This window comes from Lepisosteus platostomus, chromosome 5 (genome assembly GCF_059453375.1).
Source record: "Lepisosteus platostomus isolate fLepPlt1 chromosome 5, fLepPlt1.hap1, whole genome shotgun sequence".
Lineage (NCBI taxonomy): Eukaryota > Metazoa > Chordata > Actinopteri > Semionotiformes > Lepisosteidae > Lepisosteus > Lepisosteus platostomus.
Window position 1 is genome coordinate 51,449,987 of NC_142615.1, and position 144,179 is coordinate 51,594,165.

Here is a 144,179-nt window from a genome sequence, read left to right on the forward strand (position 1 = left end):
TATGCCTTCTAAAAGCACACCTGAGATGAAAAGTTGCAACGGTAAAAGATGTCACCTTAAGCACTTGGTGTTTTTTAGTACAGATCTTCACACTGTGCTTTACATGGTAGATCTCAAGATCGCTGAGAAACAGAGCTCCTGCTTTCCGACGCTACTGATACTTTAATCGTGAATCACCAATTCTGAACAAGAATCGGCAAATCAAAACCCAAACACATATTCACATCGGTGTCCTAGTCAATAACAATATGATGCATTTAAGAATCTGTGTGGTCTCGTGTTATATTTCTTACCATAAGAACCATAAGATTGTTTCCCAGCTTGTCGGGATCGCAGGAAGAAAGTCCAGATTAATCCATTGGGATCGTACTGGATTTAATTGAGATTTTGAAATGTTTCTTGCAAAGTTATTCAAGTTTGCTTGAAACTTTAATAAAAAAGCTATTTGAAATTTCTTAGCTTAAAATCTCTGATGTTGCGGTTACTAAACTTGGACATGATGTTCCGAAGATGTGCAATGTGGTTTTATTCTTCAAGAATTCTCACTGTGCGAGCCTGTACTATGACATTCGATTTTGTTTAGATTATCTAGGTGGAGTACAACGAGAAGAACACCTTGAATTTTTTTTTGGTATAGAAAAAATGCTAATAAAGAAGTCTTTGACGCTATGAATAATAATAATAATAATAACAGTTTTGAACTGATCAATCTGTATTCTCTTGCAATAACAACTTATAATGTGGGAAGATTGGCTCTGGGTTTTTCTAAGTCCTAGTGAATGGTGCGAATATGTTGAATGCACTCTTGGGATTATCTACGCAAAAAAGGAAAGAAATTCATTTTAATCAAATACGTTCATTATCATGTTCTTCAAGGTACCATTGTGGTGCCAAATATTCAAGGATGTAAAGGATACGACTTTAAATAAGAACACCCGAACAGCACAATGAGTAAAAGTCTCAAGCCAGTCCCCCTAAAGAAAACTGACATTTCCGCTTCAAATTAAATACTACAGTCCCTGACCTTTACGTTTTGGCTTGAAATATGTCGGTCCCAATAAGCTCGGGTAGTGCTCATCTGTGTAAACTGTAAAGTCGATTACATGTGGCAGCAGATCAATTCCGTGAAATTTATGTTGTCAAGACCTGGTTTCAAAACAGGGTTATTATTGCCACAATATAATAGACTACCCACTATATTGTTTCAAGATCTATTCAGTGAGCACAGAAAGTTGTATAAGGGCTAGACTGCTTTGCACTTTCTAGATACCAGTATGCGAATTTGAGCTTTTTAAAATTATTTTAATAATAGTCTTTACAATAAAGTTAGTTAAAAAAACGTAACTTATCAAAGTAAGAAACAGTATTGTTTCAACAAATTTAGCCTTTTTATGCTTTTATTTTTTATTCTTTTTATACTTTAATATTTTACACATCACATCACAGACCATCTTGAAATTAAACTGGAAAACTGGAACACAACCTCAGTTCCCCAAAGAGAAAAACTGTCTTACACTGACCTCATTCCTTATTAGGAAACCAAGGTTGTGAAGACAATCTGTTGTTTCTGTTCCTCCAAGGCATCAGTGAAGGAAAATATTATGCTAAAGTTGGGAAACACACTCCGAATGGTCCATATATTTGATTTCTGTGATCCGTGTAGGATACAATAGGCAACTTGGTGCTTCTCCAGCAATGTGTTTCAGGGAGGAACCTCAGTTTAGTTCAGTTTACTGGTGTATTCAGCACAGCTCCCTGTATCACTCATGCAGCTGGCCAAGTGCTCAATGGCGCCAGACTCAAGGACTTGTGTCTTTCCAGCTCATTTAGGTGTTCTGGTCTCTAAAAGGAGCTCAAATCCCCCTCCTACCACAAGCATTTTTTTCCCTGTCTTACGTTGTTCCAGTCTTCTTGTGCTCGCTGACAGTGACAGGAGGAGAAAAACAGAAAAACTGCTTTCCTGATTCATAATATTTATTTTATTAAAATACAAGTATATCTTTCAGCTTCTGTCACATGGCTTCTAGCAAACTCAAAGCATAACTTAATGTTGGCCTTTTCAGAAGCGGCTTCCTTCTAGCCACTCTCCCAAAGAGACCGAATCTGTAAACTGCTGAAGAGATTTTTCATGTCTGCACAGTTTCTCCCATTTCAGCCAAAGAGCTCTGCAACTATCAGTGACTCTTGGTCACTTTTCTGACAATCACCATTCTTGTCCGGTTGCTCAATTTGGTAGGAGGGCCTGATCTTAGTAGTGTCTGGGTTGTGCCATGTTTTTCCTATTTTGTTACAATGGGTTTTTAACGGTGCTTCTAGGAAGGTTCAAAACTTTGCCAATCTTTTTATAACCTTCTCCAGGTTTTTTCATCCTAACAACTTCATCTCAAAGTTCCAAAGGCAGCTCCTCAGTCTTCATGACAGCAGGACTGATCTGATCTGCTGTTTCAGTTGCGAGACCTGACAGTGATATTTACTGTGCAATCAAGCAATTGAACACTGGTGAATTTGAAATGAACACAGGTGTACCTTGTCAACGTATTTAGTGTGATCTCTCAAGATAATTGACCCAAATTAGGTTGTTAAAACAAAGGGGGTGAATACTTATCAATTAAGTAATTTTCCATTTTTATTTTAAATATGTCTTCAGAATTATAAATACTTAATTTCATTTTAACATTATAGAGAATTGCTTCTACAGGAGTGGAAAAAAACATTTAAATAATTTGACTTTGCAACACAGCAGAAGGAGAAATAAACAATGGGGCATGAATACTTTCTGAAGGCACTGTATATATTGCTTGTCCTGTCTTGTTTAAAAAAACAGTTGCATTGGAAAAAAAATATATATATGGAATTATTACAAATGGTGCCAAAATAGATTTTCCTATTAAAAGAGATTCATACAGTATCTAATTCTTTATTATTTACCCCTTATTGCATAAATATTTATTGTATTTGATATATATCCTCTCTTATCCACATAAATTAAACTCCATGACAAGAACTATTTCTGTTTTAGTCAACTGTAAATAAGAGTATAGTCAAAATTTAACTGACCAGATGAACTCAAAAGTGGGTGACTTCAAAGTGACTATGACTAATAGACATTTTGGGAACAAGTAAAGTTTTGTTCCATGCTGAAAAGGGAAGAAATTAAATGTTTTGGCTGTGAAGCCTTCTTCGGATGTCACATGCTGACGCATCTACCTACATATCTACCTTGACTTGACTAAGACTATGATTAAATAAAAAACCTGGTGACTAAATTGATGTTTTTAAGTCACCTAACTGGATAAAACTCTTCCCACACTGACTGTAGTTGAATGGTCTCTCTCTTGTGTGAATGCGCTGATGTAGTTTTAAGAGGTGTGAGTGACTAAAACTCTTCCCACACTGGCTGCAGCTGAATGGTCTCTCTCCTGTGTGAATGCGCTGGTGGGCTATTAAGTTACTTGACTGACTAAAACTCTTCCCACACTGACAACAGCTGAATGGTCTCTCTCCTGTGTGAATGCGCTGGTGGGCTATTAAGGTACTTGACTGACTAAAACTCTTCCCACACTGACTGCAGCTGAATGGTCTCTCTCCTCTGTGAATGCGCTGGTGGGCTATTAAGCTACTTGACCAACTAAAACTCCTCCCACACTGACTGCAGCTGAATGGTCTCTCTCCTGTGTGAATACGCTGGTGTCTTTTTAAGTCACTTGACTGAATAAAACTCTTCTCACACTGACTGCAGCTGAATGGTCTCGCTCCTGTGTGAATGTGCTGGTAGGGTTTTGAAATACTAGAATGACAGAAACGCTGCTTCTCCCTGTGCCATAATGGCAGTTTATCCACTCCATCTGAGCAAGGCCTTGACTGATTCTTCCTCATCCCCTGATCATGCTGGGGACTCTTATTCTGCCAATGCTCCATGGAATGGTCTTGCTCTTTGTGCTGAAACTGAGATCTGTTTTCTCCACCATGTCCCTCAGTGTGCTTCTCAGCAGTGTGAATCATCTGGGGCTCCTTCTTCAGCTCTCTGAGACTTAAACCGTCCAGTTCATTCAGTTGTTCCTCTCTTTGCCCAAGAACAGACATAGTCTCCAGTTCATTAAAACTTTCAACAATTTTCTCAGTAATCAGATTATTAAACCTGTGTGTAAAGTCATTAGATACAAAGGGATCATATGATTGTTTGAGACTCTGCAATGACAGTCTCTCCACTTGAACAGAACAATGCCTAATTATCAAGCCCTGTAGGAGCTGCTGTTGCTCCTCCCTGTACTGACTCTTCTCTGTGTGCTGTGACTCAGTACTGTTCTCTTCACCAGGTACATCAGTCTGCTGCTCTTCAGGGTCAATCAACTGGGGCTCTGTGTCCTGTTCTGTGAGATTTAAAACATCCAGTTCTTTACTGTGCTCTTGTACAGAGACACAGCCCAGTTCATTACAACCTTGTGTAATATTGTTCGTGTCCAGATTATTAATCTTCTCTGTAAAATTATCACATACTAAGAGCCCAGATGTCTCACTCTCAGGCTCTGTCTTCATCATGGGCACAGAGTCCAGATCCTTGACACTCTGTCTCCTCTCTGTGTGCTGCTCACTTACTGTCTCTTTCCCTTCTGCAGCAGTGAGCTCTGTCTCCTGTATCAGAATGGAGACCCACTCCTCCTCACTGCGCTGCTGTTCAAGAGGAGCCCTGTCCCCAGCGTCAGAGAGAGCACTGGCCTCTGAGCCTGTAAGCACAGGACAAGAGGACGAGACCTTTATAATAATAAACTTTATTTTATATAGCACTTTAAAAGGTGGCTTCTCAAAGCACTTTAAAAAAGGCCAACAACAAAAAATACACAATATAAGCACGGTGAGAATGCACAGTTAAAGGAAACAGTAGATGGTGGTACTAAGTCCAGTAGGAGCAGAAGGGTAAAGAACAGTTAAATAAAGGCTCTTCTGAAGAAGAAGGTTTTGAGTCTGGATTTGAAGAAGTTTAGAGAAGATGACTCTCCGATATCCTTAGGGAGAGAGTTCCAGAGCTTGGGGGCATAACAGGAGAAGGCCATGTCACCCATAGGGTGTAGAAGGACTGGGGGACAAATAGTTGTACACAATTAGAAGAGCGAAGGTTGGGAGGTGGGGAGTAGGGCGATAACTCAGACAGGTACTGAGGTGTCAAGCCATGGAGAGCCTTATAGGCGAGCAGGAGGATTGTTCAGTCGATAAGAAACTTGACAGGAAGCCAGTGCAAGGACTCCAGAATAGGAGTAATCTGAACACTTGCACTAGACCTGGTCAGGATTCTGGCTGCCAAATTTTGGACATACTGGAGTTTGTTCAATGTGGATTTAGAAGAGAGTAGAGCTTTACAGTATTCGATTCAAGATTAGACAACACTTTTCAGCCACAGTTAGTGATAACATAGGGCATAGTCAAGCAATATTTCTGAGGGGAATGAAAGATGTTCAGACAACATGCTGCACATGTGGGTCGAACATCAAATATCATCCTCAAGTGTTTCCAATATAGACTGAAGCTCAAGTACAAGACCATCTACAGATAGGGTTACAGCACTGGTTTTATAAAGTTGATGGGTGGTGCCAATAAGCATGACTTCAGTCTTGTCACAGTTAAGATGAAGGACATTTTGAATCATCCAAGATTTTATATCGGAGATACAACTAAATACATCCACATCAACGTCAGGTTTGGTATGGATTTATATTTGAGTATCATCAGCATAGTAGTGATAACTGAGGCCATGTGATCTTAAAAACTTTAAACTACACACACATACTAGTACACCCACAATCAATTTGGGTTGTTTAAACATAGCGGAATAAGTTGGTATAAGGGGGTGTTCTGATTTAGCTTTGTCAGAAACCTAACTACCATGTAAAAAGTAAGTCTACTGTAATAATATCATAATTACATTACATTTACATTAACACTGCAGATAGAAAGAGAGTGGTTAATACAGACACATTGACTGGACACTACAGTACATTAACACTACACTGAGAGAGAGGGTTTAAACAGACAACAAACTGGAAATAAAAGCATATTAACACTGCACTGACAGAGAGGGGTAAATACAGACACACTGACTGGACATAACAGTACATTAACACTGCACTGAGAGAAAGGGGTTAATAGATACATACCAACTGGACACTGCAGCATATCAGCACTGCACTGAAAGGAGTTTATACAGACACACTGACTGGACACTACAGTACTTTAACAGTACTTTGCACTGAGAGAGAGAGGGGTTAATATAGACACACTGACTGGACACTACAGTACATTAATTCTGCACAGAGAGAGGGGTTAATACAGACAAACTGACTGGACACTACAGTACTTGAACACTGCACTGAGAGAGAGGGGTTAATACAGACACTGACTGGACACAACAGGACATAAAGACTGCACTGAGAGAGGGGGTGAGTACAGAAGCATTGACTGCACACTACAGTACATTAACATTGCACTGAGAGAGAGAGGGGTTAATATAGACACACTGACTGGACACTACAGTACATCAACACTGCACTGAGAGATAGGTGTTAACACTGACTGGACACTACAGTACATTAACACTACACTGAGAGAGAGGGGTGAATACAGACAGACTGCCTGGACACTACAGTACTTTAACAGTACTTTGCACTGAGAGAGAGAGGGGTTAATATAGACACACTGACTGGACACTACAGTACATCAACACTGCACTGATAGAAGGGGGTTAAAACAGACACAATGACTAGACACTCCTGTACATTAACACTGCACTGAGAGAGAGGGGGGTTAATACAGACATACTGGATTAATATTTCAGACACAGACACAGACCCTGGAGGACTGTAATACTTAAACTAATTAAAATATTTTTATATACACAATCATTAGTAGACATAGACATATAAAAATCTAGACCAATACAATGTAAATACAATATTAATAAATGTTGTTTCCTAATGATTACAAATTGATTCAGTGAAACAACTGTTGAATCTGAACAAGGTGTTTTCAGCACCGTAACCGGACAAAACAGTTCAGTTTCCAATAAAGAATCCCATTGCACACACATGTCTTTCCCACGTCACTCTGCATCTCTCCACTATATTCTCACCTCTTTCGGAAAGTTTATTTGATGACAGTTTGATACTTTGTTAGAACGCGTACTGATAATGAGAATGTTTACTATTGTGAGATGTTTTCTTTAAAATAAAGTTTGTTATTTAAAAAATCTCAGCAGTGAGTTAGTTATAGACACTGGTTTTTAACAAACACACACTCTGACTTCATACAAGTCACCACACTGACCTGACAATCGTTTCATGTCCATTTCTTCTTTTATTCCTGCAGTCACTACACAGGGAAGCGTCTGGGTACACTGATCTCCTCCTCCTCCCAACTCCTTCTCCCACAGCTGCAATCTCCACTTCAGGCTCTCGTTTTCCTTCTTCAGCTGCGCCATTTCACTCCCGACACTGTCCTCCACACACTGTGTGATTTTAAACACGGCCCGTCTCACCAGGATCTGGGAGACGCTGAGGAGTTTGTCTTGAAACGCGTTCTCAGAGTCAGACATCCTGTTTCCAAAAACTTCTGACACTTCATACACGAACGATTTGAGCAAAACGTGCATGAAAGAGGCAAGCTTGGTTTGCAGATTTAACAAGCACTCCGCCATCCTTCTTCAGAGTCGGTCAGAAACAAAGGCTGACTTCCGGAGTTTAAACAGAACAACTTATTTTTTATTCTTCACAGATCCTGTTGTCAGGGCTGTGCTCTGTTCAAGCATAAACACAGTCGACAAGACGTTACGTATTCAGAACCTGAAGTTATTTTAAAGAAAAACAACAACATCTAAAGAAAATGATTCAGTCAACCCACACGTGGGTGAAATACATGCAGGGTCGCGCAATATAATGACGTCATTCGTTTGCGCGGTCGCAGCTTCAAAACAATCGAGAAGCAGAGCTGAGAAAGAGGAGTTTCTTCAACCGGATATAAACTTCTCTGCACCTCCTAGCGCCACCTAGTCAAGAGGAGTGAATCACCTGCGACCTTCGCCGTTCGTGACGGAACAGATTTACTTTTTTGCCCTTCCACAACCCTCCTCCCCAACGAAAACGTCTCAAGTGGATTTTTTCAAGTGGATTTTGATCTCCCTATGCAGGTTTTTGTTTAAAGAAAAAAAATGCTGTCGTTTCTTGCCAACTGGCAGTATTTCTTCTGCACTGATAAGCAGGATTTCTATTTCATATTTCACAAATTGTTTGAATTTGTCCATTGTCCCTAATTGTTGTTTATGTTTGATTAACAGACAAAATATGACAACCCCTCTACTGAGCATATACTTACTTTTCCTGATGTACTGTAGCAGCCCCGACACTGAGAAACGAAGTGAAAATGGCTTTTATCTAGCATTTTATATGTTCAATGCGTCTGACATATCCCAACAGCGACAGAGTTCTTTTGTGACACTGTTTCTACTTTTATCTTCTTTCTGTACGCTTTGATAAAAAAAACGAGAAATCGTGCAAGGGGAAAAATGTATTTTTTCATAGAGAAAACGTGCACCAGGAACTGTTGTGTTGAGAAGAAATGATTTAACACGATAGGTGACCTTATTTACCGGAGCAAATGCTCACCCAGCAAGGTCTGGAGAACTTGGAGAGTCTGGTGGATGTGATAATTTCACGGTATTGTGGAAGAAAACAGTCTTTCTTTGAATTCTCAATCAATCGGAATTTCAGTGCAAAACATAAACCCTTTGTCTGATTTAAAGAGATTATATTTTAAAACTCATAAAAATTCAGAAAACACGTTTCTCACTTTGAAATTTTAGACGGAGCGGTGTATTACTAGTAGCGGCGCTGAGCACACTACGGGGGAATTCAGGTTATGTGATATACTAGAGTTTTAATAAATAACGCATCTGATTTCGAATCATAAGATTGTAGGTTCGACTTCTAGCTGGTTCGTGTAAATTTTAATCAGGCTCTTCAGTAATAGATTATTTAATGAACCGGACCTGAAAGCGAACGTTGGGTCTGTTTTCTTTGTTTTCCAGCATGAAATAGCAAATCGTTACAAAAAGCACCAGCTAATGTCCAATAGCTGTTTTTTTTTTTCAAATTACATTTTCAGGTTTAAGACACTTTTTAACAAAACACAAGTGTCCTTAAAATCTCCAACTTTTAGGTTTGTTTTACTCTGTAATAAAACAGTGGAGATCTGAAACCTCCAGGATTCCAATCTCTGATGTAGCTGTCCCTAAAGACGGAGGTGATGTTTAGCAGATGTGAGTTGTGTTCACATGTTGTATTCAAGGGTATTCGCTGCGTGAGCTCCTAAATGCGTGATCTTTATTACTCTATTTTGTGTAGATTATCTATGTGGTGTACAGATAGAACTCAACTACATGGTGTGAATTCTGTGTTCAGCACAAACAGAACCTGAAAAACCTCGACGTGATTTGAACACGCAGCCTTTTGATATGAAGTCAGACGCGCTTCCGTTGCGCCACGAGATCACGGGGGCTACTTTTAAGCCCCCATCAGCGTCGCGAATTTTTTTTCCCTCTTGTGAGGTGCGCCGCTCTTCCAAAATGACTTTCTTCTTCCCAGACCACATTTTATTCTTGCTGCGCAGCTCTTGAGCAGGTATTGTTCTCGACAACAGATCCAGGAACATTGATTGTTTTTTTTTTTTCATTAAGTACCCCATGGTGCAACGGTAGCACGTCTGAGTGTTTTAAGTACATGGGAGTCAACTGATACTGAACAGGTTCTGCTGCTGAACCTGCAGCCTTCACCATAAGGTCCAATTCCCCAGCCTTCTGACCTTATATGTCCATCCCTTCTCGTCAAATTCGTATTTTCACAGGGTACCCTTCAGAAATCGCAGTATAGAATGAAAAAACTCCAATAAATTTCGGCCGCTGTTGGTGATTTTCCTTTAAAAACAAATGGATCTCCAAAACTTTTACGGAGTGTATCACTTGCACTGAGACCGAGACGTGTTAAGCTGTACATGAGTCTTTGTGGCTCGGGTGTTAACCAAAAAGGTGGTGTTTTGAGCCCTCCCAGGGACGCTGAGCCTTTTAATGAACACACCCTCCTCACTTCATTTCTCCACAGGCGGTCTTGTACCACAATCAAATACAGAGCCTGTAGGGGGCAGTAAGCTCGTAAATATAGCTCGCTGTGTATATAATGAAGAAGCAGAGGTTAGTTTCTCATCTGCATGTTGCAGAGCCTTACGAAACTCGTACCAACAGCTGGGGTTTGATCCCTGCACGGGCTATTAGTTGAAAGGCCATTGTAAATGACGTGTAACAGATTTTCCAGCTGGCTTTTATGTTTCACACTAAATTGCGATCTTGAAACCAAAATAATTAGAAATATGGAACACAACCGTTGTTCCCCAAGAAGGAATGCTGTTTTACACTGACATTACTCCTTTTAATATTATCCAGATTGTGAAGACAAAGGAAAATATTACACAAAAGTTGGAAAGCACACTCTCAATCCATCTGTATATTTGATTTCCGTCATCCATTCAAGGGTGCTTGGTGCTTCGCAAACAAATCATTTCAGGGAAGAAACTTAGTTTAGTGAACTACTGTTGTATTTTCACTGATTGAATTTGATCTTTGTACTCTCTTTGCATTCTCAGATATAATATTTCAGAATTACAGTTCAAATGTGTTGGAAAACTTCACAGGCATTATTAGGTTAGCACTGTACAATTGTATTTTAATATCTTGGTATATTTACCTTCATTTTAATATAGAAGTAACCATAAATGTTGTTATTTTGTACTTTTGTCACAAAGGATGCTGAGGATGCACGGCGACTATTATACCTTGTGATACATGCAAGACATCTGTAAATGAAGATGTAATTACAATAAAATTGGCAATTAACAGAAAACCACAATTTGTATGATATTATTCCTTGATATTGATTATCAGTTGAAGGATTTGATGAAACTATCAAAGAAACAGCAGCAATAGCAGATGATTTTGGTTTTTGAACCCATCTTTACACCTCAATAATCCATTTGTCCTTGAAAAAAAGAAAAGACAGGCATGTTTTGAGTTTTGAGAGGAACGATCCTCTTCTGGATCGAAAAGAAACATATAAATTTGATTGCTTCAGTAGAATTTTGGATTTTCTTTTGAAGATCTCACAAAGTATTGCCAGGATCTATATTTAGCATTCGGTAGTGATAACACTGCTGATATTGATGGAGTAGAAATCTATGATGTATTGACAGCTTTATCTGAAGTTTTGGGATTCATACCAAGAAATACTCTTTGTTTTCCACCCAAATGCTACTATTACATTACACATTATGAAAACATTACCAGTTTTAGTAGCTTCTGGGCGCAATTTTCCAAAACTGAAAATTGTATTACAAATTATTTAAGATGAACCATGTCCAAAAATTGTAAATCAGGATTAATATAATATCAACTGAAATTACTACAGAAGAAAAGATTTAACTGAAATATCAATAAGACTATGCAAGCCTAAAAAGTAGAACAGTTCAATTCATATAACTTTTATTTGTTATTTTTTGACACATTTTTTGACTCACACACTGGAAAACACTAACGTTTCTCTTTATTAGAGAATGTGAATAACAGTTTAACCCCAAATGTTTGTAATTGTGATTTTGTTAAAATTCAATAAATCATCTATCTATAGTAAGAAATTATTAAGAAAGTAAGAAATTGTTTTATTTGATAAACTATAAGACAATGAAGAGAGTTTACTTCGCTTTTGTTCTTTTAACTTAAGCGTTCAGGATCCAAATCCATCTGCGGACGGTTGTGTTTCTTGAATCTCTTGTAATCATCAAAAGTCGTTGTTTTGGGCTTCAGTTTTTTCTTGAGTTGTACCATGGATATTTTATATGATCAATACTTTTCATGCTCTTTTGCATTTTCCTTCACATACAGAAAAAGTTCAAGGTGTTCATGTCACTGTGCTGCACATTTACGCTGGACCACCTGTAACAGTACAGGACACGCAGTGAGGAATTCGTGCAGCTTTCAGCTCAGTGCGGAGTCCAGAGGGAGGACTCGCTCGCTGAATGATCTCTCAGGAAATCCCGGGTAAGATTCAAAAGGTAAACCTGGCTCTCTATGAACACGAGCAAAGAGTTCTCACTCAACAGAAGATTGAGATGTGATTACAGTAATATAAAACACCTGAAGATGCCGGGGATTGAACCCCGGACTTGTGGAGCAGTAAGTGACTTGTAGCGCTGACATAAGAGATACTTACATAAAGTGCTTTTACTGACCATATTACAAATCACAGGAAGTAAGGTCTTAAAACATTGGGTAGTAGTGGAATTTAAACACACGCTCCTGAGAGAGTGGAGCCTAAAATCCAGCATATTAGACCATTCAGCCACGCTACCTCTGGTCTCCTCTCCTTTCCTCACATTGCTGAGTATAGGTGCTTTCATGCAATTGAGCCAGGTTTGAATCCCAGCCAATGCATCTCCAAATTTTTTCAAATTAATCTGTGATCTTGCAGCACATCCTCTGAAACCAGCAATCGAAATTAGAAACATCTTCTTCAACACTAAAAAGCTCAATTAGGACGAAGCAGTTGTACACAGGACAGCAGTACCGTATGTGTTCTTGATTGATTCAGACTCGTTCTCAGTGGTTCTTGCTCACCAAATAACTTAAAAGCTGAGGAAGAACGCTACGAAAAATACTAATCAAAATACAAAATAATAATCATTATTAATAATCATTAATAACCAGAAACAGCAAAAAAACTGGTCACATTTGTGATTATGTCGCTTCTCTGCTTCAGCAAGGTCAATAAAGGACTCCCTGAAAGTAGTAAAACACTAAAGAACTGCAAAACTGAATTCAAAATCATATTAGGAATTCTGAGTGATGCCTGCTGACATGCAATCTAATACGGATGTTGTCTTTAAATAAGAACTCTCTATGTTTCCCTGCCTTTTCCCTGGAGTGAAACTATTAGATTGAAGGAATTATTACCACAGGTTTACAAGGTGCCGTTGATATTTGGATAAATCTATGAACTCATGATTTTTATATACTTTAAATAACGGCCATACGCACAGAATAAAATGAAAGTACTGATGATTTTTCCTGAGACGAAGCACAGCTTATCTTTCCAAGACAGCTGATAAAGGCAAGCCAGTGGATACTCTAGCAGAACATGGAAAAACATTCAGCTTTGTAACCAACGCAACCACAGGAACAACATCAAGAAACAGATTCAATTCCCCATTTAGATCTTTTATCACAATCACAAATGCAACCAGTTGTGCTGCTGTTTCGGATTAATAATGATTATTGCGAGGAAAAAAAAAACAGCTCCTTGGATTAAGAGCTAGAGCAACCAACACGCTCACTGGTTGTGTTGGGTATTTTCCGTGGTGCTCTTCCTCAGCTGCAAAGTTATTTGGCGAGCAATGACCACTATGAAAGAGTCTGAATCTGTCAAGAAGACAGGAATTCTAAGATCGCACTGCCGTTTTGTGTACAGAGATCTGCTTCTTCCTTATTGAGTGTTTTGGTGTTTAAGAACACGTATCCTACCTTGAATGCTAGTTTCAAAAGATGTTACCGGATCACAGATTTTCTTGAAAAGATTTGGGGATGCACTTACCGGGATTCAAACCCGGCTCAATTATTTAGAAGGCACCTATACCACCAACGCACTTCTGAGAAACACCTGCGAAATTCCACAATCCTCCCTCTCACCTACAAATTTATGAAGAGACAGACGTCCAATGCAAACTAATTTGATTCACTCAAGACTCCGCTCTTTTGTTGTGATGTCATTTTAAAGGTGTCTTTTCTGTCTCTTAAAGTTTAAGTCTGTTCCTTTCTTCCTGGTTTAGAAGTAACATGTTCCATGATTGTTTACAAACACCACTGTAAATTATTTGTCCAGCTCTAACGCCTGTGTGCGTTGACAAGGCATCTCCAAAGGACATATTAAATAACATGATCCTTCCTGTTACCATTCCTGTGGTTGGAGCATTGTTTCGCCCTTTTTCGTTCTTCTACAATATTTGCAGACAGGACTTTATCACTCGAGTTGTACAAAACAAGTCGGTCCATGAAAATCATCTGTACTGCTGTTGTTCTATGCGTAGTTTAATCAAGGTAGTCGAGTGAGGAGGCAAAAAAGCAATCCCTCATCGATAAATCAATCATCGTCGCCGGTGTGACTGGATATAAAAATAACAGATTCATTTTTACCCAGACTCTGGAAGTTTCGATGCGATTATTTTTCCTTCCTTATTTCTTCATTCCTATGAATTTACTCTGTAGTAAAGGAAACGCGGAAGCAGGAAACTGCAGGCATTCTTCGTGAGTGGTGGATTGTGATCAGAGAGCATCAGCACATCTCTAAGTCAGTTCCATTGATAGGTCTGTTGGGGATATAGCTCAGTGATAGAAGGCCTGCTTTGCATGTATGAGATCCCGGCATCTCCAGGTGCTTTATATTACTGTGCTCACATCACAGTCTTCTGTTGAGTGAGAACTCTTTGCTCATGTTCATAGAGAGCCAGATTTACACAATTAAATTCAGGCACACTCGAAGTGCTATGGTGTTGCTCTGCTGTTTTAAATGTACCTCTAAAGCATTTAGCTCTGTTAACTACCAAATGATTTGAACTAATTTTATGTCATATTCAGGAAATCCAGAGGTCATCAGACGTGTCGTGGCTGTTGAAGAAAACACTTGTTGAATCTCGCTAGGGATTTCTTGAGAGATCATTCAGCGAGCGAGTCCTCCCTCTGGACTCCGCACTGAGCTGAAAGCTGAAAGCTTTGCGAATTCCTCACTGTGTGTCCTGTACTGTTACATGTGCTTTCGTGTAGGTGTGGAGCACAGCAACCACACCTACACGAAACACCTACACCTTGAACTTTTTCCGTATGTGAAGGAAAAGGCAAAAGAGCATGAAAAGTATTGAGTGTATAAAATATCCATGGCACGTAAGTGTTTTGCACACTTAGCAGGTCCTCTGACTTTTCCGAGCTTTGTTTTGGGTTGTGGAACCTTTCTTTATTTGTTTATGATTTTTTGAAGATACTACAGGTAATACACTGGGATAGGTGGGTCGTCTTCATGGCTCAATAGCATTTCAAATACAACAGCCACAGTCCTGCAACCAGGTGTTTTACACACCAGACAGCTCCCCTAACCTCATACAACCTTGCTTTGAGTTGTGGAACATTTCTTTATTTTTTAATGATTTTTTGACTGTAATCAAGTGTTGTGCTCACTAGGCAGGCCTCCTGACCTTTCACAGTCATGCTTTGTTGTGTGCAACTTTAATTATCTTTTTATTATTTTTTTAACATGGCAACTTCCAGCGAGATGGGTGGGGGGTGTGGGGGTGCTCTTTAATAGCTTTTTCATCTATACACACAAACGGATGTAACCAAGACACTCAGAACCTGTCACACAGAATCGACAGGCGAAGGCGTAGTCGAGGGACTGGCAGGGGTCGGAGTCCGGGAAGGCGTAGAAGTTGCGTCGGTGTGGATTCAGAAGGCAGAGGCGTAAACAAAGAGACAGGCTGGGGTCAGGATCCGAGAAAGCGTAAAACAGGCGAAGGTACAAAATCGAGTGGCTAAAGCGGTAGTCGGAAAAGTGGGGTCGAGGTCCAGGGGAGAAGTCATAGTAAGGCAAAGGCGTAGTTAGTAGGTAAGCTCCTGGAGAGAATCTCAATCGTGAGCAATGACCGGGGGACAGATGAGGGTTTAAGTAGAGGACTGATTGACGCGTGCACGTTTGGTATGGGGAGAGCTCGAGGGAATGGGGGAGCGCTTGCCTGCGTGAAGGAGATTCGTGACAGAACCAACAGAATCAACCTGAACAACATTATTCATACTGGTATCGTGAAGCTCATTGTCCTTTAGCTTACCAAAACCAGAATCACTTGGGACTCCGGGGGGATCGGTATATGCAAAATATGAATTCCTTTTGCAAGAAATTGTATATGGTCAATATAGTGATCATATCTTATCAGCAGATGGTAATCTCTAAGGAACAATCTCTGGCCATCACAGAGGACAGTCACCACCCCGGGCATGAGCTCTTCACCCCACTGCCCTCAGGCAAGAGATATAAGAGCATACGGACACTTACCACTAGATTCTTCAATAGCTTCTATCCACACGCAGTGAGACTGGCGAACACATTTAGCCATCCCATTCGGACCACACCTACACCATCTACCTCTTTATGATTTCTTATCTATTGCACATCTCCAGTCATTGTTTACACGTCTGTATTGTTTACATTCAAACTGTCTACATGTTTACTTGCACATTGTCTATTGTTTGTTTGTACATTGTCTTGATGCACTGCTTGCACTTTGTTTTGTTTTTTACACTTGTTTTACAATCGAGAGACTTTCTGTAAGTAAGAATTCCATTGTACCAGTACCGGTTACATATGGCAATAAAGTTCAAGTTCAAGTTCAAGTTCATAAGTAATAGGTTTATTCCATGCTGAAAAATGATCAAATGATTGATGAACCCAAGTGATTTGAAAGAAATGTTCCACAACTCAAAGCGAGGTTGTATAAGGTTAGGGGAGCTGTCTGGTGTGTAAAACACCTGGTTGCAGCACTGTGGCTGTTGTATTTGAAATTCTATTGAGCCATGAAGACGACCCACCTGTCCCAGTGTATTACCTGTAGTGTTATCTTCAAAAAATCATAAACAAATAAAGAAAGGTTCCACAACCCAAAACAAAGCTGGGAAAAGTCAGAGGACCTGCTTAGTGTGCAAAACACTTACGTGCAGCATTGTGGCTGCTGTGGTTTAAATGCTAATGGTTTCTGAACAGAATACCCCTAACCCCTGTTTTTAATAAGCTGCTGAGTAAGGAATATTTTCATCTTCCTGCTGTCAGTAGTATTGTCAATATAGTTGACCCTTACCTGAATGAAAACAGGGCGTAAAGGAAGGGTTTCAGAAATCAAACAAAGCTTTATTCCCGTGCTTACAGTCTGGGTAATTGGAGACAGGGCTGTTCTGCTTTCTAAGGTCATATACGGGTTTTTCGCACAAAGCTGTGTTGAACAGTATTTCTCGCGTTGTGAACGTCTGTACACAGCGGTCCCCCGGAGTTACAGTTAGTGCGTAATTAAGCATCAGTGAAAAACCAGAGGTTTTAAAAAAGATAATTAGCTCACTGATAGTTTGATGTAAAGGCTGTGAAAATATCCACAAGTCGTGGTCTTTAAAATGCATTTGGTTTGAAGGTGTTCTGTGCTTCCACTGCGAAGATATCGACAAAAGAATATTCGTGCTTGGTCAAAAAAATGTCATAAAAACTAAAAGTAAATGCTGAGAAAGCATTCACAATATATTTTATACACAAAGGAAGTATTCTCGCAACTCTAAGAGGTTTTGTGTAAACGCTACAAGCGTGCCAAAATTGTTTTCGAACTTCAAGCTAACTTTACCCCGGTGTCCGGCTCTGGGCTGAATTTAAGATTTTTACCAAGTGTTAATGCGATTCCTTTCAAATAAATGTGCTTGTTTCACATATCTAAATGCAAAGAAAAAAAGATTGCCGCATCTTAAAACTCTTAAAGAGCTGCACGGTTATTGTTTAAACTATAATCAAGATTGTCCTGTAAAGACTTTAAAAAGACAGGGTTTGGGCACAGCGACACCTAGTGGTCCAGGGCCGCAGCACCACAAGAGCCCAGTCTCACGTTCCATGTGATGCTTTTACTGCAATAAAAACTATGAATCACAAATTAAAAATATACAAGCAACTTTAATTTCAATATTTTTTTTCCTACAGTACAATATTAAACTACATTAAAAAAGAAAAAAAACATGTTACTTGTTTCATCCATCCATTTGCAGTCTGCTTTATCCAGTCCAGGGCTGTGGGTGCAGCCAAGCCTGTTTCAGCAAGAAAGGGCCCCAGGCAGGGCACCCCATGGCAGGACGCCAGTCCAGCTCAAGACAGACGGACACACAGGCCCAGCAACAGCTCTGGCAGCAGCAACACTGAACACTGCGCCACTGCGCTCCCCTGAACTTGGTTTAATAGTATGGAAATTAAGATAAAGCTCAATCATTTTACAGATTTTGTTTGACTCCCTAAAAAACTGTAGCTTCTTACTACACTTTAACAAAAAGCCCCCAGCAGTGATCAGCGCATCAATACTGTACATGGCCACAATATTTGACGTGATCGGTCAGGGACAAATTTAATCTCTAATTCTGCATTTTGAAGAGTTTAAGTCGTGTCCACATCATATTCTCCAGTGACTCACAAAACAGATGTAGAGTCGTGGGCCAAATCTGTATTATAATCTAAAATTCAGTATAATCTTGATGATATAAAAGTTTATTTACAAAAGTCATTAAAAAACTTCTTCAGAGTCTCTTCTGCAATTCTGAACCTCATGATAGCCAGTTAAAAGACTGAAATAAACTACAGATCAGTAATTACTGCAGACCAGGAGTTTGAATGCTTGGAGCTTTATTGAGTTTTTAAGGAGTGATCCGTCACAGCAGGCAGAACAGAGCCAAGAGTCTCACCAGGGAGAGAGGTCAGAAGATACACTGAAAGAAGAAAACACAGAATCTCCATGTAATAAACACCAACAACAGGACAGGAGATACAGTGAGAGGGAGAGAGGAGATAAAGATAGATAGAGAGATAAATAGATAAAGACTTTATTGATCCCAAAGGGAAACTGATGTTACAGCAGTCCAGCCCAAGAAAACAGAAACAAGCAAAAACAGACATCAGAATAGACAAAAAATTAAAATACGTACAGTAATACAACATAAATATAAAAGAAATATATAGGTGTATGCAAAATATGCATAGGTATATACAGATTGAGTGTCCAAAAAGTACAATGGAGCAACATGCTATCCATAGACGAGCAGATGAAGGGCTAATAGTCTTAGCCTAGGACAGTGTTATACATCCTGACAGCCACCGGGAGGAAAGACCTGCGGAAATGTTCCCTAGAACACTGTAGCTGGAGCAGTCTGGTGCTAAAGGTGATCCACTCCCCAATAACAGTCCCATGAAGCGGATGAGAGGTGCTGTTCATGATGGCTGTGAGCTTGGTCAGCATTCTCCTCTCAGCCACCATCTCCAGGGGGTCAAGACTCAGCCCCAACACAGAGCCAGCCTTCTTGGTGAGTTTATTGAGCCTATTTGCATCTCTAGTCATGATGCTGCAGCCCCAGCACACAACAGCGTAGAAGATGGCCGCTGCCACCTCTGATTCATAAAAAATGTGTAGCAGTGTTCCACACACACCAAAGGACCTGAGCCTCCTAAGAAAATAGAGTCGGCTCTGACCTTTCTTGTACAGGGCGTCAGTGTTACCACACCACTCCAGCTGATCATCCAGGTGTTCCCCTAAGTACTTGTAGGACTGCACCCCCTCTATGTCCTCACCCTGGATGGAAACAGGATTCAGCGGAGACTTATTCCTTCGAAAGTCCATGACCATTTCTTTTGTCTTGCTGGTGTTTAGCTGGAGATGGTTAAGATGACACCACTCCACAGAGTTGGTAATCAAGCTCCTATATTCCTCCTCCCTCCCCTCTCTAATATACCCCAAAATTGCAGAGTCATCTGAAACTTCTGCAGATGACATGCCTCAGAGTTGTACCTGAAGTCAGAGGTGTAAAAGGTGAACAGGAATGAAGCAAGGACAGTCCCCTGTGGAGATCCAGTACTGCTAACAACCTGTTCAGACACACAGCTCTGTAGCCATACATACTGTGGCCTGCAGGTCAGATAGTCTATAATCCAGGACACCAGGGGAGTATCCACCTGCGCCGCCCTTAGCTTATCTCTCAGTAATGGTGGATGGATGGTGTTAAAGGCACTGGAAAAGTCAAAGAACAATGCTCCCTGTCTTCTCCAGGTGAGAGTTAGCTCTGTGTAGCAGATAGATGACTGCATCCTCCACTCCAAAGTGTGACCAGTAAGCGAACTGCAGGGGGTCCAGGTCTGTACTCACCAGGGTTCTGAGGTGGTCCAGTACAAGGCTTTCCAGAGTTTTCATTAGGTGTGATGTCAGTGCCACTGGTCTGTAGTCATTCAAGACTTTAGGGTGCCCCTTTTTGGGCACTGGCACCAGGCAAGATGTCTTCCAGAGGACCGGATCCCTTTCTAATCTCAAGCTCAGGTTGAAGATGTACTGCAGCACTGAACCCAGTTGGTCTGTGCAGATCTTTAGCACCCTGGAGCTGACACCATCAGGACCCGCTGCCTTCCCTGCATGGAGTCTCCTCAGCTCCCTCCTGACCTGGTCAGCTGTGATGGAAAGGCCGAGGAGGGCAGGGGAAGATGGAGTAGGAGTAGGAGGGATCTCATGATGGGGTGGCTGAGGACATGAAGAGGGTGTCTGGGGTGAATGGACAGTGGACCCTGTATTGAATCTGTTAAAGAAAAGCCCTCTCCAGGCCTCCCTCACTCTGTTGGCTGCCAGACAGCTTGTATCCAGAGATCTTCCTCATGCCATTCCACACTTCTCTCACATTGCTTGTTTTGGATTTCTCTCGTTACCGGACCCTCTGCCTCCCTTATCGACCCAGCCTTTGGATTTTGTCTTTTGGTTTGTCCCTTTGCTACTCTGTGTCCTGTGGGATTCCGGTCATGCATAAGGATCCTTCTATTCCACGTATAGGTTCTGTGACACATACAACAAGCCCAAAGTCTTATTATGTCTAGTAGGGCATTTAACAAACTGACTAAAAGTAGGCAGAATAGAGGAGAGCGAAGCATGATTAAAATCACCAGTTATCAGGACCAGGGCTTGTGGGTGACGAGTGTGTAGTCCAGCTGTAACAGTGTGTATGATGTGTCACACGCTGAGGCTGCGTCGGCAGAGGGCGAGACATACACCAACACAACAGTAACACGCTAGAACACCCTAGGTAGGTAAAATGGCAGCAGGCTAACTGCTAGTAGCTCAACGTCCGGGGTGCAAAGCTGTTCTTTTACAGTAATGTGACCAGAATTACACCATCTGTTATTCACAAACACTGCCAGCCCTCCTCCTCTCTTTCTATCGGATTTTCCGATCCGCGCACCTGTGCAGTAAATACAGTTGTCAGCTGATTGCTAACTACAGAAATGCCATTGCCAGCCACAGAAAACCATTATAAATTTAGCAAAAACATTGTGCTTTAAAAATGAAATGTTAGGGACATTGTAAAAGTGATTCACTGGTGGCTAAGGGGAACGCCCTAGCCGAAGACAGGCGGTCTTAAGGTCTGGAGAACAGGACAGAGAAGGTGAGGCCTACGTCAGGATGGTGCAAGCTGGCAAACGGCTGCAGAAATTACAGGAGGCTCCTCGGGCCTGTGAGACGATGGTCTCTAGTGCTGTCAGGACACAGGGCAGCCCATGAGGCTGCTGGGCAGCCCAGACTTAACCAAAGGAAATTTGAGTTTAATTACTGATTGTCTGTTGCAGTACATACAGCTCTTGACAGAGACCAGGTGCTGGAGGCCTGGGGACACAACCAGAAGGAGGACATGATCTGCTCCCTGGCGAGTGGGTTTGGGTCAAGAGGTTTCCTTCAAGCACCTTGCAGCCCCGTTGGGAAGGACTGTTCCAGGTGCTGCTGACCACTGGATCGGCCGTTAGGCTGGAGGGGAAAGACCGCTGGACCACGTCACTCTCTGTCGGCGAGCTTCTCCAAGAGAAGCAGATTTAACCAGCTAAAAATGTTGTATTTTGCCATTTTGCTGTTTGATGTAAGAGAAGCGGGTCCAACGGGGGACCAGGAACAACATTGGGATCAGGGAGAAAAGTTGTTTCTGTCAGTAAGGAATAATCAGAGCTCGTGCTGGGTATGTATTGCCAAACCACGTCACACGTTACAAGGAGGGCTGCCCTTGGGGGTCATTCCTTTTAATATGAACCACCATGTAGGTAGACTAGATTGGACACATACTGTAGAACTACTCTGAACATATCTGCCAATGTAAAGGGAGGTAACTTAAAGCAACCGTATAGAGAAATAGCTAAAGGGCAGAGATGGTATCCCACAGATTTCGAGGGCTGGTACGCACCTCGTTATAATCACAGTAAACGTCCACCTGCCTTGCGCCTTGCCAGGCCATACAGGGGCTGGTTATGTTTTAACAGGACACATAATCAGAATACACAGTTCATGGGAAGAAAATTGTAATCGAACAGAAAACAGCTGAGCTCCGTTCTTTATGATGAAAGGAGACAATAATACTTGGGGAGTGGGGAAGTACCCGTTAGAATGCCCACCCCTGGCTTCCTGCAGAGTGGTCAGGAACACGCTATCTAGGCTGCGTGGTGCCACGCGCCTGGATATTGGCACATAGTCCATTCTACCCAGATCGCTCCAAAATGCACCCCGAGCAATTACTGAAGTAGAGCGATTCTTTGCTATAGCTTTCCCTTGGTTTGGAACAGGGAAACTTGCTAGAGAATCTATTCACATGTCTGTGTCCTTAGAAAAACTCGCTAACGAAACGTCCGAAGGGTTAAGAACCAACAATGACGAGATGGTGGCCATGAGGACTGTCGCAATGCAAATTCGATTGGCTTTACATGACTTGTTAGCCTCTCAAGAGGGGACGTGTGCAGTAATTGGAGCTGAGTGTTGTACTGACACCCCTGACAATTCGGAACACATCCCGGATTTAGCACAGCGCATCTATGATGAAGGACAGAAGTATCACACTTATAATCTTGATGATTGGGGCATCGGCTCATGGTTGATGTCAGTGTTTGGCTCGTGGGATACTCTTGCTCAATATGTATTGATGGGATTGGTAATGTTTGTTATTTTTGTCCTAGTCATATCATTTAGCATGGAACTGTACTGGAACTGTTCTGGGTGGGTTTTTTGTTTGTGATTTATAGAAAAAGCCTCCTTTTGTATCAGTGAGTTGAGTCAGTGCTTCATCAGCTGTGGCTCCCGTGTGCACATGTAATAAAGGTGATTCCTGCTTCAGACACACACAGATCGTGTGTCCTGTGTTGGACACAACAAATACTCTGTTCAGTTGCAAGAAAGAAGCTCCCACAGTAAAGCTTAGTTCTGTTGGCTATAAACCTGGGTCGACATTTCTTCATACTTCTTCGTCGCTTTTTACAAGCCCACGTTTCTGTCCTTGAAGAAAAACACCCCCCACTGCCACCAAAACCCTGGGCTCGGTTTAGGGTTTTGGTCTTTCATATGAAGGAAAACGGAGCTTTCACTGGCCGATTATCACACTTTAATGGGAACCAAACTACAGAAAAGACCAGAAAAAAAGAGTAATGGACACAGCGTGTCCACACCGCACTCCCCCCTGGGTCAGAGATCAAATAGAACTGCTCTCACACTAAACAAACCACCACAGGAAAAATGAACCCAATAAGAGCATAAAACACCAATACTGAATATGATGATGTGACCCTGTCTAAGAGGAGCCAGGTATTAGACTGGCTGTAGCTGCTCACAGATGTAGCACTGGATACAAACTACAACTCCCATAAACACCCTGAGCCACTTCCTGACAGCGTCACAGTCCCTATTCCTCCTGGCTGTAGTGACGTCAGCGGGTCCCTCCCCGTTCTGGCAGCTTCACAGTCACCGGCGCTTGCAGGAGAGACTCACACGGGATTTCTTTTTTAAAAGTTTATTTTCTCAAAAATTAGAAAAACACACCGGAGGGTTTCCAGAGATATTTACAAGTCAGGAGTACAGCAGGCTGGTAGCGAGGTATATCTCCCTCTCTCCTACATGTTACTTTAAAACTCTTACTGTAATTTAACACGTTTGAACACGAAACAACATCGTAATTTCTAAAATTATTTTTATATTTATGTCATCATCTCACTACCCATCAGTAAACCCGTCTCCCAGTATAAGAAGTAAGACAGAGAGCTGGGAGAGAGTCAGCCTGTGCTCATGAGTCAGTGACGGTTTAATCTCCACACTGTCAGCAGGCAGCAACTCAAGGTCTTTAAAACTATCCCCAGTCCAGAAGACAGGATAGATCTTCTCTCCCTGAGTGAAGACCATGTCAGTGAAAGTGTAGAGATGAGCACTGGACTCCACTGTGTAAAAGGAGACCTTCCTCTCCTCAATATCCACACACCCCCAGCTTCCTGGGCTTCAGACTGAGGGGGAGAGAGGTCACAGGGTCAGTTAGAGCAGAGAAAGGGTGAGAGCCCAGACACCAGTAACCCTGCTGGGGAGAGAAGCTGAACTTTCCTCTCATCTCTGCAGATTCTCTGGTCACTCCTATTGTCCACCAGTTATTCACCTCCACCTCCCAGTAGTGTCTCCCTGAGGTGAAGGCCTCCCTGCTCATGACACAGGACCAGTAATACTCTTCCTCTATCCCAGTCTCACTCTCTTCCCATCCTCAGACAGGCTGAGCTCACAGTGAGCTGTATCAGGGTCCAGAGTCACAGCAGCTGGGGAATAAAACAGCAAACATCACAACAGGCTCCTGCCGATTACATTCCAACTTAACTCCATTAGACTGTGAAATGTCTTTGTCCCCCAAACACACCGAGAGAGAAAAACAAGTCAATTACTAATTACTTCTCTTCCCTTCCAGAGAAACAACATATTCTGTCATTGTTTCACTAAGTATTACACACGCAAGTGATCCCCATTATCCTCTAAATACAAACATTAAACATTTGTTTTCACAGCGATTAAACTTTGTTTTTTAAACAACATTATTAATAAACACAGGACCGACCGGACTGCAAGAGAAACTACAGCCCGACCACTCGCTTTCAAAAACTTCAAAACCCACCACAACGACCTGTATACTGTAAGAAACTGGACAACCTGTCTGTTAAAATGGTTTATTTCAAATCCCAGTTTAGCAGCTTGTTCATCTTCTCTAAGACCATTTTCCTGATGACTTAATAAATAAAACAGTGCTGAATTCAAAGACTGTATAATGCCCATTTTTACACAAAAACAATATAATTACAAAAGCAAAATCTTGCTAAAATATAAGAAAACCTTCACACTTTGAAAATGTGAAGAAATATCCAAAGTATTCAATTTAAACCAGAAATAACACATCCAGAAACCCAGAGAGAAACAGAGGCGTTGCTTTGAATTTTTCATGACCTGAATGTTATTTTTTTGCTTTTTTGACTGCAGAAAAATTAGGACTTAACACTAGTTGTTTAAACTTTGGTTATAATTGAAAAAAATATATTTTTTGAGGTTTAAGAATTTCTATATGAGTAGCACTGAGAACAGAAAAGAGAGTGCTGGGTCTTTGAAGGAGAAATCTAAGATACCTCAATTGTATATATATGGTACTACAAAAAATCGATAGCAACTAAAGAGAAAAGTGAAGCAGCTGGAGGGGATGTGGAACGAGTACTGGAGATGCGCTCGTACGCGAGTGAGACTCAGCTGCCGGAGGAAGAGCTGGAGTCCCTGCCCGGTGACCAAGAGAGGAAGGAGCGAGCTGACGCTGGAGGAGCTCCAGACCAACATGTTCAACATGATGGCACAGGGCCTGGCTGAGCTGAAGGAAATGATTAGATTTAATACAGTCAGTATTGAAGGTCTTAAAAAGTCCATGGGCTTTGTATTCAAAGAGGTTGAAGACTTAAAGAGTGAAGTGAAAGCTCTTAAACGAGTGAATATCGTGCAAGAAAAACATATTAAAGAACTTGAATTGAAAGCGAACGATGCAGAAAGATACCGTCGACGATGGAATTTAAAATTACTTGGAGTTAAGGAGGAACGCAATGAGAACATTGTTGCAACAGTGAAGGGTATCTGTAAAAGGACCCTGCCGGACCAGGAGGACGTGATATTGGCCATTGACATAGTTCACAGGCTTGGGAGAGCAAACATGTCTGGGCAAGTGCGCCCCAGATCGATTAAAATACAGTTCACCAAGAGGACGGCGAGGGACATGCTGTGGCGAGGGGCGAGAGGGAATGAGTATTTGAATGAGAACAAACTGAGATTTGCATAGGACCTGTCCGCCGCAGACAGGAGCACCAGGAGCCAGCTGTGGCCCCAGGTTGAAGCTGCAGTGAGAGGGGAGGAGAGCCTGCTTTGTGGGAGCGAGGGCCTCTGTTGACGGGAAGGAGATCCGCTCCCAGTGACTGCTCAGTTAATGATTGTGTTTGGTTTTATTTGTTATAGCAGTATATACTAATGGCTGCATCTGTAGCTATTAAAGGGAGCAAAATCCTAGTTATGTCGAAAAGAAATAAAGAAGATACTCTTATTAAAGATATAATTGAATTAACTCAGATTACTGATTACAGTCAGTAAGAAAAAGAAAAATTGAATCTTTTCCAATTGCAATTACAGTAGATCAGATTTATGAAGAAAAAGCTAAAGGTGCATTTATTCGATCAAGAAGAAAGTGGATGGAAGAAGGGGAAAAAATACTAAATATTTTTATAGTTTAGAAAAAAGAAGTTTAGAATATAAATTGATTGACAAGTTAAAAATGAATGGATATAGCTTTATATGTTACTGATTTTTACAAAACATTATATTCAGCAAGACAGAACAAGTCGGATATAGATGTATTCCTGCATTCCATAAGGAGAGACGCTAGATTTATAGATAAGGAATTCCGTATACAGTGTGATCAACAAATTACTAAGAACAAAATAAAGGTAAATATTAAAAAAATTATAAAAAATATTATAAAAAAAGACAATAAATCCCCTGGGAATTATGGTTTATGTAGTGAATTTTATAATATTTTTCAAGATTTGTTAATTGATTTTTTATTTTGTGTTTTTGAAGAAGCTATACAAAAAAAAAGAAATGCCACCTTCTCTGAAACAGGGATTGATCTCTCTTATTCCCAAACCTGACAAGGATAAATTAATATTAGAAAATTGGAGGCTTATAACTTTGTTGAATAATGATGCAAAATTATTAGCTTTGATATTTGCAAATAGATTAAAGAAAGGTTTGGATCAGATTATTGATGAGACACAATCTGGTTTTATGTAAGGCAGACATATTTGTAATAATATCCGTTTAATTCTGGATCTGATAGATTATAGTGATCTTTTAGAAGATGATAGTTATATTTTATTTATTTATAACTTTTATACAGCTTTTGATACAGTAGAACATACATTTATGTTTAAGTGTTTAGAATTTTATGGTTTTGGTGAAACTACTATTTTTCTTAAGAATAGTAAAGAGGTCTCTAAAGCAATTGAGGTTTTAAATGTGTTTTCAGCAGTCTCGGGATTGTCTTTGAATATTGACAAGTGTGAACTGTTTTCTCTTAAGGATTCTAATTTAGATGCAATAGTGAATATACCTGTGAAGAAAGTGGTTCGTTATTTGGGTATTATAGTCAGTAAAGACCAAGATGAAAGATGTAAATTGAACTTTACACCTATTTTAGATAAAACTACAAAAAGATTTCAGTCTTGGTTAATGAGGGACCTATCGTAGGCAGGTCGGGTTCTACTGTCGAAAGCAAGGAAAACATATGATATATATACAAAATACAATTTGATCACATAATTTGCTTCATTACCTCTGGCGGTTAAATGTTTTTTTCTGTTTGTGTTTGTTCTCTTGTACCTGTTTTGATCCTCTGGTTGTATTTGTATTTGTGAATTCTTCATACATTTAATAAAAAATTCTAAAAAGAAAGCATAAGAAATGGCTTTTATCTGGTACTTTGCATGTGCCAGATAAAAGTTCAATGTGAAGCACAGTACAGGCTCGATGGCTTCACATCTTCCATCGATCACATAAAAGTGCAGTAAAGCGATCTAAATATGACTCTGAAGTACTGGGAAAGATGATTATTTTGAGCGTGCCTCCCAGGGTCTGCTACGAGGCTGAAGTTGGCTTCTTATTCGCCTTATTCGGCGCTCACCCTGCGGCTCATGTGGGTCCTAATGCCCCAGTATAGTGACGGGGACACTATACTGTAAACAGGCGCTGTCCTTTCGGATGAGACGTAAAACCGAGGTCCTGACTCTCTGTGGTCATTAAAAATCCCAGGGTGTTTCTCGAAAAGAGTAGGGGTGTAACCCCGGCATCCTGACCAAATTTCCCCATCAGCCGTTATCAATCATGGCCTCCTAACAATCCCCCTCTGTGAATTGGCTTCATTACTCTGCTCTCCTCCCCACTGATAGCTGATGTATGGTGAGTGTTCTGGCGCACAATGGCTGCCGTCGCATCATCCAGGTGGGGCTGCACACTGGTGGTGATGGAGGGGAGTCCCCATTACCTGTAAAGCGCTTTGAGTGGAGTGTCCAGAAAAAGCGCTATATAAGTGTAAGCAATTATTATTATTAATAATAATTATTATTATTAATTATTATTATTATTATTATTATTATTATTATTATTTGTTCCACCTTAAATGCTGCTGCTGTGATGTTATGTCGCCTTTCGCCTGTAGATGGCTCTCTTCGATCAGTACTAATCCGGCTGGAATACTGTGGACATCCTCAGTGAGGGAGTATCCAAATAAATAGCAACTGTCCAAATTATATTTTTGTATGGAATGTATTTCAGAAAATCGAAAGCCAATTTTAAAAACTCACCATAACATGGACTTACCCTGGAAAAAGGGGATTGCACTTTCTGCCTATTGCTACGCCACCCCCCCCCCCCCCCCGATTATAAGAACGTCTCACAATTCTGACACCAAGGTGTGAAAGACAATGTAACACACTATCGAAATCCTGAAGTATAAGAAATTTTAATGTACCGTTTTTTAAATATGACCCTCTGAACATGGCAGGTAAGCATACATTAGGAAAAAAGTACGGTTCAAATTGCAATGACACAAACTGTTTAGAAAATCATGACCTTGCCGATATTTGTAGGGAATATGTGTGTTTTGCACATGTCGAACTATACACATAAACATTGAGCTCCTGAGTCAATATCACCGGGGATGTCCAATAAAGAGGAACATCAGTAGCTTCAAGGAAACTTAGACTCGCACATGGAGTTTTATCTTCGAATAGAGGGTGGGGGAATTCATTTATACTCCCGTTGCTCTTTAGCTAAACTATTTTAAAACTATGACGCAGAAACTTGTAATCACCTTAAAGAGTCTTCTTGAAGACGTGCACTATCTACCTCTCAACTGTCAATTGATAGGACTTTAGAAGAAACTGTTCTCATAAAACCAACATACAGATTACACATCTTAAGGAACATGAACAGAAATCCGTGTTCTAAATAACATAAAACTGTCCCTGCAAATTATCACCAAGCTGTTTTACATGTCTGATCATCTTTCTTTCCTACTTTGCAGTGAGCACAAATTTTTTCGGTATCTTCTCGTGTATTTTCCATGCTATTTTACTGTCTCTTTCTCACATGAGACAGATCCACAGCCGAAACTTTAGGTCGGTTCCTGTTACTCTGTCTACAGCCAAATGTGACAGCGATACTGTCACTGCTTTTGGGCCACGTGTTCCTGCTGTTATATTATGTCATGTTCACCAACAGCCCGAAACGTTACTGCTGTAGCACAGGAGTTAAATAGGCGCAGTCGATAGAGTTTGAATCTCTTAATCTCAGAACTGTGGGTTCAGCCCCCATGTTGGGTCCCTCTGTGTCAATTTGATCCTCCCAATCCTCCTAGCATGACCTGATGGCTTACAGTGATCCCCAGTGCCTTACAGATGCAGCCATTCAAAATGTGCGGGCGATACCGCATTATTTTCGGGTGCGCTGTACGCAGTCTACATCGAGTTACCGGTAAATACCGCTAGTTACCGTAAATTCTCCTATAATACGGCAATAAAAATAATAGTATCCGGAATTTCCGCAAGGTGGAGCTAATAAAGCTCAACCTCTCATGTTTGAGCTGTCGCCATCAAAGTCTTTAACGAAGATATTACTAATAGTATTAATAATGAATGACCTTGGACAAGCTGTAAGTGTAAACTCAAAGTATTGCCCTGGTCCACATTCTTTTTTTCATTGACCGTCTTTGTAAAAGTAACACCACAGCATTTCGCAATCATGCATTTGTTTCCAATCATGCAAAGTACAGTAATTTTTGAGAATCGATTCACCATGCCTTTCACATGCTCATAAAAGAGATTGACTTAGGAACATAAATATATTACCGTATGCAAACTGCACTGTATACAGTATGTATATGTATATTTAATGTCTTAACTGTGCCCGTTTAAGTATTGAATATTTATATGGAATTTTACCACTGAAGGGAAATCTTAGTGCCTGAGCTTAAAAAGAATGGGAGCATACTGCAACGCATGTGAAGGCCATAAACGATATTAATTTTGGAACTTAAACATACAGTATATGGCTGGTCTCGGTACTTTAAAGAAAACATACACACCAGTATTCCATCTTCTTTAACCAAGTCTTTAACTAACGTGATACCGGAGTCAACAAGCATACTTTTAGAATTTGATTAAAAGGGAATTTAATATGGAATTGTGTATTTCAAGAAATTAATAACGATATGATTATATTCGTGTACTGCGACAGGGCTGTGTAGGGCTGTTTCGTCTCTTTCTTCATGCAACTTCCTTTGTAGCCCACTGGTCTACGTGCCTGATTGCCAACTCACAGGTTGTGTGTTCGAATCCAGCTGGTGCTGGACTTTTCTTTTAACAAACATTTCTTCAAAAAATAGAATAGCAATATTATGGACAATCAATTGACTTTTATATTTCAAAATATCACAACATGATCAATTCTAAGTCATTTTTGATAGCAATGAATAGTCGGCTTCTTCCCTTCTGACAACGGTCCCTGCGTCCGCTTCCTGCTTCTATTGTGTGTGTGTGTGGGGGGGAATTCCTTCAGATCTCCCTTCAGATTTAAAAAGTTATTAATCATATCTTCGGTGTCGCATCTTACAAGTGCAGCTGATCATTTGCTGCCTGGGTGGGTCAACTATCACAAAGCTTTAGAGAACCTAACATTTCTATTATCAACAAATTGTAAATTTGTAATAGAGTAAATCTTTATAGAGAAATGGAGGCTGGACAGTATGCGTTACAATATAAACATTTGTATTGATTTAAATTGTGTTTTGATTTAAATCGCAAATGCGTGTTTAATTATATGTGTTTTTTTAATCATAATCAGACTAATGCAACATAAATTGATACAGTATCTTTGTCTTCTAAGTATCTTAATAAACTTTCAGCATAGCTTTCTACCCGTTTAGATTTATTTTTCTTGGGATTTTGGGATCAAACGTGGAAGGATTAGATTGTAATCGTTTTTATTTTTCAAATACGTTTTAGAAAAGTGTACAGTAGGACAGAACAAAAAAAACAGACATTGTGTGGTACAGCACGGAGCTCAGTCAATTCAAACAAGTTCAATTTAAAAAAAACTGTAACGGACATAAAAACTCCCTTCCTTTTAACAGAGCGTTTCATAATTGCCAACTACGAAATTTATTTAAACTGCGACACTTATCATTCAACTTTAAATAGACTTTTATATAGCGTTTTAAACGAATAAGTAATTAGATTGCTCATAAACCTAATCACTTTTTCTACATAAACACAGCGTGATTGCTCTCTGAAAATGCTTTTTCTTTATATTTAGGCTCAGATTTCAACTATAGATCGTATTATTATAAACTTTCTTGGAAAAATGTTTTTTATGTAAACCATGTTTGCTATTAATTCATTTAGGGCTAGAATATGTTCATTGTCTTCCAATCGAGTCGAGTTGACATTAGAAGTTTGCCACGCCCGGACTGTTACACCAACGCATTAGCATGTTAAAGCGATTTCATTGAGGAGCCTAGCTTTTTTAACTAGTAAGTACTGTACTTCCTACTTTGAAAATACCTGTGAAACCGGTATAATTCGTCACAGCCAGCACTCCCGCAGAGAGGGGGGTTGTACTCGTTAATGTCTTAGCACAAAGCAGAAACTTCTTGTATTTTCCGATGACATACAAGTGGAAAGATTACAGATTTTAATTGTCCTTTTTCTGAACCAGGGAAAATCTGATCATGTTTCTCTATAACAATAATAAAAAACTTTATTTTACATATCACCTTTAAAAGTGGCATCTCAAAACAATACAGTAGATGTAAACCACAGATTACAAAGTAAATACCCAGACAAACACAAACGCGTTTTTTAATAAGATGCTTTTATTCGTTCATAATCTGACAATCTCAGGAAGACTAATGGGGGTCTGGCTTTTTTTCTTTTAACTCTGGTCTTGTCCAGATTGACTGTCAGCGCTCAGGTCTGACAGTGCTTCTCCAGCAGCGCCAGGTTCTGCGGCAGCCTCTGTTCTGTGGGCGACAGCAGGACCAGGTCGTCTGCAAATAGCAGGAACTCGATTTCTGTAATTAATGCAGATCAGTAAATCAAGGGACAAAACAGTTATTGTGCCCGGATCCTCAATGGGCTTTGACGTGCTAATGCGTTGGTTTAACAGTCTGGATGTGGCAAGCCTCTAATGTCTCCCGACTTCGGCAAAAGGCACCTGTGTGGAGACTTTTCGGCAGCAGCGGGAGCAGTATGATGCATTACTGGGGAGGATTGGGAGGCTAGAGACACTCCTGAAAATGCAGACTTTTGTCGATGGAAACCGGTGTGTGTGTCTCTCTCTGCTGGATGTCCCTCTCACTCTCTGCTGAATGAATAAAAGCATTTTATTAAAAACGCGTTTGCGTTTGTCTGGTATTTACTTTGGTCCCTTTTAACTGTTTTTCCATCTTCTTTATTGCTTTGAGATGCCAGTTTTAAAAGTGATATGTAAAATAATGTCTTTTATTATTGTTATAGAGAAACATGATCCGATTTTCCCCGGTTCAGAAAAAAAGATCTAAAGTGCTACACCTAACTTTCTTAATTCGATGTATTTAAAGCAGTGAACTACTGTAGGTGTAACATAACATTCAGAAATACAATCGAGAATAGTTTTGTGGTGTTTGTATAGATGAAACGTTCCTAAAACGTATAACGTAACAAAATTAAAGATGATTAAAATCTGTAATCTTTCCACTTGTACTGTATGTCATCGGAAAATACAAGAAGTTTCTGCTTTGTGTAACAATGGTATCAAAAAGTAATCTAAGTGGTGAGAAAGCTGTGCTCAATGTATTTAAGGGACTTAAAAGTAAAAGGAGATGCTTCATATTGCTTGACTAATTTTAAAAACTAAGTTATAAATGCATATGCTCCCTCGGTGCCGCGCCGGGTGTAAATATCTAAATATACATTCGTCCCGGGAAGAGGCCGAAGAGTGCCCGGCTGGGGTGCGCGGGGAAGAGCAGAACAGGAGTGAAAGTGGTCAGGGTGGGATTTAGGAAGGCGTACAGTCTGGGCAGGTATAGATTACACTTTTCTAAAACGTATTTGAAAAATAAAAACGATTACAATCTAATCCTTCCACGTTTGATCCCAAAATCCCAAGAAAAATAAATCTAAACGGGTAGAAAGCTATGCTGAAAGTTTATTAAGATACTTAGAAGACAAAGATACTGTATCAATTTATGTTGCCTTAGTCTGATTATGATTAAAAAAACACATATAATTAAACACGTGTTTGCGATTTAAATCAAAACACGATTTAAATCAATACAAATGTTTATATTGCAACGCATACTGTCCAGCCTCCATTTCTCTATAAAGATTTACTCTATTACAAATTTACAATTTGTTGATAATAGAAATGTTAGGTTCTCTAAAGCTTTGTGATAGTTGACCCACCCAGGCAGCAAATGATCAGCTGCACTTGTAAGATGCGACACCGAAGATATGATTAATAACCTTTTAAATCTGAAGGGAGATCTGAAGGAATCCCCCCCCACACACACACACAATAGAAGCAGGAAGCGGACGCAGGGACCGTTGTCAGAAGGGAAGAAGGCGACTATTCATTGCTATCAAAAATGACTTAGAATCGATCATGTTGTGACATTTTGAAATATAAAAGTCAATTGATTGTCCATACTATTGCTATTCTATTTTTTGAAGAAATGTTTGTTAAAAGAAAAGTCCAGCACCAGCTGGATTTGAACACACAACCCGTGAGTTGGTAATCAGGCACATAGACCAGTGGGCTACAAAGGAAGGTGCTTGGAGAGGCGAAACAGCCCTACACAACCCTGTCGCAGTACACGAATATAATCATATCGTTATTAAATTCTTTAGATACGCGATTCCATATTATATTCCCTTTTAATCAAATTCTAAAAGTATGCTTGTTGACTCCGGTATCACGTTAGTTAAAGACTTCAATGCTTAAAATCTTTAGGGAGAAATGGAATACTGGTGTGTATGTTTTCTTTAAAGTACCGAGACCAGCCATATACTGTATGTTTAAGTTCCAAAATTAATATCGTTTATGGCCTTCACACGCGTTGAAGTATGCTCCTATTCTTTTTATGCTCAGGCACTAAGATTTCCCTTCAGTGGTAAAATTCCATATAAATATTCAATACTACAACGGGCACAGTAAAGACGTTTACTGTAAATCTTTCTACGACAGACCAACGGACCACAAGTGCCCCTGTCGGTCAACCAATCACGTACCGCGGTACCGCGCGTCATCGTGCGTCACAATTGCTCGACGCCGTAGCCAATTACCTCCGGTACGTGTGTGTACCGCGCACTTTGAATGGTTGCATGGGTGCATGGCTGCATCTGTATGACCTTTTGCGTATTACAGCTTTCTTTCCACTTTGAGCCTCGATTCAGATATTGCTCTGAAAGTATTGGGCAAGCAAGAGTTTGTCTGAATCGAGGGAGATCTACTCATGATCATATGGGTGGGGGTGGTGAGGGCACAATCCCTAGAACCCGAATCCGTTACAATAACAAAAGGACAGACAATGGAATACGGCTATTTCGAAGTCACAAATGTGAGATATAAAGTCGCAATTCTGAGTTGCTAAGTCACAATTCTGAGATACTAAGTCAGATTTCTGACTTACTAAGTCGCAATTCTGAGTTGCTAAGTCGGAATTCTGAGATAGCATAGTGCGATTTTTTTTCTCCCTGGCGGAAACGGGCTTCCATAGTATCGTACGCCGGTCTCCCGCGCAACAAGCGGGGGTACTCAGCACTATACTAACGAGGAGCGCTTGTCTGCTGCTGAGCGTCAGCTCTGTTTACTGTCAGCAGTCATGTCCTCATTTCCAAAGACTTTTTCACCTGCTCTCAGCTTTTAAAGACGGTCATAAACGCTCAAGAAGTAATTCATGTCAGTTTGAAGTCTGTTTCTGTTGTCTCAGCTCTTGATAAAGAAAAGCCGTGCGTGGGAGACTCCCTCTCTGAAGAAGTTTGCCGTCACCCTGCGAGGGAGAAGAGCCATCAATCACCGAGGCAACCACTGAGACAGTTAACATTAAACACGTGAAATGCGAGATGTTTCTATCGTTTCTACTCTAATGAGCGCTCAATAAAAATGATCAGAAACCGAAAGCGCTTCTTATGCGGATCAGTATATTCCGATACCACTGGTTCTGCAGAAGAAATAAGAAAAGCCGAACTCAAAGCACTGTGTTGCCATTACGGGTACTCTGTCTGCAGCTGCTTTAAGATCTACTCACACCGTGTTGCCATTAAGGCTACCTAGTTAAAAAAAAACGTATCGTCACCTTTTTGAACGTGATTATTAGACACCCATTAAATCTCAACCGAGGTTTCTTGAGAGATCTTTCAGCGAGCGAGTTATAAAAAACTACTTCGCTTCCAACCTCTGCTGTCACTGTAAACTCGGACGTGATGTTCTGCAGATGTGCAGTGTGTCTTTCCTCTTGTCGTATTCAAGAGTATTCACTGTGTGAGCTCCTCACTGTGTGTTCTGTACTCTACTGTGATTTAATTTAGATGATTAAGTGGAGTAGAGTGACAAGATCTACTTGAACATTTTCGGTTTGTGAAATGAAACACTAAGTACACTTCTGTTAATACAAGTAATGGACATTTAAAATAACCACAATAAAGCTACAAGAGTGAAAGATAAAAGACTATTTAGAATGACATTCACAATAGACTTAAGAACAGTACAACCGCCCGAACAGGGACTCGAACCCTGGGCCCTCAGATTAAAAGTCTGATGCTCTACCGACTGAGCTATCCGGGCTCTGAAAGAAAGGCGACACTGTCGGGATCCTCGCAAGTCACGTGTCTCTTGTGCCGAAGACCAGTCATACCTGACCCGTCTGGAATGACCACTGACAGACTTTATCATGAAGCGACGGCACCACTCCCAGTAGAATGAGTGAGAAATACAGCATGACATGGGCAGTTAAGGGGCTCCCACAATCCATCTTTCCTCACATTACTGATTTTTTTCAATAGCATTTTGACCTTTTTTCACATTCAGATTTTTTTCACATTTAATAAAATCTTTTAATCAACAACATTAAAAAGAAAACAAATGGAACATTTTTGGAACAATAATTAAAAAAAACTTTAAATGCCTTGGTTGTATACGTGTGCACACCGTTTATAAAGGGAGTTGCAACAGTGCTGAAATTTAAAGAGCATTTCTGTAGAGAAAACAGCCTTGATGTTAAGCTTAGTCTTTTAGAAATTCTATTTCTTAACACCCTGCACAGCCTCCCGACAGACTAACAAATATTTTTTGGAGAAATTGGCTCACACACCGGAAGACACTAACGTTTATTTACGTTAGAGTATGTGAATAACAGTTTAACAGTTTAACCGAAAAAGTTTGTAATTGTGATTTTGTTCAAATTCAATAAATCGTCTATGAACAGTAAGAAAATTATTAAGAAATTGTTTTATTTCATAAACTATAAGACAATTAAGAGAGTTTATAGGTCATATCCGTCGCTTATGATTGTGTTTCTTGAATCTCTTGTAATCATCAAAAGTCGATGTGTAGTCCTTCAGTACTTTCTCGAGTTGTGCCATGGATATTTTATACGATCAATACTTGTCATGCTCTTTTGCATTTTCCTTAAACGGAAAAAGTTCAAAGTGTGTTTATGGCTGTGCTTCACATCTACACGAGAGCACCTGTAACAGTACAGGACACGCAGTGAGGAGTTCGTGAAGCTTTCAGTTTAGTGCGGAGATCAGAAGGAGGACTCGCTCGCTGAATGATCTCTCAAGAAATCCCGGGTGAGATTCAACAGGTGTTTTCTGCAACAGCCACGACAAGTGTGAAGCAATCTCTGGATTTCCTGAATTTGAACTAAATTATTAGTTCAAATAATTTAGGATTTAACAGAACTAAATGAGGTACATTTAGAACAGCAGCGCAACTCTGCAGCACGTCGAGGGTGCCTGCATTTAATTGTGTAAACCTGGCTCTCTTTGAACACGAGCAAAGAGTTCTCACTCAACAGAAGATTGAGATGTGAGTACTGTAATATAAAGCACCTGGAGATGCCGAGGATTGAACCCGGGACCTCATACATGCGAAACATGCGCTCTACCACTGAGCTACATCCCTGAGGGGTAAGGTTATGGAACAGATTTAGAGATGTGCAAATGCTCACTGATCGCACCACTCACGAAGAATGCCTGCAGTTTCCCACTTTCGCGTTTCTTCTACTACAGAGTAAATTCATAGGAATTAAGAATAAAGGAAGGAAAAATAATCGCATCGATGCTTAAAGAGACTGGGCACAAATTAATCTGTTATTTTTGTATCCAGTTACATGGGCGACGGTGGTTGATTCCCAGACGGAGGATTGCTTTTTTTCTACCTCCTTACTCGACTGTCTTTCAATTCTATTTTATTTGAAAGCTTTTTGCATCTTTTAAGTGCTCTTGATTAAACTATGCATAGAAAAACAGCAGTACTGGTGATTTAACGTAAAAGGGTGAAACAACGCCCCCAATCACAGGAATGGTAACAGGAAGGATTGTGTTCTTATTTAATATGTCCTTTTGAGATGTCTTATCAATGCACACAGGCGGTAGAGCTGAATAATTTACTTTTAGTGGTGTTTTTAAACAAAGATGTAACACGTTCTTTCTATACCAGGAAGAAAGGAGCAGACTTTAACTTTAAGAGGCAAAAATGACACCTTGTCAAAGCTAATATTAATTAAAATGACATCACAACAAAAGAGTGGAGCCTTGAGTGAATAAAGCCTTGAGTGGAGCCTTGAGCTTTCATTGGACGTCTGTGTCTCCATAACTTTGTAGGTGAGAGAGAGGATTGTGATAATTTGCAGGTGCTTCTCGGAAGTGCGTTGGTGGTACAGGCGCCTTCCAAATAATTGAGTCAGGTTTGAATCCCAGCCAGTGCAAACCCAAATCTTTTCAAGATAATCTGTGGTCCGCTAACACATCTTTTGAAACACTACAACAGGTAACACCCCGTGAGAAACATCATGAGCATCTGTTAAACCTCTCTACCTGCCCGTTCCTAGCAGAGACATGACGAGGGTCTAAAGGGCCATTTTGAGCCGTAGAAACATTTTATCATTCAGTAATTTCCTGTGCAGTCAGGCCAGTTCCACTTTAACTGCGCCCGACAACGGAGGTCGTTTTGAAAACAACGAGAGTAAAGGGACACTGCACGTCTGCAGAACATCACGTCCGAGTTTAAGGACAGCAACATCAGAGATTGGAAGCTAGGGAGTTTCAGGTCTGTGTTTTTATTATAGGTTCAAGAAAGTCTGAATACCTTTGCAAGAAGTATTTCAGAATCCCAGTCAAATCCAGTACGAATGCCGCATAGATCTGCATTGTACAATTAGTATACTGTTTGTCCGTTGAATCAAACACGCCTTATAAAGCATTTCTAAAACAGGAGAGATCGTTAGGGAATGCGTCTACCTGTAAAACTAAAATAACTTCAAGGGCACTATAAGCAGAGGTGTGAAAGCCTGCTCTACAGAAGAACTATAGCCAGAGATGCCAAAGAGGTAGAGATTTCACCACGTGAGAGAAAGCATCTCAGAAAACGAAGTTGCGGTCGTTTCCACGCATTATAAAACCACTAGGTCAAACAACAAGAGCTGAAGAGCCGCTGTTCAGAGTAACGCGGCCGATCGTTCTAAGCAGGAGCTGGCTTAAACCTCCAGTCTCTTCAGGAGCATCTGTTGGAGTCACACTGCTACAGCGTATCTCCTTGTTAAATGTCCCTTTTAATGCTGTTGCTACCTCCAGGTGATGTAAACCAGATTCAGAAAAAAAAAATTTGAACAACATTATTCCCATGTTTACACGAAGGTGTGGTGGCCAAGTGGTAAGGCGTCGGTCTCATGAACCAAAGATTGTGGGTTCAAACCCCACCCGTGCCTGTTTCATTTGTCACCGCTTTCCTTTAGTTTCAAAGTCTTCAAAAAACTGTGATTTTTAAACAGACAAAAATGTAGAAAAAGTGTTTTTTTAGCCCTACAATAGCAGGGTCAGTGACGTAATGAATAACACGTCAGGCCTTGCGTCAGAGAATTATAGGTTCGACTGCCATGTGGCTTGTTGCGATTATACCACTTACATTCTATTATATAAATGAACTGCACCTGAAAGCTATAGAAAACACTTTGGTAAGTTGTCTGCAGCCTCATGCGAATTTCGACAACTTACCCAAAACACTGTACTGTCTGGAATTCAGCTCCAGCTTTGAACTCAATTGCAATGAAAAACCATGCGTAACAAAACTGGAGAACAGCTGAACTTGTGCTCAGTTCGGTGATGAGGGTTCAGAACTGTCCTTGTTGTAATTAGCACGAACTGCACAGGCTCTGAATTAGACCATGTCAATTAGTCTGATCAGTGTAGGACACGTTAATGTAGAATTATTAATAGGTTTATTAGTTAGTTAGTTCAGGTTTACCCACCTGAACTAATGTAGAATTATTACTTGGTCTGTCTCTTGTTTGTATATAAATGAATGTCTCTGACAACTTAATGTTAGTTTTACGATGTAGGTCAGGCGTTGACATATGCACGAGTATGCGAAATGTCTCACTCCTGATTCAGCTCATGTTCTATTGGAGATTGGCAATTCCTCCTGTTTCTCATACAACCATATCAGAACAGAAGCCCGTGTCACCCAGCTGTGATTCAAGATCGACTCACATCTTTATCCCTTTTTTGTTCGTGATCATTATTTTCTTTAGTTGTGATCAATATTGAACTTTTTCTAAAAGAAATGACAATAATCAAACATGGAGGCAGATTTTTGAAAAGTATTCGGAATTGACAGGGTGCCCCTTTCGAACAGTCGTCAGAAAATGTGAGAAAAAGTTATGTAAGCTCTCACACAAAGCATTGAAGATTGGAATCTGAGTGTAAAAAAGCTACCCATCTCCCAATGAAAGGCAGGGATACACACCATGACTCGAATAGACTCAGCGAACTCTAACACCTATGATATTACGAGTGCTTTGCACGTGTCGAATTTCAAGAAGGAACTACTACAACAGTTGTGGACATAATTCATTACCACCAGCAAAGTCCAATGCCGGCAACTTCTGAGAAAATAATGTTCACTCATGGAATTTGGTCTTTGAACGGCTGGCGGGAAAATTCATTTATACTCCTGTTGCACCCTCAGCTGAAACATGTTAAAATAACAATGCAGATTTGTTGGAGAACCTGACAAGAATTATTGGGTTAGCACTGTATGTATTCTGGTATATTTACTTTAATTTTAATATAAATGTAAACATGCATGCTGTATAATCTATTGTAATTTTAAAATATGTTAGCTGAGGATGCGAGGGGGGCTATTATACCTTGTGAAACACGCAAGGAACTGTAAACACAAGATCACAAGAAAACCAGAATTTATGTGGTATTATCATCAATATCCTTCAAAATCTATGTTCAAATGAAGGATTTAAAGAAACTATGAAAAAAGCAACAGTAATAGCAGAGGATTTTGATTTTTGCTCTTCAAGTCAGTAGATCACCATAGAGTTGCGCCCCTACAAACAGCACAAAGGATGAAACCCACCTCTTTCGTTATTGCTATGTTTGTGCCGGTGAAAGTAGCATTTGTGCTATTGAAAGCATCTTGGAAGATGAAGGTGCAGTCACTTCCACGTCATGATATCATTAGATCCGACGACAAGAGCTGAAGCCCCCGGCATTTTCCAAGCCAGCAATGTGAGGAAGATGGATTTGAAGGAAGGTAGCGTGGCTGAGCGGTCTAAGGCGCTGGATTTTAGGCTCCAGTCTCTCTGGGGGCGTTGGTTTGAATCCCACTGCTGCCAAATGTTAGTGTTTTAAGACCTGCAATACGATCAGTAAAAGCGCTTTTTGTTAGGTTGCGGGAGGTGTTTAGAGATAGACTTTCTAAAAGACAGGCTTAACATCAAGGCAGAAAAAATATTTTGTTTTCTCAACAGAAATTCTCTTTGGCACATTCAGCTTTATGTAGGGACCAACATCTGCCGAGATCACTTTTGAGGCAGTGCACATGATAGTGTACCGGCAAGTACATTTAATATTGGCTGTGGTGGTGAGCTGCTTTTGTCTGTGAAACTTTTAATTCTTCACACCGAATCGTTGGCAGGGGTAAAGCTTATTAAATCTTTGAACATAGCGCTTCATCAGAAATACTTTGTTCGTGCTCAAAAGAGATCAGAGGATTAACTTCATGAACTCACAAAGCATACCTTACAGGAAAGATTTAAAAGGGGAATTGATTGTGCTTCCTGATGTTGTTCCTGTGGTTTCTTTGGATACAAAGGTGAATGTTCTTTAAAGTTCTGCTAGAGTATCCACTGGGTGGGCTTTATCAATCAGCTCGGATAAGTCATCAGTGCTCCGTCTCCGGAAAATAATCAGCACTGTCGTTTTTTCCTGTGCTGTCTTTTAAAACATATAAGATCACGAGTTTACAGATTTCTCTAAATAACAACTATACATTTTAACCCAGCGGTTAGCATTCCTTCAATCCAATAGTTTTACTTCTGGTAAAAAGCAGCAAAATATATAGAGAGATGATATTCAAATATTTCAACATTCTTATTGGATTACCTGTATGGATATATCGCTCAGAATTCCTAATATGATTTTGAGTTCGGTTTTGCTTTACTGCTTTCAGAGTCTTTTATTGACCTTGCTGAAGCAGAGAAGTGACATAATCACAAATGCGACCTATCATTATTTTTGGTTAATAATGATTAAAAAAAAACAGCTCCTTGCATTAAGAGCAAGAGCAACCAACACGCTTGCTGGTTGTGTTTGGTATTTTCCGTGGTGCTCTTCCTCAGCTGCAAAGTTATTTGGCGAGCAAAGAACTCTGAGAAGGAGTCTGAATCCGTCAACAATACAGGAATTCTAAGATCGCACTGCCGTCTTGTGTACAGAGATCTGCCTTTTCCTTATAGAGTGTTTTGGTGTTTAAGAACACGTATCCTACCTTGAATGCTAGTTTCAAAAGATATGTTACCGGATCACAGATTTTCTTGAAAAGATTTGGGGATACGCTTACCGGGATTCAAACCCGGCTCAATTATTTAGAAGGCACTTATACCACCAACGCACTTCTGAGAAACACCGGCACATTTCTGCAATCCTCCCTCTCACCTACAAAGTTATGAAGAGACAGACGTCCAATGAAAACTAATTTGATTCACTCAAGGCTCCGCTCTTTTGTTGTTATGTCATTTGAATTAATGTTAGCTGTGATAAGGTGTCGTTTCTGTCTCTTAAAGTTTAAGTCTGCTCCTTTCTTCCTGGTTTAGAAATAATGTTCCATGATTGTTTACAAACATCACTATCAATTATTTGTCCAGCTCTAACGCCTGTGTGCGTTGACAAGGCATCTCCAAAGGACATATTAAATAACATGATCCTTCCTGTTACCATTCCTGTGGTTGGAGCGTTGTTTCGCCGTTTTTCGTTCTTCTACAATATTTGCAGACAGGACTTTTTCACTCGAGTTGAACAAAACAAGTCAGTCCATGAAAATCATCAGTACTGCTGTTGTTCTATGCGTAGTTTAATCAAGGTAGTCGAGTGAGGAGGTAAAAAAGCACTCCCCGTCGATAAATCAATCATCGTCGCCCGTGTGACTGGATATAAAAATAACGGATTCATTTTAACCAATCTCTGGAAGCTTCGATGCGGTTATTTTTCCTTCCTTATTTCTTCATTCCTATGAATTTACTCTGTAGTAGAGGAAACGCAAAAGTGGAAAACTGCAGGCATCCTTCGTTAGTGGTGGATTGTGTTCAGGGAGCATCAGCACATCTCAGTTACGTTAATAAGTCTGTTGGGGATATACCTCAGTGGTAGAGCGCATGCTTCGCATGTATGAGGTCCCGGCAGCTCCAGGTGCTTTATATTTCTGTGCTCACATTGCAATCTGTTGAATGTGAACTCTTTGCTCGTGTTCATAGAGAGCCAAGTTCACACAATTAAACTCAGGCACACTCGAAGTGCTACGGTGTTGCTCTGCTGTTTTAAATGTACCTCTAATGCATTTAGTTCTGTTAACTACCAAATGATTTGAACTAATTTTATGTCATATTCAGGAAATCCAGAGGTCTTCAGACGTGTCGTGGCTGTTGAAGAAGACACCTGTTGAATCTCACCCGGGATTTCTTGAGAGATCATTCAGTGAGCGAGTCCTCTCTCTGGACTCCGCACTGAGCTGAAAACTGCGCGAATTCCATTGTACAACCGAGAAAAAAACTGATGGACCAAACAACGACATTTGATGATTACAAGAAATTCAAGAAACACAACAGTCCGAACACAGGTTTGAATCCCGAACGCTTAATTTAAAAGACAAAGCGAAGGATACGACCTGTAAACTCTCTTCGTGTCTTACAGTTTATGATATAAAAAAAACTTACTTTCATAATAATTTCTTGCTGCTGATAGACTATTTATTGAATTTTAAGAAATTCACAATTGCAAACATTTTGGGTTAAACAGTTACTGACATACTTTAACGAAGAGAAACGTTAGTGCCTTCCGGTGTGTGAGCCAATTTCTCAAAACAATATTTGTTAGTCTCTCGGGAGGCTGCGCAAGGTGTTTAGAGATAGAATTTCTAAAAGGCAGGCTCCCTGAGCTTAACATCAAGGCATAAAAAAATGTTTTTTCTCTACAGAAATGCTCTTTAAATTTCAGCATAGTTACAACTCCCTTTGTAAAGGGTGTGCAGACATATACAACGAAGGCATTGAAAGATTTTTTTTAATTGTTGTTCCAAAAAATGTTCCATTTGTTTTCGTTCTTAATGTTGTTGATTAAAAGATCTTATTAAATGCGAAAAAATCTGAATGTGAAAAAAGGTCAAAATGCTATTGAAAAAATCAGTAATGTGAGGAAAGATGAATTGTGGGAGACCCTTGACCCTCCATGTCATGCTGTATTTCTCACTCATTCTACTGGGAGTGGTGCCGTCGCTTCATGATAAAGTCTGTCAGTGGTCATTCCAGACGGGTCAGGTATGACTGCGCTTCGGCACAAGACGAGACATGTGACTTGCGAGGATCACAGCAGTATCATTCACTGTTCAGAGCCCGGATAGCTCAGTCGGTAGAGCATCAGACTTTTAATCTGAGTGTCCAGGGTTCAAGTCCCTGTTCAGGCGTTTGTGTTTTCCTTAAGTGTATTGTGAATTTCATTATTAATCGTATTTTATCTTCCACTCTTCTAGCTGTACTGTCGATATTTTAAAAGTTAATCACTTGTATTTTCTTTAGTGTTTCCTTTCACAAACCGAAAATGTTCAAGACTATTTTGTCACCACACTCCACGTAGATAATCACAGGAAAAGAAAAGGAAACGCAGTGAGGAGCTCACACAGTGAGTACTGTTGAATACAACAAGAGGAAAGGCACACTGTACATCTGCAGAACATCACATCCGAGTTTACAGTGACAGCTTCTATTTCCACTGATGAATGAGACAGATTCATGAGGAGATCCTACGCGCAACTAAGCGAACACATCGCTATTTTGGTCTGATGTAGAGGCTCCATGTGTGTCAGCAGTACTATAAATGTAAGTCTTATACACTTTCAGGGGCTCCATCTGTAGCGCTTCATCAAAGAAGACTGTTTTACTTTACCACACGGTTACATTCACCCACCCAATCTATTCTCAGAATACCCAATGGCTCAATAACCCTGTTTTCCCCTGGGAACCACCAGTGTACAGTCCCATTCCATTCAAAAATATAACAAATATATTAAATTAATATATTCAATGAACAAATATAGTCAATGAACTGTGTAACACAGAGCTGCAACTGTTTTTCGGGATGGCTGAGTGGTTAAGGTGTTGGACTTAAGCTCAATAAGCAAATGTCTATGTGGGTTCAATCCCTGCTCCTGTAATTTGCTTTTGAAGTGACAGAACACTTTGAAGATTTACACTCTATTAAAATATGTATTTACTAAATTTCAGTTCTCCTCACACCCTGGGATTACTGAACTCACACTATCACGTACTTAAGGCTTTACATGCATTAGCTGTGATACAGCTCCTAATAAAGACAGAATGAAACTGTATCAATAATAAATGATATGTTTTAAACAAACGTGTATTGATAATCTTCATTATTAATAAAAGTGGTGTGACGGGAAAGCAAATTAAATATTACAATGATATTCCAAGCAACTGATGTGTGCCGGAACCAAATGTCATCCACTGTGGGCTTTGTAAATTGTTTAAAAATTGTAAGTGAAGTTGAGATAATTAACAATTTGTTGAATCCTGCAGTTACAGATTAAAATGTGAGAAGATTTTCTCTGGGTTTATCTCTGTCCGAGTGCCTGATGTGAATATGCTGAACGCAGTGTCTTTGATTTATGTACTCAAACAACCAAAGAATCCCATTCTTGTCATCCTATGGTTTGTCAAACGTGATTTTTTCAAAGTGGGTGAGATTTCGTTTAGTCTTTCGCTCTTTTACTAGAGCAGTAATGTTTCTAGATGCGCATGAGCATGGTATAGCAGGCTGACAGCAGGAACATGTGGCCCACAAGCAGTGACAGTATCAGAGGTGTCTGCAGTATGTTGGTTTGTGAGCAGCGATAAAATAAAATGCCGAGGAAGCAGGTGTGCCTGCATTAATAAAGCTCCACCGAGCGGAAAAAGTAACAGAAGAACCAACCTAAATCCAACAGAAAGTTTCTGCAGCTGAAATCACAGGCAAAACTGCCACAAGCTTGAACTCACAACCTCAGCATGACTTCACTATGTACTGCTATATAAGTACAAGGCACTGACCAACTGTGCCACTGGAGCTGTGCAATGGGCTTGTTACATGTCTTAGATGTATTTACTGGAAGGTTGCAGAAATCATAAATCACTGATTTCATTATCTGCATGTTTAATATCCAGGAGAGAGAACTCCTTCAGGTTCTACAGCTCAAGTGCACTTTAAGAAGTCTGCTTTTGTGAGATGGATCTCCGAGGTGCAGCTTTTTTCTTATTACTAAAGATACCTCTACATTGTAAACTATTTGAAGACCTAGAAAAAGGAACATGGCGTTAGTTGAAATAAGCACTGAATGGGTTAAAACCCACACTCTTTGAATTGCTAAAGCGATGCCTTGAGGAGAATAAATCAACATACTGTATTCACACAGGTCACTCGGCCACAGACAAGAACGATCAGCTACCACCACTATTATTATCATCATTATTATTATTATTCAACCATTTGGGGAACAATACAGTTGAATAATCCCACTGTTCTTATGGCAAGAAAAATAACATGAGACCACTGTAAGAGGACGAGTGTTGTAATTGTTTGAACAATTGATTTCTATTTTTCCCTCTTATGGGCGACCCTGTGGTATTTCTTTTTCTCTTCGTTGTTGTGCACGGGCTAGTTCTGCAGTGATATTTGCCGCAGAAATTTCTGCGCAGCTCCGTATTAAATCTGTTCTCAACTGCAACGGACAGAAGACGACTCCAGTAGATAGCTGTGTAGTTCTGTAGGACCACACACGACACAGTGATAGTGCGGCTCTTAATGGACTGGTACACAGACCACATGAGAGGCAAGCAAAACGCTTTTAAAATTCCAAAGGCTCACCAAGTCAGAGGAACAGCAATGAACTGAAAAGATCTGTTACAGACATCTATGTCAACCTCTTTAGAGCTATAAATGCCATTTTTTTAAATTTATTTGTAGATTAACACTCCCAAGTAACAGCACTTTACAGTATATTAATGTTAATTCCGCTGGTGGACATTAGCTGGTGTTTTTTGTAACAATTTGTTTGCTCTGCTGTAAGGAATAATAATAATAACATCACTTTATTAACCCTTTACAATTTATTGCATTAGGAATGATCTTTTTGCATACCCCAGCTTGCTCTCCATGAGACACACAGATAAGGAGAGAGCCTGGGGTCAGAGCACAGGATCTGCCATTGTATGGTGCCCTGGAGCAGTTGGGGTTAAGGGCCTTGCTCAGGAGCCCAGTGGAGTAGGATTCCTCTGCTGGCAGAGGGATTTGAACGAGCAACCTTACAACCACAGGCGCAGATCCTTAGCCACAGAGCCACTGCTCCACCCTAAATATGGAAAGTAAAGTATAGTAAAGAATATACAGTATATAAAGCACGCAAACCTAAATGTTCAAAGTTTTCAGGCTCTTTAGCATTTTCCTTCACATATGGAAAAAGTTTGATGTGTTCTTGTCACATTTCTCCAAGTAGATAATCTACACAAGAGCGCATGTAACAGTAAAGGACATACAGTGAGGAATTCGCGCAGCTTTCAGCTCAGTGCAGAGTCCAGAGGGAGGAATCGCTCGCTGAACGATTTCTCAGGAAATTTCGGTTGAGATTCAACAGGTGCTTCTTCAACAGCTATGACAAGTTGGAAGACTCATTGAAGTCTGAAGAGATCAGCCTCTGTGACAGAGTGTCCAGTGACACTAACTAACTGTCCTACTGTTCTCTGCTAACGTAGAGGGTGAATGTTGATTTAGGTGAATGTAAGGTTTCTTTCTTGTAAAATATTTTCGAGCGTATTTTTGCTGCTGAAAATTAATCTTGTGTATTTGAATGAATTCTGATATTGTCACCTAATTCTATACATTGTTTCATCAGACTAGAACATTTAGAGGAGCTCAATTGCATTAATTAATTGCATAGTGATATTATTTCTTGCCGTTTAAATACTTCAGTCAAAACTGTAGAGAAGTTGCTCCTGTTTTCACCATTATAAGAACTGTGATGCACCAGTATTATTTACTCTCATAAAAATATTGTAATTGTATTGTTCTGTTCCGTTACAGCCTTGAGTGACACAAATCTTCTCCTTTACTGCACTACACTTCTCCAGAGGCCAGTTCAGCACACAAGGATCCTCATTCAAACAAACACTGCAATCATTTGATAAATGCCATTTCTCATCCTTTCTCTTAGTGTTGGTGCTACTACTGTATGCAAAGGAGGCGACTTGACAATGAAAGGTGTAATCATCTTAAAGAGAGTCTTCATGAAGGAGTGTGTCGGCAAGCTCTCCTCTGGCAATTGACCGGGCTTGTGAAGAAACCAATCTCATTCAACAACCATACAAATTGCACAGCTTAAGGCACATGAAGCACAATTCGTGGGCTAATTGACACAAAACAATGTCACTTCACCTTATCCACAAAGCTGTTTTGCTTGTCTGACCACCTCTTCCTACATTACAGTGAGCACATACTGTATATTTCAGTATCTTTTATTTACCTTACTATTTTACTGTCCCTTTCACCCATGTGGAGATGTATCCACAGCGAAAACCCCGTGTTTCGCCCTACGTTTGTGCCAGTTTTACAATCGGTGTAGGAGCCTGCCTTACAGAAGTCCAGTAGCACAGTTGGTCAGTGTGTGGTATGCATGTAGCTGTGCACAGTGGAGTTATAATGAGGTTGTGTGTTCAAGCCTTCCCTGGAGCATTAAGTCTTTTGAACGTTTTCCACCCAAAAAACGTTCATTCGCTGTAGTAGTTTCACTGTGACTTTGCAGGTAAAATATTCTTAATGAGAATAATATTTCATATGCGATAAATAACTGAACTAGAAAATATTGGAGAGAAATGGCTAGTCACACTATTTGCAGCAGGCACTCAGACAGAGAAATGTCCTGTCATTAAAGAAAATTCATGAAGAAGAGGAGTGACATCATTGCAAAGGCGATATTTTCTGATGTCTGTCTTGGTTAATAATCATTTGCGTGGGAATTACTTCTGTCATTATTACTAATACTGATAAAAACAGAAAACTCACAGCTCTCTGGAAGTTGGCCTGGACTCTAGAAAGTGTTTTTATTTGCAAGCGGCTCTGGAACTCAACACCTGTTGATGGGTCACTTCTGTCAGACACATCAGTGGAACCCAAGCCCACCTACACACACATTCACACACACTAACAGATATACTGTACACCTACACTCTCACACACATTTACACTCACAGACACATCACACATTTATACACACAATAAGACACTCACACACTCACATATATACACTCACAGACTCACAGATACACAAATAGACACTATATACGCACAAAGACACCTACATACACTCTTAGGTACAGACACACTATAACTAACACTAATGCAGATACTGCTAATATTACAACAGTAACACAATCACCAAAACTTACACTATCATTGTTACTAACACTGACAAAAACTACTACTAGACTAATAATACTTATAATAACAGTAATACTCTCATGAAAACTAACATGATGATGATGAGTGTTAATACTCTGACACTAACACTATAAGTATCACTAATATTACATAAATACTAGCATTAAAACTAAAACTATCAGTAATGCTATCATCATTAATACTCACATAGTCACTACACACACTGACAGACATGCCCACACATACACTTACAAATATAAAACTACACACTGACAAACACCACACACTCACGGACACAAACCATACACACACATTCTCAGGCATGCATTCACAGAAACAAATAGACACTATGCATACTCATAGACACACACTTATAGACACCAAACACTCAGAGACCCCACACGCTCACACACTAACAGACACAACAAGCTCACAGACACATACCTACACACTCACAGACACACAGCCCACACACACAGACACCACACACTTCCAGACACGCACCCACACACGCACAGATACTACAAACTCACTTACCTACAGATACACTTTAACACAAATATAAATACTACTAATACTACAACAGTAACACTATAATTATAATTAATATTAACATGAATATGAACATTAAAACTAAAACAATCAGTAGTGCCACTGTCATTAATACTCACATGAACACTAGCATTAAAACTACCAGTTGTAATCTCACTAATATTAACATGAAGACACTGATATTAGGATTAGTTGCTGCTCGTTGCTCGTGACGTCACACCGCTCTCTGTGACAAATGCGAGACACTTAGACGCGTGCAGTGACGAGGCGCCTGTCGCCGTGGTTACCATTCTTATGATTTACAAACACTGGAAAAATGCATTTAAACTGTTACATACATTTATGAACTTGAAATATCATTTTCTAGCTCTAGGATACAGTTACCTAAATAATAATATGAATAATCATTGTTTAATTTCGGATTGAACATTATTAACCCTAAACGCACTATGGTAATTGGTCGATACAGTCTTTATTAACTGTTCTCTAGATACTTAAACAGGGTCAAGAAAAGAATCAGTACTCACCAATCGGTGAAGTTAATCGATTTTTCTACGGTTCTTCTCCGTGCGCTCCGTGCACCTCCCACGCTCTTTCTCTCTCTGATCCCGGTGCTCTGGCTGGTGTCTGTGACATCACAGCGCTTATTCTGACAGAGCAGAGCGCGTCTCTGCTGCTTTTGTGTGTCTTTTTCATGAATGCCAGAGGTACAATGTTGCAAAAAGAAAAGCGTTTTTTTTTGTTTTGAAAAAAAGTGAGTGCTGATTTTTATTTTATACAGGAAACGCATGCATGTTGAAACACTATTTAAATTCTATAAATAACTGAGAAATAATAAAGCAAGGAAAACATGATATATGTAAAAATACAATTTGATCACATAATTTACTTCATTACCTCTGGTGGTTATATGTTTTTTTTTCTGTTGTGTTTTTTTCTCTTGTACATGTTTCTTAATCTTCTGGTTGTAGTTAAATTTGTAAATTCTATACGTTTAATAAAAAAAGTTTTAAAAAGTAGTGCATCTCTGCTGGAGGAGACTCCTGGTTTTCATACAAATATAACATCTCCAAAAAACTAAACCGGGCTGTGAAGAGAGGCGATTTATAACAGTTGGAGAAGGAGAGCGACAAACCGAGGAATGAAAATCATTAAACAGAAAAAAAATAGTTTACTTCACAGATTAATGCCTTACAAAGCGTACCCGTGTGGAGCAGTAGAGAACGAGCACGAGTCCCTGAAATAAGCGCTTTTAAGGGTTTTACACGAATCTTCAGAGTAAAAGAGCCAGGAGGATCAGACTCCTGATCCTGGAGGTGTATACTGGTTTTATTTCCACCAAGCTCTCACTTCTATAGGTAGTCTGATGATTTCACTTAACTTTATAATTGTAACTAGACTTCACCTAATTGTACATTTATAAGACTGTCTGTGAGACACTTGTGAGAGCAGCTGAATCCCAGGGCTGGTGTGGAATCACACACAGACAGATCTTCTTCTGTGTGATCTGAGTCCCACTGCTCAGAGCTACAGACTGGTCAACTGGTCACTATTTTAGTCACGACCATCGGCCTTTGGCTACTAATAATCAATATACTGATCAGAGTGTCAATATTGGTGTTTATTACATAAATACAAAAATAATTCCACACTCACTTGTGTTATAAAACACTTAAAAAACATGTTTGGAGGCTGATATACATTAAAGAAAGTAATACTGAAGGGCTGGAAGTCCTGGAAAGGGTTTATTGAAGTTTCTTGCTTCTGCCCTGGAACAGAGCCCACAGCTGCCAGATCAGTGACCCCTGAGCCCAGTTCACAGAGAGGAGAATCAGGAGCTCTTTTATGTCTCTAAGAGGGCTGGGAGAAAGGGGAAAAGGGGGAAATGTGACTTGAGTCCAGGCTGTTCTGTCTGATATTGTTCATGTAGCAGCACTGATTGTCTGAATATCTTCTGGTTCTGGATTGTGAGGATAGAGAGCAGTACAGCATTGAGCTTCTGTCTGAGTGTGAGTCTGAGCTGTGAATCTGACTGAGAAGAGAATAATGATTTTTTATTCTGCCTCTGAGAATTTTTCTTCTTTGCCAAGTGGTGTTGCATCCCCTTCAGATACTCTGCACAGACTGCACAGAGTGAGAGAAGAGGAGAGAGAGATGGACAGATAAGAGCACACACAGCGAGACAGACATACGTCTTGATTTACTTTGAAGCAAGTTTCAAAGGTAAACGCAGACGTCACTTTGAGCACTTGGTCTTTTATAGTACAAATATCACACTGTGCTCTACATGGCCGTGTCTTCAAGATCGTTGTGAACCAACACAGTGGGCAAAAGACGTATAATATACGTCTATTAAACGCATACCTTAGACGTCTAAATGTGGTCTACAATTCGTCTAGAATGAAATTCTAATATACGTCTAAAGTTATACGTCAATTATACGTCTATGTTTAGACGTTCATTATACATAAATGGTTGGAGTTCTATTATACGGATAAATTTAGAGGACTATTATACTGTACATATATGGTTGGAGTTCCGGATAACTTTAGAGGACTATTATATGTATATGGTTAGAGGTCTATTATACGTATAACTTTAGAGGTCTATTATACGTATATGGTTAGAGGTCTATTATACGGATAACTTTAGACGTCTATTATACGTATATGGTTAGAGGTCTATTATATGTATATGGTTAGAGGTCTATTATACGGATAACATTAGAGGTCTATTATACGTATATGGTTAGAGGTCTATTATATGTACAGTGCCTTGCGAAAGTATTCGGCCCCCTTGAACTTTTCAACCTTTTGCCACATTTCAGGCTTCAAACATAAAGATATACATTTTTTATTTTATGTGAAGAATCACCAACAAGTGGGACACAGTTGTGAAGTGGAACGAAATCTATTGGATTTTTGAAACTTTTTTAACTAATAAAAAAATGAAAAGTGGGGCGTGCAAAATTATTCGGCCCCTTTACTTTCAGTGCAGCAAACTCACTCCAGAAGTTCAGCGAGGATCTCTGAATGATCCAATGTTGTCCTAAATGACTGATGGTGATAAATAGAATCCACCTGTGTGTAATCAAGTCTCTGTATAAATGCACCTGCTCTGTGATAGTCTCAAGGTTCTGTTGAAAGCGCAGAGAGCATCATGAAGACCAAGGAACACACCAGGCAGGTCCGTAATACTGTTGTGGAGAAGTTTAAAGCCGGATTTGGATACAAAAAGATTTCCCAAGCTTCAAACATCCCAAGGAGCACTGTGCAAGCGATCATCTTGAAATGGAAGGAGTATCAGACCACTGCAAATCTACCAAGACCTGGCCGTCCCTCTAAACTTTCAGCTCAGACAAGGAGAAGACTGATCAGAGATGCAGCCAAGAGGCCCATGATCACTCTGGATGAACTGCAGAGAACTACAGCTGAGGTGGGAGAGTCTGTCCATAGGACAACAATCAGTCTTACACTGCACAAATCTGGCCTTTATGGAAGAGTGGCAAGAAGAAAGCCATTTCTCACAGATATCCATAAAAAGTCTCGTCTAAAGTTTGCCACAAGCCACCTGGGAGACACCCCAAACATGTGGAAGAAGGTGCTCTGGTCAGATGAAACCAAAATCGAACTTTTTGGCCACAATGCAAAACGATATGTTTGGCGTAAAAGCAACACAGCTCATCACCCTCAACACACCATCCCCACTGTCAAACATGGTGGTGGCAGCATCATGGTTTGGGCCTGCTTTTCTTCAGCAGGGACAGGGAAGATGGTTAAAATTGAGGGGAAGATGGATGCAGCCAAATACAGGACCATTCTGGATGAAAACCTGTTGGAGTCTGCAAAAGACCTGAAACTGGGACGGAGATTTATCTTCCAACAAGACAATGATCCCAAACATACAGCAAAATCTACAAAGGAATGGTTCACAAATAAACGTATCCAGGTGTTTGAATGGCCAAGTCAAAGTCCAGACCTGAATCCAATCGAGAATCTGTGGAAAGAGCTGAAAACTGCTGTTCACAAACGCTCTCCATCCAACCTCACTGAGCTCGAGCTGTTTTGCAAGGAAGAATGGGCAAGAATTTCAGTCTCTCGATGTGCAAAACTGATAGAGACATACCCCAAGCGACTTGCAGCTGTAATCGCAGCAAAAGGTGGCTCTACAAAGTATTAACGCAAGGGGGCCGAATAATTTTGCACGCCCCACTTTTCATTTTTTTATTAGTTAAAAAAGTTTCAAAAATCCAATAGATTTCGTTCCACTTCACAATTGTGTCCCACTTGTTGGTGATTCTTCACATAAAATAAAAAATTTATATCTTTATGTTTGAAGCCTGAAATGTGGCAAAAGGTTGAAAAGTTCAAGTGGGCCGAATACTTTCGCAAGGCACTGTATATGGTTAGAGGTCTATTATACGGATAACATTAGAGGTCTATTATACGTATATGGGTAGAGGTCTATTATACATCAAAGATAGGTTTTATAGGTGTAGAAACAAGTAAACCAAGCCAATGATTAGGTTTAGAAATTTATTCTGAAAATACACATTCACACCTGAAACATATGTATTTCAAATTATACATTGTATACAATCAATCAACAATCAACATATGGGCAATAATCATAAAAAACACAACTAGTCTTAAACTTCAGCTACAAATTCTGGCAACATGGCAATATACAGTATAGTAATGACAAACACAAAACTAATTACATTAACACACTAACTCAAAACCACATTTTGATTCAAATATACATTTTAAAATGTACAACTTCTATATTTCCAAGAAAAAAAAATATTACAATGGAAGTTAAGACGATTTTTGTCCACTATTTGCAAACCCTGTCTAATTGTCCTAACAGTTAGAACCAAAAACCTATTATTTTCAGTGTCCAGATCTCCTGGCCCCCTGCCTTGCATATACATTCTTCACGTAACACATTGCGTGCTCCTTTATTTCTTTTTCCGTTGATGTAGGGTGGGACTTTAGCACCGCAGCTAGGAGAAAATTATATAATATTACTTCCCAAATAAATGATGATTAATATCTTCTTTAGTATAATCTAAAAAATGAACGGTTTACTAAGCTCAAAGCTGAAATAAATGTATAAAATTTGGCTTGCATCATAGCAGTTGAGCAATAAAGTCTGTCCTAATCAAAGAGTACCCAAAGTTTGAAAGTACAACATAGAATAAGAATAGAGAAATGGCAAAACGATTTTGTGTCATCTTCCCCATTCACACTATTTTTATGTGCCATTTTCTGCTTATTCACGTACTATTTTAATCAAAATAATATTAAGAAAGATCTGTATGTATTCAGATAGTATTATTATTGTTCATACTTACTCGTCAAAACAGGATTGCTGAGATATTTGCGGATATACTTCTACATTTGAAAAACGTGTCCAAAATGGTGACCAACGAATACTACCAATGCATTGTGGTATATAAACGGAAAATATGCTGGGTTCGATATTTTCTCAACGTATTCGTTTATTAATGTTGTCGATATGGTTGAAATTTAACATTGGTAATACATTGCGGCTATGTGCCCCCTGCTATGTGCTGATGTGTAATTTTAACGCATGCAGTTAGTAAGGATCGTACTGTTTTATGGTATTATATATAATGACATTATGGAATAGGATGGGGACAGGCCTGGCATCACGGGGGGAGGGAGGAGTGTCGCCCCTTCAGTTTTGGGCAAAAAGATTTACCTAACTTAATTTGCGCCCTAAAAAAAGTTGTACTTTGTCAATGGTCAGACAACACTAAATGACACAAACAGTCACTCAGTCTGTTTGATTGGCAGGAGGGCTATCCGTCCAGGAACTGCACATATCAGTGTCGTTATTGAGTGTCAACATTACGATCCTGTTTGCTCAGGTGGACCGATTCCTTGCAGTAGTTTATCATTATACTTAAAATCGTTATATAACTAGGACTAGTTATAGCAGTCTGTGCTTTCTGTTGGTTTTACAACATGTTTTTCTTAACGATTCAGAACGTCCATGTAGCTGCAAAAATGAATGCTTATGGTACTTTTCGCTCCAGGCAATACAAACCGTGAGAGTGACGAAAAATGTGAAACTGAACTTCATCGCAAATACCAGATTGCTAGTCGTTATCTTCTATCATGAAGCACTAATCAATGGCATAGCTGCGAGATTTCATTTGGGTAGCTGCACCGTACAGCTCCGTTTCAACCGAAATATCACCCCCCCTCAGAATTTCAGACGCCCCCCTACAGATTTTTCCCCGGGCACCGCGCACTGATGGGGGACGGGGTGTCCAGGAAATGGTATCAACTTTTGTCAAGAAAATAAAAATAGAAACTCTATAGGCACTCAAACATTTTACTGTTTTTTTTCAGGCAAGTGGCAAGACCCCCTCAGCAAAACCCTTGTATGCCAAGCTGTGGGCATTGATTCGTCGAATATACGTATATTTACAGCGAAAATACGGCTATACGTATATATACGTTGCCTCGATGTATAATCAACGTCGAATTGCAACCGTAAAATCGACGACATGAATAAACGCATATATAACGTCGAAAACACATCTAACACAGTGCCTGAGGCTTTTTACTGTATGTATCGTGTGTGCCGCAACTAGGAGTATACGGCACTCTGCACAGTGTACGAAGTAAATTATTTTCGCAGTAATTAATTTATTATATTTACTATATTTATTATACACGTGTAAATTAATTACTGCGAAAATAATTTACACAGCTGATGGGAAATTAAGTAGTGACCTGCATCAGCTGCAAAGGAAAAAGTATAGGTTTATTCCATGCTGAAAAGAGAAGGAAACACAACGTGGACCCTTCTTCGGGTGTGACGTGGAATAAACCTTTACCTGTTCCTTTGATGTTAATTTAGACCGGATCTCCAACAAATACCTAACAGGCTATACATATATTCGACGAATCAATGCCCACTGGGTAAATCAAAGACACAGTGTTCAGCATATTCACATCAGGCACTCGGACAAAGATAAACCCAGAGAAAATCTTCTCACATTTTAATCTGTAACTGCAGAATTCAACAAATTAATTATTTCAACTTCACTTACAATTTTTAAACAATTTACAAAGCCCACAGTGGACAACATTTGGCTCCGGCATACAACAGTTGCTTGGAATATCATTGTAATATTTAATTTGCTTTCCCGTCACACCCTTTTTATTCATAATGAAGTTTATCAATACACGTTTATTTAAAACATGTCATTTATTATTGATACAGTTTCATTCTGTCTTTATTAGGAGCTGTATCACAGTTAATGCATGTAAAGCCTTCAGGATGCGATTGTGAGAGTTCAGTTATCCCAGGGAGTGAAGAGAACTGAAATTTAGTAAATCCATATTTTAATAGAGTGTAAATCTTCAAAGTGTTCTGTCACTTCAGAAGTAAATTATAGTAGCAGGGATTGAACCCACATAGATATTTGCCCATTGGGCCTTAAGTCCAACACCTTAACTACTCAGCCATCCTGCTCAACAGTTTCAGCTGCTCGATTGCTCAGCCATCCTGGTTTCACCTTTCCAGCTCTGTGTTACACAGTTCATTGAATATATTAATTGAATATATTTGTTATATTTTTGAATGGAGTGGGACTGTACACTGGTGGTTCCCAGGGGAAAACAGGGTTATTGAGCCATTGGGTATTCTGAGAATAAATTGGGTGGGTGAATGTAACCGTGCGGTAAAGTAAAACAGTCCTCTTAGATGAAGCCCTACAGATGCAGCCCCTGAAAGTCTATAAGACTTACATTTATAGTACTGCTGACACAAATGGAGCCTCTACATCAGACCGAAATAGCGATGTGTTTGCTTAATTGTGCGTAGGATCTCCTCATGAATCTGTCTCATTCATCAGTGGAAATAGAAGCCATTACAATACGATACATGTTCACCTTCAACCCCGCAGCTGTCGGACGTGCTTGTTTTGGGACTATTTGCAATGAGTACCAAATTAAGATTTAGGTGTCCTAACTGGTATCTTTTAATCTGTGAGGGACATTGGGTTATATACAAACGGGACAGAGACACAGTAATAATCCTATATTAACGTATCCTGCATTTTAATTTACTGATCAGATAAATTTAAATGTTCTGATTCAGAGCCCCTGCAGTTTGTACTAATTATAACCATAACAATACCCCTGAGTCCTGAGCGCCACACTGAGCACACGTTAAGCTGGGCTCTGACTTTGTTCAGCACGACTGTTTGTTGCAGTTGAGCTCAGAGCTGGAGATGATCTCCATATTCTACTGCACTAACTAGTCCGAAACTTAGTACACAGTACACACTTTCTAAATGAAGTCAGGTTGTTAAAAAATTTAACCAGCGCCCTGTCACAGAAACGTACCCGAGTCTCTCGAGCGACAAGCGGGGTTACTCAGCACTGTACTAACGAGGAGTGCTTGTTCACAGCTGAGCGTGAGCTCTGTTTACTGTCAGCAGACATTTCCTCTTTTCCAAAGACGTTTTCGACTTCTCTCAGTTTTTTAAAGACGGTCATAAACGCTCATGAAGTAATTCATGTCAGTTTGAAGTCTGTCTCTGTTGCCTCGGCTCTTGATGAAGAAAAGCCGTGCGTGGGAGACTCCCTCTCTCAAGAACTTTGTCGTCACCCTGCAAGAGCGAAGAGCCATCAATCACTGAGGCCAACCACTGAGACAATTTACATTAAACACGTGAAATGCGAGATGTTGTGATTTTTTTCCCACTTAAGGCTTCTATCGTTTCTACTCTAACGAGAAAAAGAGTACTCATTAGAAGTACGATTTGAACAAACGTCTCCAGAGGAAACTCCGACCTGAACGCCTTAGACCACCAGCCATCTTGCCTGTGGTTCTTATAATTAATTATATATTTTATTTCTTTCTCCTCGTTGATCATGAAATCATGTAATTAGAGAAATGTCTTTTTTAATGAGGAAAACCAGCACAAGCAAATATAAAGTTTAGAGCAGCGCGCAATAAAAACGATCAGAAACCGAAAGTGCTTATTTTGCGTATCAGTATATTCCGATACCGCTGGTTCTGCAGAAGAAATAAGAAAAGCCGGACTCCTAACACTGTGTTGCCATTAAGGCTACTTAGTTAAAATAAAAATGTATCGTCACCTTTCTGAACGTGATTATTAGACACCTGTTGAGAGATCGTTCAGCGAGCAAGTAATATCCAATCTCTGCTGTCACTGTAAACTCGGACGTGATGTTCCGCAGATGTACAGTGTGCCTTTCCTCTTGTTGTATTCAAGAGTACTCACTGTGTGAGCTCCTCACTGCGTTTCCTTTTCTTTTCCTGTGATTATCTACGTGGAGTGCGATGACAAAATAGTCTTGAACATTTTCGGTTTGTGAAAGGAAACACTAAAGAAAATACAAGTGATGATCGACAGTACAGCTAGAAGAGTGGAAGATAAAATACGATTTATAATGAAATTCATAATACACTTAAGGAAAACACAAACGCCCAAACAAGGGCTTGAACCCTGGACCCTCAGAGTCGAAGTCTGATGTTTTACCAACTGAGCTATCCAGGCCCATGTAGTCATACAGTACCTGACTCGTCTGGAATGTCTACTGACAGACTTATCCAGAAGCGACGGCACCACTCCCAGAAGAATGAGTGAGAAATACAGCATGACATGGGGAGGTAAGGGGCTCCCACAATCCATCTTTCCTCACATTACTGATTTTGTTTCAATAGCATTTTGACCTTTTTTCACATTCAGATTTTTTCGCATTTAATAAGATCTTTTAATCAACAACATTAAGAACGAAAACAAATGGAACATTTTTTGGAACAACAATTAAAAAAAACTTTCAATGCCTTCGTTGTATATGTCTGCACACCCTTTATAAAGGGAGTTATAACTATGCTGAAATTTAAAGAGCATTTCTGTAGAGAAAAAACATTTTTTTATGCCTTGATGTTAAGCTCAGGGAGCCTGCCTTTTAGAAATTCTATCTCTAAACACCTTGGGCAGCCTCCCGAGAGACTAACAAATATTGTTTTGAGAAATTGGCTCACACACCGGAAGGCACTAACGTTTCTCTTCGTTAAAGTATGTCAGTAACTGTTTAACCCAAAATGTTTGCAATTGTGAATTTCTTAAAATTCAATAAATAGTCTATCAGCAGCAAGAAATTATTATGAAAGCAAGTTTTTTTTATATCATAAACTGTAAGACACGAAGAGAGTTTACAGGTCGTATCCTTCGCTTTGTCTTTTAAATTAAGCGTTCGGGATTCAAATCTGTGTTCGGACTGTTGTGTTTCTTGAATTTCTTGTAATCATCAAACGTCGTTGTTTGGTCCATCAGTTTTTTTCTCGGTTGTACAATGGAATTCGCGCAGTTTTCAGCTCAATGTGGAGTCCAGAGGGAGGACTCGCTCACTGAATGATCTCTCAAGAAATCCCGGGTGAGATTCAAAAGGTGTCTTTTTCAACAGCCACGACACATCTGAAGACCTCTGGATTTCCTGAATATGACATAAAATTAGTTCAAATCATTTGGTAGTTAACAGAACTAAATGCTTTAGAGGTACATTTAAAACAGCAGAGCAACACCGTAGCACTTCGAGTGTGCCTGAGTTTAATTGTGTGAACTTGGCTCTCTATGAACATGACCAAAGAGTTCACATTCAACAGAAGACTGCAATGTGAGCACAGAAATATAAAGCACCTGGAGATGCCGGGACCTCATACATGCGAAGCATGCGCTCTACCACTGAGGTATCACTTTTGTGTTTCCTCTACTACAGAGTAAATTCATAGGAATGAAGAAATAAGGAAGGAAAAATAACCACATCGAAGCTTCCAGAGATTGGTTAAAATTAATCCGTTATTTTTATATCCAGTCACACGGGCGACGATGATTGATTTATCGACTGGGAGTGCTTTTTTACCTCCTCACTCGACTACCTTGATTAAACTACGCATAGAACAACAGCAGTACAGATGATTTTCATGGACCGACTTGTTTTGTACAACTCGAGTGATAAAGTCCTGTCTGCAAATATTGTAGAAGAACAAAAAAGGGCAAAACAACGCTCCAACCACAGGAATGGTAACAGGAAGGATCATGTTATTTAATATGTCCTTTGGAGATGCCTTGTCAACGCACACAGGCGTTAGAGCTGGACAAATAATTGATAGTGGTGTTTGTAAACAATCATGAAACATGTTATTTCTAAACCAGGAAGAAAGGAGCAGACTTAAACTTTAAGAGACAGAAACAACACCTTTTCGCAGCTAACATTAATTAAAATGACATCACAATAAAAGAACGGAGCCTTGAGTGAATCAAATTAGTTTTCATTGGACGTCTGTCTCTTCATAACTTTGTAGGTGAGAGAGAGGATTGCGGAAATGTGCCAGTGTTTCTCAGAAGTGTGTTGGTGGTATAGGTGCCTTCTAAATTATTGAGCCGGGTTTGAATCCCGGTAAGTGCATCCCCAAATCTTTTCAAGAAAATCTGTGATCCGGTAACATGTCTTTTGAAACTAGCATTCAAGGTAGGATACGTGTTCTTAAAAACCAAAAAAGCAGATCTCTGTACACAAGACGGCAGTGCGATCTTAGAATTCCTGTGTTGTTGACGGATTCAGACTCCTTCTCAGAGGTCTTTGCTCACCAAATAACTTTGCAGCTGAGGAAGAGCACCCCGGAAAATACCAAACACAACCAGCGAGCGTGTTGGTTGCTCTTGCTCTTAATGCAAGGAGCTGTTTTTTTTAACTATTATTAGCCAAAAACAGCAGCACAGGTAGGTCGCATTTGTGATTATGTCACTTCTTTGCTTCAGCAAGGTCAATAAAAGACTCTGAAAGTAGTAAAGCAAAACTGAACTCAAAATCATATTAGGAATTCTGAGCGATATATCCATACAGGTAATCCAATAAGAATGTTGAAATATTTGAATATCATCTCTCTATATATTTCGCTGCTTTTTACCAGGAGTAAAACTATTGGATTGAAGGAATGTTAACCGCTGGGTTAAAATGTATAGTTGTTATTTGGAGAAATCTGTAAACTCGTGATCTTATATGTTTTAAAAGACAGCACAGGAAAAAACAACAGTGCTGATTATTTTCCGGAGGCGGAGCACTGACGACCTATCCGAGCTGATTGATAAAGCCCACCCAGTGGATACTCTAGCAGAACGTCAAAGAACATTCACCTCTGTATCCAAAGAAACCACAGGAACAACATCAGGAAGCACAATTAATTCCCCTTTTAATTTTTTCCTGTAAGGTATGCTATGTGAATTCATGAAGTTAATCCTCTGATCTCTTTTGAGCACGAACAAAGTATTTCTGATGGAGCGCTCTGTTCAAAGATAAGCTATTACCCCTGCCAAAGATTCGGCGTGAAGAATTAAAAGTTTCACAGACAAAAGCAGCTCACCACCACAGCCAATATTAAATTTACTTGCCGGTACACTATCATGTGCACTGCCTCAAAAGTGATCTCGGCAGATGCTGTTCCCTACATAAAGCTGAACGTGCCAAAGAGAATTTCTGTTGAGAAAACAAAATATTTTTTCTGCCTTGATGTTAAGCCTGTCTTTTAGAAAGTCTATCTCTAAACACCTCCCGCAGCCTAACAAAAAGCGCTTTTACTGATCGTATTGCAGGTCTTAAAACACTAACATTTGGCAGCGGTGGGATTCGAACCCACGCCCCCAGAGAGACTGGAGCCTAAATCCAGCGCCTTAGACCGCTCGGCCACGCTACCTTCCTCCATACCCATCTTCCTCACATTCCTGGCTATGAAAATGCCGGGGGCTTCAGCTCTTGTCGTCGGATCTAATGATATCATGACATGTGGAAGTGACTGCACCTTCATCTTCTGAGATGCTTTCAATAGCACAAATGCTACTTTCACCGGCACAAACATAACAATAACTAAAGAGGTGGGTGTCATCCTTTGTGCTGTTTGTAGGGGTGCAACTCTACGTCGATCTACTGACTTGAAGAGCAAAAATCAAAATCCTCTGCTATTACTGTTGCTTTTTTCATAGTTTCTTCAAATCCTTCATTTGAACGTCAATTTTGAAGGATATTGATGATAATACCACATAAATTGTGGTTTTCTTGTGATCGCCAATTTTATTCAAATACCAGCCTTTTTTACAGTTCCTTGCGTGTTTCACAAGGTATAATAGCCCCCCTCGCATCCTCAGCTAACATATTTTAAAATTACAATAGATTATACAGCATGCATGTTTACATTTATATTAAAATTAAAGTAAATATACCAGAATACATACAGTGCTAACCCAATAATTCTTGTCAGGTTCTCCAACAAATCTGCGTTGTTATTTTAACATGTTTCAGCTGAGGGTGCAACAGGAGTATAAATGAATTTTCCCGCCAGCCGTTCAAAGACCAAATTCCATGAGTGAACATTATTTTCTCAGAAGTTGCTGGCATTGGACTTTGCCGGTGGTAATGAATTATGTCAACAACTGTTGTAGTAGTTCCTTCTTGAAATTCGACACGTGCAAAGCACTCGTAATATCATAGGTGTTAAAGTTCGCTGAGTCTATTCGAGTCATGGTGTGTATCCCTGCCTATCATTGGGAGACGGGTAGCTTTTTTACACACAGATTCCAATCTTCAATGCTTTGTTTGAGAGCTTACATAACTTTCATTTTCTCACATTTTCTGACGACTGTTCCAAAGGGGCACCCTATCAATTCCGAATACTTTTCAAAAATCTGCCTGCATGTTTGATTATTGTCATTTCATTTTGAAAAAGTTCAATATTGATCATAACTAAAGAAAATAATGATCACGAACAAAAAAGGGATAAAGATGCGAGTCGATCTTGAATCACAGCTGGGTGACACGGTCTTCTGTTCTGAAGACGAGAAACAGGAGGAATCGCCAATCTCCTATAGAACATAAGTTGAATCAGGACTGAGACATTTCGTATACTCGTGCATATGTCAACGCCTGACCTACATAGTAAAACTAACATTAAGTTGTCAGAGACATTCATTTATATACAAACAAGAGACAGACCAAGTAATAATTCTACATTAGTTCAGGTGGGTAAACCTGAACTAACTAACTAATAAACCTATTAATAATTCTACATTAACGTGTCCTACACTGATCAGACTAATTGACACGGTCTGATTCAGAGCCTGTGCAGTTCGTGCTAATTACAACAAGGACAGTTCTGAACCCTCATCACCGAACTGAGCACAAGTTCAGCTGTTCTCCAGTTTTGTTACGCATGGTTTTTCATTGCAATTGAGTTCAGAGCTGGAGCTGAACTCCAGACAGTACAGTGTTTTGGGTAAGTTGTCGAAATTCGCATGAGGCTGCATACAACTTACCCAAAGTGTGTTCTATAGCTTTCAGGTGCAGTTCATTTATATAAAAGAATGTAAGTGGTATAAACGAAACAAGCCAGACGGCAGTCCAACCTACAGTATAATTTTCTGATGGAAAAACTCAAAACTCATATGAAAAAAAATAAAGAAAGGGGCCACAACCACAGAAAGGTTGTATAAGGTTAGAGGGCCTGTCTGGTGTGTAAAACACTTGGTTTCAGCAGTGTGGGTGCTGTATTTGAAATGCTATTGAGCCATGAAGATGACCCACCCGTCCCAGTGTATTACCCGTAGTGTTATCTTCAGAAAATCATAAAAAAATAAAGAAAGGGGCCACAGCCACAGCAAGGTCGTACGAGGTTCGGGGGCCTGCCTGGTGTGTAAAACACTTGGGTACAGCAGTGTGGGTGCTGTATTTGAAATGCTATTGAGCCATGAAGAAGACCCACCTATCCCAGTGTATTACCTGTTATCTTCAGAAAATCCTAAAAAATATAAAGAAAGGTTCCACAACCCAAAACAAAGCTGGGAAAAGTCAGAGGACCTGCTTAGTGTGCAAAACACTTGCAGCATTGTGGGTGCTGTGGTTTAAATGCTATTGGTTTGTGAACAGAATACCCCTATCCCAGTGCATAAAAGCACGAGAAAAAGAGATTCAGAACACAAAGCTGTGTCAGTGTTCTGTGTAAAACGTCGGTTTGAACATCATGGGAGCTGTTTTTAATAAGCTGCTGAGAAAAGAATATTTTAATCTTCCTGCTGTCAGTAGTATTGTGAATATAGTTGACCCTTACGTGAATGAAAACAGGATGTAAAGGAAGGGTTTCAGAAATCAAACAAAGCTTTATTCCCGTGCTTACAGTCTGGGTAATGGGAGACTGCGTTGTTCTGCTTCCTATGGTCATATACGGGTTTTTCGCACGAAGCCGTATTGAACAGTATTTCTCGCGTTGTGAACGTGTGCACACAGCGGTCCCCCGGGTTCCAGTTCGTGCGTAATTACGCATCGATGAAAAACCGGAGGTTTAAAAAAAGATAATTAGCTCACCGATAGTTTGATGTAAAGGCTGTGGAAATATCCAAAAGTCGTGGTCTTTATAATGCTTTTGGTTTGACGGCGTTCTGTGCTTCCATTGCGGAGATATGGACAAAAGAATATTTGTGCTTGGTCAAATAAATGTCATAAAAACGAAAAAGTAAAGGCTGAGAAATCATCCACAATGTATTTTATACACAAAGCAAGTGTTTTTGTAACTCTAAGAGATTTCGTGAAAGCGCTACAGGCGTGCCAAAATCGTTTTCGAACTTCAAGCTAACTTTACCCCGGTAAACCGAGGTCCTGTGATCATTCAGGAGAATGGTGGTGGTGGAGGGGAGTCCTCATTACCTGTAAAGCGCATTGAGTGGAGTATCCAGGACAGCGCTATATAAGTGTAAGCAATAATGATGATGATGATGATTATTATTATTATTATTATAATGTAAAATGCAATAAAAAAATCTAACTTTGATTCAAAATAGATTAATGTAAAAACTGATAAAGCTAATGCTTTTTTCAGAGATATATCTACTTTTTTTAAAAAAAGCGAAGTCTGTCGCGATTGTGAGAGTTAGAGAATGTGTTCCAGCGGGTGCCTTCATATCATGAGCATCAGTCTCGCCCGTAGCTGCGAGAAGGTTAAAAGCGCACAAGTGATCTGTAGACGATGTTCGGGGAAGAGCTAATTCTGTTTTCAGCACAGGGAGTGAGAATGAGCTCAGCCCGGCTCCCAGCAGAATCCATTCTGGTTTGGTTACTGTTAGACTGTGCGTCTGAGGCTCTTTGGATCGCAACGTAAAAAAACAATTGCTCACATCGTGTGACTTCCACGACAGGAAGGAAAGATATCACTTTAAAAAATCAGAACTGAAGATTTGGATCCTGGGCCTCAACTTAAAAATAAACAGAGTTTAACGACAGGAAATTGATTCTAGTTGTCAGATCACGTATACGCATACCTTAGCTTTGTGCAACAACCTGAAACTTTCAGGTACCATAAATAATATTATTGCTAAACATATGCCATTCTAATCTGCAAGCGACCAGAATATAGAATACGAATTTTTGTATAAAAATGCATTAAGTCCTGTTCTACACCTGCATGCTTTGGAAGCGCTGGCCTACCTGTATCAAAATATCAGATTGTGTTTCTGCAACATTTCGTGCATAGTACGCCATTTTATCTAAAACAGTCACAACGAGGGCTTTACATGCAGTCTGGGGTATGTAGTGGAAATCTAATGAGTTAATTGATTCTTAAAAATGTAGAGAGCTTTACAAAAAATATATTGGTGCTTTTAGATAATATTTCAAGGATATAACTGCTATGCTACAGTACGTGCAGAATTTTAGAAAACAGTTCGTCAACAAAGTACACTGTTTAGGTTAGTTTAGAAGACAATGTACCAAAATAATATATGCTGTCTGGGTCATTAGAATTAGCTGAAAGTAACTGATAAGCTTTGAATAACAAATCTAGTTTTTCTTCTCTCGCTCTATGATGTAATCTGTTTTCTCTTAGAGAAAGGAGAAGTTTTAGAAGGGACCAAGTGCTGAACTTTTTTACAGCGCAACCTCTTATAAAAACCCTGTACTGCTTGTAACAAATTGAGTCTCTGGTTGCACTTGGCGAAGTGGCAGCAGGGCTCCCAATATTGCAATATTGAAATAAAGACCTTACTCAGGTGAGAACTCTCTCTTGTGGCTTCCTTGATAGTTATATTTCCATGACAGTTTGGGGGCTCGTCCGGGATCACAAACCTGAACGCGAACGGCTGCTGAAACTCCATCCGGACCCGGACAATTTTAGCAAATTGGACGAACCTCATAGGATAAACTGTTTATCCTTCCAGAGACGCGTCTGGAAAATTGGCAGCTGTCTGACGTCAGTAAGTGATCCTTAAAAATTAATAGTTTGAGAAGCGAGCCACAGGGGTGTTCTCACGCGGGTTTGATGAGTCTGGGACTCATATAAAGAACTTATCTTAACACAGACGTGTGGTTTTTGCTCTGCGGAGTAGTTGATGTGATAAGGTTCTAAGTAAGGCACCGATCAGTAAAAATGGGAAATTAAAATTCAAAGACGAAAATGGGACCGAGCAGTCCAGCAAAAGTACATGTACGACAAATTCGGAGTAACAATTATAGCCTGGGTTAGGGAAAAAAATTATGTTCCTGAACTGTAAAGCTAGGGTAATAGGTGTAAGGGAACTTGCACATAATTTATATATGATAATTAGGGGCCCATAACTATGAAGGATCTTTGTAAGTGAATCAGAATGGACAGAGGAAAGTTGAATTAGGAAAAAGAAGTTTCCTGAAGAAGGGGAAACTTAGAAGAGAAGGAGAAGAAAGGAAAGAAATTGAATTGGAAAACTTATGTAATGGAAAGAGGAATCACAGAAATAATGGGAAGCTTCAAATAAGACTAGTCTTGAAACTAAAGAACAGCAAGCTGCAGCTAAAGTCATGGCCATGCATACTAAAAAGAAAAAGTCTCCACCGAAATTAGAAAGCGGTCCGGAGCCACTTGTTTGTGAAATACCAATGTGCACTTTTCCAGGTCCAGAAGGAACTCCAGCATATGTACAGTACATTGACATTGGTCTCCTAGTGAATTATTTGCATTAATTAAGTCTTTTCCTTAATTGCCTGATGATCGTAAAGAATTTAGAAGAAAGGCAAGCGCCTTGTTCTTGATTGTCTTAAGCCCAATTACAGTGACATAACCTTGTTGCTAGATCATATTGTTCCTAAAGGTTTACAACGTCCTCTAAAAAGGAGGAGGCAGATTGGCGGATACGTGACCCAAATGATGAAGAAGTATCCATCTAAATTAAACCACACGGACATGGAGAGGAAAAGTTAGGCGGCCGCTTCTAAAAAGAGGTAAGGACTCCTCTTTTCTAAAAAGTCCCTTGTCCTCTCCATGTTGCTGTGGTGGGTTCAGGGTTTTCCTGAAGCTGAAGCGAGTACAACAGAAAAATGAGTTAATGGTGTATGTGTTTTAGATGCCTGTTTTGTGAAGGTGGGGTAGAAAAGGAGGGATTGCTGAAGGAATAGCATCTCGCCCTGCCCGTGCAAAAAAATCCAGGTGTTGCATCCTGGTACACGACTGCAGTACAGCTGAAGGTAGTAACTAGAACTGAACTCGCAGAAGAGCCGAAAATGGTAACTCGATTCAACTGTGTGTTTAAAGCCAGGATTTGGAACCTGGTCCGTGTTCCCGTATTGTGATAGTTCGTCAGTTTGTCTCGACTGGGGGATTCCGCCGGGCGCGTGGGAGACGTGAAAATGGTTTGGTGTGAAGGGAAAAAAAGTTTGATTAATCCAAAGTGAAACTTAAAAGAAATATTGACTGTCAGACGGAATTTAGGCTGAACAGGAATGTAGAAAAGTGTATGAACCTTTGGATAAAAATATTTAGAGGAATATTTGAGAATTCAACAGAATATCATAGATAAGACGGAAAAATCCCTGATGGAAAAGCTAAAAGCAATGGCTGAACGAAACGAAGTTGTATATGTAGAAAAAGAAAAAGCAAAAGAAGAAATAGAACGCCTTAAGAGAGAATCTGGGAGAAGGGTGGGAATTAGTGTGGAGATTTTTGAAAGAGCATTACCCACCGAAAACTGATTAGAGAAAAGTAACAGCATGTCAGCAGAAGGAAGTGAGGATGTTTTCAGATTTTACAGAAAGGTTTATAGCTTTATGGATAGTATACTCGGGGTTAGCCGATGAAAAGGAAATGAATGAAGATACTTCCACAGTAATAAAACAAATTTACTTGAATGGGTTAAAACCTGATGTTGCCAACTATAGTGCAACTATGCTTTCCTGATATTACGAACAGAGACAGATGTGATTTAATAACTCGCGAAGCATGCATGCAGAAGTGCGAGCGCTGCAAATGGGAGGTAAAAAGACTCCCAAGGAGGAGAAAAGGGAGCCGCCAGTTTGTCGAAATTATTGTGCGACTTTAATGTTATACCGAGATATAAAACCTCAAAGACAAAACTACTAATAAGCTGGTGTGCAGTTACTAAAAAATGTGTTTTTTGGAGAAATTGGAAGAGAGAGGCTTGATTTCACAATTAAAGAACTTGTCAGAAGCTGAAACGAGAGCCGTGTGTGAACTAACAGTTTTAATCTAGTAAACCCCTCTGTAGCCTTCCTAAATTTATCTCAGGATTTAAATAAAAGTGAAATAATCTTACAGTGTGCAGTAACTGTGGGGCACAGGAGCACAGCTGTCCTGTTTTTAGACTAAAACAGCATAAAGATGTGATATAACGTTTTCTAACGGGTAACAGGAGGCTACAGGAGAAGGAGTGCAAGGGTTGTGTTTAAAGCAAATATAAGCTGTCACAGTCTGCTTGGGTAAAGATGTACAGTTTCAACTACTGATGTGGGTGGGGGACACCCCAGACCTATTGGGCTAGGATGCTCTGCAGCATTTATAAGGAATTACTGCATGAAATAGCATTTATGTAAACTAACTCAACAGAGTTATGTGATATTGTGGTTGTTTTACCTAATGAGGGAATCCATAAGGCCGGGCTACTCCAAGTATTGGATCTTGAGAGGAAAAAAAAGGAGTATAAAACCAATTACATGATACAGCCAGGGTGAATGCCTTCTCAGAACGAGCTTGTCTAGTGACGTATTGGTTTAAGGGGGGTAGTGCAGTCTAAAGACAAAATTGCCTTGACCCCTGCAGCAGAAACCGTTTTTGATGTTTTGAAACAAGCTTTCTTGCAGACACTGGCCCTGGACTGGATTCCCTCAGATGGATCATCTGTATGTAATCTGTATGTAAGTGAAAGAAATGGGTCGTGAGCTATTGTGCTGGTGCAGGAGGCATGGAGATAGGCATCGTCTGGTGGGTTATTATTATTCAGGACCCCTTGATGCGGTGGCCAAGGGGCCGTGTTTATGTGTTGTGCAGGCTACCTGCCTGGCTGTATAAACTGTGAATAATCTGGTGTAGAACTAGCAGACCGAATGAAAAGATTTAATTGAAACTTGTAAATATGCTAAATGGAAAATTGTAGCAATTTATATAGACTGTATATATACATTTGGTGTATGCCACAATTTTGGATGGCAGTGAAGGAATAGGGATTTCCCCAACATGGCAGGGACTCCAGTTAAGAATGCTGGGTTTGTCTCTGAACTGTTAGAAGCTTTGCAGCTGCTGACTGAAGTAGCTGTGGTAAACTGTAAATCACATAATAAAGAAACGTTTCCAGTAACTCGAGGGAACAACTTTGCAGATGTAGCTGTCAGGTGAGCAGTACTTGTAGAACAGGAGTCTGAGACCCCTGTGAGACCTCTGTTGGTGAAAAGGGGACAGCTACAGGATATTCAGGCTGAGGCCTCTAAAGCAGAGAAAAGGACATGGTTAGAAAAGAGTGTGGTGCTGCCAGCACACTGGACGCTCTGCATGCCCTCACAGCCTAATGCCCTTTGTAGCTCGACAAATGCACTCTGTCGGACACCTGGGTGGGGACCGTGTTTGAAGCAGTAGCCACTTATGTGGTATCTCAATGTGATGCTTATCAAAGGAACTCAACTACAGTTCAGGTGCAGGTGCTACAGCTCAAAAGGCCTGCTCCTGAGAAACCTTTCATGCAGTAGCAAATGTTTACAATTTACATTTGTAAAGGGAAACCTTGGCTCGTATAATCTGTTTTCCCAGTGGGTTGCTGTCACTGCCTCTGTGTCTACCAAACACTTGATGATGGAGATAAGCCCTCGGTGGGCACTGCCCTACCGCTTATATAGGGACAGGCTGTGGCTGGATTATTCGGGGTGAGATGGACTGAGATCACCCTCAGTCTGCTGGAACAGTGGAATGAAGGAACAGAACTCTAAAAGATTGACATCAGACTGAAGGAATGCCATGGAATGCGGCTGGATCAAACAGAACTGTGTAATAGAGCCTGTTTGATATCATCACAAGCCAATCAACAAAACTTCCTGGAGGGATGAATTTGGCTAATGGATTGTTTAATTTGCTAATTCTCTATTGTAGTATTGTAGGTTGTTAATTGAAGTGGTGCATGGGGCTGGTGAACAGGTGCTGGACACTTGGAGACCTCCAGTAGAGGGAAGACACGACCTGATACCTGGCGAGTGGGTGTGGTGAGGAAGATATACCCTGCCAGATGTTACAACCCTGCTGGGAAGGACCATATCAAGCGCAACTGACTACCGACTCTGCCATCTGAGTGACAGGACGAGATCGCTGGATATACGCATTGCGCCGACACCGAACCACTGCACCAGAGACTGAGTGAACATTATTATATTGTCACTGTTTCTGTGTTTGTTGAGCTTCCTGAGGGGGGGCGACAGTGTACCTGTTAAGTGTAAGGAGCTTTACTTTGGTAAAATGGGGATATTGAATCAATACTTTATCAGTCAGCCACAAATAATAATCAGAGCTCATGTTGGGATTGTATTGCTATAAAAGATGCTCATGGGAGTAATCCCCTTTGATAGAGGTGATTATTTAGGTTTATTGGCATGGGTAAATAGCCCTGCTTTTAGTCTGAGTGTAACTCAGATATATTAAAATGGAAATAACTGTATGCTCCTCGCTATAATCACAGTTTTAGGCCATTCTCTATTAGGGTGATAGACAGCTGTTTAGGTGAGCAAAGACTAAACAGTACTTGTATTCTAGACAATTATTAGCAAATGAATGACTTAGCAAAGCACATCTATGATGAAGAAAAATATATATCATAATTATAATCCAGATGATTGGGGCATTGGTGCATGGCTACAGTCTGTGCTAGGAACCTGGAGAGGGTCTCTGGTTCAATACATATTTGTGTGTCTGGTATTATTCGTTATGATCATACTGTTAATATCCTGCTTGAAAAACATGTGGACTAAAGCTGCTGCTTCTGTGCTAATTGTACGCCCTGAAGGGATCATGAAGGTCAAAAAATGATTTCATGGGAAAGGTTCTCTTATCTTGTGGCAGAACCTGATGGGTAGAACAATATAGTTTTAAGGGGGGTTACCCTTGGGAGTGATTCCCATAGATGCACATTATTATTATGGTTTGTTTGTTTATAATAAGATGTTTTGCAGGAACGGACCAAAGAGAAATTTTACAACTTCAGCTAGAATTGTTCTGCAAAACGGCACAGCTGAGGCAGTGGAACAATGTGTAGATTTTTCTAAGAGTTATTACCCAGCTGTTGACCAATCTTGTAAAAAAACCCTAAGAAAAATGCTGGGCTCCAGCCCACAGGGATTTACCTGTGCTGTAAGAACTAATGCGAAATAAGGAGACTGGATTCTGGTGAAAGACAGGAAAAAGAGGTGGTGTTCGCTCAGGTGGAGGGGGCCGTGCCAGGTGCCCTGAATTCATGCTTCCCACTGTAAAAAGGTCACAAACTAACTGAGCAAAGAGCAGGAGTGATGTCTCCACAGGGATAGATGGGGATCACATGCTTGGGACTGATGTGCACAGCCTTTTTCCTTTTTATGTGGAAGCCTGTCACCACCCAGAAAGAGGAAGAATCTAAACGCGAAGCCTCTTTGTATACAAACTGGCTGAATGAAACTGATAATGAGGGGGATATGAGTAATTTGTGGTACAAATTTATAAATCATACTGTAAAGTTAAAGAAATTTAATGCATCTTGTTATGTATGTGCTTTAATGCCTCATTCTACAGCCTCACCCATTTCTCTCCTGGTTAGAATCACTGTTTGGGCCAGGGGGAATGTTTTTCTTTAAGTTACTAACACCGATTATAGTAGCTGTGATACTTGTCTTTCTGTTTTTGTGTTGCTGTACAAAATATATTATTCCAGTGCTTTGAAATATGGTAATGAATATGTTTGCGCATCAGTATGTTCTGGTAAGAACGCAAGAATCTGAAGTATGGGAGCCTCCTGGGAGACCATATGAAGAATCTAACTTTTAATCATTTTCAAGAATAAAAAGGAGGGAATTGTAGTGGAAATCTAATGAGTTAATTGATTCTTAAAAATGTAGAGAGCTTTACAAAAAAATATATTGGTGCTTTTAGATAATATTTCAAGGATATAACTGCTATGCTACAGTACGTGCAGAATTTTAGAAAACAGTTCGTCAACAAAGTACACTGTTTAGGTTAGTTTAGAAGACAATGTACCAAAATAATATATGCTGTCTGGGTCATTAGAATTAGCTAAAGTAACTGATAAGCTTTGAATAACAAATCTAGTTTTTCTTCTCTCGCTCTATGATGTAATCTGTTTTCTCTTAGAGAAAGGGGAAGTTTTAGAAGGGACCAAGTGCTGAACTTTTTTACAGCGCAACGTCTTATAAAAACCCTGTACTGCTTGTAACAAATTGAGTCTCTGGTTGCACTTGGCGAAGTGGCAGCAGGGCTCCCAATATTGCAATATTGAAATAAAGACCTTACTCAGGTGAGAACTCTCTCTTGTGGCTTCCTTGATAGTTATATTTCCATGACAGGTATTTTCCCCTTTTATATTTTTGCCACTTTATATCGAACCTGTTATACTCCCAGAAGTGCACAGTAGCTTGTACTTAATAAAAATTTGCAATTCACCGCTGGTATAAATAGATGTGTGCCGTGTTTGCCTTTGTAAGCATTTGTTTAAAAAATAAGTTCACAATACGATAAAAACACAGAAAGCACAAACTTTATAATACAACGATACAAAATCAATACCAAATCATTATGCCAATTAAGTAACTATCCTTTGAAAACAGAGAACACCTTTATATCTACAAAAAACTTGACATTTGTATGTATTTTTGAATTACAAAGCAGACAGTGTAGTCCCTTAATTCAAAGATCAGATCTTGGCCAAAACATATGTCAACGTCAGACGTGGGCTGAATTCGGAACAGGAGCCTTTGCTTCGTCGATTATTGAGCTTTTGATCAATGTCTGAATAAAACAGATTCGCTTTTTTAACTCTTTGATTAAATTACACGAAAAGCACCTTCCTTCAAACCGGAATCGAACCAGCGACCTAAGGATTCCCTATTGACTCCACTACAGTCCTTCGCTCTACCAACTGAGCTATCGAAGGGACGCTGTAGCATTGCTCTCTGGCACATACTGCCCAATGAAGTAAAATGTGAAATGGGTGATTTAAATCCCACTTCGACATCAAGTTTCCAACTCGTTTCCTTAGTCTCATTTACCTTGAATTTAAGCCACGAACCAGGATTCTACTGTATAAACTTCCAAGGATATTACAAAATGTTTGATGGGGCATCAATCATTCCAGGCGGAAATTGATTCCTTTTTTTTCTCGAGGGATCATATTAAACATTTCATTAGTCTCGAGAGGAGGATCACCATGAGACACTAAACAAACAATTTCTTTATGTCTTTATTAGAAAGTAGCGTTTGTGCTACATTAATAATATTTTCGTGGAAATAAAGAAGTTGTAAATTTTAAAAATTTATATTTGAATCGAAATGTGGTTTTGAGTTAAATATTAGCGTGTTCATGTAATTAGTTTGTGTTTGTCATTAATATGTATATATTGCCATGTTACTATAATTTTGTAACTGAAGTTTACTAGTTGTGTTTTTTATAATGATTAGACATTTGAATACAATATTGTATATAATGTATAATTTGAACTACATATTGTTAAGGTGTGAATAATTGTATATTTCAAGTCCTCCCTCACCTCCTCCGGTACTCGTGCCTTCAGCTCCTCCAGAAAAGCATCGCCTGCCTCCACCTCCGTCTGCTTTTCTGAAAAGAGCTCCGTGTAGAAAGCGGTGGCCGCTTCTACCTTGTCGCTCTCGTCCAGCACTTCCTCTCCATCTCCCCGTCTCAGGCCGTGGATCACCCTCTTTTTCTGGGCTCCTCGGACCTGATTGTGTTTGCGGAGCCTTTCCTTCAGGTCCCGTGCCCGGGCTGAATTGAAGGCTCTTCCCCTGTTAGCCGAGCTGTACTCCTCCTCTAGTTGTCTCTGGAGTCGTGCAGCTTCCTTCCTCTCCCTGGCCGCCTTCCATCTGCAGTACGTCTGCGCCAGGGTTCAGGTCCTGTCTTTCACCGACTCCCACCATTCCACCATGGAGCTGTAGCCGTCTCTCAGATCGACCCAGCTCGCGTAGTCTTTACGGAACAGTGCCCTGAAGTCGTCTTCCTCCAGTATCTCCCGGTTCAGCTTCCAGTACCCACGACCGAATGCCGGCAGGTTGGTGTTAGCCACCCCCGTCAAGCGCGCGTGGCTGGAATACCACTCCGGGGACACCGTCGCCGACTCCAGGGAGCAGGTTGTGTGCAGAAAGATGTAGTCCAGGCAGCTGCACACTCCCCCGGAGTTTTTCCATGTCGTTCCGGCATCGTTAGGGCGGCACCTTCTGAAACCGTCTACCAGGGAGAACTGCTTGAGTAGCGACTCCAGCTCTGCTGAGCTAGCGTCGCTCCCCTTCTCCCGGTCGACGTTGAAGTCCCCGCCAAGCACCACCTGTCTGTTGGTGGTGCAGCAGCTGGCCAGGTCTGCAAACACTTCCTTCAGGATAGAGGGTTCTGTTGGAGCATAGACGTTAATTGCTCTCAACTTCTGCCCCCTCCAGTCGATGTCTGCGACCAGGATCCGGCCCTGCACCACCGAGAAGGAGGAAACCAGCGTCATCTCTGGGTTTCCGAGGAGGATTCCCACTCTGGAAGAGTGGACCCCTCCTACGCTCCAGCATGATTCTCCCTTCGTCCATTCCCTGGTGAATGTCAGCTTGTCACTTTCATCCTTCAGGTGGACCTCCTGTAAGAAACAAACTGAGAAAGACTTTGAGGCCAGATCATGAAAGACTCCCCGTCTTTTCAACGGTAATTAGCCCTCTCACGTTAGTTGTTAGAAAGGTAAGTTTCACAATCATGATTAAACAAGTGAAAGTTGAACCTCCTCTCTTTGTGCTTACAGTGGAAAACTTGGGAGTCTACATCTGAGCACTGTTTAGCTTAGATGTAACTCCTCTCGTTCGGGTCCTGGGGGGAATATGCTGGGCTCCCTCCAGGTCTCGCTGGGGACTGAAAGGTAAACATGCTGGACAGGTCCAGCCCTACCATCAGTCCCGGCTCCAGAGCGGCTTCAAAGTAATCCTCGTCTTCCTTGAGGATACTCTCCACCACCACTTCGGGAAGGCTTTTTTCTTCCGTTTCTCCAGGAGTTTCGGGGACCTCCAGTTGCTCCTGGGCCTTGGGGGAGGGGGGCTCCATTTCCTAGGCTGCCTCTTCGTGTTGTTCATGGGCCTCGGGGGAGGGGGTTCCGACTTCCTGGGCTGCCTCTTCCTGTTGTCCCTGGGCCTCGGGGGAGGGGGTTACCTCTTCCTGGGCTACCTCCTCCTGTTGTCCGTGGGACTCGGGGGAGGGGTTTCTGTTTCCTGGGCTGTCACTTCCTGTCGTCTTTGGGCCTCGGGGGGGGAGGGTTTCCATTTCCTGGGGTGCCTCCTCCGGTTGTTCCTGGGCCTCGGGGGAAGAAAGTTCCTTCTTGGTTCTCCCCTTACCACTCTTTTCTTTTGTCCTTCCGAAGGTGGATCCGCCCTGAATCTCTTCTCCCGCTTTTTCTTTCCCTTCTTGCTGGGAGTTATTAGGGCCCTTTCTCCGGTCAGCCATTTTGTCCGTCGTCCTGGCAGCCATCTTGTGGCACTCGTGCGGCTGGGGGTGTGGCCTCGGCAGTTTCGGTTCTCTGCTGGGAAGGTGCGGGTTCTTTGTTCTCACCTGTCTCCCTTTGTCTTGAGACCGGTTTCTGCCGGCCGACTTCCACCACCTGCGCAAACGAAGGTTTGCTTACCATGCATTGTTGAAGGAGGTGTCCCTCGGCGCCGCATCCGTTGCACTTTTTGGCTGCCCGGCAGGTTTTTGCCAGGTGCCCCTCTTTGTTACAGTTGTGACATCTGACGATGTCACACGTGTTCTCCTTGTGGCATCCTGGGGTAGTAAAGGTACCCCTGTCGGATCCAATGTTGAAGCGGGCCGGGGGGTGCTGGAAACTGTCGACGCCCTCTGGGTCCTCTTTCAGGAGGACTCGGTACTGGCGTTTGCCGTACCAGACGCCGCATGGACTATGACCCATCTCCTGTGGTCCTGCTTTTTTACTAAGGCCTTCTGGGCACAGTTTGAAGATTGGTTGCAAGCTCTCTCGCTCCAATTTACCCTGACTGCTGCATTCGTCATATTCGACATTTCTCCTGTCAAACTTCCTCCTGACGTGTTTGACAGGATCTGGGCCGTGGGGAACACTGGGAAAGACGCCATGTGGAGAGCGAGGAACATGGGGCTGTTCAAAGGCATCGAGGTCCCAGTCAAGGCAGTAGGTAGCCTGGCCCTGTTCATCACCCGAGAGAAATATCACCTCAGAGATCTGTGGAGAGAAGAAAGGGAGGAAGCAGAATATCTGTGGGAAATAGAGAGCATAGGTCAATATCTCAAGAAACTGTGAAAAAAATTATCATGTTTAAGAATGTGATTTGCACCAGAAAAAAAGAAAATTGTTGCTATGTAACTGGTACCGTGTCAAAATGTAATGAGATGTGATCATATATACTGTTTTAAGTATGTATATTAATGTAAACCTTTCTAATTTGTGATGTCCTGTATTTTTTTGTGAAAAGAAAATAAAGTTCTTAAAAATAGAAAATCGGTTCACCCAGAGCGAGGCTCGGCCATTGCACTCCGGCTGTTCTGACCCCTGTGAATTCCCCAAATGTGGGATTCTCGACTGCATAATTTCTGGTAGTGGGGGACTGCGTTCGCGCTCTCCCCTCATGTGCTTGGTCCAATATCAGATACGGAAGAGTTACGACACCACGAGCTGCCATAGGATCCCAGTTCGAAAGGAGTCGATGCCACTGCTGGTTCCCAGTTTCTTTTAGTTAGAGGTCCGGAGAAGCATTTCAAGCTGGTTACACTACTCCTTCCGGACATTCATTCCCTTTTCAAAGTCAGTCGTTTTGCTGTAGTCTGCATTATTTATACAAGCGAAGGATTACTCAGCTCCCAGCACTTGAAAAGACCGACAAATGACTCGTTCCCGCCGGAGCTGAATGTACCTGCATTTGTCGTGTCGTCTACTTCCCCCGCCCCGCTGTGTTTGCTGTATTGTCTTTGAAGCCGGCCCCCGAGACGAGACGGGCTGTTCCTGTGCCCCAATTAACACTTTACAGGTGCCATTCCCCGGCATTGTGGCCATTGTCGGTGGTCACACGCGATAAGGTGGAGGAGAGCGGGGCATGCCCAGCGCCAGACATTCAAGGAGGGGGCTGTGCGAGGTGAGGTGAGGTGCGACACGCCGGAGCCCCGACGCTGCTAATGCGGAGCACTTGTTGAACTGGCATTGAAAGGACGTGTGCGCACGGAGCGAGCCTTCCCTGCAGCGGAGTGTGGAAACTTTCTCCCCGCGCTGCAGGAGTTGTGTGCGCTCCAGCGGTGCCGAGAGAACAGCACAGAAGGCAGCAGGCTCTGGAGAGCGGGTAAGAGACGGAGCCTTGTGGGCAGGCGAGCAGGCCCGTTTTTTGGAAATTGCTGAAAAGGCTCCGGTGTTTGTTCGGTGTGTGGCAGGTGCACGACGCGAGCTTGCGTAGCGATCTGCCGGTCTGGTGTTATACAAATGAGGCCGAATTCCATCCCGGGACATGCTGCGAATGCGCATTGGCGACTGCAGATGTGTAGGAAACGCTGCGCTCGTTTTCTCGTTTTGCCCACCCTTTTGAGTGTTAGTGTGGCGTGTGAGTTTGCGAAAGAGTGGGCCCAGCAGGAGGCGGTGGTGTGCGGAGCGAGGAGCTGGCCTAGGCTGCGCGCTTTGTGCTGTGGGTGCAGGCCGCTTGCAGGGGCTTGTACATTTCATACTTACCTGGCAGGGGAGATACCTTGATCAAGAAGGAGGTTCACCCAGAGCGAGGCTCGGCCATTGCACTCCGGCTGTGCTGACCCCTGCGAATTCCCCAAATGTGGGAATCTCGACTGCATAATTTCTGGTAGTGGGGGACTGCGTTCGCGCTCTCCCCTGATGTGCTTGGTCCAATATTGGATACGGAAGAGTTACGATACCACGAGCTGCGATAGGATCCCAGTTCGAAAGGAGTCGATGCCACTGCTGGTTCCCGGTTTCTTTTAGTTAGAGGTCCGGAGAAGCATTTCAAGCTGGTTACACTACTCCTTCCGGACATTCATTCACTTTTCAGTCAGTGGTTTTGCTGTAGTCTGAATTATTTAGGCTGATTATCGAGGTTAGCCTTTATTTGGTCATGGGGGCCTTGGTAGTGTATGCTAATTCTCAAGACAGTTTCACCCGTTTTCTGATTGCTAGGTTCTGTACCAGTCTAGACATGTCAAACAGTGAATGTCTGTACCTCTATTGTATCCGTGCTCAATGAATGAAATCAGTAATAAATGAATATATGTATAGTTATACAAAAAACAAGTGGTTTATCGACTCATCTTCATTTGCAGATTTAGAGGCGGCTTCGATATTCGTTTTACAAACATTTTTTTGAGACCCCTGCTGGCCGAGAGAGCAAAAGCTTGCAGCACCTGGTATTCCCAGGCAGTCTCCCGTCCAAGTACTAACCAGGCCCAACGCTGCTAAATGTCCCTGTTTGCCACAGGTCTTGCAGCATTTCACAGTGCAGGACGATGCCAGGTGTCCCACAGCACCACAGCGCCGACACACCTTTGGTTGTCCCACAAAAAAAAACATAGCCATTGCAGGCGCCCAGCCGGATTGTAGAGGGCAGGTGCCTTAAGCCTCCATTTACATTGTCCGGTAGCAAGCGAACCTCGAATTTCCTTGCTCCTGTTTTTATACCGTCAACATCTCTAACATCTCTAACCTCAGTTCCATGGTGGACGGTGAACCGTTTTCCTCTCTCTCTGTGTCAGAGGCTGCAAGTTGATCTTCTCAAGGGCAGGAACTTTCCCTCTTTTTGCCTCAAACACATCCACACATTGTTCAAACAGAGAATAGGTAGCAAAAACAACCTCAAATGCTTTCTGACCTGGGAGAGCGAAGATGAAATCCAAGTGCCGAGGTTCAAAGCCAAGTTCCTTCTGCAACACTTTCCTGCTGAACTGCATACGATCCATGAAGAGATCATCCAAAAGCTCAAAACGCACAGCATTCTTGCAGGATCCAAAAGTTGCCATTCCGTGATCTGCAAAACAAACACTGCTTCCACAAAACAAGAAAACAACCCAACTACTCCACCTACAGGCTGATCAAGGTATCTCCCCTGCCAGGTAAGTATGAGCTGTACATGCCCCTGCAAGCGGCCTGCACCCACAGCACAAAGCGCGCAGGCTAGGCCAGCTCCTCGCCCCGCACACCGCCGACCCCTGCTGGGCCAACTATTTCGCACACTCACACGCCACACTAACACTCAAAAGGGTGGGCACAACGAGAAAACGAGCGCGCCGTTTCCTACACATCTGCAGTCGCCAATGCGCATTCGCAGCATGTCCCGGGACGCAATTTGGCCTCATTTGCATAACACCAGACCGGCAGATCGCTACGCAAGCTCGCGTCGTGCGCCTGCCACACACCAAACAAACACCGGAGCCTTTTCATCAATTTCCAAAAAACGGGCCTGCTTGCCTGCCCACAAGGCTCCGTCTCTTACCCGCTCTCCAGAGCCTGCTGCCTTCTGTGCTGTTCTCTCAGCACCGCTGCAGCGCACACAACTCCTGCAGCGCGGGGAGAAAGTTTCCACACTCCGCTGCAGGGAAGGCTCGCTCCGTGCGCACACGTCCTTTCAATGCCAGTTCAACAAGTGCTCCGCATTAGCAGCGTCGGGGCTCCGGCGTGTCGCACCTCACCTCACCTCGCACAGCCCCCTCCTTGAATGTCTGGCGCTGGGCATGCCCCGCTCTCCTCCACCTTATCTTATCGCGTGTGACCACCGACAATGGCCACAATGCCGGGGAATGGCACCTGTAAAGTGTTAATTGGGGCACAGGAACAGCCCGTCTCGTCTCGGGGGCCGGCTTCAAAGACAATACAGCAAACACAGCGGGGCGGGGGAAGTAGACGACACGACACATGCAGGTACATTCAGCTCCGACGGGAACGAGTCATTTGTCGGTCTTTTCAAGTGCTGGGAGCCGAGTAATCCTTCGCTTGTATCGTTTCTCCCCGGTGACTAGATCTCACCCTGCGACTCTCGACTGGGCTCACCCACGGCAGCGCAGCAGGTGTGAGCCTAGCCGGCACCCGGATGGGAGATTCCCCCCGGAAAAGCTCAGGTTGCTGCTGCTCCTGCAAGAGGTCTGACTGGGACCAGTAGGGAGCGCTCACCCTGCGGTCTGTGTGGCTTTCTTATGCCCCAGCATCCTGATGGCGACACTCTGCTGCACAAACAGGCGCCGTCCTTCGGGGGAGGCGTAAAACCGAGGTCCCGACCCTCCTTGGCCATTAAGAAATCCCAGGGTGTCTCTCAAAAAGAGACGCCGGGGGTGTCACTCTGGTGTTAGTGTTCCCCTTTACCAATCAGTCGGGGTCTCCTCCTAATCCCCGTCTCATATGTAACAAGCAATGACGAGGCCCCCCTGTCCCGCGATATTGTACTCCTGGCCGCTGGCTGGCGCTGTGAGATTTAGTACTCGCGCAAGAGACCGGGGGCAGAGCGCGAACGTGGTCCCCCGCCCCCCACAAAGTGTGCGCTCCAGGTTCCCTCTCGGGGCTCTGCAACACAGCGGAAAGGCAGCGAGAAGGAGCCTCTTGCTCTGACGCCGCAAGGCCACAAGAGGGCGGAGGCGCCGCGCGCCCGGCCGACGTGTTGGACTGGTGCGCTTTATGTGCTGAAATAAACACGCGACAGCCCAGAAATGTTTTGAGTGCTGTGCACTGGAGGTTTTTGTCTTGTGAAGACTTGCCTTGTGCTCCTCCGAGCAGTTTGTTTGTTCTCCTCCAGTGCGGGACAAGCCAACACAAGGGAGCACATTCGCCAACATCCAGGTACGCAATGCGATTTGGAAAGAAGCTCCTTTCCAAAGAGTTGCACACGAACGATCCTTCAGTCCCGCTCGGGGGGCACGGAGCCCCAGCCACACACAGCTTCAAGTAGCGAGTCAGGCGCCATGGCTTTCGCTTGTGGCCACACAACCCTGAATGTGCCCGATCTGGTCTGATCTCGGAAGCTAAGCAGGGTTGGGCCTGGTTAGTACTTGGATGGGAGACCGCCTGGGAATACCAGGTGCTGCAAGCTTTGTTCTCCTGGCCAGCAGGGGTCGCCATTGGTGCCATAGGCTTTGGTAGGAAAACCTGGAGGATGGAAAGGTGATCTATAACCTCATTTCTAGAGATGTTTTGTTGCTATGGCATGTGTGTGACCCATATAAAAAAAAACGTTTGTAAAACGAATATCGAAGCCGCCTCTAAATCTGCAAATGAAGATGAGTCGATAAACCACTTGTTTTTTGTATAACTATACATATATTCATTTATTACTGATTTCATTCATTGAGCACGGATACAATAGAGGTACAGCCATTCACTGTTTGACATGTCTGCACTGGTACAGAACCTAGCAATCAGAAAACGGGTGAAACTGTCTTGAGAATTAGCATACAGTACCGAGGTCCCCATGACCAAATAAAGGCTAACCTCGATAATCAGCCTAAATAATTCAGACTACAGCAAAACGACTGACTGAAAAGGGAATGAATGTCCGGAAGGAGTAGTGTAACCAGCTTGAAATGCTTCTCCGGACCTCTAACTAAAAGAAACCGGGAACCAGCAGTGGCATCGACTCCTTTCGAACTGGGATCCTATCGCAGCTCGTGGTGTCGTAACTCTTCCGTGTCTGATATTGGACCAAGCACATCAGAGGAGAGCGCGAACGCAGTCCCCCACTACCAGAAATTATGCAGTCGAGATTCCCACATTTAGGGAATTCGCAGGGGTCAGCACAGGGAGTGCAATGGCCGAGCCTCGCTCTGGGTGAACCTCCTTCTTGATCAAGGTATCTCCCCTACCAGGTAAGTATGAGCTGTACAAGACCCTGCAAGCGGCCCACACCCACAGCACAAAGCGCGCAGCCTAGGCCAGCTCCTCGCCCCGCACACCACCGCCTCCTGCTGGGCCCACTCTTTCGCACACTCACACGCCACACTAACACTCAAAAGGGTGGGCAAAACGAGAAAACGAGCGCACCGTTTCCTACACATCTGCAGTCGCCAATGCGCATTCGCAGCATGTCCCGGGACGCAATTCGGCCTCATTTGCATAACACCAGACTAGCAGATCACTACGCAAGCTCGCGTCGTGCACCTGCCACACACCGAACAAAGACCAGAGCCTTTTCAGCAATTTCCAAAAAACGGGCCTGCTCGCCTGCCCACAAGGCTCCATCTCTTACCCGCTCTCCAGAGCCTGCTGTCTTCTGTGCTGTTCTCTCGGCACCGCTGCAGCGCACACAACTCCTGCAGCGCGGGGAGAAGGTTTCCACGCTCCGCCTCAGGGATGGCTTGCTCCGTGCGCACACGTCCTTTCAATGCCAGTTCAACAAGTACTCCGCATTAGCAGCGTCGGGGCTCCGGCGTGTCGCACCTCACCTCACCTCGCACAGCCCCCTCCTTGAATGTCTGGCGCTGGGCATGCCCCGCTCTCCTCCACCTTATCGCGTGTGACCACCGACAATGGCCACAATGCCGGGGAATGGCACCTGTAAAGTGTTAATTGGGGCACAGGAACAGCCCGTCTCGTCTCGGGGGCCGGCTTCAAAGACAATACAGCAAACACAGTGGGGCGGGGGAAGTAGACGACACGACACATGCAGGTACATTCAGCTCCGGCGGGAACGAGTCATTTGTCGGTCTTTTCAAGTGCTGGGAGCCGAGTAATTCTTCACTTGTATACATAATGCAGACTACAGCAAAACGACTGACTTTGAAAAGGGAATGAATGTCCGGAAGGAGTAGTGTAACCAGCTTGAAATGCTTCTACGGACCTCTAACGGAAAGAAACCGGGAACCAGCAGTGGCATCGACTCCTTTCGAACTGGGATCCTATGGCAGCTCGTGGTGTCGTAACTTTTCCTTATCCGATATTGGACCAAGCACATCAGGGGAGAGCACGAACGCAGTCCCCCACTACCAGAAATTATGCAGTCGACATTCCCACATTTGGGGAATTCGCAGGGGTCAGCACAGCCGGAGTGCAATGGCCGAGCCTCACCCTGGGTGAACCGATTTAACTTATAAAGAACTTTATTTTCTTTTCACAAAAAAAAATACAGGACATCACAAATTAGGGGTCTGCCTATTATTCTGGGGTGCAACGAAATCTTCCAGTTTTTGGACGCTGACATCTCGGAGGGGAATATGGCCAATTGGGTGAGATCTTAGAAAACTTTTAACTGTCCCATAAATTGCAGGGCATGTGTCAGAGAGTGGGACATCCAGCTTGGGTCTGACACCCCACACTCTGAACAGCTCCCTACCTACCTAGAGCCTGGCAAAATAAGTCCAGGTACGCGCTTCAGGTGCTGTTGCAAAGCCTCTCAGCACAAAGGCCAGGAAAATGCACAGCAGCTTCGTACAATATGAGGGACAGACTTCCCCCCTGAGAGTAGCGGCCTGTACATTATTTCCCTTCTGAGTCTTTCCTGCTTCCCACCCCATAGAAAATGAAACATCCATCTTCTCAGCACCGCCGCAACATGGTGTGGGATTGGGAAGGTAGAAGCCAGAAAATTCAAGATAGGCAAGAGCTTGGCTTTGATGACCAACACTTCCCTGTCATTGTGAGGTCTCGGTCCTTCCATTGCATCAGTTTTCTGTTTAAGATTGCCAATTTGTTCTGCCAATTTACTGTTCCCATCTCTTCTCCAAAATACACCCTCAGGACCTTAATTCTCTTCTCTTGCAGCCTGAGATCATGCCCTTCTTTTGGCTCCCTCCAGTTCTGATAAAAAATCTCACTCTTAGATTTGTTAATTTTTGCAGAGGAAGCCAAAGGGAAACGATCACAGCACTGCAGAGCTCTGGTAATTGAGACATTGTCAGAGAGGAGCAGGGTGACGTCATCCATTTATAGAGATGTCTTTACCTCTCCCTCCCCCCCACTTCCAGGCACTGGTATCCCATTAAAGGCCTGATCCTGGCGCAAGGCACAGGCTAAGGGCTCCATAGCCAAAACAAATAAAAAGGGGGATAATGGGCAGCCCTGCCTCACCCCTGAACAGACTTCAAAGGGGCGTGATCTACTGCCATTAACCATTACTCTGCTGTTGCTACCTGTGTACAGCAGGTTAATTCACTTTCTCATGATGGGGCCAAACTTCATGTGCTCAAGTACCGATGTTAAGTACTGCTGGTTTAGGCGGTCAAAGGCCTTTTCTAGGTCTACACCTAAAATGCACAGAGGGAGGGAGCGGTCCTCTGAGTACAGACAGACATCCCTCAACAAAGGCCAGGTTGTCACTCATCAGGCGTCCTGCTATCCCACAAGTCTGTTCTTTCCCTACCAGTGAGGTCACTACATTTTGTAAGCACAGGAAAAGGGCTTTGGACAGGATCTTAGTGTCCACGCCTAACAGGCTGAGGGGTCTCCAGTTCTTTATGTCATTCTTTGCTCCTTTCTTAAACAAGAGAGAGATAGTGCCTTCTCTTAAGGAGTCAGGCAGCAATTCTGTCTTATAGCTTTCCTCGAAAAGGAGCATTAGCGGATCCTGAAGCAGATCCCAAAAGGTGCAATAAAATTCCTTAGGGAGCCCGTCAGCACCCGGAGTTTTCCCTTTCTGTAAGCTCTCCATAGCCTCTCAGCTCTTCTACTGTCAAATCTCTCTCAAGTACTTCCCTATCTTCTTCACTCAAAACGTTTTCTAGCTTTGAGGTAAAAAAATGAATTTCTTCATCCTTTACCTCTGTACAGTCTTGAGTAGAAGGCCTCGATGCAGGAGAGGATAGCACTCGGCTCTGTTCTCTCTCTTCCCTCCTCATCAACCAAACTTTCCATGACAGACTTGGAGCCTACCACTTTCCTGAAAAAGAAGCGAGTACACTTCTCATTTTCTTCCAAGAACTGCACTCAGCTTCTTAACAGCACTCCTCGACTACTTTCTTGGGCTATGCTCCGGATGTCCTTTTTTAAAAGGGTGATATCCTCGAGCACATTGAAGCCACTGTGCAGCATCGTGTAGAGACGCTGCAGCTGCCTCTGTTTCCTGGCTAGCACTCCTCTCCGTCTGGCAGCAGCCTTCCTTCCCTCAGCCATGAAAGAGGCCCTTGTCCTCACCTTCACCTCCTCCCACCACTCTCCTACTGACCCATACAGACTCTGCAAGGACAGCCACTGTGATAGTTTCTCCTTGTAGCGGGACACTACCCCGTCATTCTCTAGCAGCTTTGTGTTGAGTTTCCAGAGGCCTGGGCCAAAGACAGTCCCGCCCTGGAGTTCCACTCTACACCCTAAAGCTTGGTGATCTGAGAAGAAGACAGGCTGAAGAGTGACCCCAACAACTTTCACTCTCTCTGAGACAAAGCAATAGTCAATTCTGGAGCTGCTATTCCTTCCTGACCATGTATATCCTGCTGTTGTGGGATATATACATCTATATGTGTCTGAGAGTTTAAAGTCTTGAACTAAGTTTTGCAGGGCCAGTGAGCTGGAATCCAATTTTTTCGGCCTTTTGGCTAAGATCAAGCAACGTTCTCTCTCTCTGCTCTCTCCTCTCCCCTCCCCCTTTCTCTTGCTTCTCCTCCTTGGCCTCTTGGCTGGGAGTAGGTACTCGTGGCCTGCCCGCAGTGCTTGCTTTCTTCCTCGAGACTCAGAAGCGCTATCCGCTCCCTCTCTCTCCTTCCTTGGCCTCTTGGCAGAAGAGGAAGGACAAAAGAAAAGAGTGGTAAGGGAGAACCGTTTCCTCGTCCTAGAGGAAACGGAACTTTCTTCCCCCGAGGCCCAGGAACAACCGGAGGAGGCAGCCCAGGAAATGGAAACCCTCCTCCCGAGGCCCAAAGACGACAGGAAGTGACAGCCCAGGAAACAGAACCCCCCTCCCCCGAGTCCAACGGACAACAGGAGGAGGCAGCCCAGGAAGTCGGAACCCCCTCCCCCGAGGCCCATGAACAACACGAAGAGGCAGCCCAGGAAGTGGAGCCCCCCTCCCCCAAGGCCCAGGAGCAACTGGAGGTCCCCGAAACTCCTAGAGAAAGGGAAGAAAAAAGCCTTCCCGAAGCGGTGGTGGAGAGTATCCTCAAGGAAGACGAGGACTACTTTGAAGCTGCCCTGGAGCCGGGACTGATGGTAGAGCTGGACCTGTCCAGCATGTTTACCTTTCAGTCCCCAGCGAGACCTGGAGGGAGCCCAGCATATTCCCCCCAGGACCCGAACGAGAGGAGTTACATCTAGGCTAAACAGTGCCCAGATGTAGACTCCCAAGTTTTCCACTGTAAGCACAAAGAGAGGAGGTTCAACTATCACTTGTTTAATCATGATTGTGAAACTTACCTTTCTAACAACTAACGTGAGAGGGCTAATAGACCCGTTGAAAAGACAGGGAGTCTTTCATGATCTGGCCTCAAAGTCTTTCTCAGTTTGTTTCTTACAGGAGGTCCACCTGAAGGATGAAAGTGACAAGCTGACATTCAGCAGGGAATGGACGAAGGGAGAATCATGCTGGAGCGTAGGAGGGGTCCACTCATCTGGAGTGGGAATTCTCCTCGGAGACCCAGAGATGAAGCTGGTTTCCTCCTTCTTGGTGGTGCAGGGCTGGATCCTGGTCGCAGACATCGACTGGAGGGGGCAGAAGTTGAGAGCAATTAACGTCTATGCTCTGACAGAACCCTCTATCCTGAAGGAAGTGTTTGCTGACCTGGCCAGCTGCTGCACCACCAACAGACAGGTGGTGCTTGGCGGGGACTTCAACGTCGACCGGGAGAAGGGGAGCGATGCTAGCTCGGCAGAGCTGGAGTCGCTACTCAAGCAGTTCTCCCTGGTAGACGGTTTCAGACGGTGCCGCCCTAACGACGCCAGAACAACATGGAAAAACTCCCGGGGAGTGTGCAGCCGCCTGGACTACATCTTTCTGCACACGACCTGCTCCCTGGAGTCGGCGACGGTGTCCCCGGAGTGGTATTCCAGCCACGAGCGCTTGACGGTGGTGGCTAACACCAACCTGCCGGCATTCGGTCGTGGGTACTGGAAGCTGAACCGGGAGATACTGGAGGAAGACGACTTCAAGGCACTGTTCCGTAAAGACTACGCGAGCTGGGTCGATCTGAGAGACGGCTACAGCTCCCTGGTGGAATGGTGGGAGTCGGTGAAAGACAGGACCTGAACCCTGGCGCAGACGTACTGCAGACGGAAGGCGGCCAGGGAGAGGAAGGAAGCTGCACAACTCCAGAGACAACTAGAGGAGGAGTACAGCTCGGCTAACGGGGGAGGAGCCTTCAATTCAGCCCGGGCTGGGGACCTGAAGGAGAGGCTCCGCAAACTCAATCAGGTCCGAGGAGCCCAAAAAAAGAGGGTGATCCACGGCCTGAGATGGGGAGATGGAGAGGAAGTGCTGGACGAGAGCGACAAGGTAGAAGCGGCCACCGCTTTCTACACGGAGCTCTTTTCAGAAAAGCAGACGGAGGTGGAGGCAGGCGATGCTCAGAATACTGGGGGTTTCCTTCCAGAGCCAGGACAATGAGACCAATAACTGGACCAAGAGGATCGCCAAGGTGAATGCGAAGCTGGGTCTGTGGAAAACGCTGTCGCTGTCCTACACAGGGAAAGTGATGGTGTTGAAAGCAGACATCCTGCCGGCTTTTGTTTACCTGGCGGTGGTGTACCCGCTGCCGGCCAGACTCAGACGAGCGCTGCAAGGGATGATCTTCTGCTTCGTCTGGGGCGGCAATTACGAGTACATCACGAGAAACCGGATGTGTCAGCCGGTCGAGGAAGGGGTTCGAGATGTCCCACATTTCCCCCTGAAACTCGACTGCATCTTCTACTGCAACCTCTGTCGGGCGCTGCAGGAGCCCATTGGCCACAAGTACCAGTACTTTGTCAGGCTGTGGCTCTCCGTCCCGATGAGGCACTTGGTCCAGTGGTCAAACACTGGGCCCAAGGCAGAGAGGCGACCGAAGTTCTACACCCACGCTGTCAAGTGGAGCAGGAGGTACAAGGCCACGAGACAGCCAGAGCTCTGCACCAACCACAGAGCCCTGTACAAAGAGGTGAGGGGGCATTTGGTCACTGACGAAAGGCTGCAGGTTCCCAGACAAGTCTGGGAAAGGACACAGCCCAAAGAACTTGACAACCAACTGAAGGACCTCAACTGGATGGCTGTGCACAAGAGACTGGCTACCAGAGAGGTCCTCTACAGACACTCGCTAACCAGGAATCCGCATTGCCCCCGGTACACGTGTTATGTCGAGGAGACTCAGGAGCACGTGTTCTGGAGCTGCCTCTTCGCCAAGGCGGTGTGGGGCAGAATGGACAACATTATGCAACTCCTGGGAAAGGATGCGGTGCTCAGTTACCAGTACATTCTGCTGGGTGCTGGCACCCACCGGACTGGACAAGGGGACACAGGACCTGTGGGGGCTGCTACTGTCCCTCTCAAAACAAGGACTGTGGAAGGCGAGGAACACTCTCATCCGGCACAACATAAAGTGGGGGGCGAGGGAGCTGGAGGAGAGGATCCTGGCGGACCTCAGGAGGAGGACGAAGCACCACGTCGCCAAATGGGGTTTCCCCACGGCGAGGGAGCGATGGAAAGGACTTTGGACCCTATACAGGGATTAAAGGACAATAGCGAGTGGTAGGTTTGGAGTGACTCTCTTAATTGCACAAATCCGCCCCCACTTGCAAAGATTGTTAACGGACAATCAATCTCCGTTCCGCCGTTGTTTTTTATTACATGGAGTGTTAATATGTGTGAGATGTTCCTTTTGAGATGTTTTTTTTGTGGAATAAAGTATATTTTGTAGAACAAAAAAAAATCTTATGACAAGGTTTACAAGTTATCTGTTGAACTACATTCTAATAGGTGTGGTCACATTCCAGGTCATTTGTTTACGTTTTTGTTTCTGCAGCAACTGTTAGATGAAATGTGCTAATATGTAACCTAACTCCAGTGTGAATAACTAGAAGAGGGGAGCAGCTCCATTCCAGACCAAGGGAGCTTTGAGATTGGCTGGGCCAGATCTCTCATTTGCATATCTGATTTGGAAATATAACACTACACCCCCTTCTTGCATGGATTTAACTTGCACCCAAGAGTCCCCTACTGTGTATTGCTACTTATTTTTTTATGATAAGTGGTGATTACCAGTTGACAGGTTTTATTTGTTAAATTATAAATGGTTTTGTATTATCATCCTGAATTACATGTACTCAAGGTTTGGTAGGGAATGTGTTTTCATTTCATTTACCAAATTGAATTTTTGCTCTTTTAGTATTTGTCTAGAAGGCTTTCTGAAGTCAGGAAGCCCATTTATTTGGTGAAAAAAGATTCTGTATTAATATTAATATTGCTCATACAACATAAATAGGGTCTTTTATGAATAAAAAGATCTTGCACTTGGAAATCTTGAAAAAGCTGTGTGCTTCCATACACTCGAGCAGTTTTGATTCCTAATATTTGACCTTAGGTGTGGGAACGGGTCTTTTTTGCAATTTGATTTCCAATTGATCAGCACAGTATAGAAAATAGACCCATAAAGCAACCTCAGCAGTGACAAATGTGCAAAAAGTGTCGCCCGCTTGGCATGCTCGGTGTAGGTGACGGCGTCGCGGATGACGTTCTCCAGGAACACCTTCAGCACCCCGCGGGTCTCCTCGTAGATCAGCCCAGAGATACGCTTCACTCCCCCACGGCGAGCCAGGTGGCGGATGGCGGGCTTGGTGATTCCCTGGATGTTGTCACGGAGAACCTTACGGTGACGCTTAGCGCCTCCTTTCCCGAGTCCCTTTCTGCCTTTGCCTCTTCCAGACATCTTCTAGTTATCAGCTGTGAACACGACACACACTGCTCATCTTTGATGTATAATAGACATCTTTCTTTGATGTCTATTATACATCAAAGAAAGATTTTTATAGGTGTAGAAACTAGTAAATAAAGCCAATGATTTGTTTTAGAAATGTATTCTTAAAATATACAATTATTCACACCTGAACAATATGTAGTTCAAATTATACATTATATACAATATTGTATTGAAATATCTAATCATCATAAAAAACACAACTAGTAAACTTCAGTTACAAATTCTAGTAACATGGCAATATATATAGTAATGACAAACACAAACTAATTACATGAACACACTAATATTTAACTCAAAACCACATTTCGATTCAAATATAAATTTTTAAAATTTACAACTTCTTTATTTCCACGAAAATATTATTAATGTAGCACAAACGCTACTTTCTAATAAAGACCGAAAGAAACTGTTTGTTTTGTGTCTCATGGTGATCCTCCTCTCGATACTAATGAAATGTTTATGATCCCTCGAGAAATAAAAAGAGTCCATTTCCGCCTGGAATGATTGATGCCCCATCAAACATTTTGTAATATCCATGGAAGTTTATACAGTAGAATCCTGGTTTGTGGCTTAAATTCAAGGTTAACAAGACTAAGGAAACGAGTTGGAAACTTGATGTCGAAGTGGGATTTAAATCACCCATTTCACATTTTACTTCATTGGGCAGTATGTGCCAGAGAGCAATACTGTGACATCTCTTCGATAGCTCAGTTGGTAGAGTGGAGGACTGTAGTGGAATCAGCAGTGAATCCTTAGGTTGCTGGTTCGATGCTGGCTCAAAGGAAGGTGCTTTTCGTGTACTTTAATCAAAGAGTTAAAAAAGCGAATCTGTTTTATTCAGACATTGATCAAAAGCTCAATAATCGACGGAGCAAAGGCTCCTGTTCCGAATTCAGCCCACGTCTGATTGTCTTGTTTTGGCCAAGATCTGATTTTTGAATTAAGGGACTACACTGTCTGCTTTGTAATTCAAAAAAACATACAAATGTCAAGTTTTTTGTAGATATAAAGGTGTTCTCTGTTTTCAAAGGATAGTTACTTAATTGGTATAATGATTTGGTATTGATTTGGTATCGTTGTATTATAAAGTTTGTGCTTTCTGTGTTTTTATCGTATTGTGAACTTATTTTTTAAACAAATGCTTACAAAGGCAAAAACGGCACACATCTGTTCATACCAGCGGTGAATTGTACATTTTTATTAAGTACAAGCTACTGTGCACTTCTGGGAGTATAACAGGTTTGATATAAAGTGGCAAAAATCTAAAAGGGGAAAATACCCCAGACTGCATGTAAAGCCCTCGTTGTGACTGTTTTAGATTAAAATGGCGTACTATGCACGAAATGTTGCAGAAACACAATCTGATATTTTGATAATTATTATTTTAATAATTTGATCAAATTGAGGCCAAGGATCCAAATCTTCAGTTCTGATTTTTTAAAGTGATATCTTTCCTTCCTGTCGTGGAAGTCACACGTTGTGAGCAATTGTTTTTTTTTTTACGTTGCGATCCAAAGAGGCTCAGACGCACAGTCTAACAGTAACCAAACCAGAATGGATTCTGCTGGGAGCCGGGCTGAGCTCATTCTCACTCCCTGTGCTGAAAACAGAATTATTTCTTCCCCGAACATCGTCTACAGATCACTTGGGCGCTTTTAACCTTCTCGCAGCTACGGGCGAGACTGACGCTCACGATATGAAGGCATCCGGTGGTACACCTTCTCTAACTCTCAAAAGTAGATATAGCCCTGAAAAAGCATTAGCTTTATCAGTTTTTACATTAATCTATTTTGAATCAAAGTTTGATTTTTTTATTGCATTTTACATTATAATAATAATCATCATCATCATGATTATTGCATACACTTATATAGCGCTGTTCTGGATACTCCACTCAATGCGCTTCACAGGTAACGGGGACTCCCCTCCACCACCACCATTCTCCTGAATGATCACATTCAGGACCTCGGTTTTACGTCTCAGCCGAAGGACGGCACCTATTTACAGTGTAGTGTCCCCGTCATTGTACTGCGGTATCAGAATCTGCATGGACCGCAGGGTGTGCGCCCAGCGACAGAAACTAGACGTGTGTCGGGCTCGGCTGCATCAGGACAAAGACATCACGGGGACAAAGTAGAGGAAATCAAAACGGTTCTATAAAAGACCTGTGTCAGCTGTTGGTTTGCAGTCTGGGCTCTAAATCCTCCGATCCGATTTTAAATCTAATACCTGAGATGCGGCTTCTTCTGAGAATGTATTCGTATACTTATTATGTGTAAGTGTATAGATGAAACCTTTCATATATTATTCAGTTTTAATCAAAATGCTTTACTAATACAAGAGAGAAGTATAGTATGAAGGATGTGACAAATTTGTGATTTCTTGGAACAAAACGGTTTTTATTTGCATTCGAAATGAAGCGGAATTTTAGGGCGACACACAAACCCTTTGTCTTTTTTAGAGAGTGATTTTTAATCAGACAAAAATTTAGAAAACGTGTTTTTTTTAGCACTTCAATAGCAGGGTCAGTGGCGTAATGAATAACGCGTCGGGCCTTGCGTCAGAAGATTATAGGTTGGCCTGCCGTCTGGCTTGTTGCGTTTATACCACTTACATTCTTTTATATAAATGAACTGCACCTGAAAGCTATAGAAAACACTTTGGGTAAGTTGTCTGCAGCCTCATGCGAATTTCGACAACTTACCCAAAACACTGTACTGTCTGGAGTTCAGCTCCAGCTCTGAACTCAATTGCAATGAAAAACCATGCGTAACAAAACTGGAGAACAGCTGAACTTGTGCTCAGTTCGGTGATGAGGGTTCAGAACTGTCCTTGTTGTAATTAGCATGAACTGCACAGGCTCAGAATTAGACCATGTCAATTAGTCTGATCAGTGTAGGACACGTTAATGTAGAATTATTAATAGGTTTATTAGTTAGTTCAGGTTTACCCACCTGAACTAATGTAGAATTATTACTTGGTCTCTTGTTTGTATATAAATGAACATCTCTGACAACTTAATGTTAGTTTTACGATGTAGGTCAGGCGTTGACATATGCACGAGTATACGAAATGTGTCACTCCTGATTCAACTCATGTTATATAGGAGATTAGCGATTCCTCCTGTTTCTCGTACAACCATATCAGAACAGAAGCCCGTGTCACCCAGCTGTGATTCAAGATTGACTCGCATCTTTATCCCTTTTTTGTTCGTGATCATTATTTTCTTTAATTATGATCAATATTGAACTTTCTCGAAATGAAATGACAATAATCAAACATGTAGGCAGATTTTTGAAAAGTATTCGGAATTGACAGGGTGCCCCTTTGGAACAGTCGTCAGAAAATGTGAGAAACTGAAAGTTATGTAAGCTCTCACACAAAGCATTGAAGATTGGAATCTGAGTGTAAAAAAGCTACCTGTCTCCCAGTGATAGGCAGGGATACACACCATGACTCGAATAGACTCAGCGAACTTTAACACCTATGATATTACGAGTGCTTTGCACGTGTCGAACTTCAAGAAGGAACTACTACAACAGTTGTGGACATAATTCAACACCACCAGCAAAGTCCAATGCCGGCAACTTCTGAGAAAATAATGTTCACTCATGGAATTTGGTCTTTGAATGGCTGGCGGAAAAATTAATTTATACTCCTGTTGCACCCTCAGCTGAAACATGTTAAAATAACAACGCAGATTTGTTGGAGAACCTGACAAGAATTATTGGGTTAGCACTGTATGTATTCTTGTATATTTACTTTAATTTTAATATAAATGTAAACATGCATGCTGTATAATCTATTGTAATTTTAAAATATGTTAGCTGAGGATGCGAGGAGGGCTATTATACCTTGTGAAACACGCAAGGAACTGTAAAAAAGGCTGGTATTTGAAAAAAAATTGGCAATCATAAGAAAACCACAATTTATGTGGTATTATCATCAATATCCTTCAAAATCTACGTTCAAATGAAGGATTTGAAGAAACTATGAAAAAAGCAACTGTAGTAGCAGAGGATTTTGATTTTTGCTCTTCAAGTCAGTAGATCACTGTAGAGTTGCACCCCTATAAACAGCACAAAGGATGAAACCCACCTCCTTCGTTATTGCTGGTTGTGCCGGTGAAAGTAGCGTTTGTGCTATTGAAAGCATCTCGGAAGATAAAGGTGCAGTCACTTCCACATGATATCATTAGATCCAACGACAAGAGCTGAAGCCCCCGGCATTTCCCAAGCCAGCAATGTGAGGAAGCTAAGCATGGGAAGGTAGCGTGGCCGAGCGGTCTAAGGCGCTGGATTTAGGCTCCAGTCTCTCTGGGGGTGTGGGTTTGAATCCCACTGCTGCCAAATGTTAATGTTTTAAGACCTGCAATACGATCAGTAAAAGTGCTTTTTGTTAGGCTGCGTAGGTGTTTAGAGATAGACTTTCTAAAAGACAGGCTGTCAGCTTAACATCAAGGCAGAAAAAATATTTTGTTTTCTCTACAGAAATTCTCTTTGGCACGTTCAGCTTTATGTAGGGAACAACGTCTGCCGAGATCACTTTTCTGGCAGTGCACATGATAGTATACCGGCAAGTACATTTACTGTAATATTGGCTGTGGTGTTGAGCTGCTTTTGTCTGTGAAACTTTTAATTCTTCACGCCGAATCGTTGGCAGGGGTAAAGCTTATTAAATCTTTGAACATAGCGCTCCATCAGAAATACTTTGTTTGTGCTCAAAAGAGATCAGAGGATTAACTTCATGAATTCACATAGCATACCTTACAGGAAAGATTTAAAAGGGCAATTGATTGTGCTTCCTGATGTTGTTCCTGTGGTTTCTTTGGGTACAAAGGTGAATGTTCTTTGACGTTCTGCTAGAGTATCCACTGGGTGGGCTTTATCAATTAGCTCGGTGTAGCGGCGAGGCTTATTAATAAGGCAGAATTAAGTGTTTCTGAGCTTTCCCAAATTAGGCCTCATCGCTCTGTTCATCTCTGTGGTGCAGCCACAGAGAAACTATTCATGCAGGCTGATTTAAGGTTTCCTTTGATAAGGTTTCCTAGGACAGCTCCCAAATGGGGATACACTTAGCTAAGCCTGGCTATCATGATCAATGGTCATCCATTGGCGCCTATCTGTCTAGGGAGTGCCAGATGGACATCTGGACTGCATTCCTAAGTGTCAGGAGTATGTGACTCATATCTCACCTTGATCAACCAATCAGGGACTGGTAGGGCCGAGTAACCCACGTGGGACTCTGATGCCCATGGAACTTTCAGCCAATCAATGAGCTGAATTTCCTCCAGGTAAAAACAGGCAACACAGAGAGCCTGAGAGATTCAGGAAGATTCTGGAGAGGGTTCTGTGGACTTTTCTAAAGGGAATTCAAAGGAGAATTCCTGGGCAGGACGGCCCAGGAGCAGAAGGCTCCCAAGGGCAGGACATTCTCGCAGCGCGCCTCCTGACCATCCTGAGACTCAGCCTGGACACCAACCGAACGGCCAGTGTGTCCGAGTGCCAGAACTTTCCTTTGTTCTAAGAGTCTAGAGCGGAGGTTGGCAGAGAGTAACCAGAGGATCCACCCGAGGTTAGCACCAGCAGCAGGCCTCGTGAACAGGTCAGAACTGTGGACAGCTGAATCACTATTCAGAACTAGCTCTTCATCAGGAACAAACCGGTCCTTTTCCTGACTTGCTGGGATCCACAGTCATCTTTTCTCCTGTGCACAAACTTTGCTAGTTAAAGCCAACACTAACTAGCCGGTCAGTGAGCATCAGCAGCGCACCGTCGCAAGCTGCACAGCACAGTCTGGCACCTAGCCAGAGAGCGCGGATTGGATAGCAACAGCCTGCAACATTTTCTTTGTGCCCGCAGGAGATCTGAATCCCCAGAGATTGGATGAGTATTCAACTTCAATGCATTACAACTCGAGAATTCAATTGTTATTCCAACCAGTTAATATCAATTTAATTCCTAAGAGTTATGTACTTGTTTTGAGTATCCAATGTAGAAGTTATAACCAAGTGCATTTACGAAACGGTCTAAATGAATTATATACTGAACGTATGTCCTCTTGATATATGTAACTCTTTGTAACTGACTGAATATATACCTTTTGTATTCTGATAACCCTCTCGATAAGATCTGTTAGGTTTATATGCATATTCTATGTATTAATAAATGTATCCTTGTGTATTAGTACCTGTGTGTGTGTGTTTTTTCCTGTGCTGTCTTTTAAAACATATAAGATCACGAGTTTACAGATTTCTCCAAATAACAACTATACATTTTAACCCAGCGGTTAGCATTCTTTCAATCCAATAGTTTTACTCTGGGTAAAAAGCAGCGAAATATATAGAGAGATGATATTCAAATATTTCAACATTCTTATTGGATTACCTGTATGGATATATCGCTCAGAATTCCTAATATGATTTTGAGTTCAGTTTTGCTTTACTACTTTCAGAGTCTTTTATTGACCTTGCTGAAGCAGAGAAGTGACATAATCACAAATGCGACCTACCTGTGCTGCTGTTTCTGGTTAATAATGCTTATTGTGAGGAAAAAAAAAAACAGCTCCTTGCATTAAGAGCAAGAGCAACCAACGCGCTCTTTTGTTGAGTTGGGTTTTTTACGTGGTGCTCTTCCTCAGATACAAAGTTATTTGGGGAGCAAAGACCTCTGAGAAGGAGCTTGAATCCGTCAAGAACTCAGAAATTCTAATATCGCACTACCGTCTTGTGTACAGAGATCTGCTTCTTCCTTTTTGAGTGTTTTGGTGTTTTTAGAGCACGCTTCCTACCGCGAATGAAAGTTTCAGGAGATGTGTTACCTGATCACACATCTGTGCCGTAGGGGATGTAGCTTAGTGGTAAAGTGCATGCTTTTCATGTATGAAGTCCTGAGTTCACTCCCTGGCATCTCCAGATGTCTTATGTTATTGTGCTCTCATCGCAATCTTCTGTTGAGTGAAAACTCTTTGCTCCTGTTCATAGAGAGCCAGGTTTACACAATTAAATTCAGTCACACACGAAGTGCTACAGTCTTGCTCTGCTGTTTTAAATGTACCTCCAAAGCATTTCGTTCTGTTAACTACCAAATGATTTGAACTAATTGAACGTCATATTCAGGAAATCCAGAGAAGGTCATCAGACTTTTAGTGGCTGTTGAAGAAAACACCTGTTGAATCTCACCAGGGATTTCTTGAGAGATCATTCAGCGAGCAAGTCCTCCCTCTGGACTCCAAACATTTTGGGTTAAACTGTTATTCACATACTCTAACGAAGAGAAACGTTAGTGTCTTCCGGTGTGTGAGCCCATTTCTCAAAAAAAAAAGTTATATAAATTTAATTGTTCTACTTTTTAGGCTTGCATAGTCTTATTAATATTTCAGTTAAATATTTTTTTTTCTGTAGTAACATCAGTTGATATTAATATTAGTCCTGATTTATAATTTTTTGTCATGGTTGATCTTAAATAATTTTGTAATTAGTTTCAGTTTTGAAAAATCATGCAGAGAAGCTACCAAAACTAGTAATGTTCATATAATGTGTAATGCAATAGCAGCATTTTGGGTTGAAAACAAAAAGTATATCTTGGTATGAATCCTAACACTTCATAGGCAGCGTTCTAGGACTTCTCGCTTCAGATAAAGTTGTCAATACATCATAGATTTCTACTCAATCAATATCAGCAGTGTTATCGCTACCGAACGCTAAATATAGATCCTGGCAATACTTCGTGAGATCTTCGTAAGAAAATCCAAAATACTACGGAAGGAATCAAATTTATATGTTTCTTTGGATCGAGAAGATGATCATTATGAGACTCAAAACATGCCTGTCTTTTCTTTTTTCGAGGACAAATGGATTATTGAGGTGTAAAGATGGGTTCAAAACCAAAATCACCTGCTATCGCTGCTGTTTCTTCAAATCCTTCAACTGATCATCGACATAGAGAAATAATATTATACAATTGTGGTTTTCTGTTAATTGCCAATTTGACTGTAATTACATCTTCGTTTACAGATGTCTTGCATCTACAGATGCAGCCATTCAAAATGCGTGGGCGATACCGCATTATTTTGCGGTACGCTGTACGCAGTCTACCGCAAGCTACCGGTAAATACCGCGAGTTACCGTAAATTCTCCTATAATACGACAAGCAAAATAATAGTATCCGGAATTTTCACAAGGTGGAGCTAATAAAGCTCAACCTCTCATGTTTGAGCTGTGGCCATCAAAGTCTTTAACGAAGATATTACTAATAGTACTAATAATGAATGACCTTGGACAAGCTGTAAGTGTAAAGTATTGCCCTGGTCAACATTCTTTTTTTCATTGACCGTCTTTGTAAAAGTAACACCACAGCATTTCGCAATCACGCATTTGTTTCCAATCATGCAAAGTACAGTGATTCACCATGCCTTTCACATGCTCATAAAAGAAATTGATTTAGGAACATAAACATATTACCGTATGCAAACTGTACTGTATACAGTATGTATATGTATATTTAATGTCTTAACTGTGCCCGTTTAAGTATTGAATATTCATATCTAATTTTATCACTGAAGGGAAATCTTAGTAGCTGAGCATAAAAAGAATAGGAGCATACTGCAACGAGTGTGAAGGCCATAAACGATATTAATTTTGGAACATAAACATACAGTATATGGTTGGTCTCAGTACTTTAAAGAAAACATACAGGAAACATGGTTTCATTATGACCATAATCGGTCTTGAGATATTTTTAACTTGATTTACAGTATTTGAGAGGTATGTCTTAACACCGATACTACAGTGCTTAAGTACTGCTCACGTATATGTTTCTAGGTTTATATTATGCATTTCATACGGTCAAATTACTTTTGAGCAACTAATAAGAAGCGCAAAACGGTATGCGTTTTAGTTTCGTTTTGTGCTGGGACCCGTGGATTGATTAGAGATATCAAGTACATACAAGTCATTTTTTAAATGTTGTAGTTCGTCTTGAAAAAATGTTACGAGTACATCATCTATCAACAATTACACAGGTTCTGTTTCCATATTGCGGATTTTGGTTACGTGATATTATTTTCTAGATTTCACATTGTGAATATATGATTTGGGCAAACAGACCCGCAAAGAAGTACATTATGGGTTGTTGGGTTTTTTTTGCAGTTTTATCTAGAACAAGCGATGCTTAAACCTTTGTCTGATTCTTGTGAAACTATCCACACGACAGTTACAGTACCTAGGAGTTGATTTCAGTGATGCCACTGATGGGATGTTTCTAAAAATCCATCCTCTGTAAAACGTCTTCTCTAGTTTTATGTATGTTTTATGCATATGTATTTGCTTATGAAGCTGTGTGTTCTGAGCCTGGATCTCTACATTTCTGTATGAACCAGCTTAGAGGGCTAAAGACAGCTTGTGTTTAAATTGAGTGTAAGGCAATTTATGCTTCTAAAGTCATGGTCAGCATTTATTATTGTACTGTGCTGTAAACTTGTTCTGTGCCTAGTCGCATTATTTTATAGCGTTTTTATAGCATTATCAAATCCGGTGGCGCTGTGTGTTAGTTTCCTGACTCCCATGTCACATGGTCTGTGATTGAAACCTGTGAAACCGGTATAATTCGTCACAGCCAGCACTCCGGCAGAGAGGGAGTTGTACTCGTAAAGTAGAAGCAGGCGAGATTTCCAGCGAAAGACACCTCCCCCTTCTTCAGGTGTGAGGGTCTTCTGCTCAGAATGAAACGCTAAAATGTAATGTAGGCTCTGAATGGGTTCAATTATGATTTGGGCTTGATTAAGGTCGCTGCCTTTCATCTAAAACCCTACTTGAATCCTTCTAAACTAAAAATCAGTGTTAGTGAGTTCTAAATAAAGAGGTATCCAGGTAACAGTGAAACGGGCGGACAGTCTGGGGAGATCGCCCGTTTTCCATGTAAATAGTTCCCTGGTTCCGCACCCCTTGGTGTTTCTCTCGCTCTCTCTTGGGTCACCTGATCATTAGCTCGAAAGATTTCAGTGCCTTGTGTATATTCTAATGGTAGTGGGGGCAGGGTGTGTGGGAACAGGTTTGGTTGAAATTGCATTGGAGATCTATGTTCTTCACACCTGAAACATTTTCTCTGAAAGCATTTTCTTCGCAGTTTAACTGATCTTGTTACAGCATGTTACAGTTTACTATTGTTAACCATATTAATTTTAAGTGCTTAATGTAAAATCTTGTAAAAATATATTTTCATTGTTCAAATATACATTAAGTCTGACTATCATATAATAAGTTAAATACAAAACTAAAGAAAAAATAGGGTTAAATATAATTCAAAATATTTTGCTAACAATGTTAACTGTTTATGAATAATAAAATGTATTAACTAAGGAGTAGGATGGCACAGTTGTTAGTATGTTTTTTGTTTTGTTTCTTTTTCATAAATACAACAGTAGTACCTGATGTCTCAGTGGCTTTCAAAATTAAATTATGCATGCAAACCTGTGAACTAGAAAGATAACTAAGATATCCATCCATTTATAATGGTGGCGAAGTGGTTAGCATTGCTTTCATGCAGCACTGGGGTCCTAGGTTCAATCCCTGCCATCCTGTGTGTGTGGGGTTTACATGTTCTCTCTGGGTTACATGGTTTTTCTCCATATGTGTGATATGACTCCCTCTCGCACTCCAAAACATACTGGTAAGTTAATTGGTTTATGGGAAAACTGGCCCTGGTGTGTGTGTGTTTGTGTCTGTCTCTCCTGTGATGGACTGGCGCTATGTCCAGAGTGTATTCTGCCTTGTGTCCGTTGCTTACTGGGATAGGCTCCAAATCCTCTGTACTGGATAAAGAGATTAGAAATGGAAGTAAAGGCACTGTGTGGATGGAACTATACACAGTGTTGGAAACCCACTATGAAATGGCAGCATCTCACTGAGAATAAAATATTTTATAGTGCTGGTTTAAGGAAACAGCCTTTCCACCTCTCTTGCACATCAGTATCCATACCTAGTTATTTAAACAAATTGCCTCTAATTATAAACATCTTAAAATGCTGGCTCTGTGGATCCGCATCAGCTATGTTTGCCCATTCCTTCAATTCATGTACATCCAACACACAGTTCAATGCCAGCAACTACACATAATCTAAAATACAATCCTTATTTCAGTATCTATGTAAACATATAGTCTGTTAACTTCATCATCTTCATTAAAAGTATGCCTAACCCCATTAGGAAGTCTTCTTGTTATAAGTGTATTCCTCAGCTTTCCCCAAATTATCTTCTTCTTGCCAACATCTCTAGTCTTTTATCCTGCAATAACTCAGCCAACACTTAAATCTCCAAAAGCTGCTTGTGTTAATTTCTTTAAATCACAAATATCATTTGTAAATACTGGCCATGTAATACTCTGCATTGTGGAATAATAGTTTATTTTAAAGGGAACTAGAGAAACTAAGAACTAGAGAAATCAAGAAAGGCTTTTTTTCTAGAATTAATAAATGCACATCCTGTTCACTGGGGAAATTAAATCCACACTGAGCAATCTTCAATATGTTCAGAATATGACAGCAAGAATCCTATCAGGGATGCATTACACCTGTTTTCAAGTCCTTGCACTGGTTACCTATCAGATTTCGAGTCAACTTCAAAATCCTTATCCTCCTTATATACTGTCCTACAACTGTTATTATTGATCACCGAATTATTGTACTTGACATGACTTCATTCAGCCTTTCCTGAACGTCTATGACAGGCAGAGAGAGTGCTGTTTCTGGTGCGATCTTTTGCAGCTGACATTTCACTGTTTTAAACGAACAAGAAATTAGATTGCTCATAAATCACTTATTCTATATAAACACAGTGTAATTGTCCTCCGAAAATCCTCTTTTTCTTGTTCGTTTTAGAGACCTTGATCCAAACTGATTTTAGATGTCAGAAAGGATTTATTTTCTCTGTATTTCCTACATTGCTTTGTCGAGATTTTAACTTTATATCTAACTTTATATCTAGGCTCAGATTTCAACTATAAATCGTACAGTAATTAATAGCAGTAAATACTGATGTTTTGCGCCCTCTTACCACAAAAATATATGTTTTGTAGTTGGGATTAACTTTATTTCGTACGCGTAGCTACTCCGATTCGGATATCGAACAGTTAAAGATGGCGGCAAATCAGACACCCAGAGAGAGGGGGGGGCGTCTTCTCGCCTCCATAACTAAAATGCCAAATAGGAGTGGCTTAAGCGACATACACAGTCGTGTAACTGACAGTTTGAGGTAGCCTATCGTGTAAATTTCGCTTTGTTGCTGATAGGTTAAGCTTTCGAAACTCTGCCCCAAAGTCATGTGACTGATTTTTCGCCCTGTTTCGTTGGTTAAACGCAATGATCACAAGCACCACCATGGTAACTGGGATGTGTAGTTTTTAATTCCGTTTGAATTATAACTGTACGTACTGTATTCATATTTGGCCAGGGCTTTAAAGAGAAGGCCCGCCAAAAAATGTCGGTGCCGTCGTCTCCGCTTTAAAGGTACCCCCGTGCTGGAAGAATTTGACCTCAGAACATTTGCCCAGCGTAGTTATAGTGGACATAAAAACAAGAGTTCGCTGGCATTATATCCTAGAAGACACAGACCGGCGCCAGACCGGTAAATGCTTGATGAACTAGGGATTGGACAGTTTCCAAGTGCTTGTACAATCGATGGAAATGTTCAAATAAACGTGCAAAAGAAATAAACAAAATAATCATTTATTTCTTTATCATATTGGCTAGCTAATGTCCTCTCTTTGCTAGTTAGTGGCTGTGTTTCTGCGTTGGGTAGCAATGGGTGACTGTTCTCAGGCGGAAGATGTAATCAGCTTAATTTTCGTGTTAAATAATTTTTAAAAATTAAAATTCATTCTATACAGCAATCACATATTTGGGTACCGTTTCATAAAACTTTCATGCTTAAGATGTTTAGGGAGAAATGGAAGACTGGTGTGTATTTTTTCTTTAAACTATCAAGAGCAGCCATACACAGTACAGTTTATGTACATACAGTAATGTTTATGTTCCTAAATTAATATTGTTTATGACCTTCAGATGCGTTATGCGCCTCTTCTTTTTATGCTCAGCTACTAAAATTTCCCTTTAGTGGTAAAATTCCATATAAATATTCAAAACTAAGCAGATTGAAATGTGCACAGTAAAGACATTAAATGATTAAATCTTTTCACTACCAACCAATGCACCACGAGTGCCCCTGTCGGTCATTTTGGCCAGCCAATCACTTGCCCTGCGGTGCCCTATGGTGCCCTGCAGGTTGGTTACTGTACCGCGAGTTTTTACCGCTCATTTTGAATGGCTGCATCTGTATCACAAGGTATAATAGTCGTCGTGCGTCCTCAGTTAAAATGTACAACAAAAGTACAACATTTATGGTTAAATCCATATTAAAATGAAGGTAAATATACCAAGATATTAAAATACAATTGTACAGTCCTAACTTAATAATGCCTGTGAAGATTTCCATCAAATCCGAACTGTAATTTTGAAATATTATAGCTGAGAATGAAAAGAGAGTACAAAGATCAAATTCAATGAGTGAAAATGCACCAGTAGTTCTCTAAAGTGAGTTTCTTCCCTGAAATGACTTGCTTGCGAAAGCACCAAGCAGCCTTGAACGGATCGCGGAATCAAATATACAGTACAGATGGATTCAGAGTGTGCTTTCCAACTTTTGTGCAACATTTACCTTTGATAGGGTGGAGTTGTCTTCACAATCTGGGTTAAATAAAAAGGAGTGACGTCAGCGTTAAACAGCTTTCCTTCTTGGAGAACAACGGTTGTGTTCCATATTTCTAATTATTTTGGTTTCAAGATCGCAATTTAGTGTGAAACATAAAAGCCAGCTGGATAAGCTTTATTAATTTCCCTCATGGGATCAATAAAGTATCTACAGCAGTGGTTCTCAAACTTTTTGGACCAAGTACCACCCCTAATCCAACCAAAGCATCCAAGTACCACCTACACCTCATAGTTCATTTTCAAAGTATATCGGAGTCAACTGATACTGATCAGGTTCTGCTGCTACTGAACCCGCAGTCTTCACCTTAAAGTTCAATTCCCCAAGCCTTTTGACCTTATATGTCCATCCCTTCTCGTCAAAACTCGTATTTTCACAGAGTACCCTTCAGAAATCGCAGTATAGAATGAAAAAACTCCAGTAGATCTCGGCCGCTGTTGGTGATTTTCCTTTAAAAATAAATGAATCTCTGGAAATTTTACGGAGTATCACTTTCACTGAGACCGAGAAGTGTTAAGCTGTACATGAGTCTTTGTGGTTCGGTTGTTAACCAAAAGGGTGGTGGTTTGAGCCCTCCCAGGGGTACTTAAGTTAAAAAAATAGGGAAAAAAAATCAGTGTTCCTGGATCTGTAATTGAGAACAACACCTGCACAAGAGCTGTGCAGGAAGAATAAAATGTGGTCTGGGATGAAGAGACTCTCTTCGGAAGAGCGGCGCTCTTCACAGGAGATTTTTTTTTGTGAAGTTGATTTGTCTCCTTTGGGAAATTCAAAGGTGCTGATAGCCGTGGCGCAAAGGTAGCATATCTGACTCCAGATCAGAAGGCTGCATGTTCAAATTACATTGAGGTCTGCTTTTCGTTTTTCAGGTTCTGCTCGTCCTAAACACAGAATTCACACCATGTAGTTGAGTTCTATCTGTACACCACATAGATAATCTAAACAAAATAGAGCCCTACTGGACATACAGTTAGGATCTCACACAGCGAATACCCTTAAACACAAGAGAGAAGGCACAGTTCACATCTGCGAAACATCACATCCGTCTTTAGAGACAGCTACATCAGAGAATGGAATCCCGGAAGTTTCAAATAACTTATTTTAATACAGGTTCAAGCAAACCTAAAAGTTAGGGAGTTTCCGGACACTTTTGTTTTATTAAAAAGTGTCTGAAGCCTGAAAATGTAATTTGAAAAAAAAAAACGCTATTGGACATTAGCAGGTACTTTTTGTAACGATTTGCTATTTCATGCTGAAAAACAAAGGAAACAGACCCAATGTTTGCTTTCAGGTGCGGTTCATTACATAATAGACATCTATTACTGAGGAGCTTGAATAAAATTTACACGAGCCAGGTAGAAGTCGAACCTACAATCTTATGATCCAAAATCAGATGCGTTATTTATTAAACTGCTGGTATTTCACATAACCGGAAATCCCCCATAGTGTGCTCACCGGGGTAAAGTTAGCTTGAAGTTCGAAAACGATTTTGGCACGCCTGTAGCGCTTTCACGAAACCTCTTAGAGTTGCGAGAATGCTTGTTTTGTGTATAAAATACATTGTGGATGCTTTCTCAGCCTTACTTTGTCGTTTTTATGACATTTTTTTGACCAAGCACGAATATTCTTTTGTCCATATCTTCGCGATGGAAGCACAGAACGCCGTCAAACCAAATGCATTTTAAAGACCACGACTTGTGGATATTTCCACACCCTTTACATCAAACTATCAGTGAGCTAATTATCTTTTTTAAAACCTCCGGTTTTTCATCGATGCGTAATTACGCACGAACTGGAACCCGGGGGACCGCTGTGTGCACACGTTCACAAAGCGAGAAATACTGTTCAATACGGCTTCATGCGAAAAACCCGTATATGACCATAGGAAGCAGAACAGCGCAGTCTCCCATTACCCAGACTGTAAGCACGGGAATAAAGCTTTGTTTGATTTCTGAAACCCTTCCTTTACGCCCTGTTTTCATTCAGGTAAGGGTCAACTATATTGAAAATACTACTGACAGCAGGAAGATTAAAATATTCTTTACTTAGCAGCTTATTAAAAACAGCTCCCATGATGTTCAAACCGATTTTTTACACAGAACACTGACACAGCTTTGTGTTCTGAATCTCTTTTTCTCTTGCTTTTATTTAATGTGGCACAATGCACTGGGATAGGGGTATTCTGTTCACAAACCAATAGCATTTGAACCACAGCACCCACAATGCTGCAGGTAAGTGTTTTGCACACTAAGCAGGTCATCTGACTATTCCCAGCTTTGTTTTGGGTTATGGAACCTTTATTTTTTTATGATTTTCTGAAGATAACACTACAGGTAACACACTGGGACGGGTGGGTCGTCTTCATGGCTCAATAGCATTTCAAATACAGCACCCACTCTGCTGAAACCAAGTGTTTTACACAGCAGACAGGCCCCCGGACCTCGTACAACCTTGCTGTGGCTGTGGCCCCTTTCTTTATTTTGTAATGAGTTTCTGAAGATAACACTACAGGTAATACACTGGGACGGGTGGGTCGTCTTCATGGCTCAATAGCATTTCAAATACAGCACCCACTCTGCTGAAACCAAGTGTTTTACACACCAGACAGGCCCCCAAACCTCATACAACCTTGCTGTGGCTGTGGCCCCTTTCTTTAATTTTTTATGATTTTCTGAAGATTACACTACAGGTAATACACTGGGACAGGTGGGTCATCTTCATGGCTCAATAGCATTTCAAATACAGCACCCACTCTGCTGAAACCAAGTGTTTTACACACCAGACAGGCCCCCAAACCTCATACAACCTTACTGTGGCTGTGGCCCCTTTCTTTATTTTGTAATGAGTTTCTGAAGATAACACTACAGGTAATACACTGGGACGGGTGGGTCGTCTTCATGGCTCAATAGCATTTCAAATATAGCACCCACTCTGCTGAAACCAAGTGTTTTACACAGCAGACAGGCCCCCGGACCTCGTACAACCTTGCTGTGGCTGTGGCCCCTTTCTTAAATTTTTTATGATTTTCTGAAGATTACACTACAGGTAATACACTGGGACAGGTGGGTCGTCTTCATGGCTCAATAGCATTTCAAATACAGCACCCACTCTGCTGAAACCAAGTGTTTTACACACCAGACAGGCCCCCGAACCTCGTACAACCTTGCTGTGGCTGTGGCCCCTTTCTTTAATTTTTTATGATTTTCTGAAGATTACACTACAGGTAATACACTGGGACAGGTGGGTCGTCTTCATGGCTCAATAGCATTTCAAATACAGCACCCACTCTGCTGAAACCAAGTGTTTAACACACCAGACAGGCCCCCGAACCTTGTACAACCTTGCTGTGGCTGTGGCCCCTTTCTTTATTTTGTAATGAGTTTCTGAAGATAACACTACAGGTAATACACTGGGTCAGGTGGGTCGACTTCATGGCTAAATAGCATTTCAAATACAACAGCCACACTGCTGAAACCAAGTGTTTTACACACCAGACAGCCCCCAGAACCTTATACAACCTTGCTGTGGTTGTGGCCCCTTTCTTTATTTTTTTATGAGTTTTTCAATATGGCACCATTAGACAGGCGGTACATGGGGATAGTACATCGTGCTCTTCACGAGTCAATAGCTCTTCAAGCACAACAGCCACAGTGCTGCAACCAGGTGTTTTACACACCAGACAGCTCCCCTAACCTTATACAACCTCGCTTTGAGTTGTTTAACATTTCTTTCAAATCACTTGGGTTCATCAATCATTTGATCATTTTTCAGCGTGGAATAAACCTATTACTTGTTCCTTGGAGATTACCATCTGCTGATAAGATATGATCGCTATATTGACCATATACAATTTCTTGCATAAGGAATTCATATTTTGCATACACCGATCCCCCCGGAGTCCCAAGTGATTCTGGTTTTGGAAAGCTAAAGGACAATGAGCTTCACGATACCAGGGGGACAGTGGGTGGTCAAGTCAACAATGGATCTTGTCAGATTATGATGTCAGTGCATTTAATAATGTTGTTGAACTCTCTTTAGCCCAAATACAGAGGAGCCCAGACCCAGAATGTTACACATACTGACAGAGAGTGATCTCATTATGTGTGTTTGGATTTTAACAACTATTTTTATTGTTTGCTAGAACCAAAACAATCTATGTTAGACATTTTCATCTTCAGCCAAAAATACAAACCTGTGTACGTAGTGTGGTGCAGGTTCTTGTCCCATCCTGCTCTTGGTCCAGGTTGGAGGGTTGCACCGATTCTGAGTCTTGTTAGCTGGTATGGATGGGTTTGGGGGTGTTGATACCAGAGTGGTCCAGGAGGGGGATTCAGGTGTCTCGGGGGCATTCTTGTTTTTCTATGAGTTCAGGTTGATTCTGTTGGTTCTGTCATGAATCTCCCTCACGCAGGCAAGCGCTCCCGCATTCCCTCGAGCTCTCCCCATACCAAACGTGCACATGTCAATCAGTCCTCTACTTAAACCCTCATCTGTCCCCCGGTCATTGCTCACGATTGAGATTCTCTCCCGGAGCTTACCTACTAACTACACCTTTGCCTTACTATGACTTCTCCCCTGGACCTCGACCCCGCTTTTCCGACAACCGCTTTAGCCACTCGATTTTGTACCTTCACCTGTTTTACGCTTTCTCGGATCCTGACCCCAGCCTGTCTCTTCGTTTACGCCTCTGCCTACCGACGCAACTTCTACGCCTTCCCGGACTCCGACCCCTGCCAGTCCCTCGACTACGCCTTCGCCTGTCGATTCTGTGCCTACGCCTGTACTACGCCTTCCCGGACTCGGGCCCCTGCCTGTTTACTCCGACTACGCCTGCGTCTCGCGCCAACCCTACCAAGGGCACCGCATTGGATCCCTATCCTCAGCAGTCAGCCCCTGCGTGACAGGTTCTGAGTGTCTTGGCTACATCCGTTTGTGTGTATAGATGAAAAAGCTATTGAAGAGCATCCCCACACCCCCCACCTGTCTCGGTGGAAGTTGCCATGTTCAAAAAATCCTAAAAAGATAATTAAAGTTGCACACAACAAAGCATGACTGTGAAAGGTCAGGAGGCCTGCCTAGTGAGCACAACACTTGATTACAGTCAAAAAAAACATTAAAAAATAAAGAAATGTTCCACAACTCAAAGCGAGGTTGTATAAGGTTAGGGAAAATGTCTGGTGTAAAACTCCTGGTTGCAGCACTGTGGCTGTTGTGCTTGAAGAGCTATTGACTCATGAATAGCACCCCCCAATCCCCATGTACCGCCTGTCTAATGGTGCCATATTGAAAAACTAAAATTCTTATTAAAAAAATAAATAAAGGGGCCACAACCACAGAAAGGTTGTATAAGTTTAGGGGACCTGTGTGGTGTGTAAAACACTTGGTTTCAGCAGTGTGGTTGTTGTATTTGAAATGCTATTGAGCCATGAAGACTACCCACCTATGGCACTATATTACCTGTAGTGTTATCTTCAGAAAATCATTACAAAATACAGAAATGGGCCACAGCCACAGCAAGGTTGTATGAGGTTCGGGGGCCTGTCTGGTGTGTAAAACACTTGGTTTCAGCAGTGTGGGTGCTGTATTTGAAATGCTATTGAGCCATGAAGAAGACCCACCTACCCCAGTGTGTTACCTGTAGTGTTATCTTCAGAAAATCATAAAAAAAGAAAGGTTCCATAACCCAAAACAAAGCTGTGAATAGTCAGAGGACCTGTTTAGTGCGCAAAACACTTGCAGCATTGTGGGTGCTGTGGTTTAAATGCTATTGGTTTGTGAACAGAATACCCCTATCCCAGTGCATTGTGCCATATTAAATAAAAGCATGAGAAAAAGAGATTCAGAATGCAAAGCTGTGTCAGTGTTCTGTGTAAAAAGTCGGTATGAACATCATGGGAGCTGTTTTTAATAAGCTGCTGAGTTAAGAATATTTTAATCTTCCTGCTGTCAGTAGTATTGTGAATATAGTTGACCCTTACCTGAATGAAAACAGGACGTAAAGGAAGGGTTTCAGAAATCAAACAAAGCTTTATTCCCGTGCTTACAGTCTGGGTAATGGGAGACTGCGCTGTTCTGCTTCCTATGGTCATATACGGGTTTTTCGCATGAAGCCATATTGAACAGTATTTCTCGCTTTGTGAACGTGTGCACACAGCGGTCCCCCGGGTTCCAGTTCGTGCGTAATTACGCATCGATGAAAAACCGGAGGTTTAAAAAAAGATAATTAGCTCACCGATAGTTTGATGTAAAGGCTGTGGAAATATCCACAAGTCGTGGTCTTTAAAATGCATTTGGTTTGAAGGCGTTCTGTGCTTCCATTGCGGAGATATGGACAAAAGAATATTCGTGCTTGGTCAAAAAAATGTCATAAAACCGAGAAAGTAAAGGCTGAGAAATCATCCACAATGTATTTTATACACAAAGCAAGTGTTTTTGTAACTCTAAGAGATTTCGTGAAAGCGCTACAGGCGTGCCAAAATCGTTTTCGAACTTCAAGCTAACTTTACCCCGGTTAAAAATGAGCGTTAAAAACCCGCGGTACAGTAATCAACCCGCAGGGCACCGGAGGGCACCGCGGTAAGTGATTGGCTGGCCAAAATGACCGACAGGGGCACTCGTGGTGCATTGGTTGGTAGTGAAAAGATTTAATCATTTAATGTCTTTACTGTGCACGTTTCAATCCGCTTAGTTTTGAATATTTATATGGAATTTTACCACTAAAGGGAAATTTTAGTAGCTGAGCATAAAAAGAAGAGGAGCATAACGCATCTGAAGGTCATAAACGATATTAATTTAGGAACATAAACATTACTGTATGTACATAAACTGTACTGTGTATGGCTGGTCTTGATAGTTTAAAGAAAAAATACACACCAGTCTTCCATTTCTCCCTAAACATTTTAAGCATGAAAGTTTTATGAAACGGTACCCAAATATGTGATTGCTGTATAGAATGAATTTTAATTTTTTAAAATTATTTAACACAAAAATTAAGCTGTTTACATCTTCCGCCTGAGAACAGTCACCCATTGCTACCCAACGCAGAAACACAGCCACTAACTAGCAAAGAGAGGACATTAGCTAGCCAATATGATAAAGAAATAAATGATTATTTTGTTTATTTCTTTTGCACGTTTATTTGAACATTTCCATCGATTGTACAAGCACTTGGAAACTGTCCAATCCCTAGTTCATCAAGCATTTACCGGTCTGGCGCCGGTCTGTGTCTTCTAGGATATAATGCCAGCGAACTCTTGTTTTTATGTCCACTATAACTACGCTGGGCAAACGTTCCGAGGTCAAATTCTTCCAGCACGGGGGTACCTTTAAAATGGAGACGAAGGCACCGAAATTTTTTGGCGCGCCTTCTCTTTAAAGCCCTGGCCAAATATGAAGACAGTACGTACTTCTCGTTATGGAGGCGAGAAGACGCCCCCCCCTCTCTCTGGGTGTCTGATTTGCCGCCATCTTTAACTGTTCGATATCCGAATCGGAGTAGCTACGCGTACGAAATAAAGTTAATCCCAACTACAAAACATATATTTTTGTGGTAAGAGGGCGCAAAACATCAGTATTTACTGCTATTAATTACTGTACGATTTATAGTTGAAATCTGAGCCTAGATATAAAGTTAGATATAAAGTTAAAATCTCGACAAAGCAATGTAGGAAATACAGAGAAAATAAATCCTTTCTGACATCTAAAATCAGTTTGGATCAAGGTCTCTAAAACGAACAAGAAAAAGAGGATTTTCGGAGGGCAATTACACTGTGTTTATATAGAATAACTGATTTATGAGCAATCTAATTTCTTGTTCGTTTAAAACAGTGAAATGTCAGCTGCAAAAGATCGCACCAGAAACAGCACTCTCTCTGCCTGTCATAGACGTTCAGGAAAGGCTGAATGAAGTCATGTCAAGTACAATAATTCGGTCATCAATAATAACAGTTGTAGGACAGTATATAAGGAGGATAAGGATTTTGAAGTTGACTCGAAATCTGATAGGTAACCAGTGCAAGGACTTGAAAACAGGTATAATGCATCCCTGATAGGATTCTTGCTGTCATATTCTGAACATATCGAAGATTGCTCAGTGTGGATTTAATTTCCCCAGTGAACAGGATGTGCATTTATTAATTCTAGAAAAAAAGCCTTTCTTGATTTCTCTAGTTCTTAGTTTCTCTAGTTCCCTTTAAAATAAACTATTATTCCACAATGCAGAGTATTACATGGCCAGTATTTACACATGATATTTGTGAGTTAAAGAAATTAACACAAGCAGCTTATGGAGATTTAAGTGTTGGCTGAGTTATTGCAGGATAAAAGACTAGAGATGTTGGCAAGAGGAAGATAATTTGGGGAAAGCTGAGGAATGCACTTATAACAGGAACACTTCCTAATGGGGTTAGGCATACTTTTGATGAAGATGAAGTTAACAGACTATATGTTTACATAGATACTGAAATAAGGATTGTATTTTAGATTATGTGTACTTGCTGGCATTGAACTGTGTGTTGGATGCACATGAATTGAAGGAATGGGCAAACATAGCTGATGCGGATCCACAGAGCCAGCATATTAAGATGTTTATAATTAGAGGCAATTTGTTTAAATAACTAGGTATGGATACTGATGTGCAAGAGAGGTGGAAAGGCTGTTTCCTTAAGCCAGCACTATAAGATATTTTATTCTCAGTGAGATGCTGCCATTTCATAGTGGGTTTCTATCACTTTGTATAGTTCCATCCACACAGTGCCTTTACTTCCATCCATTTCTAATCTCTTTATCCAGTACAGAGGATTTGGAGCCTATCCCAGTAAGCAACGGACACAAGGCAGAATACACCCTGGACATAGCGCCAGTCCATCACAGGACAGACAGACACAAACACACACACACCAGGGCCAGTTTTCCCATAAACCAATTAACTTACCAGTATGTTTTGGAGTGCGAGAGGGAGTCATATCACACATAAGGAGAAAAAACATGTAACCCAGAGAGAACATGTAAACCCCACACACACAGGATGGCAGGAATTGAACCTAGGACCCCACTGCTGCAAGACAGCAATGCTAACCACTTTGCCACCATTATAAATGGATGGATATCTTAGTTATCTTTCTAGTTCACAGGTTTGCATTCATAATTTAATTTTGAAAGCCATCAGGTACTACTGTTGTATTTATGAAAAAGAAACAAAACAAAAAACATACTAACAACTGTGCCATCCTACTCCTTAGTTAATACATTTTATTATTCATTAACAGTAAACATTGTTAGCAAAATATTTTGAATTATATTTAACCCTATTTTTTCTTTAGTTTTGTATTTAACTTATTATATGATAGTCAGACTTAATGTATATTTGAACAATGAAAATATATTTTTACAAGATGCGGGGGAAAGTGCAACAGCTTATTACAGTGCTAAATTTAATATTATTGATTGCTAATAGTTTATGCTAACACCTAACTTTCTTAATTAGATGTATTTAAAACAGTGAACTAAGTGTAACATAAAATTCAGAAATACAATCGAAAATAGTTTTGTGGTGTTTGTATGGATGAAACGTTTCTAAAATGTATAACGTAAAAAAATTAAAGATGATTAAAATCTGTAATCTTTCCACTTGTAATGTCATTAGACAGAACAACACGTTTCTGGTTTGTTTTAATTAGCTAGTATTAGTTAGTAGTTAGTAGTTTTAATTTAATTAGTATTGCAATTCGCACTGATTCCCTTGCGAAGATATGGACTTAAGAATATTCGTGCCTGGTCAAAAAATGGCATTAAGCACTTAAAATTAATATGGTTAATAATAGTAAACTGTAACATGCTGTAACAAGATCGGTTAAACTGCGAAGAAAATGCTTTCAGAGAAAATGTTTCAGGTGTGAAGAACATAGATCTCCAATGCAATTTCAACCAAACCTGTTCCCACACACCCTGCCCCCACTACCATTAGAATATACACAAAGCACTGAAATCTTTCGAGCTAATGATCAGGTGACCCGAGAGAGAGCGAGAGAAACACCAAGGGGTGCGGAACCAGGGAACTATTTACATGGAAAACGGGCGATCTCCCCAGACTGTCCGCCCGTTTCACTGTTACCTGGATACCTCTTTATTTAGAACTCACTAACACTGATTTTTAGTTTAGAAGGATTCAAGTAGGGTTTTAGATGAAAGGCAGCGACCTTAATCAAGCCCAAATCATAATTGAACCCATTCAGAGCCTACATTACATTTTAGCGTTTCATTCTGAGCAGAAGACCCTCACACCTGAAGAAGGCTTGCGTTTTCTCTCTTCTCTTTTAAGCATGTGTACAATGTGTAATACAATTACAATGTGTAATTACAATGCTGTAATACAATTTGAATCGTATGAGGGTGTATTATTAGGGGGAGGTGTCTTTCGCTGGAAATCTCGCCTTCTTCTACTTTAAGAGTACAACCCCCTCTCTGCCTGAGTGCTGGCTGTGACGAATTAAACCGGTTTCACAGGTTTCAATCACAGACCATGTGACATGGGAGTCAGGAAACTAACACACAGCGCCACCGGATTTGATAACGCTATAAAAACGCTATAAAATAATGTGACTAGGCACAGAACAAGTTTACAGCACAGTACAATAATAAATGCTGACCATGACTTTAGAAGCATAAATTGCCTTACACTCAATTTAAACACAAGCTGTCTTTAGCCCTCTAAGCTGGTTCATACAGAAATGTAGAGATCCAGGCTCAGAACACACAGCTTCATTAACGAATACATATGCAGGACAACTAGAGAAGACGTTTTACAGAGAATGGATTTTTAGAAACATCCCATCAGTGACATCACTGAAGTCAACTCCTAGGTACTGTAACTGTCGTGTGGATAGTTTCACAAGAATCAGACAAAGGTTTAAGCATCGCTTGTTCTAGATAAAACTGCAAAAAAAAACAACCCATAGTGTACTTCTTTGCGGCTCTGTTTGCCCAAATCATATATTCACAACGTGAAATTTAGAAAATAATATTACGTAACCAAAATCCGCAATATGGAAACAGAACCTGTGTAATTGTTGATAGATGATGTACTCGTAACATTTTTACAAGACGAACTACAACATTTAAAAAATGACTTGTATGTACTTGATATCTCTAATTAATCCACGGCGACATTGTTAAAGCAGAGTCCCAGTAAAACGAAACTAAAACGCCCTGGGCATACCGTTTCGCGCTTCTTATTAGTTGCTCAAAAGTAATTTGACCGTATGAAATGCGTAATATAAACCTAGAAACATATACGTGAGCAGTATTTACGTACTGTAGTATCGGTGTTAAGACATACCTCTCAAATACTGTAAATCAAGTTAAAAATATCTCAAGACCGATTCTGGTCATAATGAAACCATGTTTCGTGTATGTTTTCTTTAAAGTACCGAGACCAGCCATATACTGTATGTTTATCTTCCAAAATTAATATTGTTTATGGCCTTCACACGCGTTGCAGTATGCTCCTATTCTTTTTATGCTCAGCTACTAAGATTTCCCTTCAGTGGTAAAATTAGATTTGAATATTCAATACTTAAACGGGCACAGTTAAGACATTAAATATACATATACATACTGTATACAGTACAGTTTTCATACAGTAATATGTTTATGTTCCTAAATCAATCTCTTTTATGAGCATGTGAAAGGCATGGTGAATCGATTCTCAAAAATTACTGTACTTTGCATGATTGGAAACAAATGCGTGATTGCGAAATGCTGTGGTGTTACTTTTACAAAGACGGTCAATGAAAAAAAGAATGTTGACCAGGGCAATACTTTGAGTTTACACTTACAGCTTGTCCAAGGTCATTCATTATTAATACTATTAGTAATATCTTCGTTAAAGACTTTGATGGCCACAGCTCAAACATGAGAGGTTGAGCTTTATTAGCTCCAGCTTGCCGAAATTCCGGATACTATTATTTTGCTTGTCATATTATAGGAGAATTTACGGTAACTAGTGGTATTTACCGGTAACTCGCAGTATTTACCCGTAACTTGCGGTAGACTGCGTACAGCGTACCGGAAAATAATGCGGTATCGCCCACCCATTTTGAATGGCTGCATCTGTATGTCCCCCAGCTCTGAGCCCATTGGGCCTGCTGGTGTGACCAGAGCTGCAGCGTCGCCATGCTGGTGGGGGTCAGTTCGGCTTTTCTGTTGGAATGAACAGGGGGGTTACATGATGGTGCTGTCTGTGGTCTGGCTGTCCTGCTGGTCTGGATGAGGGGTGCGTAGTGTGGTGCAGGTTCTTGTCCCATCCTGCTCTTGGTCCAGGTTGGAGGGTTGCACCGATTCTGAGTCTTGTTAGCTGGTATGGATGGGTTTGGGGGTGTTGATACCAGAGTGGTCCAGGGGGGTGCAGGTGTCTCGGGGGCATTCTTGTTTTTCTATGAGTTCAGGTTGATTCTGTTGGTTTTGCCACGAATCTCCCTCACGCAGGCAAGCGCTCCCGCATTCCTACGAGCTCTCCCCGTACCAAACGTGCACGCGTCAATCAGGCCTCTGCTTAAACCTTCATCTGCCCCCCGGTCATTGCTCACGATTGAGATTCTCTCCAGGAGCTTACGTACTAACTACACCTTTGCCTTACTACGACTTCTCCCCTGGACCTCGACCCCGCTTTAGCCACTCGATTTTGTACCTTCGCCTGTTTTACGCTTTCTCGGATCCTGACCCCAGCCTGTCTCTTCGTTTACACCTCTGCCTTCTGAATCCAAACCGACGCAACTTCTACGCCTTCCCGGACTCCGACCCCTGCCAGTCCCTCGACTACGCCTTCGCCTGTCGATTCTGTGACTACGCCTGTGCTACGTGTGGAAGACCGAGTCAAAAGGTCAGGACAGTTGACTATGCGTGGGAAAGGTTTCTGTTCGCACCTAAGACCACTGTCTTAGGTGCAAACTAAAGCCTGTGATTCCTCACACCCATTCAACCAGAGAAAACTGAAACAGATTGTAGGATGCCAAATGGCAACCCCCTGTCCTGTTTGTTTGACTTCTGACACTGCCCCTTTCCCTGTATGTTCCTTTGATATGTTAAAGTATTGCCTACTTTTAATGTATAAAAAAGGAAAGTATAACTTCAGTCCAGTGAGCATGTCTTGAGTGCTAGGGGAAACCCTTTCTCTGTGATATGCTCCCCTTCAGCTGATTGTATTAAAGATCTCTGTTGACAATCTCCCAACCTGAGTGAAGACTGAGTTTTCTTTGAAATACGCCTTCCCGGACTCGGACCCCTGCCTGTTTACTCCGACTACGCCTGTGTCTCGCGCCAACCCTACCAAGGGCACCGCATTGGATCCCTATCCTCAGCAGTCAGCCCCTGCGTGACAGGTTCTGAGTGTCTTGGTTACATTCGTTTGTGTGTATAGATGAAAAAGCTATTGAAGAGCACCCCGACACCCCCCACCCATCTCGGTGGAAGTTGCCATGTTCAAAAAATCCTAAAAAGATAATTAAAGTTTCACACAACAAAGCATGACTGTGAAAGGTCAGGAGGCCTGCCTAATGGTGGTGCTGGCCCCACTAGCACCTCTTCCAGCAGCAACCTTAGTTTTTCCCAGGAGGTCTCCCATCCAGGTACTGACCAGGCTCACACCTGCTTCAGTACTGAAGGCTGCTGATTATGGCCAGCAGCCATATCACCCTGCAACTCACAACTGGTAACCCACTGAAGCTAAGCTGGTGTGCGCCTGGTCAGTACCTGGATGGTAGACCTCCTGGGAAAAACTAAGGTTCCTGCGGGAAGAGGTGCTAGTGGGGCCAGCAGGGGGCGCTCACCCTGCGGTCCATGTGCGTCCTAATGCCCCAGTATAGTGATGGGGACACTATACTGTAAACAGGCGCCTTCCTTCGAATGAGATGTAAAACTGAGGTCCTGACTCTCTGTGGTCATTAAAAATCCCATGGCGTTTCTTGAAAAGAGTAGGGGTGTAACCCCGGTGTCCTGGCCAAATTTCCCCCTTGGCCCTTACCAATCATGGCCTCCTAATAATCCCCATCTTTGAATTGGCTACATTTCTCTTCTCTCCTCCTCACTGATAGTGTTGAGTGTTCTGGTGCACTATGGCTGCTGTCGCATCATCCAGGTGGATGCTGCACATTGGTGGTGGTGGAGGGGAGTCCCCATTACCTGTAAAGCGCTTTGAGTGGAGTGTCCAGAAAAGCACTATATAAGTGTAAGCAATTATTATTATTATTATTATTAATGAGCACAACACTTGATTACAGTAAAAAAATCATTAAAAAATAAAGAAATGTTCCACAACTCAAAGCAAGCTTGTATAAGGTTAGTGGGCCTGTCTGATGTGTAAAACACCTGGTTGCAGCACTGTGGCTGTTGTGCTTGAAGAGCTATTGACTCGTGAATAGCACCCTCCTATCACCATGTACCGCCTGTCTAATGGTGCCATATTGAAAACATCATAAAAAAATAAAGAAAAGGGACACAGCCACAGCAAGATTGTATAAGGTTAGGGGGCTTGTCTGGTGTGTAAAACACCTGGTTGCAGCACTGTGGCTGTTATGCTTGAAGAGCTATTGACTCGTGAATACCACCCCCCTATCCCCATGTACCGGCTGTCTAATGGTGCCATATTGAAAAAATAATGACAAAATAAAAAAAGGGGCCGCAGCCACAGCAAGGTTGTATGAGGTTAGGGGGCCTGTCTGGTGTGTAAAACATATGGTTTCAGCAGTGTGGCTGTTGTATTTGAATTGCTATTGAGCCATGAAGCAGACCCACCTATCTCAATGTATTACCTGTAGTGTTACCTTCAGAAAATCATAAAAAAATAAAGAAAGGGGTCACAGCCACAGCAAGGTTGTATGAGGTTAGGGGGCCTGTCTGGTGTGTAAAATATATGGTTTCAGCAGTGTGGCTGTTGTATTTGAATTGCTATTGTAGCGGCAATGCTTGTTAATAAGACAGAATTAAGCGTTGGTATGCTGTCCTAAAGGAGGCCCCATCTCACCCTCCATCTCTGTGGTGCAGCCACAGAGAAAGTATTCATCCAGGCTGATTTAAGATGTTTTCTTTTGATAAGGAACAAGCTCCCAGACGGGGATGCAGTTAGCTAAGCCTGGCTATCATGATCAATGGTCATCCATTGGCGCCTATCAGTCTAGGGAGTGCCGAATGGACATCTGGACTGCATTCCTAAGTGTCAAGAGTAAGTGAATTATATCTCATCTTGACCAACCAATCAGGGACTGGCAGGGCGTGGTAATACCATGTGGGTCTCCAATGCCCGCCAAACTCTCAACCAATCAGCACACATCTGGGTCTTGGTCAAAAAGGGAGCGCAAGCTCAGATCGGGGCTCTCCTTGGCCATTTTCGCGCATCCTCAGAGACAATCACGTGACAACTGCTGTTGTCTGCAAAAGGACTTGGACTTTGTTCTAAGCGCGAGGCCGAGGATCCCGTACGTACTCAGAATTCTACCAACGTGAATGCTTCGCTTGATCAACGGCAGCCTACAGTTGGACCCTCGTTGACAACCTGAATAGCTTATTCAGAAGCAGCGCTGGACCGGGAACGAACCAGCTTCTTCCCGGGCAAAAGAGTGACTTGTGAGGACTCGCGGTCACACTCTGTGCATAGAGATTTTCTACTAGCCAGCCGGACTCCTGGTAGATCCCCTCAGAGCAACAACTGCCCTGCGCGCCGCAGTCAGATTCCTCCGCCCATCCTACTCCGAGCTGCACCTTGACTGGTTGGCCGGTAGACAGAGGACGCCGACACAACGCCCATTGGACAACCGCTGCAACAGAGGCTGCAACAGAGCCTGTCAGCTGGTTTGGTGTTCGTGGCGGGAGATTCCAAATCCATACACAGTGGATAAGTAAACCCCATGTTCTACATTGCGTCTCGAGAATTCAATTGTACCTCAACACAAGTTGTTATCAATTTAATTCATGAGTAATGTATTTACTTCCGAGTTTAGAGTAACAGTGGGTAATAACACTGGTTAGCGATTTGGTAACCGAACGATATATATTGACATATATTCTCTGTTGTGTATCTCTTTGTGTTTGCATCTCTTCGAGATTATATACCTTGTATATTGATAACCCTCACAGTAAGGTCTGCCGCTCGTATCCAGGCAGACTAGTATATCTTTGGTGCACAATTTATATTAATAATTGTATCTCATGTATCGAACCCGTGTGTGTGCGTTGTTAGTTGTTTGACGATTGATTTTCTAAAAGCTAGAACGAACAACCTCGTGATTACTGTTACAATTAATAATTGTAAACCCATCAAACCACTACACTATTGAGCCATGAAGAAGACCCACCTGTCCCAGTGTATTACCTGTAGTGTTACTTTCAGAAAATCATAAAAAAATAAAGAAAGAGGCCACAGCCACAGCAAGGTTGTATGAGTTAGGGGTCCTGTCTGGTATGTAAAACATATGGTTTCAGCAGTGTGGCTGTTGTATTTGAATTACTATTGAGCCATGAAAAAGACCCACCTATCCCAGTGTATACCTGTAGTGTTATCTACAGAAAATCATAAAAAATAAAGGTTCCACAACCCAACACAAAGCTGGGAAAAGTCAGAAGACCTGCTTAGTGTGCAAAACACTTACTTGCAGAATTGTGGGTGCTGTGATTTAAATGCTATTGGTTTGTGAACAGAATACCCCTATCCCAGTGCATTGTGCCATATTAAATAAAAGCACAAGAAAAAGAGATTCAGAACGAAAAGCTGTGTCAGTGTTCTGTGTAAAAAATCGGTTTGAACATCATGGGAGCTGTTTTTAATAAGCTGCTGAGTAAAGAATATTTTAATCTTCCTGCTGTCAGTAGTATTGTCAATATAGTTGACCCTTAACTGAATTAAAACAGGGCGTAAAGGAAGGGTTTCAGAAATCAAACAAAGCTTTATTTCTGTGCTTACAGTCTGGGTAATTGGAGACTGCACTGTTCTGCTTCCTATGGTCATATACAGGTTTTTCGCACGAAGCCGTATTGAACAGTGTTTCTCGCATTGTGAACGTCTGTACACAGTGGTCCTCCGGGTTCCAGTAAGTGCGTAATTATGCATCGATGAAAAACCGGAGGTTTAAAAAAAGATAATTAGCCCACTGATAGTTTGATGTAGAGGCTGTGGAAATATCCACAAGTCTTGGTCTTTAAAATGCATTTGGTTTGACGGCGTTCTGTGCTTCCATTGGGAAGATATGGACAAAAGAATATTCGTGCTCGGTCAAAAAAATGTCATAAAAACGAAAAAGTAAAGAAAGCATTCACAATGTATTTTATACACAAAGGAAGTATTCTCGCAACTCTAAGAGGTTTTGTGGTTTAATATTTTTTAATTGTTGAATCATATTTAAATGCTAAACAACTGAAGAGCATATCGTTGTAGACCAGGATGGCAGAGTGGTTAAGGCGTTGGACTTAAGATCCAATGGACAAATGTCCACGTGGGTTCAATCCCCACTCCTGGTAGTGTTATAATAAGTTTTAAGTGACAGAACACTTTGATGATTTACACTCTATTTAAATATGAATTTGCTAAATTTCAGTTCAGTTCTCTTCACTCCCACTCCCTGGCATAACTGAGCTCTCACTATCGCATACTGAAGGCTTTACATGCATTAGCTGTGATACAGCTCCCAATAAAGAAAGAATCAAACAGTTTGTTCTATTTCTCATGGTGATCCTCTTCTTGATCCAAATGAAATGGATCATTTAATATGATGCCTCGAGAAAAAAAAAGGAGTGAATTTCCGCCTGTAATGATTGATGCCCCATCAAACATTTTGTAACATCCCTGGAAGATTATACAGTAGAATCCTGGTTTGTGGCTTAAATTCAAGGTAAACAAGTCTAAGGAAACGAGTTGGAAACTTGATGTCGAACTGGAATTTAAGTACCCGGAATGTTTCACTACATTGGGCAATATGTGCCAGAGAGGAGTACTTTAAACCCCTTCGATAGCTCAGTTGGTAGTGCGGCTGACTGTATTAGAAACAGTTAGGAATCCTTAAGTCGCTGTTTCGACCCCAGCTCGAAGGAAGGTGCTTTTGTGAACTTTAATCAAATAGTTAAAATAGCGAATCTTTTTCACTCAGACGTTGATCAAAAGCTCAATAAACGATGAAGCAGAGGCTCTTGTTCCGAATTCAGCTAACATCTGGTTGTCTTGTTTTGGCCAAGATCTGATCTTTGAATTAAGGGAATACACTGTCTGATTTGTAATTCAAAAGTAGATACAAATGTCACTGTTTTCAAAGGATAGGTACTTAATTGGCTTTATGATTTGGTATTGATTTTGTATCATTATATTATTACGTTTGTGCTTTCTGTGTTTTTTATCGTATTGTGAACTTATTTTTTGCGATCCAAAGAGCCTCAGACCCACAGTCTAACAGTAACCAAACCAGAATGGATTCTGCTGGGAGCCGGACTGAGCTCATTCTCACTCCCTGTGCTGAAAACAGAATTATCTCTTCCCCAAACATCGTCTACAGCTGCTAGATATTGCTCTGCGTCCTACTGCTCCAGCAATTCCTTTGACCAAAGACAGATCACTTGTGCGCTTTTAAACTTCTTGCCACTACAGGCTCTTTGATGACTCATGCTGACTGTCCTGTGAATCCAAAAGAAAATGTTAAAGCTGATACATTTTCGATTGTAATTTGCATCTAACTACAACGTCCCTGGAAAAGAGATTTTATTCGTTGCGTGCAATCGCTATCTTTTACTTTACGTATGGTAGTGGAAATAGTTTTAAAAATGTTTTCTAAAGAAGATTGTATTGCCAGGACCTGCCTTTAGCACTCAGTAGCGATTACGCTGTTGATATAGATGGAGAAGAAATGTAAGATGAATTGATGATCTAAGCTAAAATATCCCTAACACGCCTCCTGTAACAGTGTTTGTATTCATAGCAAGTAATATTTTTTTTCAAACCCGAACGTTGCTTTTGCATTAAGTGTTATGTAACCATTAGCGGTTTTGGTAGCTTCTGAAGAGCGCACTTTTCCAAACTGAAGCCTATAAGAACATTATTCAAGACACACCATGGCCCAGAATGTGCATCGGGACAAGGATTAACATCAATTGAAAGTACTACCAAATAAAAGACTTGACGGAAAAATTAAAAGTGTAGGCAAGTATTAAAACAACACCATAACTTCTTGACTTCCAATCTCTTTCCTGGTTCAGGCCATGTAAAATGACATCAGTGGAGTCATGCCGCGGTTGTGAGTTCAAGCCTCACCTGGAGCATCCCGGTTTTCTGTCTTGACAGGTAAACAGTGTTTTGTGTTATTTGCTAAATGGAGAGAGGATTCTGTGTTAATTGTGCTCCTCCTGGGAGAGGTCAAGATGAGAAGTTCACGAGGCTGGTGGTAAGTATCCTGTCCAGGAATATCGGGGCTGTAGGGGGTGAGATCTATAGATGTAGTAAACACATCAGTGGAGACGGTGTGTCTGCTCTCTGTGAGAGAGCCGGGCGGAAAGAATAATCTGTGGTCGGGGAAGAAGAGACCCTCGTTGGAAGAGCGGCGCTCCTCACAGGAGAGAATGAAAAAAAATATTTTTCAGGGACACTGATTGTTCTCTTTGGGGGAATTAAAAGGAAGTGTGGTGAGCGACCTTGTGGCGCAACAGTAGCGCGTCTGACTCCAGATCAGAAGGTTGCATGTTCAAATCACGTCGAGGTCAGCTGATGAGTTTGCAGGTGCTGCTGGTGCTGAACCCGGAAATTACACCATGCAGTCTGGTTTTATCTGTACACCACATAGGTAATTGAACAAAGTAACAGCGCAGTACAGAACACCCAGTCAGGAGCTTATTCAGCGAATCATCATGAACATGACAAGAGAAAAGGCACACTGCACATCCGTGAAACATCACTGGCTTTAGAGACAGTGATATCAGAGAATGGAAGTTTCAGACCTCGTTTTTGTTACAGGTTCAAGCTGTAAAGTTAGGGAGTGTTTGGTCACTTTTGTATGAAAAAGTGTCTGAAGCCTGTAATTACAATTTGTCCTTTTTTAATTGTGGTTGAAATCCACTCCCATGTACCAAGACCTACAGTATATTCATGTTTGCTTAAATGACTAACGCTATTGGACATTAGCTGGTGTTTTTTGTAACGATTTGCTATTTCATGCAGAAAAGAAAAAAAAACAGACCCAACGTTTGCTTTCAGGTGCGGTCTATTTACATAACGGACTTCTATTTCTGAGGAGCCTGATTTAAATCACACAACCCCGGTAGAAGTCGAATCGACAATCTAATAAACCGAAATCAGACGCGTTATCCATTAAACCACTAGTCCGTCACGTAAATGAATTGCACCATGGTGAGTTCAGCGCCACTACTAGTAATACCCCACCCCCATCTTAAATTTCTACGTGAGAAACGTGTTTTCCAAATTTTTATCAGTTTTTAAAAATCATCACTTTTAAGCAGACAAAGCCTTTATGTGTCGCTCTGAATTTCTAATTCATTTATAATTAAAAGAAAATAGCGTTTTGTTCCACAACGGCTTGAAATTATCACATCTTTCACTCTACGTCTCTCTAGTAGTAAAGCAGACCTTGCTAGGTGAGCATTTGCTCTGGTAAATTAGGTCACTTTTCATGTTAACTCTCTTCTTCTAAACACAACATTTCCTGGTGCACGTTTTCTCCATGAAAAAATAAATTTTCCCTTACATGATTACTCGTTTTTTTTTCATCAAAGAGTACAGAAAGAAGAAAGAAAGAAAGGAAGTGTCGTAAATGAACTCTGTCGCCCGTGGGAGATGTCAAGCGCATTGGACATGAAAAGTGCCCGATAAAAGCCATTTCTGTACGTTTCTCTTAGTGTCGGGGCCAGAATGTAAAGGAGGCAACATGCTCAGCCAGCTGACTCAGCTTACTGAATGCAGGTGTCTCCGAGCGGTGTGTCCAAGGGGCAGTAAAAGAGGAGAATTCTGCCGGGGCCCTGGCTTAGTTGGTTAAAGCACCTGTCTAGTTAACGGGAAATCCTGGCTCCAAATCCCAGCAGTCCATCGCCTGTGTTGCACTACACACCCTGTAGATAATCAAAAGCATATTGAGCTCCTTGGTAATGAAATTGGCAGATAAAAGCCATTTCACATCCTTTCTCAACTTGCTCAGTGAGCAGGCTCACCGCACACCGAACGAAGATATAACAGAGCAGTGTGTCCAAATGGCTGAGAAAGGGCAGTGCTTTGCTGGCGCTATGGCTTAGTTGGTTAAAACGCCTGTCTAGTAAACAGGAGATCCTGGGTTCAAATCCCAGCAGTGCCTTACTTCCTGTCTTCGCCCACTGTTTATTGTTACAGACAATATGCTTCTGCATTATGTTTAAATGAACTTTTAATTTCGCTTTTGGCACAACTTGTTTTTCAAGAAATCCACACATTGCGAAAGATAAAATGCTCATCTTTCTTATCAGTGCAAAAGAATTACTGCCAGCTGGCAAGAAAATGACAACGATCTTTTTTTTTACTTTAGCCAAAAATCTGTGAATGTAGAAAAAATACAAAAAATGTCAGTTTCTATGGCACACTCAGTCAGGGTGTCCTTCAGTTAAACACAACGTTGGTAGATCAAACGCACCCAGAGACACACTTTGAATTAATCCGATCTAAACATTACCTTCTCTAAATGTGATTGAGTTTCTTTCCACGTCCTTAGCCATCTTGATGTTTGCAGAGATTTTCAACTTTTGACACCAGTCAAACTACAAGTAAATAGTGGAGTACCTAAGTCAATATCACTGGGAATGTGAATATAAATGTAAACATCAATATTTCTGCTGTCTCCTGATAAACACAAGTATAGAGTCAAAACACAAAAAATAATGCTAAAAAGTTATTCAGTTAACACCCAGATGTGACAAAACACATTTAATACTTACATCCCCTTTAAATATGTATTTCCTTAATATCAGTTCTCTTCCCTCCCCAGGATACCTGCAAATTCACTACAGCATATTAAAAGCTGTGTGTAAGTCTTACATGTGTTCTGAGTAGTATAAAGCGACACCTTTCGTCAAACTTTTGGCAGGTACCACGCCCCCTTTTCCAGCCAATGGCAGTCAGCGGTGGTTGGCTGTCCCGCCCCCTTGTCAGCCAATGGCGTGTTGTTATTTGTGCATGTCCCGCCCCCTCAGGAGCCAATGGTGTGTTGTTAAGGGTCGGAACTCCCGCCTTCCCCCCCGGCGAGTCGGTCCGGAGCCTCAGGGTCCCAAAGCCCAAAGGCGGCGCATCCCTCGCTTTAGGTATGTGAAAGTGTGTATTGGTTTGGAAGGGGACCATGTCTGCAGCAGGGTTGAGTGCGCTCTATTATAAACCTAGGGAATCGGGTAGTTACAGCGGCACGGAGAGTCTGGTGTGAGCTGCGAGATCCCGGGGTGTGAGCGGCGCCAGCCACGGCCGGGTGGCCGAGTGGTTGTCCGGCCAGGCTGCTTATACGCTGCACAAGCCGTGTCTCAAAAGCAGCAGGGTTGTAAGCACACACACACACTGACTGCGTAAAGTCTCACGGAAAGAACTCGCAGGACAAACACCATGTGAAATGTGAACCGCTTTATTTCAACAGTAGGTGTTTCAAACACTAAAACAACGCAGCACACACGCGTTACCGGCTCCAATTTGCATTCAACAATTAAATGTTGGTGCGGACAATTAGTTCGGTACATGTAACCACCACCCCAACATTGCTGAGAAACTTTGAGGCATCTGAAAAAGCATTCATAACCCCCTTCCGCTCCCCATGTCTAAAGCCATGCGAACCACACTGGGAGATCCGATCTAGCAGAGCAAAAACATTTGCCTGCGTAATCAGCGGGATGGTGTTACCACAGGTTCTGTGCAAAACACACTGTATTTTGGAATACACACTATAGGCTTCCCCTACACCCCAGGCTTCCATTTCTGATCTGAAAACATCAGATCTGCAATAATTTCACTCAAGTTCTTGACATACACATCTATCTCTTTAACAAATTTAAGGACATTAGCATTCGACTCTTTGTTTTGCATATCAAGCTTTGTAGAGAGAAGTGTGTAAAGCACTCTTAGTAAGAATTCAGACGTATACATTCGAAATTCTTCATTCTTCGGACGATGGCACACCCGGGTCTGTAAAACAGAGTGAAATCTGTATTCACATTTTACATAGATCTTTTTTTTTGCGTCTGTAAAAATAAGAATAGTGTTTCTTTTGCAACGCATCAAAAGTCACATCTACTAATTTTTCATCCAGCCGTTCAAGTATGGTGTGTACATGCTCGTATGGGGTGCGGTCCTCAATTATATTTTTCAGCAACTGTTTTATGCACCTCTCAGTGTCATTTCTAATGGTGTACGAACCCAGACACCTGGCGGTGTACAGAACAGTCGATAAAATTCTGGCTAAACTGAGAGACTTATAAATTCCTAAAGCGGCAAACATCACATCTTCAAACCCATCTGTGTAGCCGACAGACAGGCATGTGTGACCCCGCTGCCCAGGCCGGGCAGTCATCAACCAGGACCCCCTTTAAACAGTGTTTGAAGATGCAATAAACTAATGCTTTCACAATCTGGGGCATAACATCGGGCTCATTAGGGACATCGTTAGCTAAACCTTGTTGGGCATCAGCTTTATTAACATTTGGCCGAACACACAAGCATAGACACGAAACATTCAGTTGTGCTGGTAGGCTGAAGATTGACCCGTCCACATCCTCTTTATTCTATTAAAGGAAAAAGAAAAGAAAGGCTTAAAAAACTTTTGAGCTAAGGTTTTTTGTTAATATTTACCATTTGTACCGTGGTATCATCGCTAGCACCCGGCAGTTCTTCAACATCTGGTACCCCAGCTGAACTCACACCCCCGCCGCTGTCACAGGGTGCAGAGGGTGGGGTCGGGTTTTGCTAAAAAGAAGACCAAGTATTAAAATGACATACGCTAAGCACTGATACAACAATTCCACGATCAGAAAAAATATTTTAGCCGCCTACCTCTTCACTTTGTAGAGTAGCAGACCCCGTTGTTTCTCCACACAAAGAAGCCATCTCCGCAGCTCCTAACAAGGGGCGGTGTCTGACAGCGCCAAGGACGCGCTGCGACCCTGTCAGTCCGGAGCGTTTAAGAATATGCGCCAATGGTGTAACCACGCCTACATAACACAAGACATTTTTCAATTGGTTGTGATGCTTTAAAACGCATCACAACCAATGTTGTGATGACCCCCCCCCTTGTTTTATCGAGAGCGAAAAGTATTCACATATCAGTTTATACGTTTTAAACTTTAAAAGTATTAACACACAACGCAAACACAAATGATGTGTTTGCCCAGAAAAGAAATTTTAAACACACGGGTTTGGTCTTAAAGTTTTTAAAATAATGTAATAAGACACAGTTTATTTTTAATAACACATTCGCGACAGCTTTTTTGAAGGTTTGAGATAAATTTCCACACATCGCAAGCGTAAAAGTCTTTAAGGTATTAATAGGCAACAAATGATGGGGTGTTGTTCTTCATACTTTAACGGATTGGTCTTAACGTTTTAAAATCACGTATTAGAGATAATTTGTGATGTTTTGGAGACGTGTGGTGTGTGTGTGGGGGGGTTAGTTAAAGTGGCTTATGTACATCGAACACACAGAGCCCGTTAAAATCCAACACGCGTTAACCACGGCCAGTGAGTTCAAGGTTGGCCCATATTTTCTGGATGGTTATGCTGTAATTGACGGAGTGCCGACAGCCTTTGAGCTCAACGGTTGCTTTTTTCATGGTTGTAGCGTTTGTTATTGTGAAAACGATTTTAATCCGCTGACAAACACTACTTTTGGCTGGTTGTACAGAAAGACGATGGTTAAAATTAATTTTCTCAAAATGAGAGGTTTTAACGTGCGTGTTTTGTGGGAGCACGAGTTCAGAGACATGCTTGTTGAAAATGGAGACTTGGGTAAATTTCTAACAGCTGCGCAGTTACCAGAGCCTCTGCAACCGCGGGAGTCACTTTTTCGGGGGAGAACAAATGCTATTTGTTTGCATTACACAGCTATGATTTCACCAGTCTGTATCCGTTTGTGAACAAAACTAAAAAATACCCACTGGGGCACCCCCGAATCATTTATAACAACTTTGGAGATTTAAAACGGTATTTCGGTTTAGCGAAGGTGAAAGTTTACCCACGCAGACGTTTATACTTTCCAGTTCTTCCAACCAAAATTGACAAAAAACTGTTTTTCACACTGTGTCGTACGTGTGCTGAAACAAAACAGACCACCCCCTGTGAGCACGGTGATGAAGATCGCGCTTTGACTGGTGTCTGGTGCACCCCTGAATTACAGATGGCCTTAGATCTGGGGTATTGAGTGTGTAAAATTTACTAAATTTGGCATTTCGAAAAGGCCTCACACGATATTTTTACCGACTACATCAAACTGCATCTGAAAGGGAAACAGGAAGCTTCGGGGTTTCCAGAGGGGTGTACAGATGTCGCGAAACAACAAAGATATATCAGCGAATATTATGAAAAAGCGGGTGACGGCTGGACCCCGGCAACATTAAAAAGAATCCGGCCAAAAGACAGCTTTCAAAAATTGCCTTGAACAGTTTGTGGGGGAAGTATGGACAAAGAGACAATTTACCACAGACCACCATTGTGAGAAACCCCGATGAATTGTTCAGGTACTTATTTACGCCATATCATGAGGTGTCAGCCTGCGAGTTTATCAATGAAAACACAGGCCATTCAAACACTAACATTTTCATCGCTAGCTTTACAACCGCCTATGCCCGCTTGGAGTTATACAATCTGCTAAATGCTTTGCAAGGCCGCTGTCTGTACCACGAGACAGATTCCGTTATCTTTGTGAGCCGGGAGGGTGAGTGGAATCCGGAACTGGGTGACTACTTGGGTGAGCTGACCAGCGAAATAGCTGCTGGACAACACATCACCGAGTTTGTATCAACAGGACCCAAGTCGTACGGGTACAAACTGTCTGGAGGGAAAGCCTGTTTAAAGGTAAAAGGCATTACGCTCAATGTGAACAATTGTGAAAAAGTTAACTTCAAGAGTCTGCGGGACTTGGTTTTTGACTATGGCGTTAACCCTTATGCAGAGTGCCGGGAATTTAAACACATTTCTATTCAACAGCCGATGATCGTGCGTGTTAAAAAGGATTGGCGCAGTGAGACCCGGACCTTAAAGAAAACCCAGAAGGTGGTGTACGACAAGCGGGTGCTGCAAGAAAATTTGACATCGTTGCCCTACGGATATTAACACGATGGATGTCAGGTTAAAACACCCTTTTTCATGCATGTTGTCCGGACCCTCGAATTGCGGTAAAAGTTATTTTATAAAACAGCTCTTGGAGAACGGTGATACCGTTATGACTCTTAAACCCGAAAACACAGTCTGGTGTTACAGCTGCTGGCGACCTCTATACGCTGAGTTGCTTGTGAAATTTCCATACATTCAGTTTATAGAAGGACTACCAACGTCGTTTTCCGACGACCAGCTACTGCCGCCGGGTAGAGTAAATTTGATTCTAGTTGATGATTTGATGGAGTCTGCGTGTGAAAATAATGAGATAGAAAAAGCTTTTACCAAATACGTACACCACCAAAACCTCAGCATCATGTATATCGTCCAAAATGTGTTTTGTCAAGGCCAGAAAAGTAGAACCATCGCGTTAAATACAAACTACATGGTGCTGTTTAAAAACCCTAGAGATAAACTACAGATTACAACCCTGTCCCGGCAGATGTACCCCGGTAAAGCCATTTTTTATTTGGAAGCGTTCGATGACGCTACTAAAAAACCTTTCGGTTACTTGTTGGTGGATTTAAATGCCGACACCCCAGATGACTATCGTTTGTGAACAGGTCTTTTCCCCCCAGATGTACTCATGGCTTATGTATTTAAAAAATCTAAAAGTCGGTGATCTCGCAACCACAGACTCAGTCGAAAAAACAAGTTCGGGACGTCGTCATGTCTTCACGCGTTCGGAGAAACCTGACTCTCTTAAATTTTCTGGTGAAAGCCGCCCCCAAGCAGCGGAAAACTATTCTCTGCAGGGCTACAAATGATCTTATACAGGCCATAGCTGAAATTGCCTTGAATACCTTGAAAGGGAACATACCGTTATCTGCTAAGCAGTTTGGGACCCTGAAGAGAAAGCGTAAGCTTATAAAGACTTTGAGTCGAAAGGGTCTTTCTCTTAAAAGAAAGAGACTCTTGGTGAACCAGTCCGGCGGTTTTATCGGGACCCTGTTGAGTATTGCAGTACCATTGATTACGGGGCTTCTACAACGTCAATATTGGAGCACGCTGAAAAAATGTACCTGGTACCTCAGAAACAGCTCGATCGACTCCGAGAGCGGTCTGGGTTCAAAAAAATAACAACCCGTCGGTTGGATGATGAAATGCGAGACATTCTTCAGAACTCGCATCTGGCCGAATATGAAAAAGTGAAATTGTACAGTTAGGTGTTACAACGGTATTTGACATTAGTACGCCAGGAGACTTCCGAAAAGGGGACTTTAACTGTTGTACTACATGAAAATGCACCCGCCGAGCTATCACTCACGTTAGCACAACCGCCGACATTGAGCGACACTGACTTTGGTTATATTTTGGACAGTGTGTCTCAGCGGTTCCGGAGAAATGCCAAGATATTGTTAAAGACCATGGCCCGCAATGAACCATTAATAGCCTGGAATGAAAAAGGGGAATTTGTGTACAAGGGGGCACCCGTTGAGGGCTCTCACATGATTGGTCTTGTCAGGGCTGTCACGCAGCAGCAAGCAGTTGCGGTCGGTAAGAAGCCAAAAGGTTGGGATGTGTTCATGGAGGCTATGGCAGAAACCAACGTGCCGGGCACCTTGCTAGCCAACGCTGGTAACCGAGAGCTACTTGAAAAACTCAAGGCTGCCCCGCTGGGGTGTGCAGCGTCGGTCAAAACTTTAAAACAACCAGTAGAGTTGTCGATGGTCGACCCGGTCTCTTAGATAACCGCTGAAAGGAGACGATCATTAATACCTAGACCCACATGGTTGTCTTTGTAACATTTTTTCTCTGGGTATGTGTGTTTGTGATAAATGACTTGAAATGTATATTAAAAAGCGTGAGCAATATAGTTAAAAATTTTTGTAAGAAAATGGCTTGGATGTAACATTAAACATAACATTAAAAAAAGCTTGAGCGCTATAACAGCGAATGTATAATAAAAATATTGTATTGATTTTAATTCATGTTTTGTGTTCTTTCTAAATAATAACCACACAGACATCGAAATGGTTTGATTTCATTTTTATTTTAGACGGTCGATTAACATTTATGACATGTTTTAAATTGTCGTAAACACCCGCGTAATTGAACATTCGTATTTTCAAATGGCTTAAAAGGGTATCAGGGTCTCCATCTCACACGGTGTCGGTTTTTCAGAAACATTTCCACCATGGGGTCATTTTGGATTGCATTCGTAGAATAAAGTTCTAAAATGTTTCTAAAAGATAAACCTTTACATCTATGGTGTAGTGGTTTTGATGGGTTTACTGAGACAATTATTAATTGTAGCAGTAATCACGAGGTTGTTCGTTGGGGCTTTTAGAAAATCAATCGTCAGAACAACTAACAACGCACACACACGGGTTCAATACACGGGATACATTTATTAATATAACTGTGCAACAAACATATACTAGTCTGCCTGGATACGAGCGGCAGACCTTACGGTGAGGGTTATCAATATACAAGGTATATAATCTCGAAGAGATGCAAACACAAAGAGATACACAACAGAGAATATATGTCAATATATATCGTTCGGTTACCAAATCGCTAATCAGTGTTATTACCCACTGTTACTCTAAACTCGGAAGTAAATACATTACTCATGAATTAAATTGATAACAACTTGAGGTACAATTGAATTCTCGAGACGCAATGTAGAACATGGGGTTTACTTATCCACTGTGTTTGGATTTGGAATTTCCCGGCACGAACACCAAACCAGCTGACAGGCTCTGTTGCAGCCTCTGTTGCAGCGGTTGTCCAATGGGCGTTGTGACGGCGTCCTCTGGCTACCGGCCAACCAGTCGAGGTGCAGCTCGGAGTAGGACGGGCGGAGGGATCTAACTGCGGCGCGCAGGGCAGTCGTTGCTCCGAGGGGATCTACCAGCAGTCCGGCTGGCTAGTAGAAAGTCTCTATGCACAGAGTGTGACCGCGAGTCCTCACAAGTCACTCTTTTGCCTGGGAAGAAACTGGTTCGTTCCCGGTCCAGCGCTGCTTCTGAATAAGCTATTCAGGTTGTCGACGAGGGTCCAACTGTAGGCTGCCGTTGATCAAGCGGAGCATTCACGTTGGTAGAATTCTGAGTACGTACGGGTTCCTCGGCCTCGCGCTTTGAACAAAGTCCAAGTCCTTTTGCAGACAACAGCAGTTGTCACGTGATTGTCTCTGAGGATGCGCGAAAATGGCCAAGGAGAGCCCAGAACTGAGCTTGCGCTCCCTTTTTGATCAAGACCCAGATGTGTGCTGATTGGTTGAGAATTTGGCGGGCATTGGAGACCCACGTGGTATTACCACGCCCTGCCAGTCCCTGATTGGTTGGTCAAGGTGAGATATAAGTCACTTACTCTTGACACTTAGGAATGCAGTCCAGATGTCCATTCGGCACTCCCTAGACTGATAGGCGCCAATAGATGACCATTGATCATGATAGCCAGGCTCAGCTAATTGCATCCCCGTCTGGGAGCTTGTTTCTTATCACAAGAAAACACTCTTAAATCAGCTTGCATGAATTCTTTCTCTGTGGCTGCACCACAGAGATGGAGGGTGAGATGGGGCCTCTTTTAGGAGCATACCAACGCTTAATTCTGTCTTATTAACAAGCATTGCCGCTACATATCCCCCCTTTTTGAAGGTCACGAGGTCCTGAGGCGTTGTTGCCTTCAAAACAAAAACAGAGTTAAGTGATGTCTGTTGTACCCCGGTGGATTCTACCACCCAATATTCACATTACCTCTCGAGAATTTGTACAGGAAATAGTGTTGGAAAGAACATTGCGTATACCTGCTCTCAGTTATAAGGTACATAGAAATGAGGCATCGGGCGTCATCATTAGCCCTAGACCTTAAACTTCCGGCAGTTCACTATCAGTATCGGATAGCTCTGCAGCAGGCAGACGCTTGGGCGTGGTTACCTGATTTCGGTGATAAACCATTGCTCCCTTTGTCTCATTCAAACTACCCCGCAAGGCTTTGATACAAGAGAACAGCATCCAACACATTACCCCAGCCATGATCCAGCTACCCAGCAGCAGTGTCAAGATGACCACGTTTACTGTTCCTAGCGCCCCAGAGGATCCACAACGACTGTGCTTGGGACCTACCAGTGTAGTTTTTAAGTTTGTGTCGTTGAGAACAAATTCGACTACCTGTACACCCTCAAGACTTACTGTCTCTTGGATTCTCTCATCCAAGTCAACGCTGTGTCCTCTGAAAGCGTCCACAATCTCGAGTTCCATTTCATACAGTTCTGACTCCAGGTGATACAGTGCTAAATCGTTGAGATGCACTATAGCTCCTTCAGGAACTTGTAGAAAAACTGTTTGGTTGGGTAGCTGCACTTCAGTAGCTGTATCATGTCTGTCATAGGTTATTGTAACCGTTAACTGTGGTGTGCTGACCAGCCCTTTCTTTCCCACCTGCTCAACCTGGGGTTCGTTAACCTCACGTTTGCTCGTCACTGTGGCTTTACACTTTTCAGTGGCAGCCCCCTTTCTGATACCACACAACCTCTGAGTTGTGTCCCTAAGGAATGGCTTACTTGGGCATACCCAGTGGATATCCTTGGTTGATATACACAGTTCCAGGTTTGGAACAAGGTACAAATTCGGATCATCCTCCTGGTAAGCTACGAGCGGTGGGGTGGTCAACTTCACATGCATGTCCCCCCTCCAGAAGCCAACGTTCAATATAGACTTGAGTCTATAGATATCCTTGCTACTCACGATGGGAAGGTTCAACAGGAAACCTATTTCCTTGGCTTCGGGGTTGACATGTATGGGAATGGCACTGCCTAGACTGTATGCAAGATGTACTTGCAATGGCTGCACCATCTCAGAAGTGGTTGTCTTCAGTACTTCTTCTACTAAGGACAGTGGAACCAAGTAGGTTGGAATCTGTCCCATGGCTAGGCTAGTTACTGTGGCACTAAGCTCCCTAAGCAGATCCTGCATCAGCATTCTGACCTGTTGCACATAAGCATAGTCCCACTGTAACACGTCGACAATCCTGCCCACGGTGTGGAGGGTGTTATTTAACAGTGCTGCATGAAGGTTTACTGCTAAAATTGTGCCCTGTAAGGTTTTCCCTAGGCTTTCCAGCCGCTGCTGCTGTTGATACAGCTTGTCATAAATTTCTGGCATTTCCTTACGTAACCCAGACACCTGCCTTCTCAGGGTGGTCAGGGTGACAGTGTTAGCAGCAAACAGACCCGCTGAAAATAGCGAACCCACGGCGGAGGCCGCAGCAATCAGACCCCCCAAGAACCTTTTGGGGCGGCTGAGGCCTGTCATCTCCTCCTGGGTGACTGTTGCCTTCCTCAGCTGGCGGAGCATGTGTATAGTGTCTAGCTGGGCATGCCATACAGTATCCCCAGCCCACTGCCTACCATGATAGGACACCCTACTGTTCATGTTGATGTGCTTCCGAAACACATCATGTGGGTCCAGCCGTACATACACTCGCTGAGTATATGTTCTGCAATTTGTTAACAACAATCCGGGAGCGTCCTGCAGGACTATGCCGGTAGGAGGACCGGGTTCCACAACTTCAAGGGGCTGTGTCGAGGCGATCCACAGTACTGTCAGGACCAGCCGTGGCAGTTTTAGGATTCCCATTCTGGAACACAGATGAGGCACATGGTACAGTTCCACTATATTTTTGAATATATTTTCCTAGCAGGACCTACACTACAGTACCTAACTACCTGCAACTACAAAGGGGCACCCCCCTCTTTGATCGGGTTTAGACTTTTAACCCTATTCTGTGTCCTCTGGCGCCATTTGAGATGGGCGATACAACCGGAGGTGGTTGCGATGCACCCACTTGTAGACCAGAGATTGCCTTCCCTTTTCAATCCGAATTCGATAAGCTACCGGTGATACCTTATCGACAATCTCGTGGGGTCCTGTCCAACTGGGTAAGAACTTCCGGGCCACCCCTGTGGGTTTGGCAAACTGGAAGTACAGGACCTTGTCTCCTACTTGGAGTTCCTGGTTAACTGCCTTTCGGTCATAGTATGCTTTCCTACCCTCTGCACTCCTTCCCAGATTGTTCTGGGCAAAAGCAAAGGTTGCCTGCAGATGTGCTCGCAGGTCTGACACATACTGATGGGCCGTAGCAGCCCCCGTCGTGCTCAGGTCCTCCACCCCATAGAGACAGTGTAGGGGAAGAGTCATCTTCCGACCTGTCATCATCTCAAAAGGTGGGACCCCCGTAGAGCAATGGGGCGTGGCTCGGATGGCCATCAGAACCAGGGGCAGCTTAATGTCCCAGTCCCTACTGTTGGTGGAGACAAACTTTTTGAGCATACTAACCACCGTTCGGTTTGCCCTTTCTGCCTGGCCCGAGGATTGAGGGTGGTAGGAGATATGCAACTGGGCCTTGACCCCAAGCATATTCCACAGGGTTGCCATTACTGTAGCTGTGAAATGGGTTCCCCGATCCGAGTCCACGGTCAGGGGGAGTCCCCATCGACTGAACACATGGTTCACCAACAGCACTGCAGTTGTCTCTGCCGTGTCGTTGGGTGCTGGGAGGCACTCAATCCATTTTGTGAATGCACACGTAACAGTGAGGAAATATTTGTTCCCTCTGGATGACCTCACCAGCGGCCCCACCCAATCCATTTGTAGATTGGACCAGGGGAATGTCATGCCCTTTTTCTGGAGTGGTGCACGGTGCAAGGGCCGTGATGGTTGGAACTGGCTACACGTCAGACACCCCTTTACATACGCGGCGATGTCTTGGCCCATGTGAGGCCAGAATGCCACCTGCGGGATAGTGTCGTACGTGGCCTTGATTCCCCGGTGACCCCCACAGGGTTCGTCATGAGCGTGTTGGATCATGAGCCCCCGATGACAGCGGGGAACTACCCACTTTGGGACACCTTGTGCAACTGGTACACAAACCAACAACCCCTTTATAATTTTTAGGTTGTCTTTCACCTCTGCCAGCTCCTTCAGCTCCGGAGACTGGCTCAGCACCTGCTCTGAAAGAGGTTGACGCACTGGGTCAGCGATATGCTGATACATTTGCCCAATTGCTGGGTCCTGTTTCTGCATTTCCGCAAGATCGGTGTTAAAACCCTGTGACCCAAGCACTACAGATTGAGGGTCGGCTCCGACATCCTGTCTAGCCCTGCTTCGGGTGACCGCCTTGACCTCTGCCACGGTTTCTGGGGGTAGCCATTCCTGCTGGAACTGCCAGGGATCACCCTCTAAGGCGCCAGATTTGGCCAGCCGGTCGGCCTCATCATTCCCGTCTTTGTCGGGTCCCTTCACCTGGGGGTGTCCCTTCACCTTCCTCCACTAAACCATCATTCCAACATCGGTCGTGAGCTTGTCACTGGCCAGGAACAACTCTTTGTTCTTTTCTTCCTTGCCCCGGGCATTTTTCATGCCGTTACCCTTCCAATACGGAAGATGGGACACGAAGCTATGTCGGGCGTAGTTCGAGTCACTACAGATGACAAATTGTTTAAGGCCATTTGTCAGGGCCTGCTGGAGGGTGATCAGCACCCCAGCTACTTCCGCATACTGACTAGTCTTTGGTCCTAGCTTATAGCGGGTCGGCCCACAGGGAGTATTGTCTTGCCAGACTACTCCTACCCCTGCTAGCACCTGCTGTTCGTGGCGAAAAGAGCAACCGTCAACATAGGCCATGGGTAAGCCCTGGCCCACGTTCTCATCGTAGTACCGATGATTGTTCGGTAGCTCAGCAGCGGGAATCATTTCTGGAGCTTCCATGTCAGTGTCACAGCCGTGACACACTTGGCCCAAAGCCAGGCCCTGTCCCAGGTACATTTTCTTGCTCTGTGCATAACGTACCTCTATCTCATAGCCTTGTAGGGCCATCATCCATGCCACAATCCTGCTATTTGACACCCTGCCTGCTTTCAGTCTCTGGCTATGCAGGAATGTCACAGGTTGGTGGCAGGTTTCGATGATGATCTTTTGTCCCCCAACATAACTACGGAAGTGTTCTACCGACCAGACCGTAGACAACAGGGCCTTCTCGCAGTCCAAGAACTTTTGCTCCACTGGGGTCAGGGCTCGACTGGCATACGCCACCACCCTTCGCTCTTGGTCATATTCCTGACTCAGAGCAGCCCCAAGGCAGTGCTCTGAGAACCCTGCTTCAAGGTAGAAGACCTTATTTTTGTCAGGGTAGGCCAAGCACGGCGCACTACCGAGTTTGCGCTTCAGCTCCATCACAGCCTGTTCTGGGGAAGGTCCCCACTCAAAGGGCACGTCTTTCTGCAACAGCTTGTGGAGGGGCCTTGCTATTTCAGCGTAATCCTCAATGAACTGCCGGGAATAATTACATACTCCCAGAAAGCTGCGCAGTTCAGACAGGTTAGTGGGCGACTACATATTCTGGATAGCTTGGACTCTGCTGGACTGTGGCTGTATGCCTTGGGCTCCAACCAATAGTCCCACGTACTCCACTTGGGTCCTACACCACTGTCCCTTGGCCAGAGACAGTTTGGCCCCTGCACGGGAGAGCTGGGTCAACACATGCCTGATCTCGGCCATGTGTTCTTCCCAGGTCTGACTCCGCATCAGAATATCGTCCACATAGACCAGGTTGCCCCTGGCGGCTGCATCACTCATGGCTTTGTGCAGAAATATGTTGAACTCCGCTGGGGAGTTGGAATACCCAAAGGGGCATCGATTCCAGGTGAACTGCCTGTTTCCGAAGGAAAAGGCCAGTTTGTACTGGTCTGTCGGTTCTACCTTAAGGGTCCAGAACCCATTGGCCACATCCACTGTGGTGAAATATTTCACTGTTGTCACCTTGGCTAACTCCTGATCTAAGTAGATCATTGGCCATCGTGACAAAGGAACCTGTTTATTCAGCTGCCGGTAGTCAATGGTCAGACGCCACTTACCATTGGGTTTCAGCACCGGCCACAGTGGGGAGTTATAAGTGGAGTTACACTTCCTTATGATCTGACGCTCTAGTAGAGCATCCAACGTCTGCTTTATGGACTCGTATGCTGTGAGGGGAATGCGATACTGCCTGACATAGGTTGGGCGGGCGCCAGGGGCTGTGGGAATGTGCACTGTGTGCAAATCCGTCACCCCGCAGTCATAGGCGTCCCGTGCAAACACTTCCTGGAAATCCTGGAAGATCTGACGCAGCTGCTGACGCTGGCTTTCCGTTTCCAGGGCATCTGCCTTACCAACCTGTTCCTGTACCTGCTCTAGGAACCCCGCTTTTGACGGCATGGCGGTATCCCGGGTCGCACTCTTAGCTGAGTGGTCCGTCGGAACACCTGTGTGTACTGTGTACACAACCATCTCATCCTTATCACTAAGGTCCACTCTGCACACCTCCTGGTTGCAGAATCCCTCTATTGGCATAATTGCGATCATCCGCCGGGGGTAGGTGTAGTACACCTGCTCGTTTCCCCCCTCCCTGGCCAAGGGACCAGGGAGCTGCCCCAGTACTGGGATGGCCAGTTCAAAATCATAGAAACCATTGTCAATTACCAGTCCCATGTCAGTGCGAGCAGGGATTTTGACATCTTGTTTTGCTATGTTCTGCACCAACAGGCAGGTGGCTCGGCCATTCCGTTCCAGTCTGGGGGTACCACAGACTGCTAGGTTCAGTCTGATAAACTGAGCTGATGGTTGGAAGAAAACCATCTCAGCATCCATTCTCTGTCCCTTCTTCAGGACAAGGCGTACCTTAAACCCTGCTGTTGATGCAGGAACGATCAGGTCCGATTCGTTTATTACCAGGCAGGCCTGAGGAATCGTCTGACCTGACCGAATGTTCTCGGGGTCGCCGCTTAGAGAATGGGCATCTGGGTTCACCCGTGTCCACAGCACACTGTTTACTGTGTCCAGCTGGGCGCCCAGTCGAACCAACAGGTCTGCACCAATACAGACCGAATGGGCCAGCTGAGGTGCTAACTGGAAGTAGTGAGCAAACTTCCTTTTTCCGATGGAGATGGAAGCTACACAACTTCCTTTGCTCCAAATGGACCTATGAGGTGGGGGTGCCCACCACAGAACCTGTGACTGCGTCACCAGGGTCACCTGACGGCTTTGCGACAGGTCCTTGAACAGACCTTCACTGATTATGGACTTCTCAGAGCTGAGGCTGAGAATTACATCATCAACCTGCACTTCTGCCACCTGGACCCCTCCCACCACCATGGGGTGGTAGTCCTGGTCCCCCTGAGGTACCAGGGCGCACAGAAAGGACTCCCATTCATTACCAGACAGGGAGATCCACTCTTCTTCAGGGATGAAAAAGGGGTGTGCTTTACCTGGCGGGTCAAGCAGCTGCTCGGAGCACTGCTCCTGTAGTTGGGAGACCATGGGAGTGCTGGCCTGGGCAGGACTTCCCTGTAGTTTTGGAAAGCAAGAAGAGACATTTATTTCTCGTCCAGAGGAACCAGGTGGAACCTCCAACTCAGCTATAGTGTTCAGTGGGCACTGTGTGATCACAGCATAACCACTGAACCCCCCTTTTTGCTGTACGACAGGCTTAGGGTTTTTGACCTGAGCCCACAATTTTCCACGCTGGCAGTCCACCAGAGGCTCCAGCCTGTCAAGCAGGTCTTGGCCAATGAGTAGTGGCTCTGTTTTAAACCTAGAGATGTAAACAGGATGCACCACGTTCATTGGCCCGAACCTAAGTGCCACCCACACTCGGTGTGTGATCCTGGCATGATCCTGGGTATAGCTGGAAATATCTATCTTACACGGTTCTACCTTAAGTCTGATGCCTTTTCCTTTCGCTACTCGTTTGAGCTCGCTGAGTAGATCATCTGACATCAGACTAATTTCAGCCCCAGTGTCAATCAGTGCTTCTCTATCTAAGATGCTTTCAAGAGAAACCTTGATATAAATACGCCTTGCTTTGCCTTTCTGGCTGAGATTCCCTAAGAATTGTTGGAAGCCTGCCTTTCCTTTGACTTCAGGGGCGGGGTCAGCGCCCAACTCAGAGTCACAGCCTTCTTTCAGGCAGGAACCCTCCCACCCAATCAGATAGACTGAGGGAGGGGTTTGGGGTGGATCCCCGCCTCCTCCAGTGAGAAGGGGCGTGGTCCCCCTAAGCTCATTCACGCTTCCGGCATTCGGTGCGGAAGGTTTACCCTGTCCTGGTCTCTCAAGCAGGGCTTGTTCAAGCCGGGCCAGGCGGGCTGCAGTCGACTCCCTTCGTCCAGCCTTATGATAGGCTCTGCCTGAGCCCTTGCCTTCCCCGTAGCGCTCACGGCGGCTCTGACGCTTAGTGCGGTCCTGCCTGCCTATTTTGCGCCGGGGCTTATAGGGCTCAGGAACCTCAGCTCCCTCGAGCTGAGGCGAGTCGTCAACCCTGCTGGCTTTAGTGGCGAACACGGCCGTTTTAGCAGGTTTTCGCTCTGAGGAAGCAGAGACTTCAGCTCCTCAGGCTTTTTGAGCCAACCTTCTAATGTCAGCCATTTTCATCGCTTTTGCATCTGTGTGCATCACAATCATTTTCCTGACTGAGGGATGCAGATTAGCAATGAATAAACCTTTGAAATTCACGTTCTCTTCGCAACCCTCTTCATTCCGCCCTGCAAAATAAGTGCGCCTAAGCCTCTCATAATAGTCGCGAGGGGCTTCAGCTTTTTCGTGCTTAATATGGTGCGCAGCGGCCACGGCAGCTATGGGATCGATAAAAGCCGAAAATTCTCCGATCATTGCCTGACACAGCTCCTCAAAGCTATTACAGACCTCCGGTCCTTGTCTGGACATCCACTCGTGTACCGCTCGGCTAGTAGTTTTCCTTACTAACAAAGCCTTTTCCTGTTCGGACGCTCCGGGCATAAACTGCAAAGTATGTCTCAGCTCATCGATGTAGGTTTCCACATTATTCCCTGACACTGACGGGTCAAACCTTTCTACATCTTTGGCTAACTGCCTCAGGGAGTGGAGATTAATTTTTACGGTTTCTCTGCGGGCAGGGGGACGGCCGTGATCAGGAGCAGGGGGTCTCTGCCTGAATTGCATCGCCCTTGCGTCTCGCGCAGGACTCGGCGATCTCCCCCATGCCGATCCGACCACAGACCCTGGCCGGGAGAAACCTCCTCCCGGCGCGCTGGATGAGCACTCCGGGCTGCTAGGTGGGCTGGCATGCAAGTGGGATCTAGCCTGTTTTGCTTCCAGTACAAAAGCATCTAACTCCTTTTGCCTTTCCTGGCTGAGTTCATTTAAACTCTCAATTTCTTTTTCTTTTTCTTTCAAGCTCACTTCCAGGTCTCTCCTAGCTACCTCAGCCGCAGTTTCTCTAGCAGACAGGTCATCTAATTTACCTAAAACTTCCCTGAGTCTGTCTTCACTTTCCTCATTTTTCACTCTCTTTTCTCTGATTATATCCAACAACTCAACTCGCTCCGCCTTATATCTTTCTAGCTTTCCCTGAAGCTTTTGAAACTTTGTCAGCTCGGACAAAGACAGTTCCAGCTGTTTAGCTAGATTTAAGGCGAAACTCGATAAGACTTGAACTGCGTTCACGGACCCTCCTGTGTTAAGCTGGTTCGCTACCTTGGCTACTAAATCTACTTGCAGCTTCTCAATATCATCAAAGTTCAACTTTTCGATACCGCTCCAGTAACCAGGATTGTCGTCGCTA

General features: G+C 42.4%; 1 long non-coding RNA gene, 14 other non-coding genes and 2 pseudogenes across 15 annotated transcripts; 9 read left to right on the plus strand and 8 right to left on the minus strand.

Moving 5' to 3' along the window:
* Positions 1–1,379: 1,379 nt before the first annotated feature.
* On the minus strand, positions 1,380–7,849 carry LOC148669050 (uncharacterized). Its single transcript, XR_015936952.1, has 2 exons — positions 7,315–7,849; positions 1,380–4,724 (listed from the first exon to the last, which is right to left on the minus strand). It is a non-coding gene; the product is annotated as an uncharacterized LOC148669050 (long non-coding RNA).
* A 28,198-nt stretch (positions 7,850–36,047) lies between these two features.
* Positions 36,048–36,120, minus strand: trnak-uuu (transfer RNA lysine (anticodon UUU)). Its single transcript has one exon. It is a non-coding gene; the product is annotated as a tRNA-Lys (tRNA).
* Positions 36,121–37,389: 1,269 nt separating this feature from the next.
* Positions 37,390–37,461, minus strand: trnaa-cgc (transfer RNA alanine (anticodon CGC)). The gene has a single exon. It is a non-coding gene; the product is annotated as a tRNA-Ala (tRNA).
* A 1,732-nt stretch (positions 37,462–39,193) lies between these two features.
* Positions 39,194–39,265, plus strand: trnam-cau (transfer RNA methionine (anticodon CAU)). The gene has a single exon. It is a non-coding gene; the product is annotated as a tRNA-Met (tRNA).
* Positions 39,266–44,453: 5,188 nt separating this feature from the next.
* On the plus strand, positions 44,454–44,526 carry trnak-uuu (transfer RNA lysine (anticodon UUU)). Its single transcript has one exon. It is a non-coding gene; the product is annotated as a tRNA-Lys (tRNA).
* A 15,071-nt stretch (positions 44,527–59,597) lies between these two features.
* Positions 59,598–59,670, minus strand: trnar-ucg (transfer RNA arginine (anticodon UCG)). Its single transcript has one exon. It is a non-coding gene; the product is annotated as a tRNA-Arg (tRNA).
* A 3,118-nt stretch (positions 59,671–62,788) lies between these two features.
* trnal-uag (transfer RNA leucine (anticodon UAG)) lies at positions 62,789–62,870 on the minus strand. The gene has a single exon. It is a non-coding gene; the product is annotated as a tRNA-Leu (tRNA).
* An 11,634-nt stretch (positions 62,871–74,504) lies between these two features.
* trnay-gua (transfer RNA tyrosine (anticodon GUA)) lies at positions 74,505–74,592 on the minus strand. The gene is given in 2 exon segments: positions 74,505–74,540; positions 74,556–74,592. It is a non-coding gene; the product is annotated as a tRNA-Tyr (tRNA).
* A 3,563-nt stretch (positions 74,593–78,155) lies between these two features.
* Positions 78,156–78,290, plus strand: LOC148669058 (U1 spliceosomal RNA; annotated as a pseudogene).
* Positions 78,291–79,367: 1,077 nt separating this feature from the next.
* LOC148669059 (U1 spliceosomal RNA) lies at positions 79,368–79,531 on the plus strand. The gene has a single exon (XR_015937176.1). It is a non-coding gene; the product is annotated as a U1 spliceosomal RNA (small nuclear RNA).
* A 3,074-nt stretch (positions 79,532–82,605) lies between these two features.
* Positions 82,606–82,724, plus strand: LOC148669060 (5S ribosomal RNA). The gene has a single exon (XR_015938335.1). It is a non-coding gene; the product is annotated as a 5S ribosomal RNA (ribosomal RNA).
* A 618-nt stretch (positions 82,725–83,342) lies between these two features.
* LOC148669061 (U1 spliceosomal RNA) lies at positions 83,343–83,504 on the minus strand. The gene has a single exon (XR_015938729.1). It is a non-coding gene; the product is annotated as a U1 spliceosomal RNA (small nuclear RNA).
* Positions 83,505–84,581: 1,077 nt separating this feature from the next.
* Positions 84,582–84,717, minus strand: LOC148669062 (U1 spliceosomal RNA; annotated as a pseudogene).
* A 6,171-nt stretch (positions 84,718–90,888) lies between these two features.
* Positions 90,889–90,944, plus strand: LOC148669063 (U7 small nuclear RNA). The gene has a single exon (XR_015938966.1). It is a non-coding gene; the product is annotated as a U7 small nuclear RNA (small nuclear RNA).
* Positions 90,945–95,764: 4,820 nt separating this feature from the next.
* On the plus strand, positions 95,765–95,846 carry trnal-uag (transfer RNA leucine (anticodon UAG)). Its single transcript has one exon. It is a non-coding gene; the product is annotated as a tRNA-Leu (tRNA).
* Positions 95,847–122,675: 26,829 nt separating this feature from the next.
* Positions 122,676–122,758, plus strand: trnal-uaa (transfer RNA leucine (anticodon UAA)). Its single transcript has one exon. It is a non-coding gene; the product is annotated as a tRNA-Leu (tRNA).
* Positions 122,759–124,909: 2,151 nt separating this feature from the next.
* trnaw-cca (transfer RNA tryptophan (anticodon CCA)) lies at positions 124,910–124,981 on the plus strand. Its single transcript has one exon. It is a non-coding gene; the product is annotated as a tRNA-Trp (tRNA).
* Positions 124,982–144,179: the final 19,198 nt, after the last annotated feature.